Here is a 144,179-nt window from a genome sequence, read left to right as displayed (position 1 = left end):
AGATGTAAAGGAGAGAGAGTTTCCTTTGATCTCATCTCACCTTCTTTACAAATCAGGCCTTGATATCATGGAATTATAATTCCCAATGCCGAAAGACAACAAGTGGTTTAAAAAATCTCTTAATGAAAGGGTTGAGAGCTACTCAAAAAACCCTGAAAAATTAACTCCTCAACATGTCATTTTCCCATCAGATATTACCTCTAAAATCAAGCAGTTCTACAAGGGGGAAGCCAACAACAAACAAGCCAACAAACAAAGACTTTGGTTGAACATTCTAACAAGAAACTCAAAATAAAATATTGCCTTTGGAATTAATCTTACTGCCCACATCCAGTGGAATGACTGCAAAGCTTCGTGGCAGCCATAGATCCTGGTCATTTATAGTCATGTTCTTCCACACAAGCTTGTTCAGCATTGAACTACACTTCCCAGGAGGCACTAGTCCCTTCCCTTGGAAGAATGCAGTACATCATTTAACAGCCAGTTATATGATATACAGCTAGTTCAACTTTTTACCTCTCTTTAGGATGAAGACAAGTGCTGATATACCAACATTTTTCAAAAGGCAATTATTCTATTTTTTCAACTAATTTCAAACAAGACATTGCCAACTTCCCGCTGGCATTCTGGTGTGTGTCCTTACCAAAATAACCATGAACTTGAGTGTCCTCTAGTAGGGTAGGTAGCTATAAAGGTTCCTGGCACTGGAGTACCCAAGCACATCATAAATATTAATGGAGTTATCCTTCAAACATTGCTATGAGGCTTTATTACCCCCATTTTGCAAACAGAAAATTGAATTTCAAAGTCACTTGCCCAAGGCAACACAGGAATTTTGTACTGGTGCCAGGACTGAGCCCACATTTCTTGAGTCCTCATCTAAAGCCTCTTTTCTCTTCTACCCCATTATGCAAGACGCAAAAGCAATTTTTGTGCCTCAATATTTTCTGTTGGTCTGTTCTAAGCTATTTTCTAACACATGTGATCATAAAAGATGCCAAGGTGAGCTCTTATTTTGGGATAACAGATAGTGCTCCCATACAAGGGGACCAGGATTTAATTTGTAGTCTTGCTCTCTCCTTGGCTGTCAGTAAGCACAGCCCCTGCAGAAAAAAGGAGTGCTCTGTGTTGCACAACCTACAGTGATTGCTCTGGATGATTAAGAAATGGTATTAATACATTCCATGGATGAGTTATCCAATCTTCCTTAGCCTGAGGGATAGAAACTAAAATCCTGGGCCTAGCTGGAGAATTCAAGAGAGTTGAAGAGCATCCCTGGAGAAAATAATAATAGCACTGGCTTGCATTTGTTTGGCCTTTCCTTAAGTGTACTGACCAAATATGCAAAAACATACCAAATGCCTTGTAAGCAGGAAAAATAAGCAAACCTCAGTCAAAGAGCCTTGCATACGTGATGTTTTCATTTTGCATAGGTACACATCTCCCAGGTTTTAGGTGAATTTACTGCTCTCAAAGATACATGTCAAAACCTACCCATAACTGTTGTATTTTACTTAGTTCAAGACCCAATATCCTGATTTTCCTAGTATACCATGACTCTGGCTAGATTTGCTCAAAATTTACTCCAGAATTCAGGCAAGTCTTTTAAGCAACCCGGAACAAAGTTGAGATTTGTTATTCTAGGCACAATCAGAAACATGAGCTAGAAGAACCTGCAGATCTCCGAGGTGACATCACAGTCCTCACACTGCTGAGGGGCTGTTAAGCATCTAATGCACAAAATGGTAAAATATTTATGTCAAGATGTTAAAACACAATGATAAATTATGTATTTAAGACCCCTTAAGCTGAATATGCACATCTTAATCATAAACTGGTGTTTTAGCAAACATTTCAATAACTTGATACTGAGATTTAAAAGCAAGATTCCATGGTTCTCACTTCTTCTTTATTTTTTTTTTGGGGGGGGGGCGGTGGATGACAACATGATGTAAATCAGATGTGTTTGAGAGCAAAAACAGCCTGGAAATGCTTGCAGTGATGACTAGCCTTCACCTTCTAGATACTCACCTGAGTGTCACCCCCACTGCCCTCATCACTGTCCTCATCCCTAGACATCTTAAAAACACTTGCATGGTCTTGTGACTTCCAAGCCCATGACTTTTTCTGTCTCATCTACACGTTAATCTCATCTACACGTTAAATGCACAGAAAAGGCAAGTGTTTCCTAAACTCCAACTTTACTAACAGCTTCTAGCTTAATCAGATAGAACTTTCTTTTTCATAAATATGAAGCTATGAAAAGGTAAATAATTGTTTAGTATATCTTGGCTTTTTTCAGCCAGGACATCCAGATATCCTGACACAAATACCTTGATACTTCTTGGCTGATGTTCGGATCAGATTTCTGCACCGGGTTTCGGTGTAGCCCATTACAGTGATGGAAACCATCTGTTAAGCTAGGGTGTAGAATGAGTAATCTTCAGTATTTGAAGATACTTTTGTCCTTGAACACTGTTTGGTTTCAGGTCCTCTCTACAGTAGCTAAAATCACCCTTAGAGAAAAGTAACCACAGTTAGAATTAAACTTTGCACACACTTTGAACTCCTGTAGAAACTGGGAAGTGTTCCTTTATACCAGCATTAGACAGAGTCTGTGGGGCACAACCTACTCCATAATGCTTAGGTCATGTGGGGATATTTCATTGTATACCTATTAATTAAGGTGTCATGAATTAATTAGGCACGATGCCACTAAAAAACTATGATAAGCAGTGCATCTTATATGCTAATAGTATGGGCGTCTCTTATATAAGTGATTCATCCCTATTTCCCAAATCAGCAATTACGCTGTGCCCTGTGGGTAAATGTCTTTCATAGAAATTATTCCCAGAACTTCTTCAGAGAACATCTGAGACAGCACTGGAACATCATTAATTTATCTTTCCACACCTATGTTGGAACCCTTTTGGCCAATAATTCTTGCACTAATGTCCCCACCCCAGGTGTGAGGTCCTACTTCTGCCTTTGAATTGTCTTTGGGATCACGGCCCTGCCACAGCTCCCTCCCTGCAGTCTGAAACCTGAAAGTCTTGATGGTGGCTTTGTGCCTGTGCCCAAAGGGCAGTGCACTGCTCTCAGAGCAACCTCCCTGTTTTCAGAAAGGCTACCCAGGAAGGGGCACAACTTAAGATTAATTTGAGTACCCATCCCTTTCAAAACTGAGTTTTCTCAGGAGGTGAAATAGCAAGCTGTGATAATAAAAAACCCCAACTTCTAAGAAAGATACTAGTAAAGAAAACCACATCCGAGTGAGAGAAAAATGCCTAAAATATAGCAAGGTTAAATACAAAAGCCTCTTACAAAGTTAGAGATGTTAAACTGTCAAGTCCTGTCAGATATTTCAAGGAGTAAAAATGGCACCTGTAACTACATCAGCCAGGCAAGACAATGCATCCTCCTGTTCCAGGCTGCAGGTACCAGCCAGCTCACAAGCGCTCACCACCTCTGAAAATGAAGGCAGTCATTGAGGCAGACAGATGAGGCTGCCTCAGTCCTGAAAGTTTCACCCTGTTTTTTTTTTTTTCCCAGAGGGATTAATAAAATGACAGTAAGGTAAAAGGTTGCCATGTTTCAGCTACTGTCCTGCTATTCTATACTGTCCCCAAGTCCAGGTGGTGTGACCTATTCCTCTCTCAGAGAAAGGCAGGTTCCTTTTTGTTACCTGATGTTATGTATCACCAGTATCTCCAGAGGCTTGGAATAAACTCAAGTCTCCTTCCATTGCAAGGCACCTGTGGACATCTACAGCATGAACATGTGGGGCCTGAGGCACTTTGGCAAGCCCATACGGAAAAAACTAGGCTTCTCTGTACTATGAGGTACCACAGCAGTTAAAAAAAAATTCTGTGTATCACTCTGGGGGATTTGGGCACCTAAAATCTGCTTCAGCTGGAACTCGAGCAAGTAAGTAAGTTTTCAGCTCCCATCCAAAACTATTTCCCTCAAATTGCACAGGAGAGCTGCAAAAATGAAATTTAAGCCTCTCAAACCGCAGTTAAAGCCCCTGCCACTAACCCATCCTTTCCTCATTTATAGCTAACTTAATCTCGCTAGCTGGACTCTGCTCAGCTAGGATTGACAGTGGTGTAAATTACTGCAATAAGGCCACTCAACACGCTGCACCCAGTACATTTTTCTCTGCTCACTAATACATCAAAGCAGAGAGACAGAAGATACAAAGAACATTATTAACATTGGCCTAACTGCTTTGCCTAACAAGCATCTGCAGCAAAGCAATGTGGGCTAAGATGTTAAAGAGCTGCATACATTGCATTCCTCTAAAGCCAAATTCAGTGTGGTCTCCAGGCGTCTCTATTGATTTCAATGAGATTTGTATCAGACCTCCATACCGAATGGTTAAGAGCTGCTGGGCAGGGTGAGCTGTCAAGGAAAGGATGTACTTACAATTGCGTTTTGATGAAAAAGGAAAAACAGGCTTTCCAAAGTACAGAATGTTTTTGCTGTTACCGGGATGCTTTCTAAGCCCTCCTGTTCCCTCTGTGCTTTAATTCTTTTGTTACAAAAACCACAAACACCTTCCGGGCCAGGAAATCCAATATCTCTGCAAGTAATTATCTTTACACACAATAGACACAGAAATCATTGTCACCACTTGAGAAGCGCATATGGCTAAAAGGTTTACATGTAGATATTCCTGGGCCAACATTGCAGGGTGAAGCAGGCTAATGAAAGAGCTAAAAGAGAGAATGAGGTATATGCTTCTATAAACAACATATTTTTCAGTCTAATTTTTGGTTTTCTCATTAAATTAGAATTTTAGTAACCTAACCAAAGTAACAGGTCAGCTGGATCCAGCCAAGTCCACACATGACAGCAAGGCAGAGCAAGAATAGAAACCAGTAATCCTGCCCGCTCCATCCGTGAGTGATTAGTCAGACTCTCAGTTTTTCTGTAACGCTTTTCCACGCCCTAGCTCTCAAAACACTGTTTAAAGAAAAGCCATGGATCACTGTTTCAGGAGAAGAAAGAAGCTAAGTCATGCCAAAGATCAATGTCAGAATAAAATATAATCCTAAATCAGTATTCAGGGGCCTTAACTGTTCCTGACTGTGCCTCTTCATAATAGCAAAAAAGATGCATTTAATTTCTAAGATCATAAAATGAAGAAAACAAAAATACATGCTAATTAATAAATAAACCAAATCCAGTTTTTGCTCCTCTGACTACGTTAGACATTATCTTAATGTTTGAAATAAGAGAGCTCTTCAATAGCAAATTGCCATTCAAAAGGAGCAAGTGTTCTGCATCTCTGTTCAGATTGTTCTTTAACAACATGTACACTCCTCAAACCTGAACGGCCTTCTGGTCTTCTGGTCTGGTCTTCTGAAGCAGAAGCTGGGTACTCCACAGATGATTGCAAGGACATAAAACCTGTCTCCATACACTCTTCTGCTAAAAGCATGTAGGAGACATTAAGGAACGTGTGGAAGAGGCATTGTGGGACATGGTTTAATGGGCATGGTGGTGTTGGTTGATGGTTGGACTTGATCTCTTACAGGTCTTTTCCAACCTTAGTGATTCTGTGATTCTGTGACATACCTATAACCAGGCATTCACATACATATGGGTCTGCAAATGGTTCACAGAACCAGAGGCTCAAATTTAGAGTCCTTTTTAGAAAATGCAGCCCCCTGAAGGGAGATGGTGGAGATTTGGCTGAGGAAAAGCATTGTTTGTAGAAAGATATCAGAACCCAAACATTAGTCAAAAACCTACTGGTTAAAACATTGATCTGAAAGTGGAGGTTCTGATCTCCTACAGAGCTGGAGTTTCCAAGGTGCGTATATGGGGACACAGCTTTGGTGGATGCTCTCCCCAGCTTTGGGACCTTAAAGCTTTCAGACTGTCACCAGCCTGGCAGCCTTGGGAGACCACACTCTTCTGGGACATCTGAGGTTTTGGGTGCCAGTTCTACTAAAGAAAAGCAGAGGTCCTGACAAGTTGAACTTCGTTCAGAGACGTTGAGGGCATCCTGGGAGAGGAGACCACTCTCCAGGGACTAATGGGAAACTAAGAGCATATAAGCCCTGAGAGGCATGATTACATCAGGAAGTTCAGCTTATATGTGCTTATACGTGCTTTTTTTTCTACCAAAATATTTCAATTCTTTAAAACATAGCATTTAAAATGTCATTTTGTTTATTAGCTTTCTAGTCCATAAGAAATACACAACTTCTGTTTTTGTTTTGAAATAGTAAGGGTTTTCCTTGTCCTCAACTCTAATTTATGCCCAGGGCTGTGTTATGCTAAGAGGCTATTAATTCAGTGGATAGACTTAGCCACATCTTTTTTTTCCCCCTGATAAACTAAGCAAGCATGAGGTCACTGCAAGGGCTTGAAAACTGCAGCATGACAATGGAGTGGCAAGTGGCTGGACAACAGACAAACTTTTAGATAACAAGCTCAAGAGAGTGTGCTTCAGTGCTCGTACCAGCTTTCATCTTTAAACAATATTCCTTACCCAGGTCTAAACACTGACACCATTTCTATCTCGGGGAATGCCTGAGCCAAAAATCTGTGAAAACAGGTAGGAGGGAGGCATCACTGCATACTTACCCTGTTCTTCCTCTCTGTGTAGCTTATACTCTTCCTTTTTTGTTCCTATCCAACCTCAGAGAGGGGATGCTGGGCTGGAGAGCCCTTTGGGCTGACCCTGTACAGCTGCTCTGACACTCTTCTATTTATGCTACATTTCAGAGGAAGTGATTTTCTCTTATTCCTGATCATTGTCAACAGGCAGCAAACCCCTCCAAAGCCATTTTTGACGGAGTCAACCTAAGCGCTTGCATTCAAGGATTAGTCACACGCTGCTGGAGTGAAAACAAAGAAAATGTAAACAGCTAATGCTTTTGCCAGAAGTATGTAAGAGTCTGTGTGGGAAAGGATATGATATAAGAGCTTGTGTGATCATACATTCTTTTATTAAAATAAAACCTTTCACAACAATTCCTAACATGATTTTTTTTTTTTTTCAAGTATCACCATTCATTAAACAAAGCTTGCCTGTGCAATTATCAAATATGTAAGGCTTGTGATATCAGGTAGATCCTTCTATGGGTGTATTTCAAATTGTCGTTGTTTAATTATTAACTGACTCCATCGTGTTTTCTTTCGATATGTGTTCTTTATTTCAGGAATACATCCTGCAATATTAAATGGAAAGATAAGCTCAGTTAAGAATCTGAGGAATAAGATGAAAATCAGCTTGTGTATGTTTTCTCACTTTCCTTTTGTCAGCTATCCCAAATTATCGCCACAGCCAAGACAGAGAAAGGAAAGAAAATTCGCTATGGAGAGTTACACTGATCTTTGGGGCAGAAGATACCTCTTCACCCACCTCCTTCTCATCCCTGCCTCAGTGATCTCACAAGTATAAAACAAAAAATGTTGTGCCATGAAGGTTTGAAGAAAACACCACCTTGGAACTGACCGCTATGTAGATATGGGCAAAGTTTATTTTAATTTACAGGGTTTTTTCAGGTTGTTGTTTATTTGTCCCAACACATAGTTCAGGTGATCTCTTCAAAAAATGCAGAAGTCTGATAAATAGAAAAGTCAAGGAAAGGTTTCATAAGTGTTAAAAGGGTTTGTTTTGACATTGTTAAATCAGACTGTTTTGCTCAGAGTGGGGTGGAGAAACAAGAAGACATGGACAAAACTGTTCACAAAACTACCCTGTGGTGAGGGATCCTGTTCTGGCATCTTCATGGTAAGGTAGCTCACTGCAGTGCAGAAGACACAAGACACACGTTCACTCTGCTCAGAGTTTACCTGAATCAAAGGTTTTTTCTTTCTCAGAAGAGGTGCTGACTGAGAAGTTTACTGCTCTTTCTGAAGTGGTACTCTTTTATGTTTAAAAAGTCACTACAAGAGCCACTGGAACCCACAGGTGCTCTTTTCCAGGTGAGTACCCTTATGGCAGGCTATGACTGTCTTGAATGTAAGTGTAAATGTACATGACTGTAAATGAATACTTAGAGGCTGATATAAAATGAAAGCCCTTCAATAGGAGTGGATGATAAAGCACTAGCCCAGAATACCTACAGACTGTCAGTATTCACCCACAAAATGAGACATCAGATTTAAAATCCCTGCTTTATTTGAGGTAAAAAATGTATTGAAACCCCTTCAAAGTACCCTAAGTGATGGTTTTAAAGAAAAAAGTAGAGGCACTTTGTGTGGATATTTATTAGCTTCCTTCCCAGAATAATTGTTCCAGAAAAAGCACAATATTTCTTTAGTCCTAACTTCGTTTTACCAAAGGTTAAAAAAAAGTTAGTTTCAGGTGGACCTAGAATTTTGGGGTGTTCTTGGCGTGAAGTTTGCCGGGAGACAACTAAGCCAAGAAAACCCATGACAAGTATATTTTCCCTTTCTCTATACCTTCTGTCCCAGCAATCCAACATGCACAGGGGCCTCCCCCATAGTCCAGACTGCCTCCAAAGCAGACAGCTGACAGATCAAGCACCTGGGCTATGGAGCTGAAAGACACCTCAAGATGAACAAAGAATGGCTCCATCCCATCATGAGGAAACTTTCTAGTCGAGGGAAACTTGCTGTCGAAAGAAACAAACTTGTGCTTAATAGTAGATACAATCTGCACTTACCTAGCTTAGCAACTAAGTTTTCTAGGTGTGGAAGAAAGGCAGCTGAGCAGTCTCAGTTTCACAGACCAATACCTCCTCATTAGTGAGATAAAATGCTTTTTCTTTTGTCTTGCAAACATTTTTTTCAGACCATCTTCCTCCTTTCTCAGCAAATTCAAATCATTCCTCACATGCTCAAAGCAGCAATGCACTGAATGTTCCCCTCTGTCCCTTCTGCCTTATCAAGTTTCCGATTCATAATTAAATATATAAATTCTGAAAGTACATTTTAACCACTGGCAATTGATTTCCTTCGGAACAAAAAAGCCTCCCTCTAGAGCAAGTTACATGAAATCACTTGACACAACAAGCTAAACTAACTTCCTTTTGCCTAACCCAACCTTTTAGTGGTTGGCAATGCTCCAGCGCTTCTGATTAAGGGAAAAGATGCTGAAGGGCCAGATTTTTGAAGGTGCTGAGCACCCACAGCACATGCTGATTTAAGCTGATGCTGCAGATGCTGGGCCCCTGTATCATCCTGCCCCATGACATCAATTCACTTTCTCTTGGTGTGACAGGATATCACTTTCACTTGTTTTTCTTTTCTTTTCTGGGACTATCAAAGTTAAATTCCACAGAACAGTGATATTTATCTCTTTCTGGGCTGAGCTACAGAACAGTATTTGCATTTGAAACATCAAGTCCTTTTACACCCAGTTCTCCAAACAGAACCACTGCAGGGTTGAGAGTTTGCACCTGTACTTTCCGTTGCTGTTTTGATTTATTCCAGCTAAAAGGAAAAATGAAAACTGTAGGTTTTTTATTTCAAGTGCTGGAATGGTCCTCCAAACGGGTGGTTCAGACCTTGGCTCTGCCATTCATTCCTTGTGCAGCTCTCACACATGAGCAATGCATCTGTGAAATGGAATGATGTGGTTTCCTTTCTCCTGTTCTTTCACCCTTTCTCTTGACTAGTTGGGCAACAAAGTCTGCAGGAGGTCCTCAGCTGAGGTCTCCAGGATCTAATGCTATAAGCTTACAGCTTTTTTCAAAATTATGTTTAGGGAGTTTAGTGTTCAAAACGTTGTGTGTAAACCCTATGGGGACTTGCTACAGAAATATCAACCCGAAGGCCCTGGCAGTGCCAAGCTGTCACTGGGCTCTCCGTCACGTTGCTATCATACATCTCAGGCAGGCTACTGCTACTAGGAGAAAAATAGCATGTGCAGAAGAAAGGCTCTACAGAAGGAATCTGATTACCAAGGGCCAAAGAGACTAAATGCCTCTGAATGACTTACTGCTCACTGCTGGCTGAATCATCTCCCCCTTGTTTGGAGAAGCAGAAGCTCTCAGGACTAAGACAGTAAAAGGCTTTGTCATAAACCACTCTTCTCCTATATGTTTTATAGAAAGTCCATGACAGGATTTAGTTTTCACATTACAAACGGGATGGAAAAAAAACAATGAAGAAGCTGAAAAATCAAATGATAATTCCTTAGAAATCACTGGGAGTGCCTCACTGAAAGCCACAGGGTCGGAAGGAAACACTGAACATTCGTGTCTTCCTGTGCTTCAAAGTCATTTTCTTTCCATTTGGCTTTAAAGAACGTCATTTTGGCTGACTCTGTGGCTCTTGCATCAGGACAAGCAGTGTGCCTTTCACAATGACTCTGTGCTGATATACACCTGAAAGCTAGAGGGGAGCAAACGCGGAGCGGAAATGAAGCTTTAACTCAGAAGAAAATCAAAGGAGGATTTTTTTTTAGCATGTTCATTTTTTTTACTTTTCTTATTGATGACAGGCATCGGGGGAAAAAAGGGGTTGGAGTAATTAATTTTCAGAGGAAATAACGAATGAGCAGATGAGCTTAGCAGTGCTAGCCACAGGAGCACAAATATCTGGGAGAAAAAATACTCAACTTCATTGTTGCATATTCCACATATAACGTAATCTCTTTCTATGACATAATAAAAAGTCATGGATAATAATTTTCAGATAAAAGTCAACAAATAAGAGCAATGTCAATATTGCTGCAACATTTGACAACAGTCTTAGTACCATAAAATGTGAGGTACAGCAGTATTCAGTTTAAAAAGTGCTGGTATGCTTACATAGAAGTGACAACTTTTTAATGCCAGTCATTTCTGTGATTCTGTGATTTCAGAGTTTAATATAAGTGAATTTCATCAGTGTAGGATCATAAAGGGCTGGAGATGGCTCTTTAATTTGTACTATTTAATTTGTACTATTTAATTTGTTGAGATGTTCACGGCTTGATCAGGACAGCTACAGATTTCTCTTGTCCTGGGTAAATATGTGGTTTTCAGATGTGAGAAACTTGGCAGAGCTTTTCGATGTGTGACTCAAAACTTTCTCTCTATGGCTTACGATTTGGAATTTCTTGAAGTTGTTTTTTCCCATACATTGCTGAGAGATCTCCATTTGTCCACCTATCCTGTAAGAGTAAATAGGGTCTTACACACACAAAAAAAAAAATTAAGCAGTTGGTAATCAGATAAGAACAATATCAGAATGCAAAAAAGGAGAAGGTTTCTGTGCTTAATTTTATTCAAATAAGCAAATCCAGAAATCTTGAGTGCCATTTATTTATTTCTTGCAGGCTAAGTGCCATGGAGGCTACATGCAGAGTTAGCCTAAGTCAGGAGATGGCGATGTTGTAGATGATCTTAGGGCTCCTCACCTGGTTGTGTAACAGGTAGATTTGGGGGTGGTGATGGTGCGGGAAATGCTCCTCTGTGAACTGTGCTGCAGGTCTGCCAGACACTAACCCTTGGCTGCCTATGTCCCTCCTGGTCCAGGAGTATTTGCAGCTGAAGTTGCTGCATTCAGGTTGCATTGCTGGAACCAAAGAAAACCTACTTTGCTGTGAACTAGCAAGTATGGGAAGATGGATGCAATTCTTCACGTACTGGGACTCTGCTCCAGGGGTGACTTTTTTGGAGGCAAGGATAAAAGAACATATGTCAAGTTACTACCTGAGAGATCTGAGAAACCTCTGAGATGCTTAGGTTGACAGAGAGAAAAAGGTTAAAAATGGACATTGACTCTTTCTGGTGTGCTGTAATATTATCTTTCAGGAGTTCCTTGAGGTTGGGCTGCTCTGCATCCAGCCTTGCAAGAGAGACAGGGGAAGGGGGAGATGGAGCCACAGCCCACCTCTCGCCACCTGGTTATGAGGTTACAGAGGTGGCTCTAGGTCTCAAACCAACAACCCATCTCACTTGCCAGCCTTTTCCAAGACTGTAGAAGAATTTAGGTGGCCAAACACCTATTTCTGCATCACCACAGAGGTCTGGATGGGGACTTGTCATTCATCTCCCTTGGAAAAGTCCCTCCTGGGCACATGTAGGGGTTTCAGCTGGGAGCTCGGGAACTCTCAGGCTAAACTGGCAGATCCCTACAAGGTTAGGCAGTTACATTGCTGTTTGCAGCTTGATGGGTTTCAGGTAGCCAATTTGGGGTGGGTTTAAACTGACTCAGTCCTTTCTGTGGTCATTACGGATTTGGGGGAGAAAGAAGAAGATATTATACTCCTCACTGCATACAAAGTGTTTGGGACAGGCATGGCTAATGCATGCACAGACTCTCAGACACTCATGAATGTCACTGCAATAACAAAATACCGGTTAACTCCCACCACTTTACACTTTCATTTGCACATGCCTGAGATTTGTGCTGAGATTTTGGGATTGTTTGAACTTCAGACTCAAAGTGAAACCTGTGGGTGAACCAGCCTGGTTCATAAGTAACTGAAGAGAAAGTTTGTGCAGCGTCCTGGGAAGGAGAATTGCCAGGTTTCACACTTCCCTGTCTCTAGCACAAAACGAAACACAGTGGAGAAGCTTATAAAAGGGGAATTATCAGATTACAGGACAGAAAAGTGTTCTTCAAGTGCTAGCTCATGAATCTTTTGACAAACATGCTCAGAGGTGTGAGTCTGAAGTGCAAGCAAAAATCAGTACATTTTTTCATTATTCCTGTCATCGTCTTGCCAAATTTCCTGACAGCTTGGAAGAGCCCTCCACTTTTGTCTGGCCCAAGGATTCTCACCCTGGGGATTACAAACAGTTGGCAGATGACTCTCATCACCCTGCCTCCTCTCAGGATTCACCTCTGCAAGATAAATCCTGCAGTAGCAGGTGGGAACTTTTTCGATTAGCTCATCCACCAGAGAAATCATATGCCTAGACCCTGAAGGTCTGTTTTACAAATAGAGGGCTCGATGCAGCCAGAAACATGATACAAGGCAGGAGGGAGTATCAAACTGACCGAAGCCAGTAAGTGGGGTGAAGGCACCTTTACGCATTCCTTTCCTTTCCACTCTGGTACCCTCTAAGAATCTGGCCTTTCTCTGACTCTCCATCTCTTACAATATATCCTGAGAGATCTACCATGCCCAGATACTTCTTTCTAAGAGTGATTATCTCTGGAGCAGAAGCATATTAACATCAGCTGAAATGCATGCCCTGGAGTTGTCCATCCTGTGATGCTGCCTCTGTGGTGGGAATGCGCATGTCCAGCAGAGGAACAAGGAGGGTAATCAGATACTAGAAACCTTTACTTGTCCCCATGTGAATATGCTGCTTTTGTGAGTCAAAGCCTTTAGCCAGCTAAATCTAATTTTCAAGAGCATCAGGGTGCCTTTAAGGTTGTCTGCATCTTATAAGTATTTTAACATTTTTATGAGTCTCTGTTCCTCATCTCTAATAGGGGATAATAATACTCTTCTCATTTATTGGGATGCTGGGGGAATAAATATTTATGAAAAACATTGTAATGGTGAGATTCCACAGGATACAGGGTCCACATAAGTACCATAAATAGACTACAAATATATTGCGAAAAACAAAAGAGGTTTTAACTTCTACTGCCTCCAGCCTAGCACAGGGAATCAAAGTTTGTTTAGCCCTCAGTGCTCTACAGAATCTTGTGAGAACAGGCATTTTGTGTGTGTGTGTGCGCGCGCGTTTGAGGTTTCTGGAAATACCACAAAGCCAAATCTTGTCATGATCTTTCATTCACTCCTACTTCCAGTCCTAGCCAAAGGGAGGAAGTTTAGAGGAGCAGAAAAGCATACAAACCAAATACAACGGAGCATTTGTGTGTCTATTAAAAGACTTTTTTGGGCACCAGCATGGAGGATATGGTTGGGGCAAGGTTTTGATTTCACCCTTGCTGGCTCCCACGCCCCTAATTAGAACTGAGCTTTTTGTAAGTAAATAACATTTAAGTGGAACTATTTCTGACCACTGAGGTCCTGCACTCTGCTGTGCAGTGCCCTTTCATTAGGCATTAGCTGACCTGATGCTGAATAAACACATTGTGTGTTTTGCAAGAACTCTGATGTGGTCTCCATTAATTACTCTTTTTAACCTATTGCAATCATGTGCTGCTTAGCCACGCACACCACAGGACTGCTTGGGAAGGGGAAGATTATGGGGGATGCACAGAGAAATTCTTAAAGGGAGAGACAGCATAAAAGACATGCTACAAAATCTGTTGAACTGGTGTCAGATACAATAATGACCTGGTAGGAATAATAATAAATACATAGTACTTCAGGAACACTTCACATTTTCTAAGTGTTGTGCCAACATCAAGCAATTAATTATATGACCAGGACCTTCTCTCTCACCAACACCCTCTTGACTCTACCGAAAAGACCAGCCTGGCTTGCTCATTTGCTGTTTTTTTCTGCACTGCCCTTGGCAGTGGTTTGTAGTTGGAACCTCTCCTTCTCCTCTTCACCCTCAAATTACACTTCCATTCATGACAACCTATTCAAAGGGTGCTTAGATGCATGCTTAATGCTTTATTGCTGAGCTTTCCTCAGAGGTGCCTAAGGGCTTTCATCATTGGGACAACAAACTTAGAGTCCACCATCCTCCTCTTCCTCAGATCCCTGTTCTGGACCTCCATCTGCTATCAGATTTGCAGGGAGGCAGTCACCAATGCAGTGGACCCTCAATAATCCAAGGATAGCTGTGCGTCAGTAACTGCTACCCTATCTTCATTACCAGACACTTTAGTACATTCCTCACTTAGCTCTAAGTTAGGTTTATAATTATGAAATTTGTTCTGTCTTATCAGCTTCACTGGAGTATGTGAATGATCTCAACCTCTGAAAGCTGGACTACTTTGGCCATACTCCGATGGGAAAAGTAGGCAGAAACCTGTGGGTTTTGACATTAGCGATACTAGTCCAGTAAAACAACTCCCTTGTTTAGTACTGGAGCTGTCTGTCTTCATTGGGTGTCTCCAGCAATGCAATTATGCAGTAATTACAGCAACACCAACTCCTCTCATCTAAACAAACAGGCCCCAACCTCAGATATCCTTGTTTAAGCACTCAGTAGCCTTTCCATATTTCAATTACCACACTGATAAAGGAGAAGACATTACTATTAACACTATTAATTATTAATATAACTATTAATACGTGCAAAGCCCTAAGGCTTCCAGACGGAAGGTGCTGGATAATTTTAAGGTGTTCTCCACACAGGCATGGGCTGTTAGCAACTAAAATCAAAAAAGATTATCAAATACACACACTTAAAGAGATTGGGCTGATCAAGTAAAGCATTGCCATGGGATAATGGTCTCTCACTGCTACAGAAATTCTGAAACATTAATCTCCAATAAGTATCACAAAGGATCTGAGGCTTTTCTCTTCAAAGAGGGAGGCATTCATCTTGTCACAAACTATGTTTGAGGGCTGTGACACTGTTATGCCAAATCACTTGCTGAAATTGAATAATTTCATGCAATGGATATCTGCAAATCAGAGTTGCAGTTATCATCTGGCTATTGTAGAACTCCTTCCCGTAAGACAGCCAGAAACCCTGTGGAAATGCTGGCAGTTTCAAATTAATTTTTTCTTGAATATTTCAGTCTTGGTACAGTCCTAAGTCTATGTCTGCTGGGGCTAAGTTGCTATGAATCAGTCTAGACTATAAATAGATATATGTAGTGTCCCCTTTGGGGGAACACTCTTGGGGTGCAGAGATAGGTATGTCCCAAATGGTCTTCCAGCCCTATTTTCAGTGATACCAAGAGGCAACTCAGATTCAACCTCATAGTTAGGGTGTAGGTCCTCTATAGTCAGTGGAAACATATCCGTATTTCCAAAGGGCAAGTTAGTTCACACCTATGATGACTTACCCTCTGTATGTACCTAAATTCCCTGGGCTGTCCTCATATACTGTATGCTGGGATCCTCAAGCATCTAGCCCCGAACCATGTAAGTCTACGTGCTTAAAGAAAGCATATCAGTTATGTGCTCACAACAATGGGGTGGGATAAATCTAGAACGCACTCCCTAAGCTGTAAGGTGTACAGCTGGACTGTGGCAAAGAAAACTTGCAGAAGATACCACCGGGGTTTCCTGGTCAGCGAGAGCAACGTCAGGATCCGTTATAACACTGCTTTGCAGTTGACACAAGCCTGTTGTGACATAATGACTACAACTGGTATTAGGTATAAGCCTGCTCTCAAGACTTCCCACCACTGTTCTGGTGTGTTGAGTGACCCTTGGCTAAGTGTCAAACTCCTACCCAGCTGCTCGCTCACTCTCCTTCTTCAGTAGGACAGGGGGAGAATATAAGATGGAAAAGCTCATGGGTGAAGATACAGACAGGGAAATAATTACCAACTACTGTCATGGGCAAAACAGGCTCATGTTGGGGAAAATAAAATTTATTGTCAATTAAAATAGATTTGAATGGTGAGAAAGAAAGACAAAAATTGAAACAACGCTTTCCCCTCACCTCTCCTTGACACTGAGGGTGCAGGGGTTGCGGTCAGTCCATCACAGCCCCTCGGGGCCGCTCCTCCCTCCTCACACCTCTCCCTGCTCCAGCGCGGGCCCTTCCCCGGGCTGCAGTCCTGCCGGGACAACCTGCTCCCGCCTGGGCTCTCCCTCCAGGGCCGCGGCTCCTGCGGGAAAGATCCCCCGGCTGCGGCTGCGGCTGCGGCTGCGGCTGCGGCTGCGGCTGCGGCGTGGGGCCCTCCCCGGGCTGCAGGGTGGGTCTCTGCTCCCGCGGGCTCTCTCCAGGGCTGCAGGGGATCCCTGCTCCGGGCCTGCAGCACCTCCTGCCCTCCTCCTGCTCCGGCCTCGGGCTCCCTCTGCTGCTGCTCCCTCCTCGGCTTCCTCCTCCTCTGCCTCTGCCGCCTTTGGCCCTTTCTGGAGCCTCTCTTCCCCCCGGCGCCCCCAGCTTGGCTGAGGGGCTCAGCTGTGTCCTGCGCTGGGGCCCGTGGAGCCGGCTGGGACCGGCTGGGACCGGCTGTGTCCGGCACGGGGCAGCCCCGGCCTCTCCTCACAGAGCCCGCCCTGCAGCCCCCATGCTACCAAGGTCTGGGCACGGACACTGCATTACTGACACACAAGTAAACTTTCACGGTGATCCTCACCCAGAGCTCTGGATTTAGCTTAGAAATGAAGAACCTGTGAACAGTGGTCTTTTAGGATGGGACCAGCTATTCTGCACATCTCCAGAAAGCTTCATCATAACGCTCAGAAAAGCTTCTCATGTTCCGTAACTTGGGAGTGGCAAATTTCTATCTGATCCCAGGTCCCTCTAAGCATGGCATGGTTCTTGTGCGATCAGACTTGGCCAGATAATGTGACACTGAGGATGGAAAGCCCATCAGGGCTCACTCTGTGTAAGCCTGTTCTCGAGACCATTCTCAATCTCAGAATTTAGCTACACCCTAAAGGTCAGGTGGGACGCTCCCATCAATGGCCACCTCATCTAAGGTGCTGCACACATGCACCGTGTCCTTTGCGTGGCACATTTAAGCTATTTCACCTTGGCATCTGTTCACTCTCTGCTCTTACTACAGATTATTGAAAAACAGCTCTCAGACTCCTGGAAGGAAGTGATGGCTTTGCAAAGAGATCAAACCACTCCGGTCTGGCTTTGTATTCTGTAACAAATGGCTTGCACTAACCTTATAAGTAGGACTTGAAGGCTGCATGCATGCATTTCTGCTTTTTGGACTGGTGGAGCTAATTGATTGCCCAGAGCTCTAGCCTAGAAAGCCAGACAGCTGGAACCATCAAGGACTCTTCTGCCTAAATGAATTAAGTAAATGAATTAAGCAATCAGACACAAAGGAGTGGGTGTGCAGCAATTGCCTATTATTTGAAATGCAAGGCACAAGTAATTGATTGTGCAGTTATCATACCACACAACATACATACACATCCCCTTCTCTTGTTTATATCTTTGCAATGTGAGAAAAGAATAATTGCAAGACACATAATAATTTGTCTTCCCCTGTGTGGTAGCAACATCAATAGTCATTATTCTAAACTCTTCCTTCAAAATATGCTGGGCACTTCAACAGAAAAGCAATTCCTTGCCTGAAGGGCTCACAGCGTGCTGGATTCTGCCCCAGTGGAATAACACCTAGCTTCATCATTGGGGTTTAAGGTAGGCAAAGCAGTCAGATAAAAAAAAGAGACATAAGGGAAAAAAAGATAAGCAGAAAGAGTACTTGGTTATTCTCTGCATGCTACCTGGTTGTATTTATGGGCTATGTCTTAAATATATTGATGCTGGCAGGTGAGGAAGCACAGCAAAGCAAAAGGGAGGTGACAATTATGGTTGTGGCAATTTGGCCATTGGGATTTGATGACTGGCATTATTGACAGAGGAGATTGCAAGGGTCCCCATGGAAAGAGACGGTGGAATACACTGAATAAATAAGACATGCTGAGAAGAAGTTATGAGGCTATATATCCCGGTTTACACACAAGAGCATCCAACCCAGCTCTCCTTAGAAGCTTTCCACTAGCTTTATGGAAGCTGGATGGAGACAAGGATATTTGTGCAGAGGTCAAGTTCTTTCTCATATATCATTTTTGTTTAAAAGTGGTTTCTTTCTGGAAAACAGTATCTTAAGTTTCCAGTAAACAGAAACAGAATTCTCTGAATACCCAGAAACGTTACTTCAACGTGTAGCTTCAGAGAAAAACAGAGAGATAAGTAGCGACTGAAATTATGTCAATTTGCACATAAAGCCATCATTTTTTAAGGGCAGCAGGCCCTTAGTCAGATGCCATAAAACTGCATCTTCTTACTCTTACATTACCTCAGATGAAAATAATTAAGATAGATTGAACAAACATCCAAACAGCTCTGGCAGATCACCTTTCTGTGAATGAAATCTTTGGATTTTGGTTTCTTCTATCCAAATGCCATTTCATCCACATCACCATACATTCTGCAGTAATGTCTAAAGCCTAGTACAAAACTGGGGCTTTAAACTGGAAGAGGATTGGTTTAGATTAGATATAAGGAAGAAGTTCTTCACCATGAGGGTGGTGAAGCACTGGAACAGGTTTCCCAGAGAAGTTGTGGATGCCCCCAATCCTGGAAGTGTTCAAGACCAGATTGGACAGGGCTTTGAGCTACCTGGTAGCTCAATAATGGAAGGCATCCCTGCCCATGGCAGGGGGGTTGGAACTAGATGATCTTTAAGGTCCCCTCTATGATTTCATACGTAATGGACTCCGAGGCCCAGACAATGATATATAGTCATGTCCAATAGATGAATTTATGATAAAGGTGGGGACTGAACACTGTTCAGGAGAACTCCTCCGTTTCAGTCATACTATTTTCTTTCCTCTACCCACCTGCATTGTGAGTGACTCCATGTGTTAACACACAGACATCGAAAACAGCAAAGGGTCATTATAGCAGAGAACTTAGATGCAAGTTGGCGTTTGTATGGGAAGGAACAGGACAGTAAGTTTGTGTAGGACAGAATGCGTTTGTGCTCTGCGGGCCTTGTCTAGACAGGTGGGATGGGAGGGATTTGATGAGAGCAATTTGATTTTAGATAGGAAAAATCCAAGTCCTTATGTGAAGGTTGAGAACTTCAGCTCAAAGACTTCAGGAGCCTGGGGCTTAGGTTTGGTTGTGGATTTCCTTCATTTGCATTTTCTTAAACTCTTTGATATTTGGCCAAACTGAAACAAGAACTCAAACATCCTTTGCCTTGCTAAGATTTCTTTTGTGTGTTTGTATGTATGTATGTTCACATATAGCTGTGTGACTTGTTATCTCAGAGATGCAAATGCCTGCATGATGGGGAGGTCTCTGCCACAGGTGATGATCCAGCATGGTTTGTCATCCACCGGTGGGAGACAGGCTGGGATGAGAATGGAGCTGTACTTGCTTTCCATAGTACAAGAAGGAACTGCCCTGACTTCAGGTTAAAACAGAAAGGAAAATCATGTATTTCTTAAGATAAGGAGCGAGACTGAATTTTCAAGCCCATTTTGAGGGGTTAAATTGTGCCCATTCTGCCAGAAATCAGAGGTAAATCATTGCAATGTCCTGTCTCACATAAATACACACATACTGATAACACAGGGTGGCCTCCAGCCAGTTCAGCCTGCACAGTTGGAAACTTTGTTTTTAGGGTTAGGTCAAAAGTGGAGTAAATATTTGCAAGAGAACATTTTCCTAACAAACACGGACACTCTCAAAAGTACATTTGCTGGAAAAGAGTTCTGCCATCATCCTCTTTTATTGTACAGTCCTGCAAGCCTAGGGCAGGCAGGGACAGAGAAATAAATCAAGTGCTCTGAACCTGCATGGTCAACCTTTACAGCAAACCCATGTAAGTGAGGCTCAAACTGGAGTGCTGATAAGGTGACCTGACTTCACAGAATTTTGAAGAGCCATCCTTTGAACTTTGAAAGCCTCATTTGTAAAAGATAAGATTTACGGCCCTAAAAAAGGCAGGAAGGAGCTGACAAACTGTTGTCACCTGGGGAAGCCTTCCTGATAATTTTCCTTACCAGTTCCCAGAACAGAGCATTTTAGAAACACAAGTGGACAATAACCTTTTTGCTGAGTCTATTTGGCTTTGATTCCAGTCAAGTTGACATTTTAGGCTTTACTTAAGTAACTTTGATGTACTTTTAAGGATTATGTCTTGATAGCAAAAAAACCTGTACACTTCAGAAGATTTGTCTTTGTTCAGATGCTAAAAAAAGGGAAAACCCATCTGCACACTTTTGAAACCAGCTTTGTCATTTGCTAGATGCAAGCATTATTACTATTTTGTCAGTATTCATATTTCACTTGCAGCCCCTGTGGAGATCAGGACCCTCCGTGATAAGTAGTGTTTATTAATGAAAGACAGTCCAGCCTGGATTCATCTGACCTAACTTGAGACACTTAATTGAGAAGTCTAATTTAGGACCAAAGTCACTTGAGGCTTCTCCTATAATCAGTGGGGTACTATGTAGGGTGCCTCAGACATTTGTCAGCCAGTTGCCCTCTGGAAGTGGTTCTCTGCCTTGCCTATACATAAATACCTTAGACACCTGAAGTGCTGAAAGATAGGTAAGATAAATCTAGGCCTTCCTTCTCACAGAAAGGAGTACAGTAAAAAAACAAGGGAGAAAAAGGGCAGAGGATAGAAATTGTTAAATTCCCTCCCTACACAAAGAGTATGAGGTGAGAGCTTAGGTGATCTGCCCAAGGCCAGAGAGCAGGAGACAGGCCTCAGTATTGATCACGATACTTTCAAAGCAGCATCTTAATTATAAAAAAAGCTTATACCTCTGGCAGTGGCCTCAAGATTTCCCCTAATATAAACAAAGACACTAGAACTGGAAAAGGCTTCAAAAAAATAAGTATTCATTCCAATTATTTATTTCCTCTTTCATAAAAATATTGAAAATTATTATAGTTTAATACTTGTCATTTATCCTGTGAAAGTTCTCAGGAATATTTTTTTTCTTCTATAGGATATCAAATATATTATCATACAAAAACTAATGTAGCTATGCTGAAGTCTGTTTCTCATCTACTGTATGTAATAGCTTTGGTCATACACACAAAGGAGCAAGACTCCAGAAACCAGTCATGTTTCTGGAATGCAACTGGAGTTGTGTGGCATATTCCTGCCCTAAAACATGACAAAAAGTAAAAATCGTCAAAATTTCCATAATTATTGATTTCCTTTAAAAATTACTTCATTTTCATTGACTTAAATTTTGAAGTGAAAAATTGTCATGTTGCAAAGAACAGAAAAGTTTCAGTCAGACAATGACAATTTGGGGTATATTAACATTTTTTCTCTAATTGTTGTAGATTCCCTAGAACGATTCAATATCATAAAGTTTTAGTTCAGTTTTTTTTTTTCTTTTTCCAAGGGATAGATACACACAAATAGAAGAATGATTACAGAAGGTCAGAGCAAAGGTCTGTCTGATTCAGTATGCAGTCCCTGACAGTGTCTATTTTTCATTAGAAAATGCCAACTAGATTGAACAAGAGAACTGAACAGCCAGAGACACAGTTGGCGCAAATAGCCTGTGCACAGCAAATGGATTGAAATATTCATGCATAAAATATGCAAAAACCAGTTCCAAAGTTGTAAACAAATACACAGCAAACAGAGTTAGAATGAAACTAATGATGGTTGATGGTTGGACTTGATGATCTTACAGGTCTTTTCCAACCTTACTGATTCTGTGTTTCTGTGAAATAAATTATTTGCTATAAATACTTTGGCTGGTTCTTATGGATGCAATTTCTGCTTCAAGGAAGAGAAAGAAAGTTTCTGAACTATATTTATACAACATAATCCAATTCAGCATTTGACAGTAAGAATTTGAAATTGTATCATAATAGGAAGAAGTTCAGAGCTTAGCAAAAAAAAATGAAGATTTGTTGCATGAGTAATGGAGTATGGAAAGGATTTTGCTGGAGCACCCTATGTAGCTTTGGTGCCCACACTTAAAAAAATAAGTATATGTAGTATATATATAAAGAAAATATGCAAAAGTATATATAAAAATATGTATATAATATAATAAATATATAAAAAATATATATATAAAAGTATATATATAAAGAAAATGTATGGAGGGTAAAGAGAAGAGCCACCAAAATTATGTGAAAATTACAGAAAAGGCACTGCTGTGAGGCACTGAAAGAGCTGTGTTTGCTTAGCTGTTTCCTCAAACAGAAAATGAGCAGTGAAAGACCTGACAGTGGAAAGTTTAACCACTGGGAGACACTCCTAAGGGAAAAGACAGATTAACTCTTTTCTTGATTTCTTCTAGTCAATGTATGCATTAATGAAACACAAATTAGTTAACTCAATGCAGAGTTGTGCAATATGGGAAGCCAAGACAGATGCTGCAGATACTTGTGAGGAAGATAGTGTTTGTTTGCTCAGTAAAAATAGAGTCTAAACAGGCTTCTCCTGGCTGATCAAGAAATTTGGGTATCCAGCAGTCAGGGTGCCTAGAAGCCTGGCAGAAAGAGGATTTTACGTGGACAAGCCCATTGTTTTTGCATGAGGAAGGCTTGTTACAGACTTAAGCTCCAGAGAGTTCACTGTCCTGCTGTACTGGAGTTTCTTCTATTTCTAAGCAGGCTTCAGCCATAGGTGAATTTGTGGTAAACAGGCAGCTGATCACAGGGAACTTTGTTCTGTGTTGACATCAGAAATACTCTTTGTGCCAGTGACCTAGAGAGCAAAGAACCCCAAAAGTGGCAAAACTGTCAGATCAGTCCACCACAGTCCCATTAGAAAAGGCTGTGAGCACACAGGCCGTTCACATCTCCAATGATCTGTTTGTCCTCAGAAGGCCAAACATGTGGATTGTCCAAATAAACACTGTCCTTTAAAAACAAAAACAAAGTCAAACCAAGCTACACGGTCCTCTGCAAAACTACTCAGGAAAAGCATCCAGTTCCTTAGCAGCTTTGGTGCTTCTCACCCATCCACTGCTCAGAGAGCACTTCCACCTGTCTGAGAGGACTTGCCTTTCCCACCTCATGTAAGGTACCCTCAGGACCAGGTTGACAGGGATCTTAGATAGCACTGTTATTCCAAACACACCTGTGGAAACAATCGCATGTTGGAAAGGAAAGTAATTAAAAGTCATTTGTCCACTGGAAGGATGAAAGAAGAGAAGAGAAAGGGGAAAAAATAGAGAAGGGATGGCTCTCCCACTCACTGTTTAGTTTAGGTCACTGAATTAAGGAAAAGGAAATGTGAATTCACTTTCCAGCTCCAATTCACATTCAAGCATTCAGCACAAAGAAGAACACGAGCAACTGAAGCCACTCTAAAGTCACGTTAACTGAGGCTTAATCATGTGCTGAGAATGACCACCAGATTGTGACCTTCAAGAGACATCTGCAGGGAACACTTTGTGAGTTTGCTGGGCATCAGGCAAAGAAACCCCTAGCTTATGAGGTCCTGAGGATGTCCTTCTTTAAATCTCTGTTCAGATAGCTCCTTAGGTTTTCACAGCAAAAACTCAGGTTAGGTTCCTAGAGGCTTTAGACACTTCTATGTTTAGTTTATAACAGAGCGGCTGTCCTGAGGATCTGAATTTTGGACTTGGGAATTAAAAGTGGGAGTAAGGAGGCAGCTGAGCTTTGTAGAGCTCTAACATTATCTATTGCATACTTTGTTAAAGTATGTAATAAATAATATTTCATTAAAGAACTTCAGCCTTTCATACTTATCATCTTATTGAATGGTCCTCCCCTTCCATCACTTCACGGTTAAAACTAACAGTCAGTTGTCTTATATTTCCTAATCCCTTTAAGTGTCTGTTTTCCTCAACTAGAATTGTACACGATGCTTCACCTCCAATACAGAACTGCCTTGATGGGTTTTTTTCTACATCTTTGCTTTCAGTACTCTTTTTATTCCCTTTTTTACGCTTCTCTAAAATATCCATCCACATTGACCTTCTAGATGTCAAAAGCAATTTAAAAAGCAACTAGAGCTGGAGCTAATATGTTCAAATTATTTTGCTTGCTGTAGGAGCACACCAATAACATTCTCTTCCTACATATGTTCACCTAAACTAGCAGGAAGTTATTCCTCAGCTGTCACATATCTGAAACCATGATGAAGTCACCTTGCACAGGACAAGTAGAGCTGAACAAAAGAAGATTTTCTATTCTATGTGAAACCTCCAAGTTTTGATGCTTGTGGCTATCCAAAATAAAGATTAAAAAAAATTAAAATTGTCAATATATGTTGCAGAACAAAAGTGATATTTAAAGCATTAATGCTGAAATGTCATGATACTTCTTTTTGGATGTGTCCCACCACCTCTGCTTGCACAATTATAGCATAGGGCAACTTTGTCCTCCTCTGTGATCTGGCCAGATTTCACCTCCGTTTGTTTGACACAGCCATAGGATCCGATGTTACTCAGCAAAAATTCAGGCAGGCAGAAGACAGGATCCTACCATATTATGAAATACTTATCTTTTCCTGTCCTACCTCTTTGTTTCTTTCTTCCGTCTTCTCTGTGTGTTCAACCCAAAACTTTGAATTCTTCAGGGCACTGTCTGTTTTATAACTGACTTGCATGCTGTTCAAAGAAACAGAGCAAAGTTAACTATAAATGCTATAATGCCTCACATAGCTAAATAAGCTATGGAAACGATTCTGTTGAAAACAATTCCTACAACCTTTCTTTCCTGAAGCAAAACAGTGATATAATATTGGATGGCACAGTCTGAAGGATTACTGTGTTTCTATCTAGGGAAAATACTGATTAAAATCTATACAAAAATATCCATGAAACATGCTAAGTGGCTCCCTCCTAGTACTCTGTGAGTTGTTAATGTCATGATCTTCTTGAAAAATCTCCTGTTGGGGACCTTCCTCCTCACTTCAAAAAAGAAACAAAGTACAGGGGATAACTATTAACCTGATCACTCTTACAGTGAGGACAATGGTTAACCTCAGTCATTTGCTTCCAAGATGATGATTATATTGTCAGTGAGGGTACTTTTCACCTTAAGGTCAACCTGAACTCCTACTTTTTCAGGATGAGGCATGCAAGTATCTCTTGAAGAACAAACCAAATGATAATCAAATTTATTTAAGAAGCTTTGGGTTTGATGCTGCAAAATTTCCCCTCCAAAATCAAGAAGTGTTTAGAACTCAATGAGCAATGGTCATTAACACCATTTCCAAAGTAAATAATGATGTACGTACATTGCAGTTCCTTACCAGTAGCACACCTGTATGGCAGGCTTCAGGCTTCACAGGTAACAGGTGTAATTAAAGACAGCACTGCATCACTAAGAGGCAGTACAGCCTACTAGAGACCTGAGTTTTAGCCTAGGCTGTCCCACTGATCTGCCGTCCTGAGTGAGTCACTTCATCCCTCTTATCTTCCTAGTCTTTGTTTCTTCAGACGGTGAACTCTATGGCAGGAAAGGGTTAAGGAACGTGCTGGGAGAATTCATCCATGTTTTGGGTTGCTGATGGCCATATACTTTCCTTGGGAATGGGAAGGAGCAGTCTATCAGATGAACAAATTGTTCTGGTAGCAGCAGTCTTCTCTCTGGCCATTCTGGAATGCTGCAGCTGCTACCTGACAGGTGACAGGGACACCTCTGAGCATGGGAGGGGCACAGACTATGGGGCATGGCCATGAAAGCCACTAGAAGTCAGATGGCCCACCTGGCTTGTGCTCTGCCTTATTCTGTGCCTCTTATCTGGACTCCTGTGGTACAAACAGGTGGTAGTTTATGAACAAAAGATCTCACTAATGCTGAACCCTCCCTGTAGGAAATGTTTTACTCCAGCCTCAGGAAGCTTGAACTGATTCCTGTGATAGACGTGGCCCAGATGTACCTGTACCTCTAATCATATGTATGTGTAGTGCCTAAGCTGAATTCTGTATTCAACCAGCCATGTAAATCATATTGATTTCCAGGTATCAATATTTACACATGAAGAAATTTGTTATGAAGGAGCATATTGGAAAGAAGGATATCCTTGAAGACAGATGCAAAAATTTGGAATTTGCCTCTCTAAAAGTAAACATCAGACAAAAACCAGGCTATTTAGGCTAAGCACAAAGGGCTGATTTAGCTCCAAGAAGCCAGTAGTCCCACCTATCTTCAGTAGAACTAATAAGGAAAATGGAATTTCCATTCACAGGAAATCCCAGCATATCAAAAATAATACTATGCTCTTAGTATAAAGAAGACACAGTTTCAAGCCCTGCAAAATAAATTAAAGAATTTTCTTCTTTTCAGTCTCAAAGAGTTTCTCAAAAACACCACCAAAACACATGGAAGAAATAAAAACTTTTCATTTATAACACCTGTAATGCTAATACATATATATGGTTCTATGCAGTTATATGCTTATTTTAAGAGAAACATGTACACATAATTAAATAACTGTTATAACCTCTAAATTTAGCATAGTCACATTGAAGGAAACTGTTTTAGAGGTACTGAAGTAAAATGAAAAAATAGAAATTACTCTTTTCACTTGCTTCTCATTTTGCTTTTATCAAAATCAACAGGCTCCCGTGACTTTTTTTTTTTTTGAAGAGTCAACTGTTACATTGAGAACAATTTGTTCAGCTCTGGACTTGAAACCTTTTCTTGGCTGGCAATTTTTTCCTAGAAGCACCAAATCCCTTTTGCCTGGCTTCTCTGTGCAGATAAGCCACTGGACAAACATTAACTAATTCTTTTTGCCTAACTCTTGTTCCATCACAAGCCTTAGAAAGGCAAAGGACACTTTTTCCTTCAGCACAAGGGATCTGGCAGGACATCATTATTCTGGACAGGAGTATCAAGCCAACTTGTACCACCACAAAGCAAATTCACAGTCAACACATTCTGCTAAGCTGACTAGAGAAATTCTGTTCAGCTACACTGGTCTGGCAGTATTAGCCCTTTTAATCTTTATCAATAGTTGCCTGCAAACATCAACAGAAAAGGAGAGAGGTCAGTTTGGATGTACAGGGAGAAAAAGCTCAAATGCAATCTGTGGCTGTTGAAAGAGGTTGTTCTTTGGTTACTTGAAACAAACATTTAAACCTCTGGATTACAAGATTTACACTGTTTGATAAACAGATGCAGCAGCTTCACAAGAGGCATATTTTTCTTTCCTGTCATTTAATATTCAATAAAAATGTTACACACACACATGTGTATGTGCACATGCTCTATCATCTCATGCATTTTGAAAGCATATGGCTGTATGGCTAACAGGCCACACAGAGGTTTCTGAGGGGGTTGTTTCTTCCTAAAGTGCCTCTGTCTCTGTTTCTTTTTCTTTCCTTCTCTTTTTTATTCTTTCCTTCTCTTTTTGATCATGGTTACAGAAGGAGTGAATGGGGACAAATTATTAATAAAAGGACAAAGTTGGAGAATTTTTCTTTACTGCCCAGAACAAGTTCACTTTCTTTATAGCCTCAGCTGACTTCATCTCAATTAAAAATACTTCCCTTAAAAAGGTTTCCACAGAAAAATTAGGCAGGATGGTTTTAAAATAGTGTTAAGTTGGTCCATGTGATGGTCTGTGCGATACTTGGTCTCCTGGTCATGACTGGGGTAGTGCCTTAATGCTACCCAGCGTTAGCCCACAGACTAGCTCAGTGCATTGCTGCTGACTGCTTCCATAACCAACATAATGTGTCTGCAAAGTGCAAAAGGTGGACAGCCCTGAAATGAACAGATACAATTTTGCAAGCCATGTAAAATGACATGAAAACTCCTTATGAGGAAGAAAGGCACAACATTGGCTTTTATGAGAACATGATCAAGCCCCAAATAGCCTTAGAAGAGATCCAATGCATAAAACATAAACTACTGTTAAATATTATGAAAGAACTGACAGCTCCTTTATTGGGAAGGTTTAGAGTCAGGTCTGATAATGGAACTATGCTTTCATCATTACGAAGGCTCATAATGTTCTAACATTGTTCCTAAACCTGGAAAAGATCAATTGCTATGCCCTTCACATAGTCTTATTTCATTAATAAGCACAGATGCTAAAGTCTTGGCCCAGATAATGGCAGATAGATTAACTAAATTACTCCCACACCCAGCAGCTTTTAGATCAAGTGGGATTTGTATGTGGGAGTTGAGCTGAGGAAACTATTTAGCCTTCTGTATTACAAGAAGCATTAGAGAAAGCCAGATTTAACAGAGCAAATGGAGAGGGGGGGAAAAAAAGCATTTAGCTATGTGCAGTGGCTTTCCTCATCACAGCATTAAGAAAACAAACTTTGGAAGACAATTTATTGCCTAAATTAAAACTCTTTATGCCTGCCTACTAGGTAATACTTAAAGGATGTAATTCATTCTCCTCATTCAATGCAGACGGGGAAAACAAGGCAAATTTGTCACTTACTCAATGCAGTTTGATTGGATGATCATTTTTTTAACAGCTCCATATATGGAGTCTGGCATCAAAGAAAAAGCAGCAGCATGAAGAGTCGGAAAGGGTTTTGATGCCCTTTGGATTTGCATTTCTTGAGAAAACAATGCTGGAATTTATGAATGAGGAATTGTGGGGGCAGTCTGGCTGTATGACTTAAGTTATTAGGGAGTCTATTTAGCCGCATGTGTTAACAACCTTCTGGGCTCCTTAAGGGGTTCTTGATGCACCAGTAAGCTTTTGCTAAGTTGCATGAAGCAAACACTTGATTTTAATGGAAAAGCAAGAAATAAAGGCTCAATCTGAACAAAATTAACTCTGGGTGCAAAGGATGGTGTTAACAGGCATGGTAACTGGTAGCATTTGAATTACTCCAGCATCTCTTTGAGTATACCAAGAGCAGGGCACAGCTACTGGTAGAGCGTGGTTCATGGAAAGCATTATGTTCCATTCCTGAACCAGCCCGCAGCACTGAAAAGACCTCATGCTCTGGAGGTGTGAGTTGATGTAGTAACAGGAAAGTGGACATGGCTTGGTTACTCTTGCTGAACACTCAAACCATCTTCTTCCCATCTGTTGAAATACTGCTGGGGCCTCATGCTAAAGCAAGGCCTGTAGGTCAGTTACCACATGCAGAGCTGATATAACATGATAGCTTCAGTCATGTAGTCCCCAAGGTGTCACTTCAACCACCCTGACATGCAAAAGCAGTAAGACTGACACTAAAGCTCCTCACTGCAGATGACTTTTGTCCTGAGCAAGCCACATACTCCACTGGCCAGAGCAGAGGGAAACAGCCTGTCTCTACAAGGGCTTGTGTTCCCTTATCCAGTCTGCAATTAGGCACAATCCTGCCAGTCGGCAAGCAATGCAGCAAGGCACTCAATTCACTCAGTCCCCGCTGAAATCAATAGCAGCTGAGGGGGCTCAACAGTTTTTCTGAGTGGAGGATGAACGCCCACACAGGAGCCAGCTCACAATGTAGCAAACAAACATTGACAGAGGTTGACTGTTTGGTCCACGTAACAGCAAACAGCTTGAACAGGGCATGGAAAAAACAGTTATAAAATCCGGGATTATATACCCCATCTTTACTCTTCTACAGTCTCCTGAGTCTCCACTAAGATTATCCCATCCAGTCCATGAGGAAATCAGTTCAAGGGAAATTTTCTTTCACTGCTTATAAACATTACTTGTCCGAGACTGTAAGGTGTCTGTGATAACTAGCTATATTATTCATTATTCTAGGTATATGGAAAATAATTCTGGAAAAGAAAAGCTCTTGAGATTGGTAAACCATAAAATGTTCACTTTGATTACCCGTAAAACATGATTTAAACTTTCAAGAGTAAGTACTATTACACAAACTTCTGATGGAAATGGAACTGAAGCCTGAACTCACATTCAGTTGATAGGAATGGGCGAAATAAGCTAGAAAATGGACATAATATTTTGGTTTCTAAAAGCCAAAAGATCTTTCTGATACGACAGCTTATATAGAGGAGAGGGAAAGAAACATCCAGTGAAATAAGTTGTTATTTGGTTGTTTTCCTGAAATGTCAATTAATACAATTGGATGTTTCAGAAAATATTTAATTCTTACATTTGTAAGTGAAAAAGTTTGCAAAAGCATTTCATTTTTATTAAATTCCAGTTAGAACTGAAAAGGAATGTATTATTATTATTTTACATCTCAAATAGATTTTTAAGTGCTTAATGATAATGATTTGATAAAACAAAATGCTAGAAGTGGAAATCCAAATGAAATGTTTGAACGCAAAGTTATTTTTGACTCTGAGTTAAATATTTTTCTTAAAAATTGAGCAACAAAAGAAATGAATGGGAGTAACAAAAAAAAAAAAAGAAAGAAAGAAAGTAAGAAATAGCAGCACTTAATGTGAAACAGAAATTCTGACCTCTGCCTACATTCACTTTGATCTTGTTGAGATTGAAAGAAATGTACAGTCCATACAATGCAAAGTTAGTGTCTGGGAGATCCTAACGGCAGAGGAAGACAGACACCCTGTCTGTGGTTCATGGCCTGCCCAGCTGGGGATCTAATCCCAGGCACTGTTAAACCTCTAACCATCTAGGGCAGAGAGGAATTACAAACGAAACAAACTACTAAGTTGTTTGTTTGGTGTGCTTAGGCTGCACAACCCCAACTGGGAGCACATCTGGCAAGGACTTGTGAGAAATGTCAACTCCATTTGCCCTCTGTGGGTGCACCTACGCAGGCACCATAGTATGGATTTGAGTCTAATCTCAAGTTCTGACTCTTCTCCTGCTCTGTTTGTATGTAAGCACACATTCCACGTGGATGCAAGCCAAGGTCTAGAGTTCAGTAGAGCAAGAGCCAAGAGGAAGAGCCCAGCGGGACTGAAACAGAGTGGGCAGCAGTACACCAGGAGACACTTCTCAGCTCTTCGTAAGTGCCACAGTGAAGGCTCTAAGCCTGAGCTGTAGGGTCAGAAGCAGTAGCTGAGAAGACTGGCCAAGAGTGAATTTCATCTTTGTAGTGGATGCACTGTTTTCTCTTATACTGCAAAAATAAGTGTGATCTTGTTGACACAAGTCACAAGTGAAAGGACAAGAAGATAATTGCAAACATTTAGTATGGATTTACCAAGGGTAGATAATGCTTGACTGACCTGATTGCCTCCAGTGATGAAATGTCTTCTCATTTTGATGAGGAGAGAGTGGTGGATAAAGTACACTTGATTTCACTAAGACCCCTGACCCATCTCCACAGTCCTCTCTTATCTGGAAGCTGAGGATTTATGGTCCACTAGATGTCATGAAAGCTGCCTGGACTGCCCATCTCAAAGGCTACCGATCAATGTCTATACAGCCAGCTGTTGGCCGGTAACAAACAGTATCAATGATCTGGATAATGAAACAGAACGAATCCTCAGCAATTTTGAAGATGCTAGGAAATTAGGAGCAGTTGACACACTGGAAGGCGGAGCCTCACTCAAGATGGTCCTTGATAAACCTGAAGATAGGGCTAACAAAAATTGTTACGAATATCAACAAAGAAAAGTGTCATTTTCTGCACCTGGCTGGGACAACCCCAAGCATCAGTACACAGGCTGCCTGGGAGAAGCCTGGTGAAAAGGACAAGCAGACACCAGACTGAATACAAGCCATCAGGAAGCTCTCCCCACAAATAAGGCAAGCCACATACTGGGCAACCCTAGGAGGATTGTGTCCAGCAGATCGAGTTATAGTCCTCCTCTGCACACCTGGGTTACTCTGTCCGAGTGTGGATGCCTCCTGCCTCCAAGTTCAAAAGACATGTGCAGAAATTGGAGCTGACCCAGCAGAGAGCTACCAAAATGGTCCAGGAGATAAATGACATAACATCAAGAAGCTGAGAGAACTGGCCTTCTTTGATCTGATGAAGGGGAGGCAATGGAGTGAATAGTCATACCATACAAAAGTTTGAAAGGTAACAAAGAGATAACAAAGACAATGTAGCTAAACTTCTCAGTAGTGGCAGATGGTATAACGATGGGCAAAGGTCACAAGATGTAGCTGGGGAGGTTCAGACTGAACATAAGGAAAAGCTTTACTGGAGGGTAGCACTGGAGCAGGTACCCAGAGATGCTGCAACATCACTGTCCTTGGGGATTTTTACAACTTGACTAGATAAAACCACAGCTGACAGCAGGTGTTGGTAATAGTCCTGTATGAGAGGGAGGCTGGTCCCAATTAACTCCAATCAGTTTCTCTGTGATTCTGTAATAAAACCTGTTGTAAATTCTAATTAATTTCATTCTGTAATAATTACTAATAAAGAAAACCCACTGATTGCTGACTTCACATTGCTATTTATAGAAAATGTAATTACCATATTTGTTTAGCTTTCTTTTGTCTAATGATCATGTAAGCTATTTATTTTGCTGTTCTGCACACTTCCAGTTCAATTGATGTGTATATGACTATATTTAGCCAAGACTGTGACTGTCTTAACAGCCTCATCCACTTGTCATGGTTATCTTTCACATGAGGCAGCACATCGTGGTCCTGATGACTCATTGTCATTGAAGGTATTTCTGTTCAAATTACTTATGCCATTTCACATGGTTACTGTATGAGCCTTCATCTCTTCACATAAACTGTCAGGCACAGCTATTGTTTTCATATGTATTACAAGTTACACATAGTGGCCCCCATTTGAACAGAAACCTCATTAGCAGGGAGCAAAACAGGCTACAGAAATATAAAGTGGGAGAAGAAATAGAAAGGCAAAAAACCAAAACCACACATATGGCCATCTGCTGATATTTCCTGATAATGGAATGCTGATTCCCAACAGAGAGCTCCTTCTCCACAAGACTGTGTAACCACTGATGATGCTGATGTGAAGTAACTGCTATACTTCTCCCCTGAGCTGACTTTCCATCAGCAGAGGATGAGTTTTTGTGTAGAGTCTGTTACAAGTGTAAAACTGTCTGGGATTCTCTGGGAGGCAAAGAGTAAAACTCATTATAAAGTTTGAGGCATTGACTTAATGCTGAAGCACTTATTAACGACCTGATTCAGATCTAAAGAATCTCTCCAACAAAGGAGGCTCTTCTGCCAGTGAAGCACAATTCGAGACTCATAGCTTGTATACACAGGGAAAATTACCAGCATAATTACGCCAGTATAATTATACTAGCTTAGCTACGCCAATAAAATTCTCTCTCTATGGACATTGCTGTCCCAATATAAAAATACTTCTGTTCTATGGAGCTCATCTCAACGTAATTTAAATCAGGACATTTATCTTGAGATAAGAAGGGCATGGGAAGTTTAACTGGCAGGATATACTGGGACAACTGTACCAGTATAGTTAGCCATTTCCATATAGGCAGCTTTTGGTTGTTCACAGGAGTGTGAGATTTTGTCTTCTTGATGAAAGCTCTGGGTTTAAGTGTTTTCACATTGCTTCATCTACTGAAGTCAGAATAAATAATTATAAAAGAGAATCAGCTCAGTAATAGGATCTGATAAGCATATATCTCTGCTCAGCAAATTGCTGTGCTTGCCTCATTAGGATTAACCACCCTGCAGACAAAGAAGCCAAGTCACAGCTTCTAAGAATGCAGCACCAGATGGAAGTTCCTATTCAAAAAATGTCTCAGGAGATGTCTTGGCATCTGTCATTGAAGAATGTTATGGGTAAAACCTTAAGAGCCATCCCTAAAAAGGGGCAAACAGATGTTGGTGAAGCTTTTGTGAGGGTCTCATGAAGAAATTCTAGAAGTTCATATTTTTTAGCTGAGCTGTTGCATTTCAAAAGTATGCGTTATACAGGCCCATGGCCTGATGAAAATCCCTTTACCTGGCTCTTTGTGAGAAAAGCCTTCAGAGTCTTGCCATTAAAGCTTTGTTGGCTCAGCTCTGCCCTGTGGTTAGTCACAGAGACTCAGCTCTTTAAGATCAGTCATGTTAAGGATTTTATTAGGAACTGAGGATCACTCCTACAATGTGTGAAAGACGTAAGCAGGAAGGACACTGTACCACCTGGCTTTCCCCTACTGCTTTTAAAGAAACCGCTCCAATACAAGACTGAACGTCTCAGAACATCCACCATTCCCTGATTTCTGCACTACCCTAACTGGAACAATTTTGGGCAGGGAATTGTAAGAAATTTCAACTCCATTTGCCCTCTGTGGGTGCACCTACACAGGCACCATAGTGTAGATTTGAGTCTAATCTCAAGTTCTGGCTCCTCTGGTTAGTACACACTCAGTATGGACTTAAGCCAAGGTCTAGAGTACAGTAGAGCAAGAGCCAAGAGGAAGAGCCCGGTGGGACTGAGCAGAGTGGACAGCAGTGCATCAGGAGACACCTTCTCGTCAGCTCTTCTTAAGTGCCACAGTGAGGGCTCTGAGCCTGGACAGCAGCAGGGCTAGCATCCAGCAAAGCAGCAGGGAAAGGAGCAGCCCATGGGATTGAGCATATTTAAAGTCACGCTTAGGTTAATCCTTTGTGTAAGACACAGCCTGTGAGAAATGGAAGACACTGAATCCAAGGCACTGAATGTGCTACCGAAAACTATCTCTGACTTTTGTGAAGTGGTATGCTTGGTCTCCAAACAGTACCTTGGAAGGACCTTGCTCCAAGGCCTGGCTGACTAAGAAGGAAACACTCCAATTTACTGGTCTGAATTTAAGAAAATTGTATCACACTTCAGCCTCAGCAACGTAGGGCCTGATCCACATAAGTGACCATCTGCTTCCCAGAAGATGCCCATGGAGGGCCGCCCAACTCTCAGGACATGTTAAATTCCTCACCAGATGAAGCATCCCTACTCCCTTTTGCAGTTCATGGTCCAAGACTCCTGCGTTCAGGATTGCTCAGCCACTAGATGTCTCTGCGTACTACAGGGCAAAGCAGAGAAGATGAACTTCAGGCCAAATCCAAAGAAAAAGACGGAGACCAAGAAGCATGGAAGCCTCCCTATTTGTGTGTCAGATCTCTGCCTGAATGATGTAGCAATGTGATGCTTTTCACTTGCTGACAAACTGAGTAGTTGTGAGCATACCTGAAGGAAGGCGATCCTTTCATGTCCTGGCTTGAATTATTGAGCCAGAACTTGGGAATATCTGCAGAAAAAGTGGGAAGAAAAATCCTTTCCTCTTAAATCTCTGAAGAGGCAGATCTGCACTCCAGTTTCTCCAAAAGAAGCTTTTCTAAACTAAGAAGCTTCCTCATCCCAGCAGTCTGTCCCGGAGTGGAAGGAAATTCTACGGTAAAGGCTCTTATCTACTCTTTCTGTTGGATAGGTCATAAAAGGACAACAAGTGTTCCCTCAGATCCTTTCCCTGTGTTAGTTCTGCCATGTGTACTCACTCACATACACTGTTATTTTCCAACAATATTCTTGTGTTCAGGACTTGCATTTAGCTCATCAGCACTTTGGGGCATGTAAGGTCAAGAGCCATAAAAATAGGTTGTGCAAATCTGATGGGGTCTGCAACAAATGCCAGCCTGTGACCTGACTGCAGAGGTAGAAATCAATAGATGAGGAATGTGTTTGAGTGGCTGCAGGAATCTTTTATCTTTTGCCTGACAAACAACTTCTTTGGCTTGTGAGAGCAGGGCCTGTACCATCATACAAGTGCTGGGAACCCTGCACACAAACACACAAACTTAGGGGAAAAAACAAAACATTTTTTTACCTTTTTTTCTCCTGAAACACAAACATTGTACTATAGACCCAGCTCCACAAGTTGCTGACATCAGAGCTAGGCTGGCAAGCTGTGCTAATGCAGAGACTGAACAGCTACAGTACTCAGACACAACTGTGGATGCCAGCTTGGAAATGCTCTTTCAAACGACTTGATTTTTACAAGACAAGACAAGATGTGTCAAACTGGGCACCCACGGAAGGAAAGCTACATAAACCACACTTTTGACAAGCTTACCCAGAGACCTCCTTCCCGTTTTACATTCCTAATCCCAGCTTGCTTGTAAGCATACAAGGCAGCATATGATGTGCCTGATCTGCAAACAACGATGCACTATATGTGCAAACAGAAGTTCTCTGATGGTATTTAGGACCACCACGCTATTTCATAGGAAGCTTTACCTGTGTCAGTGAGGGGATTAAAGTGTCAAATAAAAAGCTGGTACATTAAAGGAGATTTCCAATACTATATCTTATTACTCATCACTGACTCAGCTTGATAATGTAAAGTCAATGAGAGAAGCTGCCAGCATTCCTTTGTGTTATAATCATTAAAGAACAACCGCCAGCTTTCCCACACTTTCAACTTTTACAAAATTGTTGCTCTTTGCCCTTTACCGCATCTGCGTTTGCATAACCAAGTGGTGTACAGCTTGTCAACACCTCTTTATGCCTTACCTTCCTCCCTCCAGGGTTTTGTTTATGTGTCATCAGAGCAAATCCACTTCTGAGGATTAGAACCTCCTTTTCCATAGTATACAAAAGGGATCGATAATTGCCATATTAATTCTCAAACATGACCTCTGAAGGAATGAAAAAGGCCTGTACAATCAAATCCAATTTTAGGAGAAACAACTCGGCTAATTGCTTCACACCCTGGGCTGCGGGGTTTCCTTTCTGGTTATGTTTGGTGTCGAGCAAAACCACCCAGTATGTAGGCAGGCAGGAGGAAGATGCCAGTGCTTAACCTCTGGCCAGGGTCACTGCAAGTCCAACACCTATTCCCTCACCCCCATTAACATACGAGTTGCAGTGCCCGTGGGCTCAAGTCACAGGGTGTAGAAACATGCCACCACTGCTAGCCAGAGAATTTGGGCCATGTCTGTCTTTGGTGGAATTTGGGTGCCTAGGGCCACGTTCAGTCTCCTTCTTTGCACCCAAGTCCCTGCACTCTCCTTTCCCATTAGCATCTGTCAACAACTCCCTGCTCTGTGCCTTGCTTACATCCGTTGAATCACTCCTCTTCACTTGTCACCATGTAAGTGCAGGGATTGCAATGAATTTAGGCCATCTGTGAAAACAACGTCTAGGTCCAAAGTGATGACCCAGTCCAGTATTCAGGACTGTGTGATATTGGAGGTAGTGAAAATTCTATTCAGCTTCTTGTGCTCAGAGTTCCTGAGGTGCTTCAACCTTTTCTCCTACAGGTGCTCAGGAGCAGCCAGGTTTGCTCTAATAGGCGTCTAAATTGTTGCAGCTCAGAGGCAGACAATGAGGCTCTGACATGCTACCTCAGAGAGGCCAGATTTATTAGATGTGCTCAGACTATGCCTAATACTGACAGCATCAAAACAACACTCACTCTTCTGACTCCTGCATACATCAGAACATTTAAAGACCAGACTGCTGTGCCTGTCCAGACATATACCTTTGCCTACTATTTCCCAGAAGTTAGCCAGATATCCACTCAGTGTCTTTCAGAAATGAATCACACCTATAAATGTTCAGTAAATTCACTGTATTGTCAATGAAGAGCAATATGCTCCTCTGTTGAGCACCTAAGTTGTCCACTGCCTGTGTGGGGAATCCTAAGTGCCCAGCTTAGGTGGCATGAATCACCCTGGTGGATCAGGTACCTGCTAACTTTATAATACTTAAATTTGATGTCTACAGTAAAGCAGTTTGAACATGGATTTTATCTCTTAATCAAATCTTAGCAGCTTTTTTAGATACTGGAAGTTCTGCCTTCAGTCCTTGATAACAAAATACATGAAAGTTGGGATGGTTTCCTTGAACCTCAGACTCTGAATTACCTTTTAGGAAAAACTTTCCTTGACAGCTCAACTATAGCTACTGTTCAGCAGTACTACATACTTCAACAGCAAGCAGACATTTTCTGGTCTTGATTTCTAAATGCTATTCCACCTCCTTTCTAAATTTCCTTTTTTGATGTTACATAGGATATTTGCATAAAATTGAGGAACTAAGCCAAATATTTCTCTTACCACTTCAAAGCTACTGACCTCCATGAAGCTGGACTGGTGTAAATGAGGGAAGAATCTGACGCAATAGGGTAGTTCAGTATAATTATATATCCACTGTCCAATACCACCAGAAGCCAGCTAGCTGCAGTTGTGTCTGGCCAAGCCCAAGGTAAGCTTGGACTCAGCACCATACTAACTCTGTCAGGCATCTGGATCACAGCTGATTCATGCCCTGCTAGCTGGAAGCATAGCCAGAACTTGCTTTCATCTGTCTACAACAGACTCTAGTAGATACTTCCTGAAGATGGAGTTTAGACAAGATTTTAATACAAAGGAAGCTGCAGTATGTTTCTTACACTTTTGCATCCAAGCTGCTGGGAATCCTACTTACTATTTGAGCTGTGATATTATGGAAGGTTGTAGTCAGGCTGAGAGGTAAATTAAATGCAGGAGATGATAGTTACAAATCTAAAATGGCAGTTTTGTTCTGTAAATCAGGAGAACCTCTCTGTTCATTAATCAGGAGAACAGGCAAGTGGCTGAAGTAGTTGTGTTTCTCCGCGTTCCTTAAAACAGGTCATCCTCATTGATGTTTCAAGGTTGTCACACAAGCAACACCTTGAGTTTTTGAAACAGGAGAGGCCAGTTGGACTATCTTTCACTTTAGTAATGCCCAGATTATTGTTCTATATGTAAAGTGTCATATGGGCTGAGTGTGAAGTGCTGAATACTTCAGGTGTATTTCCTAGAAGTAAGTGAATTGAATATTAAATCCCTCCAGCCATCCAACAATGACAGGATTTCACATGACAGTACTACTTTGGAGTACAGCATTCCTTTGACTGCATTACTCTGTGCCCTCAACAATCAGTCGTTAATTCTGATCTGCGAGCATAGTTCAGATTGATCTTAATTAATCTGATTCATACTATATTAATGCTCAATCCATCAGTGTATTTCAATATGCATAATAATACTATTAATAGATCTGGACTTAGATTTGACATAGATTTGAGTTTATGATATAGAGTGCATGGTAGTAGACCAAATGTGAATACTGTGACCAAATAAGCCAGCCTTGACGAAAATTAAAATCCAGATTTTGAAATCACATGTTCATGAATAGTAGGTTTGGGGATAAGTCGTATTACTGATTCACATTCTGATACAACATCTGCATTTATTTTCAATTAAATTGAGATAAGACAACTTCTATGAATGAGCAAATGGATCAAGCCTACAAAGTCTGGTTCTATATGATTTTTTTTAAGTTACAATAGACATTGTTGACTCCAAAATCTTCTCACGGACTGTGAGCCTGGAAACCCAGTACTGCGGTCAGTATGGCCCCACTGCTCACTTGCATCTGAGATCGCTTGGATTGATCTCTGTTTGAAGCTTTGGGTCAGAGACATTTTTGGCCAATAGCTCTCCACCACAGCTATGGATCAGATAAGAGTCTGTCTCTTGACAACACTGTATATATGTGTTGGAATGTGTTCAAAAATCTAAAAATAAACTGCAGTTAGGATAAAACCATATTCTATGACAGTTAATAGATGTTCAGTTACTGCAACCTGCTGTTTTGATGTTAGTTTAATGGCTGTTTCTGACAAATAGATTAACCTATTAATTAATTGCAAATAAATTATTTTACTTTTCCATAGCTTCTTTGTATTCTACCAGGTTCCCTATATACTGTTATTTCAGGAGGTGGTCTTGATGTGCCATAGTGTGATATAATTCACAGAGACACTATCACATGTGCTACAGCAAAATATGAAGCTGGGGAAAGGAGACCTCACACTATGATGACACATAATTATTTCAGATAGATAGCAAACTGCTGCAAGCAAAGTCTGATATACTTTCATTAACCATGAACATGCATACCCTGCACGTTATCCACTGCTCAGGCAATGAGGCTTTCTTGAGGGAAGACACGCAGTCTAGTGGCTGGAGCAGTGGACTAAGCTTGGTTTTGAGTTCCCTACTTACAGTGACCTTGTGCAACCCTTTTGCATTTAGTCTGATAACTGTGAGGTAGTGACAGAGAATTACTAAGACATCCTTTCAGGGAAGCATTAGCAGGCTTGACTCATTAATATCAATATTGCCTGTAAGGTTTTGGAACATAACAAGCTATTTAAGGAATGCACAAACATAACAACAATAGGGATGTCAGGGAGCAGCAAGAGTAGGACTGCTCCACAAGGAAGAATGAGCTAGAAGCTGAGGGTGACCTTGGCACAGGTTGTACTCTCACCCACAACATCTAAACATAGCAGGCAGAGCCAAGAGCTGGCAACAGGGTCTATTAACAATCCCACACAAGGCAAAGAAAAAAACAGAAGTCAAGTCATGAACAAAAGGAAATAGAACTGCAAGGTATGCCCAGTGTCCATCTAGGTACACCAATGATATAGCTGTAGTAGGTACTGGAGGCCCAGACCCAAACTGAATTAGAGCTCTGGGCTCAGTGGGCAGAGGTGATGGCTGGAAGTCCCAGGTGAAGCTGGGCCAATTAAGGTCTTTTAGTGTAATTAGGACCCTAACAGGGACCTCCTGGATCATCAAAAATGATCCCTGGTATCACAATGAGCCACACAGAGAAATTCTCTTCACAAACTCCAGCTTGAAACGTTAAAAGTTTTTGTTCTTGCTGTTCATAATGAGAAACTGTCCTGAAGTGTCTAAGTTAGGCACCTTCTTTGTCAAGCTGAATTTCTACCTGTTGTCAGATGATGGCCATTCATTCTCATGCCAAAATTTGCCTTTAGCTGAAATGACTCTTTTTGAACTTTCTGTTGTTCCCACTCCTGGTTTGTTTTGTGGGGTTTTTTTAATTGAGAACAATGGTATCAGTACTTTCTTATTGCTACTCAATACCTTATCTGCTATATGGCATTTGCTCTTTTACAGCCATATCACGGCAGTGATGCCTAATTAGCCTGTGACTGACTAGTGCACGCTACTGTTTCTGTTTTCTGTCCTTTTCAATAGATGTGACCACAGTTTATAGTGGAAATTTTTGTGATTATTTGCTAAGCACATGACCTTGCAGCTCATATAGTTACACACACATCCATTTCTCTTAGCTCACTCATCAAAATTCTTCATTTTCTCCCATATTCTGATCCTCTGCTGTATTGATGATGCCTCTCAGCTTTGTGTCAACAGCTAATTTCATTTGCACACTCCTCCTGTTTATGTAAAAGTCACTAATGAAAAACTTGGCAATGTGTGTCAAGAGCAATCCCTGATGTTTTGTATTAGTACCCTCTTCTCATAGAGTCAGTTGATAAATTCATAGAAGAATTCAGGTTGGAAGTGGCCTCTAGAGGTCCGTTAGTCCCTTGTTCAAAGCAGCACTAATATCAAAGTCGGATCAGGTTGCTCAGCCCATTAATTCCCTTTTCAACATGTCCACAGTTGTTTCATCTTTGCCTAATTTCTTGTGAATCCTGAAACTTTTAAAATTCCTTTTTGTCATCTTTTCTATATTAAAAATACTTCTCATGTGGCACTGTATTTAGATGTTTACTGAAGTCAACAATCATAGCTCTGTGCAACTTCATTTCTCTGGAAGTGAAATATTTCTATTTACTTCCCTTTTTGCTACTATTTCTGAATACCTAAAATGGGGCTTTGGCCTGTCCAGTGGTATGGAGGTTTCTTTCATATTCCCAGTTTCTCTAGAGATTGTGAGAATTCATGAAATGGAAAAGATGGGTCAATGAGATCTCAGACTACTATAATTTCTTCCTTCAATCAAATCATGTCATAAAATTTTAATTCATATTCCTATCTTAATTATCATTCTCCCTCCTTCCTACAAATGCTGCAGCCATGCAATCTGTTTGTCCTTAAATGAAATTTCCTATTGCCACACTCGAGACCTGCTTTTCCATTCTTAAAATTCTTTGTAAGTCAGCTGGAACCTGCTAGGAACTTAACACCCACATACAACGGTCTTATCCAAATACACCACTTCTCAAACTTCCCTGAAGTTTGATATTTTGGCAGAATATTGTGTACCTATTTCAGCAATACAGGGTCATTTGGGAGAAAATATCCATGCTGAAAAAAAAAAAGAAAAAAGAGCCTTTCTGATCATTATCAGACACAGTCAGTGGATAATGAGGTTTCTAGTTTGGACTGTGCTTCCTGCTGACCACTGAAACATTTGCCAGTTCATCAGGCCAGTTCTTCCACTAGTGTAAACCACCACAGCTAGACTAAGTTTATACTATCAGCAGCCAGCAAAAGGTGCCACTAAATGCAGGCCAAACTGTAACTGCTGTGCACAGCCAGAAAGGGTTCAGACAGCTTGAAAGAACAGCAGTGAGACCAGAAAACTTTCATCTCTGTGTCACTGATGCAACTAAATGTAGAATAGATCAATGATGATCAAAGTCTTCTGAAAGTGCCTAATAACAAACTGGTGGTGCAAACTTCACCGCTTTGCTCAAAGTTACAAGGGCAAAGTTACAGTGGCAGAACTTGGTCAGATTTAATCCTCCTTGGTGACATCAGGACTAGGGGTTTTTAAGATAGAGATCATAATCTACGTGCAAAGTAGGAATAATAAATGTATATTAAATGGTATGAGAACATGGCTTTCTCCTCTTCGACGTGTATCCAAAGTTTTTAAGAGATGTGGGTTCGAACTTGACACCAAATGCAGATTTTCCAGATCATTCACAAAACTCCTATTTGCCAGTATAATCCCTATCGATGCTAGTGTTCTGCTTTTGGGGGTCCAATGCCAGCCTTTTGGATTTCTATTTTTCTAACAGCTGCACAGTGGATCACAATTCCTTGGAGCCACCAGAGCCAGCAGAGGTTGTTGATGTCCATCCAAATCCTTCTGCAGTACAAATTTAGAAGGAGCTGAGAACCAAGAGAAACAGGAATTTTGACTCTGTCATAGGGCTGGGGCACAGCAGAAATATCTCCCAGCATAGAGGTAGGAAATAAGCTCGTCTCTACTTGCTAAATTGTCTGCTTGTTTAATGCCAAAAGCAGAGAGGCAGGCAAAGCTCTATAACAATGATAGCAAGTAATATGGAAAAACTACTATAAATACAATAAAAACTAACATAAATTGGATGTAATCACAGATGTGGAAGCAATGGACTCTTTGGTCAGACAGTACTTCTGCCTAAATAGCAAACACACTGGAAACACAATTAACTTACTGTTTTCTACAGGTACAGCTAGCACACAGCTAGAGACACCTATGCACAAGAAGGCACAAAATGGGATCTATGAATCCATTCAGCCACCAGGCAGGAGTCAAAGATTATTCGAACACTGGGGCTTGGGGTAGGCAAACAGGTGCAATATCAAACTATGCCGGACATTTCTTCAATTGATATTTTGTTCTAAATCAAAGCATATTGCCAACTAATAAGGTAAACACAAGATAGTTCAGTTAGGAACAAAGTAGGTTAAACCAGCTGTTCATTTACTTTCTCTGCATCAGGAGCAGGAACTCAGCGAGTTCCTTGAACTCGGCATTCTCTTTTCTTTCAGCTTTATATACATGCCTTCACAATCTCCTGCTACGTTTCTTTTTTTTCTCTTGCATACTGCAGGCAATAACTGTGAAACTCTTTAATTTAACAATATGTTCTTTGTCCTGCAACTGTTCCTGTTTTGCAACCACATAGATTATATGTATGGGCCTGTAGGAATAGTCAAACAGTTAATAAGGGTAGGGTTTGGCATGCTTTCACTCTGTACAAATTCTACAATCAAGTCCTGACAGGAAAGCACTGTACCTCCTGTGGTTCCCAGTCCTGACTAAAATATGCAAAATATCACTACTGGGAATGATACCTATTTCCCAGAGAGCCGTAATACCAGTTTTTTCTTATCAATGCATCATTGAAAGGTATTTTGTTTATAGTTTATGCCATTTATTTTCCCAGGCATATTAGGTTTTCAAAAGCAACCCATGGTTCATTGTGCCTGTCAAAGGTACAGAGGTGCTATTTCAAATTGTATTACACCTTTAATACAGTATGAATGAAAGAACTGAAGAGAGACCTGTACCAAATAACTGTATTAACCCCTGAGGTTAAATATCCGTCTGCATGATTTCTTGGATCTTCTGTTTCCACCATATGCCCCTCTACTTGGCGGTAGTGTACATCCTTCAAGAAGGCAGAAATGCACTGTGCAAAGGGCACCACAGCACAGACGTACCACAGCAGGATGAGAAGAGCAAGCGTTTACTCTGCAAAGCAACTGTATAAACTCAATTACTGATCCTGCCCACGAGAGGGGAACCAGAGTGAAATCCAGCATGTTCCTCTAGAGGTGCGTCAAGAGCAGCAGGAACACAAGGAGGGAAACACAGTAAACAAAAACCACTTTATTTGTATCTAATAAAGTAAGCAGTCATCAGTGTGAACATGTACGGAGCCCAGTTCTGGAAGTAAGGAAGTAATATCTTTGCATAATCCCTTTTTAGACAAGAAAGGTGTTTAAAACCCTTCATGTGGGCTTGGGCCTTGAACCTGAAGACTTACTAAAGCAGAATCTGAAGACAGAATTCAAATGTGAATTTTCTCCTCTTTAAAAATTGCCTTTTAGAGGTAGAACCTCAAAAGACTTGGAATTCTTGCTCTGACCTCAGAAGACTTTAAAAAATGGTTACTTACTTAAACCACTGGAATGCACAGGAGCAAGTCGTCTCATGAGGTTCATGGCCAGCTCAAAACCAGAAGGTAAGAAAACCCAGTCAAACATTTTAGACCTCTAACAAGGCAGAGATTTAAGTTTTAAAGAAATATGAGAAATCTATTGTTTGTCTATGCTTTTGCTCATATTTTAAATGGGAACCCAGGTCCAAATTCAGCAAGGTCAGAGCCCCTCACATCCTCTGTCAAGGTCCATCCAGCCTGCTAACCAGGGTGTGACATGGTCTTTCAAAAGGAGAAAGTGCTCTCCTATGATACAGTGGCCTCTAACCCTGGCAGAGTTTGGAGGACCACCCTCACTGATTTTCTCCATTAGCATTCAGTTAGCTTTACCTTCATTGAAGCTCATTAAATTTCCTGGCCAGTTTTCCATGTACACAGGACCATCCACCCTGAAAATCATAAGCACCAAAGAGCACAGAATAATTCACTTTTCATTCTGCTTTTGAAATGGCTCTCTAAAATAAACACTCTAAGAAGAAAGAGTGAGAAAATAGGAACAGTCTAGAGAAAACAGAAGAAAAACTAACACAAGGGTTAAAAAAGGTGGGAGCAAGAGAGAGACACCTCACCACACAGCTCATGAGCCACCAGAAATGATGGTGCAATGCTGGTCTGCCCTCCAGCCAAGGAGAAGGAGCAAAGCTCTCTTCTTTATAGCAGCAATTGGAAAGCCAAGCTCTCCCATTTTGCCTTTTGCTTTAGGGACAAGTCCTGCTCACCATAAAAGTCTTCTCCAGGAGCTTACCAAGTCAGCACAGCCTTGGCAGTTTTGCTGTAGGAGGATGGAAGAGGACAATTCAGGGTATGCTGTATGCTGTATTCAACAGGTTCTCTGCCCTCAGAAATGCAAAAGGGTGGACAGGAGTAACCAGTTCATCTCTCTCCCTGTGATTTGAGTGTGTGTGTCTGGTATGGGACTTGCGCAGATGCCATGTAGCTCCTGAATCTTTGCCACCTGTGGGGAGAGCAAGTCTCCACCCCTGTGCTAAGCCCTTTCCCCTTTGGGCTTGGCAAAGGACATGTATTTCTCTCATAACGTGTCTCTGAGAACTCAGAAAAGCAGCATCTATGTGCAGTGCCATATCTCCCAACTTCCCTAGACCTGCTGCCTAATTAAACCTGCTTCACTCCTATGCCCCAGGTTATCTAGGGTCATTAAGCCAAAGCTAGCTGCTGTTGTTGCCAAAAATACATGCACCCATCTTCTTCCTGCTCTTTCTTTAGATTCCTTCACGCCAGGGGACACAGACAGTAGCAGAAAGTTACACCTCCTGGCTAATCCAGTGTTTTAATCAGTATGGACTATTGTTCTGGCTCAGTGGTGTTTAAAGAGTTAGCTTTCCTCTCACCAGACCTTATTTTCCTCTGGATAGATCTGTTACACAGATGAGTACATTTGCCCAAAGTACCACAAGCGACATGTAGATATTTTCACTCTTCTGTTCTTTCAAACTTGCAGCCTTCACTGGAGATGAGGGGTCCCTGCAGAACCGTTACTTAACTTGCTGTGCACAAGGATTGTAGCAATACTCAGAACCAGGATAGCACCCAATCACCCGCGATTCCTTTAAAAGCAACGTCTCAAGGGTATTTCTATACATTTACCTTGGTCACTCAAAGGTCCCAGTCATAGGAGGTAGGCAGGCACTGCCCTTAGTGATTTCTGTCTAGAAGGCAAATCAAAAGGACCTAACCAAATTTCAAATATAAACAGTAGACCTTATCTGCTTATATCATTTGGCTGTCTTCCAAGTGCTTAGACTTAATATTCCTAACAGTTAGGAATATTGTTATCTGCAAAGTGCCATGGACATTTATGGTGTTATATAAATGCATATTATTAATTAATTACTACAATACTTAGTGCCAGTATTTTAAACATTTACATGAGCAGCCTCATGAACAACAACACACGTCGCTTTTTTTAAGTTTGTAATACAATCAGCAACACCAGTGGACCACAACCAACACCCTCTTTGGCCATGTCACAGTCTGGGGGATAGCTTTCCTTCTCCCCACATCTGACCCTACTCTGCACCCCTTCAACCATCAGGGTTTGGGCCATCACTGCTCCTGTTGCTCGAAAGCTGAGCCCTGATCGCAGGCCACAAGAGCCTGGATATCAGGCATGCTTAGCCCCAAGATCTGACTCAGTGCCAGCACCCACAGTTCCTCCCTGAAGCCAGTTATGATCAATGGCGTATGCAGTGATCAGAAACCTACTGTTTATTTAGTACTAGGAACAAAGCATTTAGAGACAAAAGGGTTTCAGAACAACAAGTAGGCTACACATGTCTATCTTGCTTAAAAATCTTTCTGTCCCCCAAGGGCACTGCAAAGTAGACCTCACATCTCTAGAAACTTGCTCTTCATCCAACCAATACTCCTCACAGGAGTCAGTCTCCTAAGAGAGTGTTTACCTTGAGCCATATCCTTAGACTCTCATCCTTAGCATTCAGAGCAAAGCACTTTAGTCTGCAGGTGTATCAGTGATAATCAGCAGTCTGTTGTACTGATGTGTTAATGCATTAATGGAATTTGATCCTGCCTGGTGGAGTCAATGGTGAAATGCTGAATTCATGCAAATGTGTTATTGACTGGCTACAGATTTGCAGTCTGAAAAATATTGCACACAGATACAGAGCACAAATTCATCTGCTAGATTTCAGACTATTTACTTTTGCTACCACTTACCTTCACTTGAGTTGTACTTTGCAACTTAATACCCCCCACCACCTCTGTATCTTCATCTAGCGACTACCAACAAACCATCCACAAAACTCTCACCCCATACAAAGTCCTAGATAACAGATCCTACACTAAGCGGGACAATGAGAAAGACCACGCAGAGAGGTCTTCCTTGCATACTGAGGTTCAGAATTATATATCTTAGCTAAGTGACCCCCCTTTGCCTAGAGCCATACAACACAAGTCCCTCCTAAGTACTGACTCCGCATTTTTCCAGGCTACTCATCCTGCTCACACCACGTACAGCTTTCCTTACAACACACAGAAAAGCCAGCCCCTCACTGAACAGTGCTTCTTCACAAATAGCCTTTTCAAACTCTGAACAGCCCAGCAGGGAGGTCCTCATGGTAAAGCAGGCGGTTTAGCAAAGCCTCAGAGAAGACTTTTAAGTGCTATCAAGGAATTTGGCCACAGGATCAGTAAAAGGTGGAGCAGGAAGAGGGAAATTTGGAGTGAAGTTCAGAGGCATGTAACAAAGACAGAAAAAGAAGCTGCTGAGAGGAGCAGAGAGCTCCCACCTAGGGCTAGGCTGCAACATTTTGGCATAGCCTTTGCTTGCCAACTCTACCAACGCTGCAGCATCTCCTTGCAGCATGGGTAGACTGTGCAGACCCTTTCCTTCTTTTCCCACTAAGCTCTATGGCCTTTTCAATGTCCCTGGTTCCTCTACAACATCTCCTCCTTGACACTACTCCTCTTGGATGGTTTGTTTCCCCTTCACACCAGAGGCCCCAGATTCCCAGCATCTTAGTAATGACTTCATGCCCTTTGGATCAGGTCCTCATCAGGCACTATCTTTTTAAAGCAGAGAGGAAATGGGAGGGAAAGTAAGAGATGTATAATGAACCACAAGAACTGTCAGGATTTTGATTGTGTCAATAAGAGGAGCATTTAGGCAACAGAGTGTGTAAAGTTATGATACCAGGGCAAATTGAAGAGAATGGGTATATCTTTGCATAATCCCAGTGTAACCTCGATTTATTCTGGAACAAAATGTCTCCCTAGCATTATCAGCTCGAGGTAATATTTGTAAAGTCATGAGGTGTCATGCAGATTGCATGATGGAGTTGCATAAGATAACTTTCATGGAGTCAGCTTTTTCTGAGGTGTTATACATACATGTCAGATTAATTTGAGCTAGATGAAAGGTAGATTTTTAGAAGCTCCTGCCTCCTGTAATGGTAAATGTTAACACCTAGCAGACTGATCATTAATAAGATATAATTATATATAATAATGGGGTTATATAAATACTGCAAATAGAATGCTGGGGAAACCCAGGGCAATGGCAAGGAAGAGTCCCAGAGACGTTAAGACTTATGTAGACAAGCAGATACTGATAAGCATAGCACAGTGCATAGAAAAGATCTTGGGGCAGAAGGACATACATTTTTAGGTAAGCATGAAACATGCCTAATCTTAAGAGACTCCCTGCAGACATTACGACTTTTTTTCTTCTACCTAAATGTGTGGTTTGTTCCATACAACAGCATTTGTGGGAAAACAGTAGAAACAGTAGCCAGATTTTTACAGTAAATCTTCACAAGAAGAACCATGAGAAAGTAAAAAGCATCTTCCAGAAGGAAACAAATAAAAATAGGGAACTCAAGTGGTCAGAAAAGGTACTAAGTTCCGGACATACCTTGCAATGTGTGTCAGATTGTGAGATGCACTGTGTAGCCACATGACAGAGTGGCTTAGGAGTGGTTTTGCCAGGATCTCTTAGGGTGTGTTTAGATGGCATAATGTGATTCCAACACATTTCTCAGATGCCTGAGCATATTTATCCCAGCCACTGTGTGCTAATCACCTACATACTTACTACAGGCCCTCAGCCCAAACTATAGATATGGCAACTCCAGCCTACACTTCCTTTGAAAGCAGACAAGATTCTTCTAAAATAATATTGACATGCATGATGCCTACCTCTGACTGTAGTCAGCAAAATGTTCTAGAGACTAGTCAGCAAATATTCTGGAGACTGAATTCAGAAAAGAAAAAAATTCCCTTTGGGTTAGTATTCAAACCCCAGACGGTGCTTTGGAAAGAAGGCAAAGAAAACAAAGGAAGAAAGCAAGCAAGCAACCAGGATAGAAGGAGAAAAAAAAAAAAAAAAAAAAGAAAGAACTGAAGAAAATTAAAAAAAGGAAGACATTTCCTACAGGTGGAGAGAAAGAAGTGTTTTAGTCCCTTTCTGGCTCCAGCATTCATAATGTCATAATCAATCTCAAATGTATAGAAGTTTTGGAAGCTTATTGCTGTTTCTGTCAGCCGATGGCCTCCAGTTTTGACCACACTACTCTGAAAAAGCAGTGAAATGCTCTTTTGGGGGTTTCCAAAAATGGCTCACTTTCAGGCTCATTATCACGGTAACTCAGGGCTGAATCCTTTTTAATCCCCAGGCTCTTGTGCAGTTTACCCATACACCTCAGAGATATTGTACCTCAAAATCTTGGAGGATTTGCACTGAGAGATATCCCTCACAAAATTAGATATGGAGCAGCACCGGGGTGACTAAGAGAGGAACAAGAACATGTTGAGTGGGAGAAGGGGGTCAGAGGCAGGACAACTGCCCAGTGTGGGTCAGAAAGAGGGAGGCTATCGGGTACAGAGCCATTTCTGGGTAAACTTATTATTTACACACCTATTACATATGCTGTTGCTGACCTAAAGAAGGGCTTTTGGTTTGATTAGTTTTATTTAGCTATTACAGGTAGCCCAGAGTTCTACACGTGGAAATATCATCATTCTTCAAGTTCTTCTGTGGGCAATGTTGTACTAAGTGCTCTTAGACTGATGGTTTGAGGACATTAGATGCATCTATAGATATGTGTAAAGCTCTATACAGCCTTTCTACCTCTTCTTTACAGGGACAGTCATGTTGGTAGTGGACTGGCTGGCTATAACCTACGTCTTTACTTCTTCCAAGTAGGTATGTTATCCTTTGTAGTATGCCCGTTTTTGTTAGCTTACTCTAGCCCAGAATTTCTCCCTTGCCTGGAGCCTTTGTCTCAACTTCCACTCCTCTACCCCCAATCAAACTGTCATCTCAGTAAATGTTTACACTCCATATACAGAGAAAATTACGTCGTGGTTTCTGATAAAACATTTCAGTATGCAAACAGTGTTCCAAAGACGCGTTGTCTTCCAAAAGCATAAATACGTGCTCTTTTCTTGCAACTCTGTCTACTGTAATAGCCACCTAGAAAAATACCTGTTATCACACAAATACACACATTTCTCTCCATTTGCAATAGAAAATGTTGCCATCTTACATGCCTGTACACAGAGAGAGGATTTTAGATTTCATTTCTACCATGTATCTTAACAGACCTATCAATTTATCTACCTTTAGTGTAGAAAAAAGCAGCCTTACGGTAAACTGACATCTATACCCTGTGGAGAGCATCTCCATCCTCTGAAATATGTCCTTAGGTATGTCCTGAAGGATTTTAGTCCTCCCTTTTTCCACAAAACACCTTCTTCAGGAAAGTAAGAGCTTGACATACTTCTAAGCCAGTACTTGTTTTCACACCACTGTTAAAATAAAGTGTTGCAATTTCCAGGTTATTATTTTTCCTACACATGAAATGCACATAATCTGCAATAAAGATAAACACTTACTTTTCACCACAACACCTCCTGTTTTAATGCCAGTCTTTTCAGCAACATCATAACTCATGTTATAGCATCTAGTGTAAAGTTAATAAATTGACTGCCTTAGGTAGACAGCCCTGGTGTCTTCTGCTACAGTGAAGTCTACTAGCTCTGTGAAAAGTTTGTTCAAGCTGGAGTTGCTGTCACTGTCATCTTCACCCAAAGTGATATCTTCCATGTATCTTTTCCCAGGTACTGAGTTTATGGTGATGAACTGATTGTCACAGCATGAGGAATACTTGGGGCTGATCTTCTCTAAGCTGAAGTTCACATGCTTTTGTGCCCCTGAACTCTTTAGAGATATTTTGCCTTCTCTGTGGGCTCAGATTTCATTTGGCTGGCAAATTCAAAACTACCTTGTTGGGTTAATTCTGGGTCTCTTATTAGTCTCTGTCAAAGTTTTATTTTGACTTTCAGTGTGGCCCATTCTCTCACGAAGAGATCCACTGAACTTTCCCCTCAAACAGTTCTTCAGCATTAGATTGAAGTCACAATCTCTTCTGCAATTGAACTTTCGTTTGTGAGCCTAATACTAAAAAATCCTTTTCACTGTGTTCCAGTTTGGGTTGTTTTTTTATTTAATTCTATACACTGAAAATTTTTGTAGTGCAATTTCATACATACCCTCCTCCACTTTAATTAACTGAAAACTGTCAAATGTAACAATGATACCCAGGCCTGATCTTGTGAGGAAAAAAGCTTCCTTTTTGATTGAACCCCTTTTCTTTGGCTCTTTGCTTGCAGATAGAGAGGTGTCATCTAAACCTCTCAAATTGTCTTCCATAGTTCCAATGAGATTCCATTTCAGTGACAAGTTTGCCATTAGGATTATTTCTTCCAATATGCTTTTCCTCCTCATAGCATTTGATGTCCAGTCACCTTTGCTTCTTCCTGTGACCCAATTCAAATTTCTTCCTCTTAAGAGGTGATATTTTTCTACAGAGCTTCTCCCTCTGACTCCCAGTGTATGGGACCTGAAAATACTTTAAAGGTACAATTCCCAACCCAGTAGCAGTCACTTAAAACTGATATCCATGGTTTTGAAGTTTGCTCATTAATGTTCACTAATCCCACACTAGCTCATGTCAAAAGAGTATCTAGAGAACAAGGGTTAACATCTGCAATATCACATTGTGATTATTGCATTTGGGACTTACATACATTTTTTTTTTAACCCCTGAATTGTTACAGGGTAAAAAAGGCAGCCTTTGGGTGGCAACCTTAGGAAGTAATTATGAGGCTGGCTGTCAACAAGATAAAAATAGTCTCAGACAACTTTTGTATATCCAGACGTAAGTCAATTTAAGTGAACAAACAGATTAAACATCATAATCTTTCACAGGCCACAAGCAGGAGCACTGCAGCTTTATCACAACAGAAACAGGGAAGAAGAGGGCTTAGGAGTCAACTGATTCAAAACTGCTTTAGGCAATGCATTTGGAGCCAAAGTTACATGATGTCCCATTCCTGAACAATGGTATTTTTCTGTGTTTGTTTGTTTAAACAAATAATTGCCAAATTTGAGCCCTGACAGAGAACAACATGCGAAAGAACCCTCCCAAACCTGGCTCCAAAGGGCAGGCTAGATTTCAATCTATCACCATATCCCCAATAATCAGTGATGTTCATGTAACACACTCCCTTCCTCAAGTCTCCGTTTGATGTTTTCCAAGGTGCTCATAGCACTTGGATCCTTTTTGGAACCACAGGGTGTTTACTGTACCAACCACGGGAATATATTTCGTTATGAATTTCCCTGCCCATTTATAGAAAATGTGTATACTGTCTGTTCTTGTAGAGTTAACAGGCTTCCTTAATAAATTAAAAAATAAATGTAGAAAAACAAAGCATTATCCTTCAATGACTTAATAAGATTTTGCATCATCATCACCATTATTATTATTATTAAAGTATCCCAGCAACAGAATAATAAAATTACACTGATGTGAGCAATTCACACACCTTTGATTAAGGATGCGTCAGCACTTTCCCGCATGAATCCTTCTTTTTGGTGGAATGAGAAGGAGTGGGAAAGAGATAAAAATCGCCTGCTGTAATTCTTTGTGGGCTGCTCCCTGGCAAATGATGTTTTAACAGAGGAGCCGCTTCTTTATTAATCCAGCTTTACAGAATAAATTAGCCTGAAACATTTATGGTCCTGATTTTTAGGACTGTCTTTGCATTTAATTTGCAGTCCCCAGTGACTGTCTGATGGTCAGTTAGTTTGCTAGCTGCTTGTCTGAGGGCATGTTTACTGATGTCATGCTTGAAGTGATGGAAACCAGCATGCTTTAGAGGTGTGACCAGGGTTTGCACACAGCCTTCACTCATATACATCCAAATCTAGGACAGAATAAATCCTTTAGAGCAGACTCTGCCAATCGAAACCATTAGTGCTCTATAGCAGGTATAACAAAAACTTGTATATGTAGAAGTTAAAGTCTGGAGTGGGACCCGAGTTACACCATCCATCTTCAGGTGCCTGACTTATCTCCTCTGATGTCTGAGAAGTAGGTAGTTGGCCCTAGTAGAATAGCTCAGACACCTAGACTTACTAATATAAGCAAGAACGAGATCAGACATCTCCCGAGGGCAATTCAGGGCTCCTAGGTGCTAAGCCAGGAGTTTTCTTGAGCTTTTGGGTAGCAAATGGCTCCAGTGAAGAGAGGAGGAGGCAGACAAAAGCGTCATCCTTCTGTGGCCTTAACCCAGGCCACACAGTGAAAGCTCTTGAGCATCAAAGCCTCTTCTGAGAGTAGTGCTCTTGAAAATCAAAACAATAACAAAATAGCTTGAAGAGGGGGTTCCATCCTCTTTTTGCATGGCAGCCTAATGGTTAAAGTAGACTCCTGGGAATGGAGGGTCCCAGACCCTCTTCAGCCTGAGGGATTTCAAGCCTTCATCTCCCACCTCTCCAAGGCATGGTCTAACCACCAGCCTTCAATGCAGGTCACACGGTGACTTCTTCCACTTCTCCTGTCCACTTTGGCCCAGTTGGCACATCCAAAATGGTAACATGAAGAGATAAAGCAAGAAAGAGTGTGACCCTGCAGCCATGTGGGTGAAGCATGCAACTGGGAGAAGGAAAACCTGATTTGGGTTTGCTCTGTTCTGGCTCACCTATACATTTTCTACTAGATAGCCTGTCAATAAAACCCATGAGTAATCTGGGGTGTGAGTCAGAGATACTCCTCTTGATTGACAAACCCAGTTTACTGCTCATGGAATAAGATATATTGCAAGGCAAGTAAGGATATCAGTAGCTTGTCTGTTAGCATTTAGTATTTCTATTAAATTCTAGTGGTAAAAGACAAAAAGCCTATGTCTATGCCAGTAAATTAAACAGTCCCATGGAGCACTGCAGGACACCAGAAGTCCATGATCTCTACCCTTTAATTGTGGAATGGCTCTTGGCACATTTCTGGCCTGTGACAAGTATCACATTCCTGAACAATTCCCCTTGAGTTAGCACAGACCACTGCCCACTCCCAACAGGCAGCCTGGATGCAGCCACCCCCTCTTTTAGAGAGCAAAAGTGTTTAATAACAGGGGATCTGTGCCAGAGTAGGGCTGTAAGCATGTTTTTAGTGCTAGAGGTGTTTCCAGAAGGAATTTCAGTGCGCAAGGCGCTGTACAAACAATTAAGAGATTGTCTCTGAAGAGAAAGAGACTCTGTCCTAAACCGTCTCCAGTTCAGCTGTGTTCTGGTACGTCTTAACTTACATATGGCTCTTCAAAATAAATTCCACGTGCTGAATTTCAGTAATTCTTTGTGCCTGTGAAACAGTCATGCAGTGGCGAGAGCTGATGAAAAATGGACCAATGTAATGTGTCAGTTCAAAAGGAAAAGGGTGAAAATTTCAGATAAACAGAGATTACCTCAGAAGAACACAATTCCAGAGGCTGCCCCACATGCAACACCGCCAGTAAGGATGGACAGCTTAAAACCACAGCCTGAATTACTCTTCTGTACTGAGTAGTGTGATTATTACATATGCAACAGAGCTTGTGGGCAATGCAGAGGAATCCTGGAAATATATTAAGCAGTGGTTTTCACAGTTTATGGCTTTGACAGAAACAGAGCAAATGAAGAACACAGGGAAAGTGACCTTGTTAACTCTTTCATAGATGCTTATCCGAGACCTCTTGGGCAGAGAGAGGAGTCTTTTCCCTAAGCCTTTACATAGATTTGAGTTGAACACAGTTCTTAGGGGTAACAACAACAAAAAAATACTTATTTTTAACTTGCATATGGGAAGGAAAGCATTAATACATATTCAAAGTCCAAGAATGGAGTCTCAGTAAGGAACAGCATCCAGTAGTTCAAAAATCAGCTCAACATCTGTACTCCTACTTTGGCTATCTATACTCCTGATTTTCAAGAGTGCTCCCACTGGTCTGCAGGGACAAACGCTGATTTGTAGAGAGGATGACTTGGTCCATCATGGCTTCCTAGAGGACTCTGGGGGTCTCAAGGAATCCCAGAGCTCAGAGGCTGTGAGCAGACACACTCAGCTTATGAGTCATAAAGCACAATACAGCTCCTCCTAAAGGGGGTCATTGAGGCCTTAGACATAAATAATTGGATACACAAGTGGAAGCAGGGAGAAGAAGAAGGAGCACGGGGCTTGGGAGCTGGCAAGGAGGGCTGCATGAGCTGTGAAGGGACTGCAAAACTCTAAGAGCCACAGTGTTGGATTACCTGACCCAAACATAAGAGATGTCTCAAATCCAGTTTGTCGTATGAAGCCTACTACCTGTTACATTTCAACAGAGAACACAATACGTAACTGTTGTATTTCCCCATCTGCATAAAATGTGAAGCAGAAAGCACACAGCAATACAAGTGTTTTTCCCATTGGCTTGTAATTTTAGTCTCAGTCTAGTAACTAACAGGTCAACCTCTCACTTCCAACATCCATTAATAGCTTCACTATGGTCCTTTCATCCGAAAAGCAGCGGTTTCCAGCAACAGACGATGGTCTGCTCTATTTAATACCAGTAGCAAGCATAGAAAGAGTTCATGGATTTGAAACTGCCTTTCTGGAAGTGGCAGACCGTGCCCAGGATACCTCCCTAAATGAAAAAGATGAATGTCCTGAAGCATACGATAGACTCACTTCCCATGCTGGAAAGATGTAATCTTCACACAAAGAGGAACAGGATTTTGTTTTCTTTGTTATTGTTCCAAGTGACATAGTAACATCTACCTGAATGCAGACAGTAATTGCGACTGATACCTATCAGGATAAGTAACATTATACATCAGGATTTGACATAGCATATAGGGAACACAGTCATTTTGTTAAGAGCTGGGTGGTTAGCAAAAATGCGTACAATAATTTAGGGTCAGGATTCTTGTCTGTCTGTATGTCCTTCCAGATAACTGTGTTACAGAACAGTTAGTTGCACCCAGAACTGTGCAGACTGAGGACTTTTTAATTCAAAAGCTGAACTTAAATGTTTTGCGCAGTTGTCTCATATTAGCCCCAAACATATTTGCCTGTGTAATTGCTTAATAAAATCAAATAACTAAGTATCACTGGGAGGGGGGGTGTTGTACAACTAAGATGTCTTGTTCTACCTGAAACAAAACTTTTTACTTCATTTTCATAATATTTTACTTAAATTTTATTTCATGTTCTTAGTTTTCCATTTTTTCCAATTTTCTAATTTCTAATTTCTTTTAAATTGAAAAATTAAAAGGTTTTTATTTCCTCTAAATCTTTGTTTTCTTATTCAGCTGAAACTAATCCACAGATTTAATTTTACTTTGAAAATAATTTCTCTAACTCTCCAGTAAACTATATTTTTTTGAGACAGAACTATGAGCCATCCTACACAGCCCTATCCATGGACCTGAGGGCTCTGGAGAAGGCACAGCCTCACAGGGCATGAGATAGCTGGAAGGTGTGAAGGACTTCGAGAGGCTGGTAGCTCCCCATTGCTGCCTAGACCGTGAAGAAACAACCCCCAGGTATCATCATGGTGTGCTGGAGCCATCAGGCTTGCTCTCCCCACAGCGGGGGCAGCTGGCCAAACTCATCGCTGTTGTGGTGTTTGGGCAAATTCCCCTTTCTGAGGAAAGAGCATGATGATACTTGTTTCTTCCCTCTCTTGGCAGTCGCTGTTATAAATGCCTACGTTTTGCAATGAGTTCTGAGTTATCTTCTAAAATTATACATGGCATCTCCCATCTGGTACTGATGTCAGTGTGGCATATGTTTACCACGGGAACCTGAAGAACACTCTGAACCTCTGCAAGGGGAAAATCAGCTTATTTCACTTTTAATGTCAAACCTGCGAGTTCTGCAGGTGGCAGCCAGATGAAAGAGCTGCTGGTCTGTCTCCTGCAGGCTTAGATGCAGCTCCCCAGGCTTCACTGGGACCCGATCACGTGGGGCAATCCAAGGAGGATCCAAATCTCCCAAGGCTTTCTTTGCAGTCCAGCACTCAGCCCACCTACTGCCTGAAACTCCCTGGGGAGGAGGAGGTGAGGCCAAACCTTCCTGTGCTGCTTCTTCCTGTCACTCTTCCTGAACCAGCAGGGAAAAAATGCTAAAGATCTCAAATATATATCAATGCTCAGCTACAACATTTTTACCCCAGTTGTCACAAGCCCGAAGCAGGCTACAAAGCAGACTTCAGTAGTCTCCACACAGAAACAGCATCCTTTGAAATAAAAACATTAAAAAACCCGTAGGTAGTAATTTTGGTATTTTACAACCATTTCAGTCATCTGTTCTGCATAAATTTTTTATGTCAGCTAGCTAGAAGTAGATAGTCCTGACAGACAGTGATGGTTCCTGAGACAAACTCGTCCCTCGAGTATTTCATGCATTGGTCTGTGATTCTGTCTGACTTCTGGTACATTCAAAAGACTTAAATGAATGAGGGAAAAGCTGTTTTGGCATTTGCTTTTAACCTATTTCCTTCAAACAAGAATTTTTTTCAACAGCAGGGACAGGCCCCTTTGTTCTGTGTTTATACAGCACCTGTTTCAGTGGTGCTACATACATGAGATGGCTCCACTTACTAATGGCTTCATTTACTATTTGAGCTTGTTAAAGTCATCATCTTTCCGAGAATTTAACATACCTTGATACGACTACACTGTTCTATTATCATTTACTACTCCACCCATGCAATCTCATTTAAATAGGATTTTCTTAACCAAAGGGTGCCAAAACACCCCTTTTTAATGCAGAAATCGGGGATTAACCACATGAGGGAGAAAACAAGTTTTAAAGCACCAAAAGATCATTATAGATAATTTTAGGACTGCCAGAAGTGAAAAACATCATAAAATTAGTAGGTAGAGACACTCACACTTTTATGTTATGCAGTCACGCGTGTAGAAACAAAGAATATGTATCTAAATATAGCAAATAATCCTTGAGTGGGTTCCCAGTCCTGCAAGCTGGCAAACGTGTCCTGCTCCTTACATTCACAAGTTACATGTGTTTCTGTTCCTCACCAGAACTGACAAGTTATGTTAAAAATCATGAAGAAAAAGGAAGAAAATAATACAACAAAATTCTAGACTTCATGCTTTGAAAAATTTGTAAATTTTACATTTTAAGGACACAAGATTCTCTCTGCAATGGCTTGAACGGCTCCCATGCATACCACAGGTCTTCTCTGATTGGGGTGCAGTCATTGAAGTAGAGCTACTCACAATTGTTTTAAATCTGCTTTACTATTATTTGCAAATCCCTTAAAAGTTCCCAGGAGTCTTCCCCTAGGTAGAAGAAATTCAGACCTACTGCTAGATCCGCTTTTCTGTGATGTTTTTGAAACAGCCCATTTATCTGTAGGAATCCTCCAAACACAGCCTGAAAACCAATGAGCTGGATCATATCTCCATTTTAATTAAAAGCTTCCTAATGATGGATAATCCACAATAATCTTAGGAAACTGTTCTCTTGTTGAATTACCATCACTGTTAAAAATACATCCATTATTTTCAGTCCAAATTTGGCTAGCTTCAACATTTAGGCTTCAAAACCCATTAAACTGGGTTGAAAAGCCCTCTGTTTTCAAACAACTGCTCCCCATGTTGGTCACCATAGCATATTTGTGATCAAATCATACTATAACCTTCCATGTATAAACAGATGAAGTGCACAACACATAAAATGTGCTCAATATCCACTGTTCACCCATTGTCACAAAAGGTTTTCAAAAAACCTGAACACATATCCATCAAAACCTTCACCAAGTCCTGTGCTCCACTGCTTGGTAAGTTGCCAAGAATGTGTTAACATACCTGCTCCCATATGAGCAATAACTCCTGTGATGGGAGTGTTTGAAATGTCCTGACAGGAAAGCTTGAACTGTGGCCAAAGGAAGCTTTCACTTCCAAAAGGCTGGGATTTGCGAGCTGCTGTGGTGGATTTAGTCACACACGGAGAGCCGTTTAGACTTGTCACCCATCAGATAATGAAAGCAAATGAGGGGTTCCAATCAGTGCTGGGGCCAACCACCAACGTTTGGAGAAGCATCTGAACTCCCCCCAAATTTCTGATGGGATTGGAGGCAGGGGGTAGGTCAACAGCAAGGGTGTTGATTGGAAGTCCATTTCTAAGTTGAACCTCATTTTTTGAGCTACCAGGAAATGCAAATAGGCATGAAGCAAAGCAGTGTGATTTGCGTTACGGTCAACATTTGCATAACACAGTTACGCTTGTCTATATGTATGGGTGTATAGCAAGCACATCTAATAGTCTGTAATTATGCCTTGGAAAATACACACACCAAGGAATTTCCAAAGAGTCTGACCTGGCAGAAAATGCAGTCCCAGGAAATCTTCAGCAGTTTACTGAGATGATCCCAACATACACTGGAGCTGTACGGCTAATAACTGGGTCGGTCAGATAAATCAGATGGGACTCTGCTTTTTCCTTGATTGAACATTTGTGCAATAACCTCTTGGCACAAGTACAAATTTTAAATTCGGTTTCCTCAGATATGCCCATATGCAACATTGACATTGGCTTTCAAAACCATCTCTGCCAGTAAAAATCAGCTGCTAAAATATTCCTGGAAAGTAAACATAAAGTGGCACAATCCTTAAACAAAAAGGAATTACTGAAAAAGCTGGACCTAACAATGTGCACCTTTACACAAAATGTTGAGATGCTCTCACAAACAATTCAAAATTTTATTAGGTCTCTTGAAATTTTCTCAGCTTTTCAATATGAAAAGAAAGGATGATTCTGTGTCTATATGTGTCTATACTATTTCTTAAAAACATGGTAATACCCATTTGATAAAGCTGTAGTAAAATATTCTGCCACTGAGGTGGCCCCTCTGCAAGTGCCTATCACTACTTCAGTTTTGCCTCTGCGCAAGTCCTCGGGTCATACAAGAATTCAAAAATGCACAGAATGAGTAACTTTCTGCTGATACTGAATAAGGATTTCAATTAGAAGAAGGAAAACAATATTACTTTGAATCTGTGTTTTTTGATTTCTCACTCCATTTTAAAGTTTTGATGCAGAATCGTTCCCGGCCCCATTCTGCTCCCTAAGTTACCTCCACACTGCTGTCTTTCCCTCATGCTTTCCAGACAGACAGGTTTTACTTCCACCAGGACATTTTGTGATTTCTCAAGCCTTCTTCAATTTGATGGGGTTTTATGTGAGTTTGTAGGTTGGTTTTTTCCCTGATCCTTTATTTATGACATTTCATCCCAGATACAAGTGAATTTGCTGTAATGCAATAGATGATAGATAGACATTTTGTGGATCCCTCTACTTCTGAGAAGAAGTGGCTATTTTGGATGACGTTTTTCACCCTGAAAATTATAGGTATTAGGATATCTCTAGGGTATGTAAACCCAGTGACCAGGTAGAGGAAGCAAGGAGTTTGTTTTACTCTTGGAGGTGCAGCAAAGTTGCGGCAAATATTTGTCAATATGGGAAGAGGGAGAGAGAGGACACACAACAACACACACACACAAACCATCCCACAATTGGAGATGTGCAAGAGACAGGAGGGAGAGCCCAGCTCTCTGAAGGATGGGGTGTTAGGTGGGGGGCTGGAGACCAGTGATGTGATCCAGGGCAGCAGCTGTCTTCATTATCTGTGGGCCTCTCCTTTACTGCCACTGGCTCTGAGGCAACCATGACTTCTGCATACCAAAATGATTGATGAGAGAAGACCCCATCTCCCTTTCCCCGGTACAAATGGGTTTAAGCAATTTGCAGTGTGCCATCAGCTAATGAGGAGAGAATAACCGCTTTGAACCATTAAACAGGAAGATTATGGCTGACTTTATACTATCCGAGTTTTGAGGAGAAAAAAGCCAAATGTAATCATCATTGGTGTACTGCCCTTGTCTTGGAAGCATCACATTTCTGTTCACCAGAAATTGTCTCTCTTTTTCTTCTTTTCCAGGACAAACAGACTCCAAAACATTTTTCCAATGCTCTACACATTACGGACAGACAGATTTTTCCAGATTGCCCTCACAAGGACTACCAAGACCCTCTTCTTTTGCAGTTTAATTCTGTCACCTGTGCCATTACACTCTTTTTTTTGTTCTCCCCCAGCTTTTCAGTGATTTCAAACTTTTGTATGAGTCTGCAAAATCTTCCTGTCTGATGAAGACTGAGCTACTTACTTAGATTTTTATGTTTAAACTCATTCAATTTGCACAGAACCGTGATTGTGGAAATAAGCATCCTTTTGTTTAATGAGTCGACACTAGGCCTTTATATATTTAGATGCTATGTGTTTAAAGATAATGAAAGAGAAGTGTGTCTTGATAGACTATCTTGACTTCTTTAGGGATAGGGGGCTCTGAAAGATTAATCTGATACAAAGTACAACATTCATTACAGAATGAACTGCACCTTTTCAGACTTTGGCTTGGCAAAGTTGGAGGAATTTATTTATTTTCACTTGCAAACTTTATTGTATGTCTAAGACATATAGCACTGAATGCCAGTTCCTTCCCATGACAGCCACACAGGAATAGTTAAACATACCAGAAAATACACAAAAATGCATACACAAATACACAGAAAATAAATGGAGTTAACAGTTGTTTACACTGCTAATGTAGTCTCTTACTTCATGATATGATAAGGTGATATGCTGCTTCGCTCACTGTGTTTCTCTCAGTGTCGATTTAATTGGTTTTACTATGGATCTTGAGTACCAACAATACCTTTAGCTGATTAGCATGTAAACCAAATGGCATTTGTTGTTGTTATTGCAAAGTCTATTTTTTTGATAGTAGACAACTTTTCTGCGAGCTCAGGTAAGCTTCAGCGTGAGGAGGGATTCCCAGAGTGGAGTGCACAACACCAGATGAAAACACACAAAAAACTTTGGCTTGTCTGGTACACTCGGCACACAGCCAGAAATAGAAGAAGCCATTTGCAGAGAAGGTAGCCCATTGCCTGCAAAGGTTTGTTAGCACATTTCAACTCGGCATGGAGCTCTGATTCACCTTCATTAGCTTGTGCCCAAAGGGGAACTCAGCATTGTTGAGTTGCAGTGGTGTTAGCCATGTAGGGATATATGTCTACATTGCACAAAGGTGTGACTTGCTAGACTAGAAACCACAGGCTATGACAGGCCAAACTCTCAGGTTATATCTCATTCTAATCAAAAGTATGATGGAAGTGCATGCAGACATACCCAGCTGAGCTTTCAACACTTCTATCTGCCTTCAGAATAAGATCCAGCCCAAGTTCTGTGAGATTTGGATAGACCTTCCCTCCAAAGTCTCAAGAGCAAGACTTTTCCTGTAAAACTTACAGTGGGAGGTGCAATACCTATTTCCTGGAAAGTCTCCAGCCAAAATTTGCAGACTCAAAAGATTAAAGACCACAGACAGGCTCATGGATGCAAATATGAACCTCTCAAAAATGTGACGCTGCTCCTAATAAGGTAAGACTCACCTGTAGTTCAGATGACAGCTTTACCTTAGGATGTTTATCCAAATTAAGTTCCAATGACAGTTATTCAATGTCATAAGAGTTTTGCATCTACCTTTTATGTCAAAAAATTAGCAAATATCCTTTTTGCATATACTTTTTATGTTAGAAAGGTTCTTCAAGATAACACTGCTAACCATTGCAGCGCCAGTTCAAGGCCAAGCTGAGAGCCTGCATACAAACACAGAAGAGCCTTTTGAAAATAAATTACAATGTAAACAGACAAGACAAACATAACTGTGGGAGGAGAGCATTTGCAAAGATGTGACCTGCAGGGGCATATTGGACAAGTCAGGAACAGAGACAGTAAGACTCTGAGAACAAAATCCATTGAAGTCAAAGAATTTTATCATGGAGTTCAATAAAGTCAGGATTTCAGCCCAAATGTGTCTAAAAAAGATGGAGTGTCCTGTGTTTACTCCACTCTTTCAAAGCTGAGGAATGTAATGGTTTTAGAATGTATTTGTTCTTTATGCCTGAGTAGTCAAAGGCAAAACAGAAGATATGTCAGTGGGTGACGCTAAAAGAGACAGCAAGCCAGTTGGTGTATAGCAATGGGTGCAAGTCAAAGTATTTCTGTTGATGTCTACTTTGTTACCCACAGCTATACCTTCCAAGAATCTCAGTCAGCAAGTCCAGCAACTCAGTGTTCAGCATTAACAGCTTAAAATTATAACTCTTTCAGCTCCAAAAGCATTTGAGTTCCTTTTATCTTGCTATTATTATTTGAAGTTTTAGGATTGATTTGAGCTGTATTTTCAAGCTCTTGTCTCTGTCCATGAGGGTAGAAACCATCAGAAAACCTGAAACCGTATTTAGAAACATGAGGTTCTTACCTCCTGCAGAATTTCAGCATTCTGGCCTCAAAAAGAAAGTTGAAGTGTTACAAAGTGGAGAAATGTCAACTGCATTGGTGAGGTAGAAGAGTACAGGAAAGCAGTAACAACAGTGGAGGCTTCTGCATTGAGTAGAAATAGTGCAGGAAGATCACAGGTTTAGTTTTGGCACCAGGAGCTATTCAGAAGTTCTCACCATGAAGAATGATGTCCTAAGGCTGAATCAGCTGCCCACGTGAGCAACCAAATCCTTCTGCCCAAATGCCTTCCCTGATCCTCTTTCTTTGTTGATACACTTGAATTAGTTCAAGTTTTCCAAGAAAACTGGAAACAACTTCATATACAATTTACAGATTTTTGCTTATCCTGCTTTCTCAGGGAAACAAGGCTTATGTGAACTTTTTGAATGCATTTTGTCCGGCTTCACCCAAATCTGATAGCAGGGTAGAGCTCTTAATGGAAACAACTTTTTACAAGAGGCCTGTATAAAACATGTATTGAGGTTGTCTGTAGCCTAGAAAGTCACTTTTTCAGCCCACCAACATCAGAGGGACATGGCATCTATTTCAGCTTGTTTCTTAAAGAAGTGTCGACTGCTCAGTCACCCATGCAGGTCTGGACCATCTGCAAGATCTGTTGTCTCTTCCAGGTCAGATAAAAAGGAGAAGGAAGTATCATGGCTCAATCAAAAGGCTTCTTCATTGGTCTGCTGCTCATAGAACTATTTACTTAAATAACTATTTCCAAACATCTCTGGTGTTGAGTCCCATGTTCCATTTTAACAGCAGAGCATGTTCTTTCCCAACTATGTACTGTATTTCTCCCTTGTAACTTCTGTTATTTGAGCTACCGTCTTCCATGTATTACAGTCAGCAGAATGCTGAAATGTCCAATGGTGGGACACACAACTTTTCCCATAACTATTTGAGTTTGCTTGCAAAGTGAAAAAGAAAAATTAGCATCTCCATGAGCCTTCTGAAACCTAAGATACATAGACAATAAAAAAGATCATCGCATGGTAACAGAAATGGAGTATTGTATATTCAGAGATCACTGTATTCTACAGTGCAGCAATTTCACTTGGGATCAGGTGCCCCAGGCTATGTGGTTGCTGTGTAAAAAGCAACTCCACGCCTTATGAAAGCATGTAACCCTGTATGACAAATGGGAAATTATTACACAATAATTATATGCCCTTGCAAGACCTGATTGCTGGTACCTATCATTCCAAAATACATCTTCTAAGATTGCTATCATAAGGCTCACACTGTAACAGTCTCTCAACTTGTGCCCTCCCTTTAAAACCTACAATATGATGATTTTCACTGGCCCTCCTCCATAGATTCTCTTTGAAGGATCTCAAAGCACCTGCAGAAGAAAAACCTAATGCCTGCAAGCTAACTACAAACAGGATCCAAAGATGGCCACAACTGAGGCTTCAGAGATCTACCTCCATACCTTCTCTTTCCTCTCTAACATTGAAATAGTACTTCTGTTTGAGCTTTCTTAGCTAGGTCTGTCCTTCAGGACAGAGACATATCTTTTATTACACTGCATTTCTAGTACCTAGCACAACAGTATCCTGAACTCAATCATACATATAGTCCTTACTGTGGTATGGATAAGGAGTAGTAACAACCTCACTGCCATTTGGAGCTGCACCTATTTATGTCAAAGGGGCCCATCATCACTAGCCGATTAAGATGGGTTGCTGCTAATCAGAGGCAATGAAGTTGTTGAGGGAGAGGTGCTGACATGGGGAAAGAAAGTGATTAAATATCATTAGCCATCTTTTAGGATATCAGAACAGGCTCCCTGTCTGAGCCAGGTTAACTCCCACTTTCTCACTGATGCACTGGAGGATATTTTCTGAAGGATTCAGCCATATGGCTTTCATTCATTACAACTCTTCCTTCTTGTGTGAGCACTTCTCTTACCAGCCTGATGTATCTAGCCAAGACATGCAAAAGCAACTGGCACAATTTCCCCATGCACAATCTATTTCAAAACACTTGAAAGTATTTTGAATTCTTATGAATTTAGTGGGGGTTTTTGTTGTGTGGTTTATTTTTTTTTTTTTTAATGAGCTGGGCTTAGTCTGATATTCCAAAGGTCAAGGAAGGAGTGACATTTGGGGCATTTGCCATTATTATGTCCTAGTATTTTGTTAGAGATATCTTTTAAGAAACATGCACTGCAGCTCATAGGATCCAACTAGGGTCAGGGCCCCGTTGTGCTAGACACCATATACACAGAGTAAAATACAGTCCCCATCCTTTAAAAATGACAATGGAAGGCCAAAAAAAAAAAAAAAATTAGAAGGAAGATGCTCAGCACAGAAAAGAGTATTTCGTAGTTACACAGCACCTCAGAGGCCTAATCCAAACCAAATCCAGGTTTTGAACAAAACATCTCTCTCAGTTCTCCCCATGTCCCACAATGGGATGGCTTTTCTCATACCAAAAACAACTTCATGCCACTTGTAGGTGGCAGAGCAGGGAACAGCTGGGTTCCAACAAAGTCCCAGGCCGGCAGCGCTGGGGATACGGTGTTTGCAGGAGGGCTTGTGGGCAGATCACTCTCTTTTTCGGATTGTTATTTTGATAAAGAGCATTGCTTAGCCATTACATCTGTGCTTCTCGTTCTTGGTAGCTAACAACACATAACCCAATTATTTCATACATAAGGATCTAAGGCTGTATATACACTATGTATTTAATGGAATAGGTGTTACATTTAACAGAGTCACATATGACCCTTAAGTTCCTATTTGCTTGGTCCCTACATTATTCATTTCTTTGCAGTCTGTATTGGATCTTATGTTAAAAGAGCATGATGGTTGGGAGCCATAAAATCTCACCAAGGAGATCAAGTTAGCAGTAAATAAGAAGCCAAGACAGGAGTTGAAGACAGTGATTAATTTTGGCAGTGTAATGAAATGGCACTGAATTAAAGGAGCCTGTAAACAATTTCTGAAATTTTTTTCCAGCCTCCCTGCCCTGTGATTTCTTTTCAAATTTGGCAGATTATTTTCTAGATGCTGAGGTATATCCTGCCAGTGTTAGTGTCTTCTCAGCTATTGTTATCAGAGGTCTGATAGGGTTTTTTTATTGTTATTCATCAGATATTGACATCTAATGAATACTGTGAACACAAATGGACAAATCCTCACTGAAATCAGGTAAGCTTTAATAAAGTCAGAGGAGCTCTGCTGATTTACATCAGGTGATAACCAGAGACAATGAGTTCACATGTACTTCAAATCATCAAGAAACTGGCAGGCCCTTCCAAAGAGTTGCCTGGTCCAGCTACCTTCACATGGCGATGTGGCATGATGCTATTTTCCTCATGCACAGCAAGTGGTTTTATAGAATACAAATGAATCTTCCACATCCCCCCTTCAAGCACTGGGTTGCATGAAAGATCAAAAGCTTGTTAAGCTTTAAAAAAAACCCACATTTATCTTGTATAGGGTAGTCCACTCTTGCATGAGGTTAGGGTGTGTAAGGACACCAAAATTAAATCCAGAACAGCATAATTAATCTTTCATTGCACCCCATGCTGTACCAGGCAGCATCATTTTATTTTTAACATTTTTAGACAAGTCAGAACTCTAATAATATATACTACAAGAAGCGCTGGAACGTGAACTCCCTGTACAACCTCTACCTTCGTGTCCTGTCTTCCAGCTTTCTCCCAGCTCAGCCATGATGCCTTTAAAACCCTCTGTTCTATGAGGCAGAGATTGACTTATTACTCCTACGAATTGTAGACATGGGTTAGCATATGTGAAAACATGCCCTTGCCATTATTAATTCATCTGCCCTCCACGTTCCACTCCTGCTTCACCCAATCGCTTTTTAGATTAAAAATGCTTTGGGGGAAGGGAAAAGATTACCTCTCAGGGGCAGATTGATGGGGGAAGGAGCCAAAGGATGCTGCAGCCCCACCCCAGACTGCCTGGGGGAGGGACCATGTCTATTCTAGCCTTGCGGCTCAAAACTACTCCCACCCTCCCAATCTAACCCTTCTGTCTTAAACGTCTGTATGGCCTATTGTAACAACGGAGATCTGGCATCAGGATGTTAACACTTATAATTACGTGCTTTTTTTCTTTTTTTTGGAAGTGTATTTAGTAGCCAGAAATAATTACAGTGATGGTTCTGAAAATATTTATAGTTCTAGCAACAGCCTACGCTGTCACAGTAGATTTTTTATGACACTTCCTTAGTTAAGCCAAAGACTTGTGAAACTATTATGGCCCTTGACCAAGCAGACATCATCCTGGATTCGTGTTTTTGTTTGTTACATACTGTTAAGAGTTGTCCCTTACAATAGCAAGGGGATACAAAGACTACAGCAGTGGTGATGATGTTTTTTGGTAAAACAGTGGTCAATTCATAGGTGTCACGGTTGGAAGAAAAACACATTTAAAATCTCTGAAAGATCTCTCATTTATTTTCAGTAGCTGGGATTCTTCAAGATGCAGCATGGGCATTTGGGACTGTATCTTTCAACAGCAGAGTTGTGCCATCACACCTGGGACCCTCCTCACAAACAGTCATCAGGAGGATCATGCCGTGCCATCCAGCCAGGGAAAATGCTCACAGAGAGCATTAAAACAGTCAGACCAGATCAGACCAGGCACATCTTGTCAGTACCGACCAGCACCAAAGATGCTCCACAAATTCTTCTACACTCTGACAACTTACTCTCCTTATACACCCTGGTCTCCCTGCAAGCGTTTTTGTGCAACAGGGAAACCACTCAAACTGTCTTTGGTAGAGTCAGGATGTCACGGGACTGCTGTGAAATGTATGCCACATAACACAAAACTCCAATAACACTTCTTATCTCCTAATTCTATACAAGCTTGAAATTCAGACATGGTTTACCAACAGTTACAATAAAATCCTCTCAGATTTTGAAAGCATTTCTACCTACTACCCAGCACTGTCAATTCTATTTGTGCTGGAATTTCCATAGATTTGGATTTTTCTTCACTTGAGTGAAATTTGGAGCTTTTGATTCAGTTTGGCACCATAAAAATGAGTATTTGAGTTAAATAAACCCCCCAAGGTGCAAATTCAAAATCAAGTTAACACGGCATAATAAGTTTCCAAGTGTCAGCTGAACCACAGTAACTGCCCACATATTCCATCACAGCCTTGGGCAAAGGTGCAGCAACTTATTAAAACAGAGGAACTTGAACTGCATAGTTTGAGCCCACAGTAAACCTTCAGAGGAAAACAACAGTGTGAGACAAGAATATCAGTGCAAACCCCTGAGTGATTAGTCAGTGGATGCACATATGGTTTTAACAGAGAAATCACATTCCCTCCAGCCTTTTTCATTATTGTTATTTTTACCAGAAGAGGATTATATTAGGGTGGATTGAAAAATAGGACGTAGAACCACAAATATTTTATTTTTACCATCAGCATTAACATTACCTTATAGTTGTCTACATCTATAGATACTACTGTGTATGCTGTACATAAACAAGCAAAAAAAAAAGCCACAGTCCTTCCTTTGAACCACTTACAGTTTAATGTGAAGAACAGCAATCAACTCCGATGTCCATCTTTTCTGACAAGCACTGCAGAAAGCTGTAACAGAAAAAGGGAGGGGAAAACAGAAGGCATTAACAAAGCTGCCAAAATCTAGCACCAGCCTCCTCTCTGTATTTGAGACCCTCCTGATCAAGCCAGACCAGCTGTGCAACCAAGCACAGCACAGAGGTGGCTCTCTGGTAGGTTTGGAGGGGGATGTTCAGCTGCAGGCCGATGGGGAGGTGAGGGTAGGGAGTCTGTATTACCACAGGTGGGATACTCAAAGCATCTGCTTTGACACCGAAGGCTATCGCATCCTGTGGGATGCAGAGAGAAAAAGGTGAAGGGGTGCCTAGGAGTGCTGCCATTGGAGTTTGAGAAATAATTCAGAAATAAAGGCGTTTCATTAATCATTCCTACTTCATTTTTTAGCTCATCTCCTCTCCTCCTCTGACTTTCAACAAATTATAGCAGCAACTAGGAGCAACACCTGGGCCCAAAACCTGGAAGCATCGGTCCCTGAGCAAACGAGGCTCCCCCGCCATAGAGTCTGCAACCAAAAGGGAAGTTTTACTGACGTTCAGACTGAAACACAGAAAGATTGACATGCCCAGCTCATTCAGTGACTTGTCCCATAGAAACTCATTGATAGATCCAAGGTCTGGACTCTGGCAGGAGTCTTCCTCAGTGCTATTCACAGATGCAGGCCCAGTGTTCAAGGCAATGCGGTGTCCACACGGCCTCTTGCCTCAATAGTTCCTCAGCTACTCATGTCTACTTTGTCTTACTATCTGAAATAGGCAGATAAATCCATCTAATCTGTCTATTGTATTTTTAATGCACCCATTACTGAAGGATTTATTCCAGGCAATATGGCTTGTCTACCTATGTGCTATTGTCTAATCTAACATCCGAGGCAAAAGTTTTATGAGTCTGAATATAGCCAAGACTGAGCACATTGTGGTTTCACTCAACTCGCTCTTTTCCTCTGGAATGTATTTGCGGTGACATTTCCCTTCTGATTATCACTGTCAAGGAAAGCCCTATTATTTAAACAGCAGTTGTAAAAAAGATTGGAGTATAATTATTGAAGGTCACCTCAGGACTATATGCAGGCGGCAAAAAGCATCATGGCTTTTGCACCATTCCTTGTGAACCAAGCTTCCTATGCTGACCGTGGGAACTCAGTCCCTGCAACCTTGGACGTAGCGGAAGGGAAGATAACTTGCCTCAACAGGTCAGAGACGACTTCTGATTTGGACAAGTTGTTGAGTCTTCAAAAGGATGTAGAGGGAAAGTCCTTTGTCTATCTAGCTGGTCCTGGGATATGACACAACTTGCATAGCTACAAATAGTCGTTCATAAAACTTTTCAGTGTTGGCCTTGTACCCACTCGGGTTGTCAGACTTCTTTATTGTTCTAAAATCTGTCAACCCAGGGAGGCCTCTCTTCTCCTTATCAAACACATAAATCACTTCCACTGCCCACTTTTGAGACCTACAGCAAAACCAAAGGAATTAATCTAGAGAGAGCGGAGGGGATGGTATATGAAGTGTTCCTCCGTCAAAGAGGGCTAAGGTGTGGAAACAGAGAGTGAAGTTAGTACTATATACACAGACAGCTCTTTGGGTGTCTCCAGTACCTTGCCTGCTTGAGGACAGCTGTGTTAAGCTCTCTAACACCTAAGTGACAACTGGGACACATTTACAGAAAATTGCAGTATTAGCCAAACAAGACCTCTTGCCTCCTTCTCTTCCTCCTGTAACAAGAGAAGCATGAGCTGGTGCCCCTTTCTCCTTGAATTCATAACAGAAACAAAGCAGTTCTGAAGCTGAAATTTCTAGTAGTTGTGTGACTTTTCTGCTGCAAATCATTACATGATAGGATGTCAGGGATCATGCTTAGCCTAGCAGGGATTTCTTCTTACATATTCAATTCCTTTTTCAGGACTTGAAATACTTCCATCAATCCAACCCTGATATTGAAACAGTCTTATTACACACCAATCTTAGATTTTTGCTTTGCGTGGTTGTCTATTTATCTGAGAGGGAGGTGCAAGGTACTTGCACCTTAAACCACTTATCACAGTATCCTTCAAACAGAGGTGTTCTCACCCTCAGCTTCTGAAAACTTTCTGCTTAGGCTTTTAGCACTGAGCATAAGTTTCATCTGCTTTTTTGTCAGATCCAAAATCATGGGAGGGAGATTTCAATGTGATTGTTTTTCATGGAGTTCAAAAATTCTGCAGAGTTCATGTCAAAGTCCCTTGCAAAGAGTAGACTGTACAGTCAGATTAAATGATGTAAAGGCCCCTTCTGGCTTTCAAATCTGTATTTGTCAAAAATTGTCAACTGTAAGTTAAATATCATGACAGAACTTCTCAGGTGAAGGCTAAAAGCGAGCTTGTAGGTCATCAAGGAGAACAAGTCAGGGGTTTATATAAATGAATACCAATTGCAAATCTAGCCCAGAAGGTGGCCAACTGCATGACCTGAGAAAGAACACCTCAGGTGATGTGCTGGCCCATCGCTCTTTCTGTCTAAGAGTGAATTTAACCCAAAAAGTAGTCATCCAGTGTGAACAGTGTGTAAAATAAGCAAGTTGTAGAGTGTTGTTTATGATTAAAAGAAATATACAAACACAAAAGAAAACAATTCCAGGCTAAAGAATGAAAGGAAACACACATATAAAGTTTCTGCCCTGTTACTTTGAGTTGAGCTATATTTAAAACAACTGGTGACACTATTCATCATCAGGAAGAATCAGGAGATGGGCTAATGGAGGAAACTAATGTCCATAAGGCAAAGGCCAGTGGTTTCCTTTTGCTTAAGCACAGCTGAGAAAATATCATGATAATGTTATCTTCCATGTAAGCAAACAGCTCAGAACGTGGCCACCTCTTTCTTCAGAAACCAGCTGCCCACGGAAGCTATCTGTCTGTCTGCAGTTTTTCTATGGACTCTTTCACCACAGCATTTAAGCACTTCCCTGTGTAAATTAAGGATGCTTGAGTCAAGAATAATACCGACATTATCACAAACAGTGACAAAACCATGTTTTTCAACTAAATAAATTAAAGCAGTATGGAAACAGCTAAACTATTTTTATTTGTGGGAATTAGAAGAGATTGCAGTTCTGTATGGTGCTGTTGCTAAGTCTCATGATAGGCAGGTTCACCCCACTGAGAAGAAGGCAGGTTTCCTTGAGCAAGGCTCACACTCAAAGGATAAAGATGCCAAAATAAGTCCTGCCAGAAGCAGCCATAACTGTCACAGGAGTAGAGGAGACATACAGCAGTTGCTACCAAGGCTCTGTTTTGCCTAAAGATTTTAGGCACGGGAAGATCATCTTTGAAGAAAACATCTTTGTTCGAAACAAACAGTCAAAACAAAGATAACCATGAAAATAAAATTGCCTTTGACTGTGCTAATTTGCAAATACTGGAAAAGAGAAATATATTTTCAGGAAAGGGAGGTGGCAAAAGAAGGGCATGGAAAACCTTTCATGTGAAAAGAGATTGAAATGAACACGTGCATGAGAAAAGAAAAGAACAAAGACACTCAACTAAATTAAAAGGTAGGATATGCAAAACCACTCAGGGAACTACCTCTTTTCATACCATGTGCAATCAAACCGTGGGATCCAAGCTTGCAGGTCTTCCTTGAGACCTAAAACTCAAAGGCCCAACTTGATTGGACATTTATATGAGTAACAATAATAATTGGAATTACATAATATTGAAGAGTAGCAAATTTTGGAAAGACTATTACATGTCCTATTTTGGCGATGAAGCTAATAGCCTCTTTAAGAGCATAAAATTTCTTTGTGTCTTCATTTGTGTGGCACTGGTTGAGAGTGCAGATTATTTCATGTAGGCCTACTGCAAGAGTTCTTCATAGCTTCCTTGTGTATAAAGCATTTTGGGCTGACTGCTACCTCTGTGCAGATATTTTTGGTTCACTAGCACTTCTGAAGCCATAACAGAAACCATATTTTTTTCAAACCACCTTCCAATCCAAATTTATTCTGGTACCAAGCAGTTTTTGCTAATAAAATTTAAGAACATTTCACAACGAGAAATCACTGCAATTCAAGAGAAATAAAAGCAGTTTGAAAATACCACCCAAAAATGTTATTAAAAAGTCCCATTTTCTTAGTTCATTATCTTCTGCAAGCCAGAGAAATGGAGGGAAACTGGGGAATAGTTTGGCACTTCCCAACTCAAGGGTTTTTTTCTGGGCCTGTTGCTAGCTGGAGAAAAGATGTAGCAAAACCTTACATTTGGTCCGAGATGTGAACACCTGCATCTCAGTCCATCTGAGGCACAAATCAGGAACAGCACAGATATCTGCCCTGTGCCTGTACCAGGGGCAAAAAACAAGTCATCTGCTGACCAGCAAATTGGGTAATTCATCATCTAGCCTCCTATTAGCGCTTATCTGCTGAAGAACTAACTTTCCTATGCCATATACAACCTCTCCAGACTGACTTGGAGATGACATCTAGCATGTCAAAATAGCTTGTAATTTCAGAGGGAGTTGGCTGGTTGCCTGGTTGCTTGGTTGGTTGGTTGTCTTTTATCTGAGATCATTGCACATCTCTAGGAAAAGAGCTCTGTAACACAGGGATTTGGACTGTGCAAAGTTAGGGCAGATTTTTAGAACTAGCATCTTCTGTGCCCAGTGATATTCACCATACATTGTTAAACTTAGTCCATTAAAATTGTAAGGAATAAAAGAGAAGAATACCTCTAGTGCTACAGTTTTCTTCCTCATTGTTTCAAATTTTATTAGTGCAAAAGAGAGAATAGTCTCTCCACGCCTAAAACATTAAGCAGCACCCTACAACCCTGAGCCTATGCGCCAAAACTGCCTTCACAATTCTTCATTTGCTTTAAGGTCCAGTGCTCATTTACAAGAACCTTTTTAACCAGTTCATTTAGTATCAAAGACATACAACAAAACCAACATGCCTGTTAGCGGTGGTTGAATTGTATCAGTTTTTCTGATCCTTATTGCCTAAACTGAATATAAATTAGTAGAATCCCACTGCAGTTTTTTCTGCTTCATTTTTTACCTGAGTTGGTATTGAGTTTTGGCATCCAGTAGAATACCATTTAACAATATTCACAAAAAATAGCAGCTATGAATTGCTCTATACAAAATAAAAAAAAAAAGTTATTATTTCCTTTAATGAGATGTTACCATATATATGTGTTTGTACATATATATAAACACAGGCTCACACACATTTATATAACAATCTTCCTTCACAAAAGAATTAACCATTACCTTTTAGATGCTAAACAAGAATTAGGTCAAACTGGAAAGCCACTACTTGTCAGACACGCAAGGGCTGGTTCCCACTGCTGTTCCTCAATAAAACTGTGCACATTATCAGTTCTCAGGTTATAAATGGGTCTTTTTGCATTTCCACAGGCCAGCTCTCCTTGCTACCCCAACAGAGTATATGGAGCACGTAAGCATGTTGCCACCAGCAGTGGAAAGGACTTTTTTCCTCTGTCTTATTTAGTCAGTAAATTCTTTGACTCTTTCATATAGTAGCTAAGCATGTCCCTGACCCATCTGAGGCCCCTCAGCAGTGCTGCAGTGCCAACAGGGGAGCCAAGACGAGCAGAAGGGAACTGACCAGGCATGCTATGCACTGGGCTAGCAAAGACTGATGCCGACAGGACCCTCCCTTGCCATTTAACCACCCATTTTACTCGTATGTCCTTCAAGGTAGGTAGGAATGGTTTTGCATGAGATCAGGAAGATTTGAGGCACCTTGTGAATAATAATAACAACTTAGTAATTTCACAAAAACTTGCGACTTCAGGTTATTTTTTCCTCAGATTTGGTTTCTTTCTTAAAAAGCAGATATGCAAGATTAGTCCTAGAGTCTCTCTGTTATTCAAGAGGACATACCTCTGATGATTGCTCCTAGGTAATCATTATAATTCTCTGAACATCAAATGCCTTGGCTCAACCCAGTAATAAAATTAAATTCAACATGTCTCACCAGAATATACCTTTAAAAATAAACAACAGAGTTGAAGATTTAATGTACTCTTTACAGTAATGAACACTAATGGCTTTAGAGATTTAATTATTAGTTTTGGACACCTTAAAAACATAGAAGCAGCATCCTTTGAGTGAGAAGGAAAAAGGCAGCTATCATTACCTTTTTGGAATCGTACATGAAAATCTATGAGGTTTTGGTTTTCAAGTGCCAAAGAGGTTTTTGGAAATGGTTGGTCTCATGGCAGAGACCACAGCTTTGGAAACAACTGGAGCTCTTCAAAGTATAAAAGTCCCAGCTGTTCATGACCCCATGTAGCTGGAGCTGCCATCCCACAGCAGAGCCACCAGAAGGTGTGGGGTGAATACTGTGTTCAGTTTTGGTCCCCTCACTACAAGAAGGACACTGAGGTGCTGGAGCGTGTCCAGAGAAGGGCAACAAAGCCGGTGAGGGGTCTGGAGCACAAGTCTTATGAGGACCAGCTGAGGGAACTGGGGTTATTCAGTCTGGAGAAGAGGAGGCTGAGGGGAGACCTCATCGCTCTCTACAACTACCTGAAAGGGGGTTGCAGAGAGGTGGGTGCTGGTCTCTTCTCCCAAGTGACTAGCAACAGGACAAGAGGAAATGGCCTCAAGTTGCACCAGGGGAGGTTTAGACTGGATATTAGGAAAAATTTCTTTACTGAGAGAGTGGTCAAACATTGGAACAGGCTGCCCAGGGAGGTGGTGGAGGTGTTCAAAAAACATGTCAACGTGGCACTTCAGGACATGGTTTAGTGGGCATGGTGATGTTGGGTTGATGGTTGACTTGATGATCTTACAGCTCTTTTCCAACCTTAATGATTCTATGATTCTGTGAATGTCACCCTCAGCCAGCAGAATCAACTGAGTACCCTGGCAGCAGTTCCCACTGAACCAACCTAGTGCTCACCAAAGCAAGAAGTGCTTATGAACCAGGTATGGATGCAGAAAGCAGTAGTCATCTCCAACCACACCGGCTACAGGCCCATGGGGACATTGCACTGTGCCCTACATCACTCACATGTTTCTGAAAAGGATGTCCTAATGGCTCCTAGAAAATGGATTAAGGTGCTTCTTGATAGCATCGCTTCCCCCATTTCAAAACTGGCCCTGAGGCATGCATTACAGTTAATTATGGATGTGTGATGTTTTTGCTCTTTTACAAAAAACAGTTGTGCAACAAAACTTCTACTTTGTTATTTGGAGAAGCATTTGGCTGCTGTCACCAGATTACAGCTAATTTGTGCATGGTGAGGGCAGTAAAAGTGTGATACAGAAGAGTTTTATGATGGAATTAATGTGGTGGAAAGGCGTGATGCACAATGGAAGCTGTTTCTTTTGCAGCCTTGTACAGATGCCAGTGTGTAAATTCAGCTGCTAACATAATCTGATTTTAAACACGGCACACATGCTTTGTCTCTTTCTACTTGTTTATTTACTTTGGTTACATAAAATACATGTCATTAAGGCCACATTTGCTCTTGGTGATGTCAGTTAAAGCATTGGTGTGTCATTGCTTCTAAATCTGTCTGTCTTTTATTAACCAGGTATCAGACGTACTGGGACAATTTGAGGGCCAGCTCCTAAAGCCCTACCTGTCCTCCTCACACATCAGGACATGGGTATGTACTGCCAGATGGACAGGACATCACTCCCAGTACCAAAACCGAATGCAGTATTAAGGACAACGTACAAGAGGAAGCCTGACGCAAGAACCTGCTTTATCAGGAGATGTGCACATCATGATTCCCAGATAATACATTTATTGGCAGCTGTCTCTGCAAGGCTTAAGCTGAAAGACAGCAGAGCCAGTTTTGTAGGTACAAGAGAGGAAGAGAAAAATCAAACTAAACCAACATTAGAGATAGTGTTTTTCAAGCGTGTGAAGACCCTTTGTGAATTCTGGATGCCTCAAATCAAAGGGATCTGCGTCTGCTTCATGGGACTTGCAGCTATGCCTGTTTAACCTGATTCTTAGATGCACAGATTGACTTGGAGTTATCTCTGGTGGCAGCTAAAAGGTAAAACAACCCATCTGATTGCACAATGTAGCTGATGGAGGCTCGTATCCCCTTCTCATGGATCTGGCATATGGGCCAGAAAGGCTACAATGAGCAGCTGAATGGTTGCCCTACTCTCACCAGGAACAGCCATTTCTGGAGGGGACATGTAACAATGCTGCTTGTTAATACAGTACTCCTGTAATGAGTTGCAGGCACAGCAGTCATGAATGGTCATTCCTCACCCATCACTCTTAAAATATGTCTTTATATTTAAAAACTGGTATAAGCTATTTAGGCAGAATTAGGCATATTTTATATAACTTGTTGGGGGGGTGGGTTTAAGTAGTTTAAGTCGTACTCTAATTTGAATCTATTTTCTGTAAGAATTTGTGTTATATTTTTACTTGTTTTCTGCATCAATTAGACTTGAGGTGAGGAAAAATTACAAACTCTGTTACTAAATTTCTCTGTTACAGAGCTAAGTTCAATGCTCAGCTCAGCTATGTCTTAACTGTGTGAACAACAAAGGCAGCATTCAGGTCCTCTGGTATTTAAAGGGTATTTCATCAGTCAATAAAGGAAGAAAGGGAAAAAGAAATACCTTAACTTCTAAAAAGCTGTCTTTTCCTCATTCCACCTGACTCATCACCTTGGTGTACTGTGCTTAATAATGAGACTATTTTATTTAGAAAGCAGCATTATTATTTTTTTGCCACAACCCAATGACTTTTTGTGATTATACAAGCTTCAGCTGCCCATTTTAAACATCTCCGCAGAGAGCAGATATCTGTTATCATTCACCATAACACCAGGTAATTCCTATTCAGAGATCTGGCAGCCTGCTGGAGTAGGAAGAAGCCAAACTAAACCCAGCAGAGGTTCTGTAAATTGTTAACTTACGGGACAGTATATGTGCTAGGGACCATTTTCTCCTTTACTTCACCCTTTTTAGTTATTGCTTTTTTGTTGTGACTTGCCCTCTTTCTTATTGTAAGCTCCTTAAGGCAGGGATCGAGTTGTCCTGGTAGTTAACACAGTGCCTGACCCATCAACACCCAGACTCCCCTTGAGTCTATTCAGTGCTATCAAAATCATGGAGCTGTAATACCACCCCCTGCCATGCAAGTAGTGTATGTCATTAAAAGCTTTCAAAATGCTTTAAAAAGGAACAAATGATGTTACTGAGAGTCAGAATGGGCCACAGAAAAATGCCACAGAATGCCCAGTAGGCAAGTGATAGAGCTGTAATGTGCGATAGCCATTGAGCCCTATTTGCCTCCTGTAAGAAGATAAAGGCAGCAATTCATGCTGAAGACACTAAGAGTGCAAGAATCACTCCCTAGCAAGTCCACAGGCACTAAGGTGATTTGTTTCAGCAGCTGCCACCCATGGCTGCTTTTGCTAGAGGTGCTGAACAAGGGCACGTTCTCCACTCCTACAAGTAGCTCTGACTCATCACAGGCGTCAAAACACATTGAGTGACATTAAAAAAAAAACAAACCCAAAGCCACACTGAACCGTGCTTACGTATTTGTGCACTGACCAAGCTCTTTCTTCCTGCAGTAGGCAAGAGTGCAAAGGGACTGTATAGCAGAGAAGGGCGGATCAGGGTCAAGTCCAGCAGAGCAGTGCTCCAGCTGATGCTTTGAGTGCAGTGAAAATGAAAACTCTTCTCAAAACTGGGCTAATTTACCAGACCTTTATTTTAGTAGACTACCAAATCATCTATTCCATAAATATTGACCTGTCCTATCTCAGTGCTCTGGACCAATACATCTCCAGTCCTTTTTTAAGAATCTGTAGCATGTAGGTAGTTTTTCTTTGTCCTGTTCTGATGCTTTCAATCAGACTCATAATACCCCGTTTCCAAGCAAAAACAAAACAGAAAGTGTTTTAATGGACCTTAAAGGAAACTTTTGCAAAATTCCCCTAAGGAAATTTCAAAATATTCAGTTTTTACTCCTATTTGGAATGAAACAAACCCTGTGGATCATTCCTGAAAAAATACCCTTTCTCAGCCGTACTACTGAGCACAGTGTACATCACTCCAGCAGGACTCATTTTGCACCGGACACAAATTCACACTAGCTTTCTGCATCTCTTTCAGCCACCAGCAGAATTACAGCCACACGTCCACACAAAACCAGGCAGCTGTTCAGAAAGGGAAAAAAAATACTGGTGCTTAACTGATATACAGAAGTAATAAAATTGATGGACTGTCAGCTGCCAGTCATAATTGCTTTGGATTAACACCTCTGCTTTCTCTTTAATCACCATTAGTGATTGCACTTGGTCCCAATGCCAGGCCTGCATCTCTCTGTAGGGTGGCACTTCCAGCAAGGTGCCAGGTTTCCCTCGTCTATAATGCTGGAAAACTGGCATGCAGGCAGTCCTCGGGGCTCTCCAATTGAATAGAAACAACACTTGCATGCTTTGACTGGATCACAATAGCCAGACAGTAACTTTTTTTTTTTCTTGTATGTTATCTTTTGGTCCTGGTAAATTAGCTTATATGCAATAGGGAATCATATTATCAGGAGATCATTCAATTTTGGCTACTGTAGGGTGTGGAAATCACACACTGTGTTAAAAGCTGCCTAGTGAAAATGATCATCAGAATTATTTTAAACAGATTAAGTTATTGCCAATCACTCGTTCTCTCTGAATTGAATAAAGCTTTAGTAACTGTCTAAAAGGGCAAAAGACTTCAAAATCCTCCACCTTTTCCTTGAGTAACTTAAATAAAATCCCAGCTGGAAGATAAGGATGTTACAAAAAGACACCTCTTCATATAAGCAGAAAAGACTTGAATGGGTTAAGCCATATCTGGCTGAGTCCCAACAGACATAAAAATCACCTGTGCCTGCTCTGAAATAAATCAGTGTCCTTTTCTCCTGCTGCCGTTGTCTGGAAATAATGCAAATGCAATGGGCCTGCAGTGACATTGTGCTGCACTCGAAGGATACACATAATAAATTGTCCCCTAATACTGTTAAAGAGATATTTTCGTCTTACTCAGTAGCTTTTGAGGTTGAACTGTGCTACTTACTAGTTGAGGACTGTGATATGGTGTCATGCCATTCTGCTGTATTATTCATTTAGCCTCTTATTACTTATATGCACATTTGGTTCTTGAGTCTCAAAATGCATTTTGCTGCTTACGCTCAATGATAGAGGGTTTGCTGGCACACAGTAAAAAAGCAGGGAGTTTTCTTTCCACTTTGTTGCTGTTGTTTTAATCATTCCTCTTCAATAGCAGCTGGAACAGATCGTAGATTCATATGATTTGGTTCTACTGCATTCATCACTGGGAAAAATGCATAGCTGTGTTAAAGGAGGACAGAAAGGATTTGTCTGGCCAGCGGGAAGCTATTGCTGTTCCATAATTGTTTGCTAAAAGGAAGCTGGAATAAAAATGGAGGTAAATGGGTATCTGTGTCAATCCAATCCATCAAAATGAGTTTAACTGACTGGGGAGTCACAGCTTAGGAGCTGGATGTGAAAGCTGGCAAACCCAAGACGAAAGGAAATAATTAATTACTTAGTTTAAATATTTTAAACCTTAAAAATTGTATCTGATTGCATCATCTTCTGCACACACAAAAAATTAGTAGAACTACCAGCAAGGCATTTCCTAATATCCAGGGAATAAACTCAAGTGAGCACAACCATATAAGGACAGTGACAAGTAAGAGTTTAAACTGCAGAGCATAGTTGTATTTGGTTTTGGGTTTTTTTACTCAAGCATCATTAAATTCCCAAAATGCCCAGTCATGTCCTAAAATTGCCCTCTATCTTGTACCAAGTCAAGTAGGCAAATATTTGTGTATCCCTACAGAGAAACAGCTCAGGGAACTGATCCTGCTAGAAAATTACACAGTAGAAGAAAAAAAAAGAAGAAAGAAAAAAAAACAAACAAAAACCCCCAAATTACTTTCCTCTGGGCTGGCTGCCCAATTCTCTTCATGCTTTTGCCAGAAGAGGATGGCATGGGGCTGAGAACAAGTGCCTGTGCAGAGCAGATCCCTTAGTATTGCCCACTCAGCTCTCAGTATCCAGGATATTTTAAATGAATAAAAAGCCTGTCTTGGCACCTTTCTGCCTCATTTTCATGTGTGAACACAACAGACAAAACAGAGACAATGAAAACCACTGAACTAGAGTAGTAGCAGAAGGGATTTGTCTTCAGGCGCCAGTGCTGTAAAACTTGTAAGCAATATGGTTAAACCCATTAGTCATCTTCTGTACATAAATGTTTCACAGAATAGGGAGTGATAGCTGCATAAGGCCTAATGCATCAATGTACCTCAGATGTAGCTACATTTTGGGCTGAGATTCCTAGATTACAAAGCTGGTGGAAACCCATAGCAATCACTTTCCCTGACCATTTGTATACCACAGACCACAGGACTTGCTTGGCAAATTCCTGCTTCAAGTCCCTGATCTAGGACAGAACAGTATTTTTTCAATCATCTGTGGCCCGTGGACCTTGGAGAATTATGTCCACAGAAACTACAAAACCTGCCATTAGAAAAGGGGTTTAAAGACACTGTACAAAGGTGTATCATTCGCCTTGGGAAATCCTCAGGGGTTTGCATATCAAAGACAGCCCAAGACTACTTACTAGAGCACAAATCTTTTAGAACATCTCCCAGGATTGACCTGAAATTTTGCACTCCGACATCAAGGAGTCACTTAATGTTACCTTGGTTTTAATTGCCATATTTCTAGTCCAATTATACCTTGCTTCAACTGCCAGCCATTGGCTCCGCTATAACCTTGCCGGCCAAACTGAAGAAACCTCTATAATCATGTTTCTGTTCTCCAAGTAGGTACTCACAGACCAGCAAAATCACACTTTAAGCCCTCAATAAGCTAATCAGACTGCACTCCTTGAATCTTTCACAATAAGGCATGTTTCATGGCCCTCCAAAGCTTCTCAGTGCTCTTCTCTGAACACTTGATAATTTCTCAATCATTTCTGAAATAGAGAGCTGGACATAACGTTGCTGTGGATGCTGCACCATTCAAGTACAGAGGTAACAGATGCTCTCAGCTTCACGCTGAGACATTGATATTCATATTTGCAAATCTGTATTAGCATGTCAATGTCTGTAGCCCATGTTCAGCTGATGATCTCATATGACCCACAAGTTTTTCCAAGACCTACACTTTCCCAGGACAGAGTCCTCATGCTGCAGAAATTGCCTACATTCTTTGCTCTTCATTGTATGGCACCGTATCTGGTTGTTCAGACTTACTGGAAGTTACACTCTTTGCTTCCACCCTTGTTACAAAGCCATTCCCATTAAGAACCCATTCTGTCTTTAAGATATAGTCATAGATGCTGTACACAAGTTAAAGTTTCAAATGTGCAACTTCTCCAGATACCTCCAGCACCATTCACTTCATGCTCTCCTCAGCATTGCAAACGCTTAACACATCCCCTGTCTTTCTGGAAACAATTCATAAGTTATATTTATAAAAAGTAGACCACAGGTACTGATCTACTGCGGATAGGCCTGATGTAATTTTACAGAAAGAATCTCCTAATATTTATTAAATGTGTATTCACCTTCAGAACACCAACCAACCTTGATTTCACCAATAAAATCTGGTAAATAAGAAAAATATCAATATTATACATGGTTACCTGGAGGAAAAACCTTTTTGCTCATACCTGTCAAGGATATTCACATTTACAAAATGATCAGACTTTGGAAATTCTTTTACTTCCCACATGGCTTTACCTGTATGCCCCTGAGATGCAAGACATGAAAGACAAAGAGAAACCCTAACTCTGCTCCTTGTGTTTTTTCCTGTATAAAGGAAGCAGCAGCAATAGCAAGCTGGCTTATGTCTCCCAAGGTCCACAAATATTTAGCCCATGGCTTGGGACAGGATCTTTTGATAACCTTGCATTTTCTTTTTGAGAGTACTGGGACATGACACGGGCCACACACTTAGCAGACTTGCATTTATGCAATGCGTGATCCTTGCTCACTTGTACTCAGAATAAACTGGTTATTTCTGTACCTTTCCCAATCCACAGCCTTCTACAGGACTGTTCATCTTCACATAGGACTAAAGGAGGATTAGTGCTGTTACATAGAAAAAAGAATTAAGCCCAGTAGAGCATTTTTCTCGTCAGTTTGAAATTTAGTCTCTACCTATTTAGACCACAAGCCATTGCAAATATTTTTGTGCAATGCTCTGCTGTTTGGGATTTCTTTCTGTTCTCTGAAAATTCCAGAAGTGTTTTTATTCTTTATATCTTTCTGTGCTGTGCAAAATTATGGGGGAGATTAAAATTCCCTCATTGAATTCTGTTTCCAAGTCACACAAATACTTCTGAACATCCTCTGCCATGGGGATGTTTTCAGAAGATGATAAATTGAAAAGGGTAGATTAAACTAGGAGCTGAATCTTCAATTTTTTCAGCAACTCTCAACACAAGTCCCTGAAATAAAGAAGCTTTTTTTAACGTTAAAACTAACTCCTATGAACATGAGCCCTGAGATATTTGTATCCAAAATTACCAGGAAAACATAGGAGCCTCAAATTGAGGTCTATAAAATGAACACATATTGTTCTTCCTCTAGAAGATGTTCCAATTGAGAGCCCTTCCAGACAGCACAGTGTTTGATCCTCCACCTGGATATATGCAGGCAGATCCCACTGCTAACAGGGAGCCCTATGGCTTCCTCCAGGCAGAATTGTCTCCCCCTGAAGCCTTCTCCATGACTGAGACCTCCATGAGTTTGAAGCCTGCCCTGTGAATTAGATTACACTTCACAGAGATGTTCCATCTACAGCCTCCAAAGAGTAAACACGGGATTAATAACTTTAGTGAATGAGGAACAGTGTTAAGAGCAACCCAAAAGGTGACATGGGTGACAACCATGTATTTCTCCAGCCTCGGACCTGTAAATGACAGGGAATGTCTCACCTGTAGGCCACACGAAGCCCACAACATCATAGAGTTTGCGTGCACCTTACTTCTTTCTGCATTATTATGTGGTTGTACTATGGTGTGGATGAAAGTCAGCCAAGCACATTTTCAAAGGCTGATTTAGCCCACTGCTGAAATAAACTCTGCTAATGCCCTGCTCTACCTTGTGATAGCCCTCTAGCATTTAGGGCTAATTAGTAACCCTTTCTATAGGGAATCATCATGTGAAATGCAATCACCAAATAATTATGCCAAGGAATAATTTGGCCAACTGGATAAATAATAGATCTTCTTGTTGTACTTTATTATTTTCAAACACATAAGCTTACAATATAATTGCCAGTTGCATTTCTGGATTTACACCTTTCTGAGGAAAACGAGCAAGGAACCAGTATTTCAGGCTGCAAACCCATGGAGACAGAGTCTGAGGAGACACTATCAGCAGGCAAGGATACCACAGTCACACGCATAGGCACAACAGAGCTGAGGAAGGATTTTTGATCTCCAGTCCAAGCTGGTCCATGGCCAAGAACCTTCTGCTTTTCTAGAGGAAGTGATGAGTTTCCCCTCAATACAAAAAAACACCCTCACAATCTACCCTCATATCACAGCCTCTTGAAAAAGGCAACACTCCACTCTCATTGCTCTCACTTTAATCCACACTCTTTGAAAACCCAACACTTGCACTACTGCAGTTTCTTATTCATGGTACCATTTACCTTCTCAGCATTCATTTCACCAGAGTAAGGTCCGCACCACTTTCTGGCATTGAGCCCACACTCAGAGTGGAGGTCAGATTAAGGCAAAGATACTAATATATACAACAATACCCACATATATGTACAGAAAGCCTGAGACAGTTGCCCAGAAGGGGTGAAATACTCTAGTTTATCTCAAACGATGTTAAATCCTGGACTCTTTTCTCTGGAAGTCCAGCCAACACCATTTTCCAGAAGACTTGTACTTTGACTAATTATCTCCTAATTTTACTAATTTTACTCCTAAATAATCACTCTGGGGGGGAAATAAGACATTTCTGCTTCTTTGTCCCAAAAGCAAGCTTCTCCATGTACAAGAAAGCTCCTCAGGAAAATCGTCTTGCTTTATCACTGTTTCTCCAGATTTCTGGAAGGGAATAACAGCAGACAAGGAGCCGTGGGCTAAAAGAGTGCTGTGACATGCCAGAAACATCAGGTACCTTTTCCTGATGCTTTGCTAAATTTATTGTTGAACCTAAAGCCAAAGCTTTGAACCAGAAAATCACTGAGGTTACTGAAACACATGCATCGTCTTCATACTGCCTGTTCCAAATCAGTGGAAGCAGCTGGACTCTCTAAATCAATGTTTTATCCTCAGAATCATTAAAAATTTTAGATGAGTTTTCCAAATTTTAAGATATTTATTTTCGAAAATGCTTTTCTTTAAAAAATTTTTGACTCATATAGTATGTGGAAAGCACTCAGCTGAGCAGCATCAGGACAACATATATTAATCTGAAGAACTGCATCAAACCAAATGGAAGGCATAGCCAGAAAAACAAAACAAAGCAAAATCCCCAAACTCTGAACAAACTGGACTTCATAGCAAATATTCAGGAATGTTTGCTGAGATGTCGCTACTCTTTGGAGTCAATAAGTCTTTTGCACAGGTCAGAATTGGTCTAAGACTTCTGTTTAGCTGAGCTTTTACACACTTGCTGAAATGACTAGTTTAAGCACTACCTAAGATCTTGAGTACATTTGTAAAACCCAGTCATTAGATGTCTTTAAGGTGGCTGCAGACTGGGAACACAAAGTCTGCATTCACACTTCTGGGATCAGTTCACTTTTGAACATGGAGAGACCATTTAGTCTGGGGTTTAGCACTGGCCCAGCTTCATTATTTCTGAAATCAATGGGACCATCATGGACAGTTTTAAAATGTTCGTGGTTGCTGTCTACCCTAGGATCTTCAAGGAAAACATTCAAGGATAAGTCTACAGCCTTTTGCAAGCAGATATAAGCTTGCTCTGCCAAAGGTACAAGCTGACTCTTGGTTGTATTAACTCAGTGCAAAGTCAGTATATGCAGACTCTCAGATGACTTAGCTCAGTTTCAGAAACATGATCACTAGAGCTACAGGGCTTCCAGATTGCTAACAGTACAGTCAGAGCAAGCTTACACTTGTCTGGAAATACTACAGGGACTACTTCAAGAGAGGATGCAGTTACACCTGAAAACCTATGCAGCTGCACCTGCAAACCTTGGATAACTTTATTATTTCTCCTCCAAAACATAGCTATAATGGCAGAAATGCAACTCTGATTTGTAAAGGCACTGATGAATTTACAAGTGATGCTACAAGACCTTGCGAATCAGGTATTAGTCCTGCAAAATGCAGGTGTTTATGCAACATGAGTGTTCCCAGCAATTGTAATAGCAATTTCAGTGTGTTGGTGGAACATCTGTGCTTTAGTATTCAGGAGAAAAGCGTTTGTCACAACGTCATATACAGCCATTTCTTGCCTTTTTTTGTTGTTGTTGCTGTCTCCAATAATCTACATGGAAGATGATAAAATATTTTTATCATAAGCAAACAACAGAAAATCAGATCAACCATTTTACTAACTAGGACAACAACAAAAGAACAAAACTTAAAGACCAAGAACACATAAGGCTGAATTTCACCAAAAAGCAACTAATTTTCTAGTCTAAAAATAAAAATACATATGTATTAAATAAGAAAGTGGGCCTAAGCAGGATTAAAGGCAAAAGAGAATTAGTAGACAACTTATTAAAAAAAAAAAAAATACAAAATCTAAGTCATTTTAACATGTTCTTGGTCCCAGTTGGGCTCAGTTTCTTTCATCAACAATTCAGCCTGAACCCAATACCTGCATGTGAGCCCTTGGTTAAGGTCAAATACCTATATTACACTGCCCTTCAAGCAATATTGAATCAGTAAAGTATCTTTTCAGCTACAGTTATATTAGATATAGCTATTGACTTCCTTCTTTTTTATTGCACTATAAAACATGCTGTAGTGAAAATAAAGGTTTACTTTGCAACAGAGAATTCACAGACATCTATTACTGCTGACTCTTCAAATCCTTGGACATGTGTCTTGCTGCCGGTGTTGATTGAGATATTCTGAAAACCAATTAACTGTCCTTCAACCAGTCCCTGGCTTGTATAATTAGTGCAGTGTGTTTCATGTATCTGTGTACAGTAGATGCTGAAATAGTTGTCTGTGTCCCCTTGTGTATAATCAAACTCTTAATAAAAGGTTAGGTTTCTTTCTTTCCTGTTTTCAGAAAACAGGCAGAAAGCTGTCATGCTCACAGAGGCTTCAGGAGTTGGCTGACTCCTTTTGATTTTAAAGATAATAGTGTCTCATCTTGATTCATCCTGCTTTAACAACTGAAGATCCAAGTGTTCTTTTGCCAAATACCAAGGTAGCTTTGAGACCGATGTAGCATGAGGAACAAGCGATTATATTCACTTTTATAAGCCTCAGGTAGAAGGTTTGACAAAAGAAAAGTTCTATGATCCTCAAGCAAATAACCAGTGGTAAAAACAGTTCAGATTTTAAAATTCCACCTTGTTCCTAAAGTACTCTACAAAAGAAATCATCTCAGACTATTTCAGAGTGATATTTTTCAGACACCTGAAAGATGCCTAAACTGCAGAAAGATCCCTTTTATGCTTAGCCATCTCATCTCTGGTTTCGACATCTCAACACTGTGATGCACACTCCCCTGTGAAAATCTCTGGCCAAATTAAAAAAAAATCCTAATTAATAAAACCCAGCACTACTACTAAGGGGATATACAAGGAAGAAAGATGTTCCATCGTATTTGGCCTCTGAAAACATTCAAACACAGTCAGGTCTGTTTTCTCTGCGGGCATTTTGCTTGCAGATCCAGGCAGCATCTCAGATTGCCATGAAAATAGAGATTTATAGTATTTGTGTACCTATATCACAAATGGCTTTCATTGCCTGTCTATCATGGAGGAACCTACAGGCCTGATGACCAAGATGTATCACAAAAGCACATATTGATGATTTCTATCAGGGAAGGAAGAATCGGATTTCCTTCTCCACTGAGTAATATCTGGTGAGGTCTACCCACAAAATACAAAGAGTTTCCCAGTGCTCTTGTCCCCTAGACTCACTGAAGAGCCAGGAACATTTATGCAGAGATCCAGGCTTAATTGCAGGAGACCACCTAATAACAGCCAAGGAAACAACATAGGAAATGGGAAAACTGAAACATGCTCCTAGTGTATCCCTAGGGCTGAGGAGCAGAAGGTAATGTGGGTATTCTAGACCTAAAGATTCACCAACTGATGGGCTTGTCTGGTCTCCAACGAAGTCAGGGTAAGAACTGGTCAAGAGGACACTGGTGTAAAGGTGTCCAAGTTGGGAAGGAGATTAAATCTTTGCACACTTCTAATGCTTTACTGAAGAGTTCTCCTTCATTTAGAAGCAGGACAAGGAGATGTGAAGAACTAGGGTATGGTCTCGTCCTTTGTAGTAAATCTAGCAATCATGAAACAGCACCAAAATGAGGTCTCTGAAAACTGCCGTCTTTTGCTTACAGGACAGGTGCATAAGATTCAGCAGCAATAGGGGCTCCTGGGTCACCTCTCTAGGGGCAGCAGACCTCACACTCTGTCCATGTTTGTGAAGACAGTAATTGAAAACCAACCAAAAGCAGAGATGGACTGTGGTATTGTACAAACATTGCAGGCAAGCAATCCCCAAGAGCCTGCAGTCTAAATAGATAACACAGATGCAGGGGCAAGGGTAAGACACACGAGCAGAGCAAATGACATAATAGCAAGCAAATGGCTGCTATTAGTTGCACAGTTAGTTCCCAAGCTTATTTTATTTGTATCCCTTTCTTTGAGGATGGGAGGATGTCCAAAGAAATAGTTGAAAAGGAAGGGAAGAGGCTGAGATGGAGGAAGGCTTGGAAGAAATCTCATGCTGGAACAACTGATCCAGGCTGTAGCTATCCCTTCACGACATGGCCAAGCTTGTCAGGAATCACAGCAAACACCACTGCAGCTCGCAACAGTCCCAAAAGCTGCAGTGACACAGTCTGGGCAGGGAGGGAGAAGATGAGAGTGGGACATTTGAATTAAGAGCTAAAGGCATGTGTGGGTCCAAATCTCAACCTTTCCATAGAACTTGTGAGTGAATCAGGTGAGTTCACCCATTTCTCCTTCTGACCTCTGGACTGCCTGTTTGAAATCAGACAGGCAGTTGTCTCCATATGCGTGTGTATGCTGGTACACACAGCAACCCTTCCAGGACTGCAAAAGTTATATCATTTAACCATATAACAAGTGTCAGTAAACTATCAAAGTTAAACTAGGCAGGGTAAGACATGTTTTGAATACTGTCACTCATGTACTGAAGTGGCTGGGACCAGCCAGCATCCTGGCCCTGATGGGAGCCAGGTATCAGAGGTACTACTACGTACTGCCAAGTAGTCCCTCCACCCTTACAGCGGGCCACACTCTCAGATGCAAACACCTGCCTGGTGGATTGTGCTCCAGAGAGGGAATGTTTGTGTGAGAGCAGAACCAATACTGTGAAACAGCCTGAAACTAGACTGCCATTTGTGTTTTGACAAGGCTTTGAGAACTTCATTGTATGGGGAAATTATAGCCTGGTGAAACAAAAACAGTGAGGAGAAAGGGAAAGAAATGCCAAAGATGACGCATATTATGATCGTTCCGCAGCTAAGTTTGCCATTTGAGTCTGTCACAATTTGCATGCACATTTGCATTTTAATTGTTCTGTGAAAACCTTTGCATTGGAACAAACCCAGAAGGAGCATGCATGAAACATGCATCCACACACGGATACAGGTCTTGGGTGGATGCCTAATCTTCTCCAATGGGAAGAGCTTGCGGTAGGCAGAGTCTCTGAAGATTAATCTCTTTCTCCACTCACCTCAGATGAGTCAAGAGGGCCCTTGCGGTAGGAACTGCAGATGAGCACTCACCTGCTGAGGAAACCAAACGATGTATATCTATCAAAGATATCTAAACAGGGATTTAGGGGGCCTAATTCAGGTATCCACCTTTAAAAGTACATAATTACATGTTTCCAGTTGAACCACAGCAATGCCAAAAGGCCCCAGTGTAGATCAGCAACCTCTCCTGCCAAGCGCTGTGTTAACAGGAGAGTCAGGTCTTGCCCCAGACAGTTTACAAGACAGGCAAAGGAAATAATCACCATCTTGTTTTTCTGGCATGAAACTGAGGCCCAAGGCCAAACAGAAGAGCTGACAATTGAAGCAAGATCACTCATTAAAAATAAATGCCAGGCCAACAACTTAAATCAAGTCACTCTTCTTCATTCAACATCCACTCACCCATTATCAGCCTGAGCAACCCCCTAAAAGTTCAAATTCATGCTGGGCTGAGGCCTGGACTTCCATTCCTCAACCAAAGAAGTTGCATTCAATGCAGTTTATGTGGGAGATTTGTCAGACTGGAGGCTGGAAGTGAAAACCCTATCTCCTTTCTCTCAGCATCTTCGTAAAAGCACGTTCCTTTGCCTCTGTACCAAGCACCGTCCTCTCCACAAGAAGGGCATTTCTTTATTGACACCAGCCATAGGAACCACTATGATTAAGAGAAACTTTTGCAAAAGGAAGTGCTTTGTGACGTACAGCCTTGTTGCAGTATTCAGTCTTGGGCTCTGACACTGCAGGGACAGCCACAGCATCAGGACAGCATCCTAGAGACTGGGTTTGCCTCACAAGCCGGACCGCAGTGGCAGTAAGTCAACTTGGATCCACCCTGTTCAATAGAAATTACATCTAGCCTGAATATGGGAGGATCAAGACCGATGGAAGATAATGATTTTTGCTTCAGTGAAACAGTGTTGACTTGCAGTTTGCTTAGTGGGTATGGATTTAATTGGTGTCAAACACAAAGGGATGTTTTACTAAGTCATAAAGAGATAAGAAACTCTGACTTACAGCCTCCTAATTCTCATATTGCAAAACAGTTTAAGGGGGGTCCTTCAACAAAAAGAAAGAGGAGCCCCTGGTCTTTAGGTATTCCTATCCACCAAGAGTGTCTTTGATGTGGGCAAGCAGTAATTCCTGGGACTTTGCAAGCTTTGTTCAGTAACCCAGATCTGTAAAATGATTCCAATCAAGAGAAAAAGTCTTAAAAAAATAATAACCTCATTTTAAAAAAAATAAGTCAAAATGGGGCGGTTTTGCTTTTTAACTCAGATTCCTTACTGAAGTAGGTGAGAAGTAATCAGACAAATGGTTAAACCTGCAAAACCGAATCGGAGACAACTTTCACAAAGAGCAGGGTGGGAAGGCCCAGCAGGGAGATAGCCTCATTTGGCTCAGCGCTTTTCAGAGTAGTTCATCTGATCACGCCCTCAGCAAAAGAAGTGGGAGCGTTTTTTTTTTTCCAAATGCCTGTGGGACCTATTTGGGAGCTTGTATTCTTAACATACTTGAAAAACACTTGGGTCTTTAAAATACCACCCAGCCGGACTGAAAAAGTCAAAATCAAGTAACTGTGGACAGAGAACTGTACCACCCCCATTAACAAGGCTATTACCTTCCTTTAGGAAGAGAAGGAAAAAACAGGGCAGGGGAAGGGAAATTTGTGGAAAAGTCAGTTTTTATAACTCAGGGCTGCATCATCAGACAGGAAGGACTGAAGAAATTAGACACACAGCATCAACTCAACTCTGCTGCTTTGCGTATCTCGAAATAAGGTATGTCTTTCTAGCCCCGTTAATTAGTACCAATCAGTTACTTAGCAGAAGGACATCTGTGTTTCTATTCCATATACCTCACCTCCACAGCAGGAGGTAAAGGGTTAAATGATAAAGGACACAGTTTCCTTTTTTATATGATAACTAAGAGCTGCAATATAATTGCCTGATTTGCTCTATTTCATTAAGGCTCCTTTTCCTTCTACTTCAAAAGGTTAATGTCACTCATATTTCCTTTTTTTATTGTCTGGCTTCACATAATGCCATGGGACAAGACAAAATAAGCAGTTGCCTCAACAAACTATAATTCATCCCAGCAGAAAAACGACCGGCTGTAATTCAGTCTATTTTTAAATCCAACACGTAATGAAAATCACTAAAAATAATACATTTCCCAGAGCCAAGACAATAGACCTAAAATGTGTAATAATTAGCGCTTTGGCCCAAGTGCTTCAGGCTCTAAACTGTTTTATGACTGCGAGATCTGTTCTTAGCAATCAGGCAGTCCATTGGTACCCACTTAACATCTTTATTATTAACATGTGTTTCTTGTACCATCTATGTTTAACCACAAGCTAAAAGCACCATATGCCCGCTTAGCAAAAATCTGTGCCTCCCAACTCGCTCCCCACCAGTTCAGGATGCTCAGAGGTAACATAAATGAATTCATTGTCTAAAAAGGGAAAGTCTGGCAAAAAAAAAAAGACAAGGAAACTGCCTTGGCATGGTTTGATACATAACCATATTTACGTACCAAAGAAAGCAGGCTGTAGATCAAAAAACATCTAAAAAACATCCACCTTGGCCCGCTGCCTGCCCTCACCGGTATGAAGTGGCACACAGGGATTGCTCTCCACTCCCTCTCTTTTACAGTAACATTCAGTGATCTTCAGCAAGACCCTCTGCACTGCATAAGTTCAAAGAATGTGTTAGGGCATAATAAATACACAAAAACCATGCTGAATGATCCCTGACAGCCTGCCAAAAAAACCTGCTACTGCAGCAGTGCTTTTTCATAATCTGCATATGCTTTTTCCTTTAATTATTAGCTCACACAATGATCTGATACCTGCCAAATTTTTTAGTACCCACAGTTTTGCATCTTCAGAAATGGCTCTTTGGGGCTGAATGCATCATTTGGAATCAAACATGCTCTAAAATAAAGCAGACATTTTTCCTAGGGCATTTAAGTGAGTTTCAATGCCACTGCAATCAGCTGGGTCTGAAATTCATTCAGACCTTTGCTTTGATGGGCAAACGGGATGATTTCTTTTCCAGCCTCTTAGCTTAATTGAGTTAGCATGAAAGGATTGCAAAGCCCTCACATAGACTTAAAACTCAGCTAGTTAACATGCTTCGTCACTCTAGCCTGGCTATTATTTGTAGCCTGGTACTGCCGAGAGTCCCTGGCCCAAGCCCTTCTGTGCTCAATACAGCACAAAAACAGAAGGGAAAGTCCCTGCCCCAGCCTAGCAAATCTTGATGAGGAATTTCAGTTGTATTGAAACAAACACACTATTTGATATTTCAGGGTTACTTTTGCCTGTCAGAATCTGGCTGGAGACTGGGAGCCCCCATGCCATTTTGTGTTCCATGAACCTCTTCTCTTTGACTCTGCAGTGCACAGCACCAAACCAAGGCTAAGCACTTCCCTCTAACACCACCACCGCTACCCTAGAATTAACACAGGCACTTTCCACCTCCTCAGATAGAACTCTCATCGGCTTACATGATGGGTTTACATGAGTAAGGAGCTTTGAGAATCCACATTGACAATCTCAATGCATTTGTTTAAGATGGGAGCAAGAAGAGCAGCACGACCGCTTACAAGACAGGTAAGTCTTTATGCATGCAAAACGCCCACTGAGGTGGAGCCTTGCCTGTGTAAGAGCATTAACATCAAGTCCATTTAGAGAATAAACTAGGTATAGAAAAGTAAGAACAGGGCAGAAATCAATGCAATTTCCTTTCAGTGCATCATGCAACGGCATTAATTTTAGCCCACTAGTTTCTGCCTCCCACCACACAGTGTTTTAATTTGTTTGTTCGATCTTATATCTGGCATGGACACCACCATGAGGGCATTTCGCACTGGTTAGCTTTAGTCCTCACATTCCCTGCTCCTCCCCAGTGAGGAAGCAAAATACAACTATTGCTTCCTCAAAATAGAACTACTGGCATGCTCAGGCAGACAGATACGAGGCCCAAGAGCTCAAACGCTCTTAAATGCTGGGCTCCCAACTATTAGCACGGTGAGAGTCAAGAATCTTAATCTTTATGAGGATCTGGGCTTGCACCACGCATCCAAGGTCTTTCTGCAGCAGACCAGGACACTGAACCTGTCTCTGCTGAGCCCCAGCCAGCCCCAGCAGCTTGCATTTGTACAGAGGTGTCTATGCAGCTTATGTTAATTTATATCCAGATTATTGCAAAACATTCCTGGAGCTTCATGCAAGTGAAATAAACTTTCTACCTTATCTGAGCTTGACTACAGCTCTTGGGCTTTAATGTCCAATCTTTAGGCACCAGCTGGATTCACAACTGTTTCCAACGTACTGTCACCAAACCCTGACATTAAGGCTGTGGCCGTGTTCAGACCTCCTAACCACTACATTGAAACTCTGTCATGTCAACCCTTAGAGGCCACTGAGCAAGCCTGCAAGTCCAGAGACTAAGACTGAGACAAGAGGAGTTCCCTTCTCCTCACAGCACGTTCTCTGCTGCATCCATGTGAGTTGAGAAACACGAGGAATCAGCTCATGCGAATCTCAGCTCTCCTACTCTTGACCTCTTCCCACCTCCATCCTGCCTCCTGCCTGTCCTCAGAGCCAGCTGTGAAAACAGAGACCAGACTTGATTCCTAGAGAAGGGACCAGCTGCTGGTCTCGAAAGTACAACATGGGTGTGCCTGCTGCGGCCTCGCTGGTACAGTGGAGAAGATGGGAAGCTCAGGTGCTCTGGTTGGATAAGGATTGCCTTCAGGGTGAACACGAGTAGGTCAGCATGCCCCCAATATGCAGTAAAAAGAGCTGAGGGCCTCATTGAACAGTGAAGGTAAAGAGAACCCAAGGAGGATAGGGCCAAGTGCTGAGCAGCTGGTCATTAAAGGAGCGCGGATTACCTTGAACAGTCAGCAAGGTGGGTCTCAGGGAAGAAATAGTTAGAGGCTGTTACTGACATGAATTGGATGAAGTGAAACTATTCAAACAATTCTAGAGACTGTTAACCCAAAACGACATTGAAAATGTTGCCCTCTTCCCAAAATTCACCTATAGGCAGCTTGGCCAGAAATATGACAATTCTTGGTCTACCTGCGCATGTGTATGAGTATTCTAGAAAAAGAAAAAAGGATCATAATAAATATTGCTTCTGTGATAAAGCCAAACTGAACTTGTATTTCAACAGATGTAGTATCAAGCAATGCAGTATCTAGGTCCTCTGCTTGAGCCAGACCTTTGGGATTGACACAGGAGCTTTACTGGGTTATGAACTGTGGGCTGAAATTAAAAATGACGAGATAAGAGTCTCTATTTTTCCAGATGTACGTAGGGCTACTCAAGCACGCATTAAAAGGGGTTTTGGCATTTACATCAGATTTACAGTCATTAAGACTTTGTACTTTGGGTTCTGCCTACAGTGAACCTCAGCTTGACAAAAAAGGATTTTTAAATCAGTGAGTGCCAAGCCCATGATTTCCTCTCTGCGGAGCTGCATAAACAAGATGATGTATGAAATGATGAAGCAGGGTTTGGGTACCTTGAGGCTGTCTGAGTATTGCTAATTGATTGTTTTTAACCTTTCAAGCTTTTATGTTTGTCCAGTGATAAATAGTTGCTTTTCAGTATTTTTGGCTTTTACGTCAAAATGCCAAGTAAACATTGTTTTTTGATAGAATACATATAAAGATCAACATAGATTATTCTGCTTTTTTGTTATTTGCCTTTGATGATCTGTAGTCTTAAGAAAATAATCCTCTCTATACTTGAATCTCAGACCTGGCTTTTCTCCTGTGAATAGAACGAACTTGTCTACAGTTTGATTAAACAGTTAATTGAGCACTGAAAAAGAAAAGACAAAGAAGAACAAGGTGAAAAAGGAAAAAGAAGCAGTAAATACAACTCCCCCCTTCTGACATCCCATAACTAATATTTCAACAGCAATGAAAAACAGAAGTGATGCAATTTTTAGGAAATCCGTCCGGGAAGCTGGAAAACAAGACTGTTTTCCTGTATGACCTTGGCCAGTTATTTAGGGCCATGTTCAGGCCACCGACCAGAAGGGCCTAAAATTAGGCATCATGAATCCTATGACGTTCAAGCAGTTCAGGCCACCTGTTGTGTACCGAAGACTCCCAAAATGACGGATGGAGAGAAGCGGTCACATCACCTAGGTTAGGCAGCTGTAGCCACAGTGGGGAGCAATAGGGTAGTGCACCCACCTTGGGTGTAGCAATGAGAACGTGATGCTTTCTTTCCTTCAACACAGAGAAAACACCTTTTCCTATCTCACTTAGGCATTATAAAGATTAAAGTTCTGGCGGTTTGGTGCCTGGGTATCAGTGACAAAGGTCAGGTAAATACTTGGGAGGCACAGGCTGTAATTTGAGGTAGTATCTTTCATTAGACCAACCGCTAGAGATAAGTACCTGTACAGATAGCAGGCCATTGGACCATAGAGATCCCAGAGCCTCCAGTACTCAGCTTGCTTTCACTCTCAGGGATAGAATCGCAGAGCCCAGTGGGTGGTGAGGAAGCCGCAAACAAAAGAAAATGTATATTTTGCCACACAATATCCATCTTATGGTCCCTGCTCCTTGTGAGGACAGCCAGCATTGGATGCTTAAAAATTTTGCTAAAAATGCCAATAGAAGGTAGGATTGTCCCCTTGTACGCATAAAAAGACACTATGTGCTTTTAGTTTTCCTGTTTGAAGTGTTTCTTAACCTCAGCAGCTATAGGAAAGGTGACAAGAGGAGAGGAGTCTACTCCATTAGCTCCAAGCCCAGACCTCTCCACGCAGCTCACAGTGTGGTGCTGGATCACACTGCTTGTTAGCTGGGTCATTTGTTTATTAATAATTGCACACACTTTAAGTCCTAGGTTGCTTGTTAGCTGTGTGCAGCAGCAATAAAGGGTTCCATTCTGCACTAAATCAATTCTATTACTCTATTTAAATGGTATTTTTGGTGTGGTAGAGCCAGAGTGGTTGTCCACATAATATTCAGATTTCTCCCAAGCCCTTCACCTTGCTCTCCAAATTTTGTGTCAGAGGAGAACTGCTCAGCCAGCTGCCTTTGCACGGCCACTGAGGACCAGCAGCACATCTGGGACAAAACATACCCACTGACTGCGGGAAAACATACCCACTGACTGCGCGGGTTTGCTTCATTTTCTCTGGTATGCCCCTTTCCCACAAAGGCTACAATAACAAAGGCTGCCTCCTTAAAAGCGTGATACTGGCTGGTGTGTCCAGTGGAAATATTAGTCGGGGGAAAGCCTAGGGGAGCCTTAACTCACCCTTCCTCTGACCCAGCAGTGCTGGCTGGTCCACGTCACGCAGTGGGGAGCAGCTGCCTTCCCCCATCAGCCACACCATTCCTGTTCCTGACCCTGATGTTGCTGAGCATCTGTCTGCACGCATTTCACTCCTCATGATTTTTCTGTGATAGCAGCTTTCTCTTAAGCTTTCATCTGAAACCTTGTGCCTCTCTCAGGGTCAAGATGATGTCGGCATCATGCATGATTTTGTCTGGCTGGAAAGCCTGAGATGCCCAACATCAATCAAACACCTTCTTGTGCCAGGCACTGTAACAGGAACCGAGTCCTTGGCCTGATGAGGAGTCTGTCTGAATGCACAACACAGGCAGAGGGATAAACATAACAAGGTAAAATCAGCATTCCTGGCTTTCACAGCAAGGCAACGACTAAGTCAGCAACAGTAACACCTGACCCCTGGACCAGCCAACAACAGCTCATAACGTAACATGGGGAAGCTGCTTTGGGTTCCCAATTAGTCCTGTAAAAATTACTTGACAAGCACTACAGAATACCAACAAAAGACATTTTTATGGAGACATTTGTTTACTTTAATCGAGCAAAGAGTTTAATTAGATTTTCCTCACACGTCAGATAAATAGCATTTCTCTCTGTCTTGTTCTGTATCTTGTGAATGATTCTTAGATGTGGTTTCCCAAAGTCATTGCTTAAATTGGAATGATTAACCACAGCCAGCGTATTTTTGCTCATGTACTAAATGTCAAACTAAAGGCAAAATAATACTAAAATTATAATGTAATTTTGTGCTGGCTCCAAATTCAACCAGTTGGAATAATATCAACGCCCATGAATGTGACCATTTTTCTCTTCAGTCAGCCAAAGCAGGTGTCTTCATCTGCTTTGCTTGTAAGCACAGAAGCAGAAGGACCTCAGCTGTGCTCTGCGCCATGTCTCCCGCAGCCCGCAACCTCTCTTATCGTGAGCCGCAGAGCACGGTACTGTAAGTCCCTCAGGATATATCACTGATCAGAAAGATCAAATTGTACATAGCAGAACAAAATGAAAGAGATGTAATTCACTTCACGAGCAGCATTGGTTTCCCACACTTCCTCCCTTTGAGCCTCGTTGAGCCCTGGGGAGAAAGGAATTAGGAAGCAAGTAGAGCAATTGCTGAGAGATAAAAGCATCGAGGCCAAAAATTAGGGAAAGATTCAGACCTATGGAGATGCCAGGCTTTTTTCCTTCATTGAATCAGCCCCTTCAGGATCACTTATAAGGACAGGAAATCTCTGCATTTGCCACTTCATAGCACCAAAAGGGAGGGGACAGTGCCTGGTTTCAATGAGATGCGCTCAGCACTGCGTAGCGACACCAGGTCCCATGCGTGAGCGGTAAGGCTGGTACGACAGCAAGTGTGGATGAACGAGAGGGGCTGCTTGGGCACCCAGCAGTTTAATTTGCCCTCTTTACCTACACGATTCAAGGAAGAAGGAGCAACCCTTCACCAATCACGCCCTCCCCCCATCCACGTAGATCTGGATGCAGTCTTCTGGCAGTAATGCAAGTTAAGCAGCAGCTCTCCAATGAAGCAGAATCCATGGAAAAGCCTCTGTTAGTGTCAGCTTTTCTGGAAGCTGGCTTTTGATAATTCCTGTAACCCAAAAATTTAAATGATGAATGACTTCTTTTACGTCAGCCTCGGGTTCAGTGGTGCTAATTGGCTATGCAAAGCAGAGACAGAGTTTTTTACTATCTTGCCAGTACAAATTGACTCCTAGCCTGGCATTGAGAAAGTTGGGCTGAGGTTTTTAGGCATCAGACCAGTTGTCAGTGACTGGAAAGCTAGAAACAAACAAACATAAAAACCAGATATGGCAGCGGTATGTAAACAGTAAAATCACTGGAAACAAACCATTTTTATCAACTGTTAAGTTGCAAGACTCAGAGAAGAACTTCTGACCTCCTCTACTTTTTATGTTGAAATAATACTGTAAGATTATAAATAGCCTGTAGTAATGATTTGTGGCTGTTTACCACATTCAGAAAGGTGGGACAAAAGAGTATCTGAACAAAAAAGGTGGACAGTAATCCTGACTTAGTTGTTTCTGAAAGTTTTTGTCGTTTTAGCTGCTCCAAGGTATATTCCAAAAGAGATGCGTTTGTCTTTAATCTTTAGCTAAGCCAGTTTTGTATGGGGAGTTAAGCTGGAGAACCAAAATGCAACACAGATTGTCTGGGACACAAAACCCCTTTTCATGTTTCTTGAACTAATTTACTGCCAGAGGAAATCATCTGGCACTCAGTATTTTCTGAAACGAAGAAGAACAATCTTGGAATAACCGCCCACTCAATACAGAAGAGATCTGAGGAAGGGTTTGTGTGCCTGGAAGTTTATTTGAGATATGATTTCCCAAACATATCAGTTGGCATAATAAGGACAGCGCTTCCACTTACAGACTTCCTCTCATATACTTGGCCCATCATAACTGCAACCGTCATTTTTATTGCAATAAGGGAAATAGCTCTGAGCATTAGAACTGATATTTCACATCTGAGTGCTGAGTGGGGATCTTAGCCAGAGAAGGACACACTTTTCTTTGGAATCCTTTCGAGTTTGTGTTTTTTCATTTTAAACAAATTTATTCTTCCTACCAGCTGCTTGCTATTCAAAGAGAGTTTAAGGCAGGACGCTCCAAGACAGGTCAGAATCTGAACTTTTCCAGTGACATTTAAATCCTAACCATAAAATTATTGTCATTTTTCAGATGCTCTCAACAACTTAACTCACGTTTCTCTCAGTATCTATTGTATCATTGCATTATTTAAGATACAAACGGTTCCTCATTTTATGAATCAGTAGCCCAGTGACATACATCACTTCTCTGATGAAATGAGAAATTTTCGGCACCACACTCTGACAACTGGCACACAGTAATTTATCATGGAAGCTGCAGAAAAAAGAACTCTGCCTAAAAAGCATGGGTGTGTAGCCATCATCCTGTGTCAGTAAAACAAGTCAGTTTTACTACATGGGATAGCATTGAGACCCTGCAGTACCCGTTAGTGTTCAGGCAGAACTGTCAGTGTTTTACTCTTCTGAAAGTTCCCATCACTATGTCGTTTAAACACCAGGAACAGTATTGGTGCTAGGGAACAATGGACCTACATACAAAATAAGGCACATTGCATGAAAAAATATCATAGTCATACATGTCAAAGGTTTCAAAATTATTTGTTTCAATGAAATAAAGATCACTTCCTTTCAAGACAGTCCAATGAAGACTTCAGCTCAATATGCAGCTAGAGGAAAGAAAAAAAACAAGATTAAAAAAAAATGTTGACTAGACATTGCAAGGATGTGGAACAGCATAATGAGTAGTGCAAGACACACGCTGTATAATAAACCAATTGCATAGCCTTTCCTGGAAGAGGGCATGCAGCGTTGGAAACAGTGCTTCAAAAGGGAGCTCTGGAATTGTAGGGATCAAAGGAGGATAACAAAATACAGATTTAATAAAGACAGGGATTGCTTATCTTTAGGAAGGTAAATCAGAGGGGGACATGAGAAAAGTATAGAGTAATGAATAGTCTAGAGAAAGTAGACTAAGGTTTTCAGTTTTTTCCCAGGGCTACTTTTGTGCTAGAACAGTTCAGAAAGGTGGCCCAATATCTGCTCCAGCACTGAAATGATCTATGGCCCTCTAGTTCATATGCTATTGGCCTATAAGAACATGGGTATGTATCCATCTACCTCAGAAATGAAAGAAAATTCAAAGACAGAAGATATTCTTTGATGAATAAGAACACTCAAAATTACAAAAAACAGCACAGAATTAATCTGGGAGTATATAAGAACCTCTTCTCCAAGCTTCAAGCTATCCTCTATTTGCAAGGCATCAGGATGAAGAATTAAATGATGGAAGATAGCTCTGTGACCTGTACCCTTGGTAGATATCGGGTATGAGCATCGCTCCTTTCTCCATTATCCTGTCAAAGCGCAGAACTTCAAGGTGCAGCTCTGCAGCTGCTGAGGTATGTGTGGATTCCCTCCTTGCTCAAGAGCATCCTTCCCCAGAGCCAGGTATTCAATCACACAGGTGAGCATGAGTTCACCTCTCCAGGAACTGACTTGATGGTTCAAAAAAATACCCCACACGTCTCAGCTGGGGAAAACCTCCGAAAGTTTCCCTTTTGATCGGACAGAAAGGAGGGGTTCCTCAGGGGGCAATGCAGAGCAAAAGCCTAACTCCAGAGCTTTGAATTGCTCCCTGAAGGAGGTTCTCTATTAACTACAGAGGCATCCTAAGGAGATTGACCTAGGAGGTTGCATGTTAAGAGCGTAATGAAAATCCGGCCAGTGTCTGCACACTACAACCATGCTTAGGGTAATTATTTTTTTAGTAGGTTTCTTAAACCCTTCATACCAAGTTCTAGTCACCTTTGTACCTGAAATTGGGAATTTCAATCTGCAAGTTGCTAACAACTTTAAAAGCACTACAATAAAGCTTACACTTCAAAAAAGAAGTCAGGGCAATGATTAACAGGATTAATCCCGCCAACATGAAACTAAACAGACAGCAGCATGCTGTAAAGCCCTGTAGGTGAAACTTCTTCAGCAGAAATTAATAAACTGAAAATAAACTTCCAGGGCTTAATTCTTCTCTTATTTACAAATGTGTAATTCAAAAACAACTCAATTCAAGCCAGCAGAGAAATGCAGAAGTTGAACATGCAGAGATCAGACCACAGACCACAGCACTGTATGGAGAATTAAAAGAAAAACTATCATAATGGCAAAGTCACAAAACCAAAAGTGGACATGTGATGGATAAATCTTTTGCATATATTTCTAGTGAATAAATATTAACAGAGTAGAGGACTACCACTTACAGAAATGAAGACTTGGGTCCCCCCATAAAAGACGTTACAGATTCATATGTGTTTGATGGATTTCCCCCAAATCATGTACATTTATTCTTTCTCTATTAAAAATCTCCAATAAGCAATATCCCCTGAGTTGATGGGAACAACACAAAAGGAGCATATTGCCACAGATGATGGTGAGACAGAATTGATCTAGACAGATTTATTCCCAGGTTTAGTAAGAAATTCACAATTACTGCAAAAAGAAAGGAGAGAAAAATTACTTTTGCTTGGGGCAGTTCATGGCTACTATCCCTTGCCTCTTAATCACTTGCTGTGGCGAAGCAACAATCAATACAGTGTAAAAGAGATCACAGAGGGCCTGAACCAGGTCTTTCTAAAATCAGTGGTGGAAGAAAAAGCCTTCCCCAGGGGAAGTTCTCCGAGAGCCACAGCACAGGACCTGTAGCCCAAGAGCCAAGACCAAGGTGACTTTCAGCCACAGTCATACTCTCCAATTAGAGCTGCTTCAGAGGGCTGAGACAGGTCCTCAGGGAATGCGGCCCAGTCAGGACAACATCCCCAGGCTACTGCAGAAGCATAGCACTGCAAGTCTTGCTTTAGCCTTGCCTCATCACATTGCTTCCCTGACTGTCCTCCCTGCACCAGGTTCCATAGAGAGCACTCAGAAGACAACCATGGGGTGTCTTTCCATGGTGCTTCCATAGCAAGACAAAGAAAAGACCAAAGCCGAGTTGTCTGAGACTCTGTGCTGCTGGGTCTCAGCCCCAGCCTAGCAGAGATGGAGCAGGGACAGAAGGCTTCACATTCTTCAGAGACAGCAGAGTGTTATAGGAGGGAAGAGGGCTGATCCAGGACCACAGCATTACTCCAGAGGACCTTTGGTCATTATTTCTTTGCTATGGGATCTCTGTATAACCTAATGAGAGTAATTTTGTTTCCCTGTGTCTCATTTCTACAGAAAGTGTACTGCTACATTATCGTCTTCAGGGAGTTGGAGGGGTGGGAGAGGGGTTGACCATTAGCTGTCTTAAACTGTGAGCTCCTAGGATTGCAATATAAGAAGAATCTCAGGTTTCTATGAAAATTGCAAGTCAGACCTGCTGGAAATTTTGTCTTTATTATTTTATTGCAAATAAAAAAAAAGAAAGACCTTTTTTCCTAAAATTGTGTCACTAGACCAAACTAAAGTATGTACTCTGGCTTCTCTCCAAGGCTGATTACAAACCTCAATCTGCAATATAATTCAAAAATGAAATAATTACAAGGCTTAGAGGTGAAGAAAGGATTTTTAATGTTCCACACCCAGCTTTGCTCCTGATCCCTCACTGACCTCAGGCAACAAACCAAAACCAGCTTAAACTCCATCTAAGTTTCACATCTGGAGGCATCAAGTCAGTAGGATTGTTCTTGTAAAGTCAGACTAAAGGTCCCTCTAACCCAATATTGTATTTCCAACTGTGGTCGGATGCCCAGGTGAAGGGTGTAAGAACCAAGCAAACATGTAAATTATATTTTGCTCTGTATAGTTCAGTCTTTAGCAGTCTATGGTTCATTAATTTGCTCAGCAATGGAAGTATCTTTGCATGTAATAACCCTCAGTGCATCTTTCTTTCATAAATCATAACCATTTTTTAAGCCTATGTAAACATTTGGCTCCCACAACCTCTTCTGCCATTAGGTTTTTCAGGTGATGCTTGAACAGAAGCCACTTCATAGTTTTGATCACCCCATTGCCCAGTCTCTGCTTGCTTTCCAGTTCTATTGTATCATTTTAGTGATAGGAATACAAAAAATACACTTTGTTCTCATGAGGCTGCATACACCACACAGAATATTTTATTCTCTATTCTCCTCCTAAAAATTTGTAACATACAGCTTTGGTTTCTAATGAACATTGAGGTGATTTTTTCATAGAGTTCTTGGAGTTTTTTGTCCAAAGTTCTTGGTTATAACCCCAAGATCTCACTCCTGATGAGCAATGTCTACTCCATAGCTTGTTCTTCATAAGTTTTTCTCCATGTGTGTTATTCTAAATTTGTTCTTTCTTGTCCAGTATCATGAGAGTTTTCCTAAATTCTTTACAACGAGCTTTCATTTTACAACTTTTAATAGTTTAGTATCTTGAGCAAACTTTGTCATCTTACTATTTACATACTTTCCTAAACCAGCTATGAAAATACTGAACTGTGCATGCCAACCATGAATGTCTATGGGACACCCGTGGGGCTTTCCACCATTGACAAAATAGACAGCTTAATCCTACCCTTTTTTCTTGTGCCTTTTAACCACTCTTTCATCTATGCAAGGACCTTTCCTTTTATCCTGTTGCAGCTCAGTTTCTTACAAAGTCTTTGATGAGAAACCTTGTCAAGGGCCTTCTAGAAACCCAAGTATCGCCTGGATCTCACTTGTATACTTGGTTACTGACTCCTTCAAAGGATAGATTTATGATGCACAACTCTATAAATGCCACAGGGACTCTTCCCCAATATATCATATTTACCTGCATGCCTGCTAATGTTACACTTTATTACAGTTTCTATCATCTTACCTAGTGTGGATGTTTGATTTACTGGCTTGTACTTCCCCGGGTTTTCCCTCACACCTTCCACTTTCCATTCCACTGACACCAAAATAGTTTTATGCCTGAGGTTCAACTAATGATCAGTCACAAGGTGTCAGGAAGAATCATAGAATATCTCAAGTTGGAAGGGACCCATAAGGATCATCGAAGCCAACTTTCTGCTCCTCGCAGGACTTAGAGCAGAGCAGATAGAGCTGGGCCACTTATTTCAGGTACCAAATTTGATCTTAGGTTTGAAAATTTTCTAAAACCTCAAAATTCTATTGAAACTAAGGACTATCTAATGAATAAAGTTATTCCTCACATTCAACTCATTTTATTTCATTGATCTCAGTAAGACAAAGACCAAGCCATTTTTTGAAGAAAATCATTAAGTTTTTTAAATATGTAGAAAACAAAATAAAACAGCATGGAAACAAACGTCCTTTTTTCTTGTGTTGATTCTGATGTAATTCCCAATGAAACCAGCAGAGAAATCACCAGCAATCACACTGGTGAATAATCAGCCCCTAACTGCTGGCACAGGGAAACACTCGCTGCAGAAGGTGCCCCCAAATCAAGAAGCTCTGTACCTTCCTACACGTACAGGCCAAATTTAGTTCCTGAAGTGAGTGCCTGCTTTCAACCTAAATAAAAGTGTGTCTGTCTTGAGATCGTTAACCACCTGCACTTGCAGCTCTGTCTCATGTTCTCTGCCTAAACAGCTGTGGCCGTTTAGGATATTCTTGCTCCTCAGCTGTTTGTCGCTGCCCTGTACAGCACTACGGGAACACGTGCCCATGCACCTCTGCCACTGCCGCCCAGTGCCCAGCAGTTTAATGCAAACCCTCTTTTTCAGTGTGCTAAGCTCATACAAGACACTATGAGCTGGAACAGCTGGAGCATGGCAGGCTTTCTCGTGCTATCATGGGGCATCATGACACCCAGAGAAGGTGCAGATATTGTGGGGAGGGTTATAGGGGAGGGGAGGGTAATAAAACAACTACAGCAAGCTTTTCCAGAAGTCATCTTGCAGATGGCCTCAGTGCTGAAAAAATCAGTCCTCCTTGCCTTTGCTACTGAAATAAAGATCCTGGTGCCTGTCCTAATGGTGCATAAATTGCATAGCAGGGCCAGGAAAGGTCATCATAGCATTGCATGGGCTACACTTCCTAGGAAGGTAACAGCACCTGCAGGAGAGTAAAGGTTGGCAGGTTTGGGAGAAGCAGGAGAAAGAAGCACCTATATGACGAACTCCCTGCCCTGTGCTGGTCCCTGGATTTGAAAGGGATGACACTGCTCTACCCACACTGTAAACGCAGAAAAGCCATTTCACTCCATATTATCTCTGAGATGATTTTTATATACTGTTCACTGTGCTATTGCTATTTACTTTTACTAAAAACTCCACTGATGGATACCCAGGGAAAGAAGCAGTTACAGAAACAGCTTTGCCTTCTAGCAGCATTTCAGCATCCTTTATAAACCAACAAAGCCCAGCATAAACCAGGTATTTTTACGCTCGATTTTCAGTCTCTTTTTACACTGGAGAAACAGAATTGTTACTACAACTCTACAAGCTGAGACCCGTAGAACCAATAGATCAACAGAAACGTAAACTACCTTTTTCATAACAATGTCCTTGTTGCATTTCTTTGCAATAAAATAGCAGTCTGCAAATTTTCAGGAAAGTTCTGTTCTTCAAAAAAAGGGGGTGAGGGCTTATTTCCAAATGGGACTTACGGAACAATTGAGAATTATGGAAACTATTTTCTAAGTGGATCTGCTTAGAGGTATTGATGAGACGAGAACTACAAATCCAATGCCAGCTCAACCTATTGAAAATCAGGCTGGGAGCGTATGTCTACAAGATCATTTCCTAGTGTGTTTAATGCATTTTGCTGCTTTCTGCTAAGACAGATAGCATACTAAACAGATCTGAAGCGTTCTTCACTGCAACACTGGAGCATTCTTTTTAATGGAGGGTATAATCTCATTACAAGCTCTGGTAATCATCTAGATTACAATCTTAATTGCCAAAGTAGGTAAAATAGATAAAACATACTTCATCTGTCCCCTCCTCCTCCTTTTTTTCTTTTTAAAGGTTCAGCAAAAGAAGAGTGGATTTTTTTTCTCTCTCATGAGCTTTTAAGCACCAGAAAGGTTTCTTTGTCTTTGTTATCCTCCACACAGATCCTCTGCGAGATTACACTTCAAATTTCACATTTATGATTATAAAGCCAGATTCCTGTGACAATCTTCCATCAGGCACTGAGAGCTGTCAGCATCTCACAGGAGGTGTTCAACACCTTGTAGGATTCACTTCTCATTACACTGAGTCCTGGAGCACATCTCTTGGTAGTTCAAAAGGTACAGTTTCCTGAATAGAAATCTCATTAACTCCATCAGCCTGTAGTAACCTACACCATAAGCTATCTACATTGCCAAAGAGCTGTATAAACACCCCTAAATCAGCCTCACATCACTTTGGGAAGGGAGATAATGTCTTCTTGCTAAACTTACTTCATATATGAGGAAACTGAGGCAGCGAGACATGAGATGAGAAAGCCTTAAGATGGGGGGACAAGGAAATCTTGGTGCCCTGGCAGTTGTTTGCTGCCATAACCCTGCTGATGCCCTTGAGAGCTTGTACGTTTAAACAAGCATCCCAGGTCTTTATCTCCCTGCAGCTGAGCTTCCAGCTGCGACCAGATCTGAAGCTGTGCCACATCGACACTGAAATGAGGTGTTCATTGACAAAGAGGAGCTGCTGAGAAAATATAGATTCACGAGCCTACCAAACAGCAGGAGGAAAGGGTCTCTCTCCAGCCAAACACTTCAGTTCTGCACAGTTTCTTCAAGACAGTTTCACTCAAGCAGCTCAAATCCCAGAGTAAATGACGCCACTGATGATGTTCAGCGTTAAAATCTAGTTTCCAAATTAGCCTTCTGGGAGGCATTTTGTATCTTTGTGATAGAGTTGCCCACTGCTGAACTACTCCATCACAAGAAAGGCCACCTGGCAAGTTTTCTAAATCCTGCCATCACACTGCTAAAAACTGTGCTTCAAATGGCACTAGCCCAGAACACAGTTTGCAAAGGATCTGGAAAGCACTTAGCTTTTACAATCACACAGAAGAAAATTGACCCTTTGAAGCATTCCAACTGAAGAGGTGCTAAGACTGAGACATCTTGCTATGACATGCATTCAAGAGAAAGAGGACACCAGGGTCAGCCACAATGAGTTCTCCGCTTCCTTCATTTCCCTTGAGAAAATGGCTTAGCTCTGTTTTCCAAACAGAAGGTCCAGCCACAGCCAGTGTAAAGACGCAAATCTGGGCAAAGACCTTCTTTGTTGAGTCACTTTCCCCAGCAGCACTGAGCTCCCACAGCATCCTGGCCAGGGAAAGGGAGGTGTAGGGTAACCCTTCTCTCCATTACAAAGAAGTGGGACATGAAAATTTTGTACTCTTTCTCCACTTCACACTTACGATAAAAGACAAGTGGCTCAACTGCATTCTCAGGCTAACCCAAGCTATGAACACCACCGTCTACTTTTCCTCTGCAACCTGCCCATGCTGAATATGACCTTGCCCCTGCTGTCCTACTCCAGAATCTCAAGCAAAATCTGAACTCTTCATTTGTAGTCCTTCTGGATTCATGGGTGGATTAGTTGAAATGCTGGTGTCAGCATAGCTAAGAGATCAGAGCAAATTTGATACACTTAAATGCTGCTCACCAAAAATTAGGTGATATATGAGATCCATTTACAGCTTTTTCACTTGTTTCTTCTTGCTGCAGCTAAACCTGGGATTTGCACATGTAAATGACAAGCTCTTCTGCTGGGAAGGTATACCTTAAGAATTATGTTTAAAAATTAAAAGGAAAAAAAGCGCCAAAACAGTGACATGCCTTTCAGCAGCCAGGAACAAGATCTCCCCTTGCAATTAAAAATTAAACAAAAGTGCTTCTAAAATGTATTTATTAAAGGGAACATATTGCTCTTCATTGGCTCAAACACCAGCATAGAAAAGTATTTAAAACCTCAATAATGAATTGTATCTCACAATTATAGTTTGCATCACAAGAACATCACAAATTTGATAATACTACTGAACAGCTTCAAAAGCATATGTTGTGGCTATATTTGAAGGGGAAAGATATGTATGTGTTTTTCGTAGACAGTAATTCCATTAAATTTCCAAACTAGCAGTGGCAAGAGTTACAGAACCAGAGATTTGGATGATTCTCATTTTCCTTTTAAGCCACTACATGCGTAAGCCACTTTCTCTGTGGGACATTGATTGCTCATACTCTCTCATTTAGCAACAGAACAAGAAAGTTTGCATGTTTTACAGGGCTAGACTTAATGCAAAATTCTTTTGCCAGACTACAGCTAACCCGAATTTCAGAAAATTATTTCCATTTGTGATTTTTCTTTTTCACTCTATCCTGGTTAGCCTGTCCATCATGCAGCAGGTGAAGGACACAAGAAGGTACAGGCTTCGCAGTGCTGGAGGCTTTACAAGCATTTTGTGAGTGATAACTCTGTTGCTCTAAAGAGCTTTCAGTCTAATGGCTGAGAAGTCCATGCAGATCTGCTGCACCATCTGCCACTTTTCTTCTTCCAGATAACTGTTTACTATTTTCCATGTGATTTCTTATTCCCAAGGACTTGACATAGCTGAGTTCCCTAAGGATTGTATGAGAATTTTCCACATGAAGATCAGTATCTTCTTACCTTGGAGTCCTCCAACCAAGACTGGAAAATGTGCCTTAAGATGAAATATTACCAGCCACACCTATGTAATAAGTTGTTCTTAATGGTCCATTCCATCCTTGAACATACATTACTAGAGTTTGCTTTTAGTTTAAGGCCAAACTATTCTAGTGTATTCTCCACTTAGGAATCACCTGGAAAGCTCCCAGACCTGCCTTGCTCCTTAGGCTGGAGCACTGACATTAGATTTACCCTCATACTGTTCCGACAGAGTGCCTTGGATTGCAGTTCTGCATCCAAGAAAAAATGGATGCTGAGCACAATGCACTCCCTCAAGAGCCTGCTCTTGGAGCTGTGGATTTCAAGAATATGCAAAGCTGGAAGTGGGCTCTGTGAGGTGACTCACTAAAGTTCACAAGATTTACGAAAAGACTGGAGAAAGAACCGATGCTTATAATGGAGATTGTGCCACCTCGACATTTTTTTAAAAAAAAGGCATTTCTGCCCTTTTAAATAATTACAAGTCACCAGTCACTTAGCTTATCTGCACTCTCCCTAGGAAGGGATTAGGAGCAAGCTGGAATACATTTATCATGTATAACACAAAAAACCTGCACATCCACCCAGATGCATATACATATACGTGCGGGCACACATGAATGAAGGGGACCTAACAATTCAGCAAGAGATCTGCTTCATTTCTCATTCTGACATGATCCTCCTGAATTCAGATGCAATGCAAACAGGACTTAATGGGAAGCAGTTTCTAATGAAATGCTCAAATTAGTTTGTCAGTCAGAAGCTGCAAATCTCAGTCTGCACTAAAGATCAGTTCCTGCCAAAAGGGGTTTTTTTCATACAGTAAATTCCAGAGATACAGCAGTCCTAAATAGATCTATTGCTTTCTAAGAATATAGCGCAGTGTGCCTGCTAGGCAACTTGCCTAGAAATTCTTTTCCAATGAAGTACTGGAAGAGACAATTTCATTTGCTCTGCTCCCAGTTCCTTGAGTGGCAATAGCTCCAGTGCGCTGCTTCAGTTACCCATATGAAGGCATCGTGTATCTAGAAATCCCTGTCTTAATCTGAAGGAAGCATCAAGTCTAAGGGATGAACTCTGCGAACCGTAATCCGTCATAAACCACTGAAGGTGGTCTTGTCAAAGACCAAAGTACACTGCTATTTGTGATTTAATTCAAACCCTGCAGATATTAATGAGGAACACTTATTAACACTGATAGACTTTAAAGTGGCCTAGCCTGCAATGTGAAGAGGAGAAGCTGTGGACTATCTCATGCTCTTCTGCAGAGAAAGTCAGGAAGGAGAGCACATACATCTAGATATCTTTGAGTTAACTCCCTGAGGTTTTTTCCCAAACCACAAGGGCCAAAAGCAGAAACAAAACTTTCCTAGCATGACACTACACGTGGTGGCACAACTCAACGTTGCATGTGAGAGACTCTCTGCAAGACTTCCTGTGGATTGGCTTGAGACCTTCAAACCCCGGTCTCCAATCTGGACCCCAGTTTTACAAAACCCCTGAGCCAGGTGGTTCTGTACAACAGGAAAAACAGAGGTTCTTCATCACACATGTTGGGAAGTTAAGTCATATCATGCCTTGTCATGTCTCTCCATAGCTGCATTGAGCCCCAAGGACTCACACTACTCATCAGCTCCCTTCTTCATAGCAGCAGGCTACAAGAAGAGGCTGGTGACATCTGAAAGCTGCTGAATTCAAGGCTTAAGCTCAGAGGCAACCATTATGACAATTATAGATTTTCAAAGCAAGGTAGCCAACAGAAGTACCACACACTGGATTCTCCTGGGGGGCAGAAATCAGGCTTTCTGGAAAAGCACTGGTTGCTCATAGCTAATGTTGTCTGACACATGTACGGTGCTTAGAGGAAAATAAATCACAAGAAAGGGCTACTGTCAATCCTCATTCTTACCCTGCTGCCAAAACAGCTTCTTACCAGGATTGCAGAGTCACTTTAAGAGACTGAGAAACAAAAAATAAAAGTGTGCATCCAACTTAGGTTTCAGCAGCTTTCACACCACCCCTCTCACAAAGTTTTCTCCCTTCCATTTCCCCTAGTAGGATACACCCAGAACTATAGTTCCTAGTTTGTTGAGTGGAAAATTGCAAGGAAGACGAAAGCACAGATTGCAAAACCAATTCCAACAGCCCAAAGCATCTGGGAAAAGCTCCCTGGAATGCCTGCTTAGGAATTCCCCTTCCACTCCTGGGTGGCATGGTGCCAGGTAGTGCTAGAAGCTACAGCTTTCTCATCAGCCAGGCGAAGGGGCTTCAGATCCCACTCAAACAGAATGTAGAGCTACATTCACAGTCTCTTAATTTATTCCAAGGAACTGCCCAGGTACTTTTGCTCTTTATCCCGAGCTTCAGCCAGGACAGATCAGAGTCCTTGCCATGAACTTTTTCCTCCAAATAAAGTTTGCATAGTGGTGACGACTAATGGGAGGGAAGAACTGTAATTCCACTGTGGTAGCTCACAAGAATAAAGACAGCTGACAAGTGACAATAATTCATTCAGAACATCCAGGCTGGATACTGCCCAGCTTACACTTTTGTGATTCCAGTGCTAAAACCATCTTCAGATTGTGCATTATCCTGACTTGGTGGAATGTCCAGCCAACTCATAGTAATGCAATCTTGGGGAATTATGCAATGCTGGTTTAAGTTCAATACTCAGTGCCAGAAAGTAACGCCCCATAATATGTTAAACATAACACAAGCAATGTAAAAATACTGCTCTCACTTCAAGGAGGGCTGAGCCCCACAGAATTCTGAGGATCAAAGCCACAGCCATCAATTACAAGAATCGGTCTACAACAGCAAGCAAAGAACTTTACTTATTCTCCACTGCTGGCATCAGTGCTGCTCAGCTGGCAGGAGGCTCATGGCACTGGTACAGCTTCAGGGGAGCAGATTTGCAGTGAAGACTCTGATTAAAACAGCAGGCTAAGTTTTTCGTCTTTAATGTTGCCAATCATCAGCTACCATGTCATGAGATGTTGATCTTTTTATATGCAGCCCACAGCCATGCCAGCTCCTAGTAGTATATCTTGCCTGGTGAAGAATATCAGGACAAAGCATCCGCTTACTCTCCATTCCTCTCTCCTTTTTGGTTTTTTTTTTGTTTGTTTTTTTAATGCACAGAAGATTCCTCACAAAAGTTTGCAGGAATTCAAGATGTATGAGCCAGGCAGGATCAGACGGCTGGCTGTTGAGTTCATAAGGAGGTGGTAAGAAAGCGGTGCTACAAAGAGGAGGATGGGCTTGTGGTTAAAGTGCTGGCCTGAGAATACAGACACCTGGATCCAGCTCCCAGCTCCTCCATAGATTTCCTCAGTGACTTCAGGCAAGTCCAGTGGGATAAGCTGACTCATAAGAAGGCATACCCACGCTTGCTGTGCCCATGCCCTGGCCTGGACTCTTCTTATACCTCTCAGCTGGGCTTATTCACTCAGCTGATGTGCGGTGCCCATTCAGCCACTCAATCTTTGAACTGAAGCTGCCACATGTCTGTGCATGAAGCAAAACTCTCTTGCACCTGTCTGTACCCAGGTGGTTAGTCACAACCTCCATCTCCATGTCTTCTCAATGTCTCCACAAGACTATCGTTCACCCTTCCTTTCTCTACTTTGCTGTAAGATGGACAGCTGGGGAGATGAACAATTTTTTAACGCATACCTATTTCTTTGGGGCCCTAATATTAAAGTAAATGGTATCCCTAATATGAAGGATATTTTCTTGAGAGAGACTATCATCAACAGCCCACCTGCTTACCTTTCCAAAACCAGGGTGGGATTTTTTTTTCATTAGCCCCAGCAGTTGAGTCTAGCCTGGAATCTCTCTAGGCATTTTAACTCCGTAACCTTTCACAGCAGCTTGTTCCATTGCCTAATTGTTTGAGTAGCTGAAACACATCTCCCACATATGTAGCCGGAATTTTCCTTTCTGCAGCTTAAATCAGTTTCTGCTGCTTCTTCCCTCTCTGACTAATGAGAATAACTGGCCCCTGTTCCCTTTATCACATCATTTCATGTATTTGCAGACAGCTATTATGTCTTCCTTCAGTCTTCTGTGCAGACTGAACATGCCTGTCTCTCTCAGCTGGTTCTCATAAGTCTGATTTTCTAAATCTTTTATCATTTTTGTTATTCTCCTTTGAGCTTTCTCCAATTTGTCAGTGTCTTTTCTTAAAGAGCAGTGTCCAAAACGGAATTCACTACGCCAGCTGAGGCACTCACCAGTGCCAAGTGGAGCAGAAAAACGACCCTGCTTGTTTTACACGTGACGTGCTCCTTATTTATACAATCTAGACTATTTCATTGAAAAGCATCAATGGGCTAAATATGAGAACATATGGATGGGGGACAGCTAAGAGGAGAAGAAATGTCTATGAGGCTTCGAAAAGTGTAAACGCCAAAAAAGAGGATTGTTTAGGTGGGCTTTAGAGGAAGGAGGAGGCTAAGAATAATGGGATGAAACAAAATCGTAGGCTGGATATCAGGAAAAATATCGTAACAGTTCAGACGGTGGAAAACTCTCTCCCTGGGGAAGTGGTGCAGACTCCATAAGTTGAGTCATTAAGAACTAGACTAGACAAAGCAATGCAAACTGTATAGCAAGATGACTTAATATATTATTGGGATAGGGTCTAGATGGGCTAATAAACTTGGCATTTCTAAATTTCTTGTCCTACAGCACTCTCAAATAACAGAACTAACCTTTTCTTATGCTAATATTCACTTTTGTCCCCACCAACACCTTCATGTGTTCTCCATTTGACCCATCTGTGACAGCAAAGCTAATTTAGAAAGGCTTTGAGAATTTCTGGAAAAGTTTGGGGGAATTTAACATTTCTCCTTTCTCTGTTTCCATGGATCCCACGTATAAAAGGGGGTTGCCAGGTTCCAGTCCCAGACAACTAAATACTAACAGATCTCACATGGTACAAATGGAGAAAGCCAACACATCCAGCACAGAATATTATGCATGCCGAAAACTGACAAAACCCTACCACCACCACCACTAGCACCATGACCCGCCAATGCAAGGGGTCACATTGGTGCAGCAACACCAATGGCTGGCAGCCAGTGGCAGCAATCAGGACAAATCCCCAGTCTAGACAAAGCTTTAGTTATCATGAGCAAAAGTCTCCAGTCTCTGGGTCTAGTTTTCCTTTCAGTAACACAATGTTAATGCTGGTGGAACTCCAGAAACTTAACAGAATTGCTCCTGACTCACACTCCCAAGGGTACAAGCAGGATCAGATGCCTGCAGAATTTCCCTTGGCTGAGAAGCATAAAGCTAAATGATATTTCTTGAATTGCCTAGTGATCAGAGGACAAGAAAAAGTCAAATAAATTCTAAATATGACCTTTATTGGTTTGTCTCTGGAGATCGCAAGTATAAGGTCCAGTGGCTTGGGGAAGACCAGAGTTAGAAGGTTGTGTCTCCACCACTGGATGCTCAGAATCTCTTTTTCTTGGTGCCAGAGTTGCTTAGCTCTAGTCTTATTAGCTAGTCTAGACAGAGGCTCAGGTTCAGACATTTCACCAAAGCCAGAATAATAGCAAGAATAACTGTAAATTTCAGGTGAAGAAATGCAAGTTGAAATGGAGAAAGAGATTGCTCCACTGTACACTACATCTTAGAAAATGACAGCTATTTACAGCTGCTCTACATGGTCAAACAGCTGAGTCATTCCAAGCAGAAGTCCAGCACCTATATTCACTTTAAAAAAAACCTGGAATTTTATATTAATTTTGAATATTGTTGTATCCAAGTGGCTGATGTCATAGGAGCTTTCATACCAGGTCTTTAACAACAGGATGGTCCAACTGTGAAAGTCAGAACTTTTACAAAATAATGGTCCCTACTCCAGAGAGTCTACAGTCTAGGACTAGCAGGCTAGTAAAAGGAAACCAGAGAACTAAATAAGTTAGACAGTAATATAAGCAGCATTATTGCAACATGGGGAAGGCTTTTCCACCATCAAATGTTTCATAGCTGCCAGAGCAAAGGGGAGACTCAGAGGTGTGAACAAAGCATGGCCTTGAAGAGCTCTGAAAAGCCAGCCTGAGGTTAAACGACAAATTAGCACTCAGGGAAGAGAGGTCTGGTGTGATTAGCTGTGTTAGTTGGTAAGTGCTGGAACCACTGGCTTGCAATGCCAAGAAATGGCTATTACATTAGTGAGATTATAGTAATTTAGTTGATGGTGTTGCATAACAGGCTAAGATACCTAAATTCAGCAAAACTCTCATCTGCCAGGAAATTGTCTTCTTGTAATAGCTAACCAGCTCAGTAGCAGGAGTTCTGAATGCATTCACTGCATCTAGCACCAGCACACATCACTGGCAGAGCTCTCTAGGAAGGAAATGCCTGTCTTTCCCCTCTTCTCTCTCATACTACTTGGCATCATTACTAGCAGGGTGCAAAGACCTGTCAATGAGAGGAAAGCCAGGGAAGAGAGAAATGTAGGTTACTGCAAGGACCAAATAAACATTCTGCAACCATTTGCTGAGCCACCACTGAAGAAGGTCAGCACCAAACCGCCGGAGTCAAATGGAGGAAGCACTGACATTGAGAAGTGATTTGTACCTTCTATATTAGAAACGAATCCCAAGGTTCACAAAACACTCCAGCCAGAGGACCCCATGGCTCATGGCTAGATGTTCTGAAACTTCTGACTGCTCATGGCTTGGACAGGTGCACTCTTCGCTGGGTAAAAAACTGGCTGAATGGCCGGGCCCAAAGGGTTGTGGTGAACGGAGTTAAATCCAGTTGGTGGCCGGTCACAACTGGTGTTCCCCAGGGCTCAGTATTAGGGCCAGTTTTGTTTAATATCTTTATCAATGATTTGGATGAGGGGATCGAGTACACCCTCAGCAAGTTTGCAGGCAACACCAAGTGGGGCAGGTGTGCAGATCTGCTTGAGGGCAGGAAGGCTCTGCAGAGAGATCTGGACAGGCTGGATGGATGGGCCGAGGCCAACTGTATGAGGTTCAACAAGGCCAAGTGCCGGATCCTGCACGTGGGTCACAACAACCCCATGCAACGCTACAGCCTTCGGGAAGAGTGACTGGAAAACTGCCTGGCGGAAAAGGACCTGGGGGTGTTGATTGACAGCGGGCTGAAGATGAGCCAGCAGTGTGCCCAGGTGGCCAAGAAGGCCAACAGCATCCTGGTCTGTATCAGAAATGGTGTGGCCAGCAGGAGCAGGGAGGTGATCATGCCCCTGTACTTGGCGCTGGTGAGGCCGCACCTTGAATCAGATCAGTTTTGGGCCCCTCACTACAAGAAGGACATTGAGGTGCTCGAGCGTGTCCAGAGAAAGGCAACGAAGCTGGTGAAGGGTCTGGAGCATAAATCTTATGAGGAGCGGTTGAGAGAGCTGGGGTTGTTCAGTCTGGAGAAGAGGAGGCTCAGGGGAGACCTTATGGCTCTCTACAGTTACCTGAAAGGAAGTGGTAGAGGGGTGGGTGCTGGTCTCTTCTCCCAAGTGACTAGTGACAGGACAAGAAGAAATGGATGCAGGTTGCATCAAGGAAGGTTTAGACTGGATACTAGGAGAAACTTCTTCACTGAAAGGGTTGTCAGACATTGGAACAGGCTGCCCAGGGAGGTGTTTGAGTCACCATCCCTGGAGGTATTTAGAAGATGGATGAGGCGCTTAGGGACATGGTTTAGTGGTGGACTTAGCAGGGTTAGGTTTACGGTTGGACTTGATGATCTTAAAGGTCTTTTCCAACCTAAACAATCCTATGTTTCTATGATTCTATGATTCTCCTGCACAAGTGATTATTCATTGGCACTGGCATGGACTCGGGGCATTCAGACTCTTCCAGCATCGTAGTTAGGAGAAAAATAGAAGTCGATCTAAAAAGAAGTAGTAGAAGTTTTAGGGGTTGTTTTATTTTTCTGTGTGTGTTTTCTATACAATATGTCATTCTGCCAGTCTCTGTTTGAAAGCCAAATCTGCCTTAAACACTCTGGGATGTCTTAAACAGTCAGGATAAAGTGCATTATTTTATTCCTTAGTATAAAAGCACTCATAACAACACTTTTCAAAGTATGAAGCATCTCATTTGCCATTACTCTTTGTACCCTACAAGAATTGTTTTCCTTTTCACTATCAGATTGTCCTTCTAAGGAATGAAGCATTCCTCAGAAATGTGAATTACCCATGTAGTAATAAAGTAGTAACACATGCATTGTTTATTAAGAGGTTTGCACAGGTTCACAGATACACAATAAAAGAGCTAACTTCAGACTTTGGCCTTTTGTACTCACTGCTTGTAGTTTATCATAGAGTCGGGAAATGTTTTGAACTTGAACAGCTCCTGACTTTTGAATTAAACATAAACAATTCAGCATTGCCTCCACTTGCAGAAGTTCAAACTTGATGATCCCAGGTGTCCTGTTGCAGGCCTTTATTTTTAGTCTAAAAGCCTCTGCTCTCACTCTTAGCTAAGCAAAAGTCTTGGAGATGCTCTCTGGACAGCTGGGAAGTCCTACATCTTATATAATCTTTTACATCAACGGCTATGCAAAACACAGAGTACAAATGTAGCAAAAAGTGTGAGACATTTTGCTTCTCTTAACTGCATAGTCCACAAAACACTAAGAATCTTTCCTATCTATGCACGAAAGCAGGTAATCCTGTAACTTGTGCTGTAAGTACTCATGGTCTAAAAAAAGAAAGGGTCTTGAGTTGCAATCTTTTTCATGACTCAAGGAGGGGACAACTGGATATTCCCTGATCCCAACCCTCAGAACACAAAGAAAATACACAGAGCATTTCAGACTTCAAGCATTCATTATTTTAAGTGTGCAGCAAATTATCACTTGCTAGGTTTTTTGCTTCTAGCAAATATTTCATCTGTGCATTCACTGCCAGCATGCTGCCATGACCATAGTTCAGATTCCTCTGTTTAGATGGCCTTTGGCTCAAGGAGGAGTTTTGCATCCACCAAGGCATTGCAAAATCCTTGTCTTTCTTGATGTGGAAGTCACAAATTTTGTCAGCTTGAGGGATCTGCATCAGTCCTTTATTCCATTTGAAAACATAACAAGCAAATCTGTTTAACACACACACTGACAAGTTCTTATTATGTCTGCCTAAAAGATTTCAATTTAAATTCAATAAAAATTCTTTGTGCATTTGAATTCTATTGCCATTAATACTACCTGATTGAATGGAAACAAATGGGATACATCAAGCATACCACTAGGTAGAGAAAACAGCAATGCAAATTAAAGTTGAGTGTGGGGTTCAGTTTTATCAAAAAAAAAAAAAAAAAAAAATCAATTTTGCTGCAATCAAGCCAAACAGTGCATTTTGCAGTATAACTAGGTCCTGAAAAGTTTGTCAGAGCTCCTGCCCTGAACCTTCCCAGGAATTTTATTCATAAGGTTTCAAAATGATTTGGTCAAGATTTTGTTCAAACTTATTACCTGCTTATTAATAAATGAGGACCAAAAGTCTTGCCTGAAGTGGTGGTAGTGGCAGCGGTTCTGCCTGCCGCTGCTGGATGTGCTACCTGCCCTCTCGAACTCTCAGGCCCTAATGGGGCTTGGGGCTGCTCTTGCACTTCTGCTTGCTGCCTTCACCCGCGTACTGGGGAATGGCAGGCTGGGAGATAGCCTGCAGGAATTTCTGATACCCGTTTGTTCTTGCACACATAGGTGGCATTTTACTTGCTTACAGGGACTTTCTGTGTTTGTCTATTGAGGTCAGAGCCTTCTGGGTTTAGACTTTCAAGCCTTTCACCCCAATAACTATTCCTGGAAACTTATTTCTCAGCAGCTAATATATTTAGGAAATTACTGTTCACACAATGACGGACCGTAGCCATTTAAAGTTTCCAAAGATTATTTACAGTGTACACACTCTTAGGCCCTCAGCTTGCTTGCCAAGTAAGCAATATCATTAAGAGAGAAATAATCGGGTGTTGGTGTACAGAAAACATGTTCCTAATACCATATCTTTACCACACGAAATCAAGCGCATTAGTCTCAGTTTCAAAGAGCACTGAGGTCTGCTGTCCTTAAAATGAGTGACCTGTGGTGTAAAGCTTGCAGAGCATACACCCCCTGATCAATATAGAGCTCTCCTGAAGGCCAGGTGGAAATCAGCCAAGAATCAAGGGACGCAGGTAATGAATAAACAGCTCATTATCATTTAACACTTGTTTATTCAATGGCATAATGTCATATGCAACTTGCGAAGCATCAGAAATTAAGGCAATTCTATTCTTCCATAAGATATCCAAAAGGAAAATCATACTTGTAGGATGACTATGCTTATGCCTCTATGGTATAAGCCAGTAGATATCCTGATGTAAATCCTTATTCAGAAAGACCTAAGGATTTCTTAACAGAGTCCTGAAGGATGTGGACTGGAAAAAGGGTTCTGCTCTGCCAGACCTAGAGATTTAATGTGTGGAAAGATAGCATGGCTGGCTGCAAATCCTGGACGCAGGGCTCACCCCAGTTCGCAGTGTCACCTACCCCACTCTCCCTCCATCGGCCAGTGTTGACTTGGCCTTTCTTACTCATCCTTCCCTTTGCCTTCTTTTCGCTTTGGCACCTCATCTGATAGTCTTGATTCCCCATGTGCATGCACACAGCCATGACTTGTCTTCCCTTCCCCGTCCCTGCTCCATCAGGCAAATCATTAGCAATTAAGCAGTTGATCCTGGACTGTAAAACATCAGCTTTCAACACAAGCCTGACGGTAGTGAAAGGGTGAGTTTGGGCTCCTTCAATCGCTGCGGTATCTCCCCTATTGCTGCAGCCCTGTAAGTGCTGGCAGGTCCCTGTCCCCACCAGGAAGGCTCAGTGCAGGATAACCCTGCAGACCTGTGAAGGTTGGTGGGTGAGCATCCCAACTAGGAGGGCTCTGACCGCTCCTTAGGGAGCTGCGATCATCCTCCAGTCTGAGGAGAGCTTTGAGCATAACAGCACTAATAATAGCTCTAATTAAAGCACAGACAGACCCACCCAGTGCCGTGCAGCGGGTGTGCCACAGCAACGTTCCCCACTGTGCTGCTGGGGCAGGAGGTCCTCAGTGGCTTGCTGGGATGGGGACAAAGAGCAAAGAGACTGCCTTCTCCTGGACTGTTAGGGCTGCTCTACCTCTTCATGCCCAGGGAAGGGGAGGAGAGGGGGGCAGAAAGCCCCCTCGCTCAGCTGTAGGGTCAGACAGAGAAGGGAGAGCCAGTACAACTGCTCTGACCCCCTGCCTCAAGTGGCAGAGAGGGTCCCTCACCCACTCCTTGAAAAGCCTCTGCTCCCCTTCCCCTGGCCTCCCACAGTCCCTCTGCAGGGTCTTGCCACTCAGCCCTGCATCCCAGAGCTCCTGCCCCGTGCTGCAGTCACTCCCTGGCAGGAAACCTCACCTTGCTGCCCACCAGCTACAGCCTCAACTCCTCATCCCACATGAGCCGTGCCCAGTGTCTGGGCAGCCATACGGTCTTGCCCTGTGGAAAACCCTCAGTCACCTTCCTCCTACACCAGCAGCAACCCCATGGTACCTCCTGGGAAGAGGCAGCTGCAGAGCTACTGTGGCTCCTATGTCACCGCAGGGATGGGCTGCAAAGATAAATGTCCTTTGCTTGTCCCTTTGCTGCACAGTCAGTTCTTCCTCCAAAAGCCAGAGATTTCTAATAGAGTCTGCAAATCAGTCTCTTCTACTGACCTGGCTCTCTCGTAACTGCAGCAAACATGGCAAATCCTCTTTCTATCTCCAATTTGCATTAAGACCTTCTTTTAGCATTTTGGCTACTTGAAGGGCAAAAGCTGGGGAACAAAAGACAAAGGGGAAAACAAAGTTCATTATCCCACTAGACCGACAAAAGCTGCAGTGCTCTGCCAATCTTACAAGGTGCTCATTATGGTCTCTGGATGCTGCAGTATCACCACACCTTCAGGTCATTCGTACCTCCTTTCACTCCGTGCCGCACTAATGCATAAGCTCACCAACTTCTCGCTCATGCAGTACACTCTCCCATACGACACACAACATCCCATGGCAGACCCCTCTGCTGCAGCACTCAGCTGGGACTCTTCCAAGCTCATCTCTGGCCTGCTCCCTTTTTAACTTCACCTTATGGTAGGGAAAGAAATCCAGTGGAAACTCTGCTTGGGGTCTCTGCATTCTCCATTTGTCAAGTCTTTTTCATTTTCAGGTCTTTGAAGAGATCCCGAGGCAATTATACAGGTCTCTCGCTCTGTTTCCAATCTGTCTTCTGCATCAGAGGAATTTGCCTTTAAAATAGGCTTAGTAACTGCCAGCTTTCCTGCATTCCTTTATCCCTGAGATTATTTTCCTCAGAGACCTTACTTACCAGTTCCCCAAGTTTGCCGAAGTCTTCTTTTTTGGAGTCATTATCCATATTCAGCTGGTCTAGCTTTTTCCCTTGGAATAAAGAACTTTATCATTTCATGCTCGCTTTCATCTAAATTGCTACCCAACCTTTAGAGTCTCAAGCTGTTCTTCTCTGTTAGTCAGAAACAGGTTTAAAGCAGCTGCTCCCCTGCCCATTTCCTCCCCCTTTCTGAAACAGCATCATCTTCATCACATCCAGGAACATAACAGCATCCATATCTAGCTATGTTGCTTTTGGTGGAGGTATCAAAGAAATTGTCATGTCCTACTACTAAAAAGGGCTGTCCTACTGATGTGGTTTCCTATTGCTCAGAAAAAAGCTATCCACTACCTGTCCCAACGAATTGATCAATATCAGGTTCAAAGCCCATGATAATTGACCCTGGTTTTCTTCCTTTACCAGAAATGCTCAGCTAGTCTTCCCTGTTCCTTCCTGAACACCGGCGCTTGGTATCCAGTGCCTCCCTTCTCCACCCTTGTACCTCCTGGACAAACGACATCCTTCCATACCTTCCATGCCATTCCTCAAGTCCCATGGTGTGCCCCACCAGACTGCCATTAAGACTTACAGGTCTACTGCAATGTGTTATTGCTTTTATTATTTTCTTTTAGGATTAAAACGGACAAAAGTTTAATAGACCTAAATGATACAAAGTGTATTCGGTAAGACATGAAGGGATGTAGGAAGGGCTTGCTCTCGAAAAAGCTGCATGTGGGATAAATAGAAGACACACACAGATGCAGAGACTAAAAGAAAGAAAAGAGCTTAGGTTTGGTGTGCAGGTTGCTGAAAAGCTGGAAATCCTGTATTGCAACAGATAGACAAAGCTGCTATAGAATTTCTTGGACAGACCCCCACATACAGACTTTGTCCTGGGTTAAACACCAACTGATTTAACAGCAGCATGACTGTGGAATCCCCTTGCATATTAGAGGGAAGGAGTGGGCTAAAGGGCAGTAGCTCCTCATTGACCATATGAGGAAAAGCCCATTTTTTCATAACACGTTTTTTCCCAACAGATTTTTCCCATGAAAGGGAAGAATGAAAGCCAACAGATGCTTTCTTCATGAAAACTCTATTTCCTTAGTGTTTCTCTTCAGAATTCAAGCGTGCAATTCCTTCTGGCCAGACAGACATTTCACGTGCAGTATAAATCTACTGCATCTCTTGGAAAAGGGTTTGGAAGCCTTAATAGCAGGGAAACTCTCTACAGCATTTCCCACTAGATTAAATTCACTCCTGTTCTCCACTTCAGTAGATTAAGGTGATCCACACAGCCTGTGCCTTCTATAGGTTTTCTAGATGCAACTGTTTTCATGGACTTTTATGGATGCTCACTTTTCCTGCGAGCGTTTTTGCCCCTGTGTCTTTAGACGTATTTAATCTTCCTCTCCTATGCTCCACCGGGGTGCTGATGGTAGTTATGTGTGAAGTACTTGATCTCTTAGGATAAAAGGTGCAATTTGAATGCAAAACACTATGAAAGCTTCCCACTTCTAATGGTTCTGCTTTCCCACGCTGGAAAATATCTAGGATATTCATTTCCATTTTTCTTTTGTTTCCACTTTTGTGATGCATACCAAACTGAGGAATGTAAGTATGTCATCTGAGTGAGCGGAAAGGCTATCTGAGCCTCAGCCCAGATTCCAATTTGCCAGGTAACTCCTTGTCTGAATAATGGTGCCAACCAAATTCCCAATTCTGAGTAAATCTGGACTTAGAGGGTGTGACAATTGGCATCCAAACTTTGTAGTGTGTAGGGCTAGAAGGAATATCAGCAAGTTATCTCTCTGACTGTTGCTCCCATCTGCTCTTACCCATCAGTAGTCTTTATTTGGGATGTCAGATCATTAGTAGATGCTCCCTTAAAAAAAATATGCCAAAGTAAACCAAGTCCATATTCGCAGCACTATGGCTTATTTTAGTACTGTTTGAGTTTGCTACAGATATTTTGCGCTTCAGGATGACTTACCAAATACGCGCCATACCCAGACTGATCATTCATAGTGCAGCGAGACCCACACTCTCAGGACTGGCACTGCAGCCCTCAATGGGACTTGCACATCGCAGCAGACACCACTGTCATTCGGAAAGGAGCGACTGCTTTTCAAAGTAATACCCGGCAATTGAAACAGCCTGCAAGAAACAGGTCTGTTACTGCAGGGGGACTGATACAATCTCACCGTGCAGCGCCTAATAATTTTCATGTGCCGGCAGAGGCACGCACGCCAGCTTCTCGCTGAGCACGGCCGTACTCAGCACACCGCTGCCCCAGCGCCCTCGCAGTGCTCGCCCCGGCTGCCTCTGCCCAGCAGCTCCCTCGGCAGCCGCGTTTCGGATTCTGTCTCGGATTGCCTGGCGCGTAATGGTCGTTAATCATAACCAGCCAAAGCCGCTCTCAGATTATTTCATTTGCCTGCCTGTAGCTCCGCAGTAAAATACATATGTTATCATCGTTGTTTTCTCATTTAGTTCCACTGCAAGAGTCTCGGATGGGGCTGGGTGCTCTGGGCTTTGATGTGTGTTTTTTTAAACTGCATGAGAACTATATTTAGTTTCAGTTCACTTGCAGTGTCAGGCTTCCCTGTCGTGGCCCTCTGCCTTTACCTTGGCAGTGTTACAAGATCCAATTATGGCTTAAAAATCTGGCTGCAGAGAAGCAAAACTGCTGGCCTTTTATTCATTACTAAACAAGGACCTTCTGTTGTCCACAACACGTGCCTGACGTGAAACCTTTTAGGGGGCCCTTGAAGAGGCAGGTTTGCTGCTGTCCTGCCTTCATGATCTCTTGAAGTCCTCAAAGTCTTAAAGACTTTCCTGCTATAAAAGACCAGGAAGCCTTTGGTGTAAAAGCAGAGCTGAGTCCCCCTTTGCTGATCTCTTCTTTCACTTCCAGTCTGACCTGTCAGACAGAAATCCTACTCTACTTTAACAAAAAAGGGTGGAAGTGGGAATACTCGTTTGAAGCATAACCTATTACAGACTCATCCACTTACCCTATCTGCTGAATTGCAGTACTCTGTCTTAAAGCCAACATAATGAATCAATATTTCTAAGGGAATATGAAAGGATTTTTTTTTTCTTGGTTTTCCAGTACCATTTACAGTAGCTTTTATGTTACCTTGGTGAACAGTCAACTTCTGACTAACACGTATCAGATTCATACGCAAAGCAAAACATTTTCTTTTCTGACAGTGGATGTGAAGAATATGTTTGTTTTAAAGTGACTGTCTCGTTAATATGTTTAATTGAATTATACACCCCATAAAGAAATATTGTTCCATTATTAATATATACTAAGACAATATCCAAGAAAAACTTCTTCAGGAAATAACACAGTGAAAAGCCAACCCTGTCTGCACTTTACATCTCTTTTTTTAAGCAATGCTTTATGTTTCCTTGAACAAGAAGGAGATATCGTCGGTCCACAATTTTAAGAGATTGACTTTCCAGATCAAAAGAAAAAGAAGGGAATTTGTGCGGCTTTCTCCTGGAAATCAAATGGGTTTGGAGTATTTTAAGCTGTGACCATGTTGGTCTGATTGAAATCCACTACCGATGGCTCGCAATAAAAACTTTTGTCATTCACTTGACACATAATCCTCATGGAAGAAACTCCCAAGTGAAGCTGGCCTCTAATGAAATTACAAAGTCACCCATCAAGAGCCTTGTTTAGGGCCAAGAGCAAGTGAAGCTGCTGATGCCATCTTCCTCAAGGTGGCCGTCCCCATGTCACCTCCACTGAGCAGAGGACAGAGCAGCACTCCCGGGTCACTGCACCATTGGAGCCTATGAGGACACTGGGGATATCAGGATATTCCCCCAACTCATCCAGGGCTGGCTAACATCTAGAAATTGCCAGCCCTTAATGTGAATGCTCAAATTGGTTGATGAGCACTTTATGATGATTTAGCTTAATTTGGGAACAAACTCAATTAAACTGAATCAATGCTAGCTACTAAAGGGGTTGCACTGATTTAACTAAATTAATTTAGAAACCAATTTAGTTAAATTGGAACAATTTGTGTATGTAGACAAACCTCCATTTAGCACACATTCTCTCATTGACTTCATTTGAAAGAATAAAATCCCTTGCAGATCACGCTTCCTTCTGCACTTGCATAAGGCACTGCATGTGCACACTTATATGTGTAGACATATATGGGCATGCACACTCACACACGCTATTTCTTACAGAGTCTTCCTTCAGTCAAAATTTTCCAAATTTTGCCTAATACCCAGCAGAGCTGACTCACCCCAAGCCCTTGACATTTTAAAGAAATACATTTGTTTAAATTCATGTTTATGCTCATGAATGCTGAGTGTTTTTATTTTTGGTTCACGCTTCATGTGTAAGGCGTCTACAGAGGATGTTTTCCCTTCTTTTTCCATGTCTTCTCCTCCAGCACAGCTGAAGCAACATGCAGACCGTATCTCTCTCTGCATTGGCCATTCATGCAAAGCCAGCAGATCTTAAGTCCCCTTCAGATGGATGAGCTTGTTCCTCCCTGCCGTGCCGATGCCAAATACACAGGGCACTACAGAGCCCAGCTGCCCAGGCTCTGAAGCCCCAGCAGTTTCATAAGGCAGAAAATTACTCTAGCGGCATAGTTGCCAGTGCATCATACCTTCCTCCTCCTCCTCAAAAAACCAAACTTATCTCAACATTGTCCACGAGATCTCTTCCTAAGACCTCATAAAAGAAGTTCTAATCAAATAAGTTTAAATATAAATCACAGCCTTTCTTTTTGTTTCCTGTTTTATTGCACTAGGATACTGAAATGTAACATTGGAAATGTGGCCCCGGCTCTCTTTTTATCCTGCTGAAGCAGAAGCCTAGGCGAGCATCCCTCCATCACCCGCGGCTGCCTCCTGTGTCGCACCCGCGTGCTTTGATACAGCTGGGTGCTGATAAAATTGCAGTTAGGAGGAGCAATATCCCTGTCCCCTTCTGTGTGATTTCAGCTTCCCAAGGATTAAAGTGGTTTCTCTGAAGGAACCTCAGTACATATCGCAACACCAAAGCTCGGCAAGGACAGAAACTTCCTTTGTTGTGCAAAGTTATGACAGGAAATAACACTGGGTTGGACTGATAAGCTTTTCACATTCACCTGCTGCGTATCAAATGTTTGGGGAAGGTGTGTAGCAGGACATTCGGAGTCAGCTATTCACCGCCAAAGCTTTATAGCAGTTTTGTAGATGGCAGACTTCTGGGTGCAAATAAATTTATATCTCTTTCACAAAGAAAGTTCGAAAAGCGTATTGATAATGCCTCGGTAAAATGACTGCCTGACTGGCATTAGTATTAAAACTGCTTCCATTCCTGCCAAAAACAAGCCTACGACGGAACAAACGCCACTGTATTTTTAATAACATGGCAGCTCTGTGTTGAAATATTTTTGCAGATTGCCAGACACCAGTGCTTGTGCTCAGATCCTGTTGGATCACAGAGGTTTCTAAGCTGCTCGTCAGTATTTACATGGTGTGAGCGTCTGTTGTATTTCACATGGGATTAAGTATAATCAAAATTCATGTTATCCTTTGCAAGCTACCATCAGAGGAAGGCATGCGTATTTCAGCTAATTAATTAACAGGAGGATGGATGTGTTAACGTGAGCCTCTTGAGACCCAGGTTAATAACTCACTAAGGGTCGTATTTGCAAGCGGCAAAGATTCTGTGGCTGTAGAGTGAGCCATAAATTATGGGTGAGGCCATTTTCTTTTCCAGTCCTGGCTATCTAAAAAAGGGGAGCTGTTACAGCTCCGCTTTCACAGGGGGGCAAGGATTGCCTTTTTTCCTTGTTCCAATCCTAACTCTGTGTAACTCATTAAAACCCTCTGAATGGCACTGATCACAGTGTGAAGAAACACAAGGGTCTCTTTTTCACCCACCCAGAGGAGGCATGGAGGCTGTGTAGCCTTCATTATCTAATGCTTCCCTGGTGTTTTCCAGTCAGGGACTGAAATTAATTTGCAAGCATCACACCAGCCATGCCTACGTCGCTGCAAAGAAACAGCAAAATGTCATGCCGTGGAGAGACATTTGTTTTGCGGAAGCCTGTTGCCAGCTGAAGACTGTCCCTGCTAGAGGTCACCTTCCCACTTCTGCTGCAGTGAGGCAGTGAGCATCTTAACCTACAGAGGCAGAAACAGCCTGGCCTTTTGCTTGGCAAAGGAGTCTCCCAACACCTCCTACAAGCTGAGCTGTGGGCGTGGCAACAGCCAAGCTGGTGGCACCCACCTGTAGCCTCCCTAGACCCACTTCACAGATGGGCACAATGAATCTAAGGCCAAAAACTAGGTTCAGCCACAAAATTTAGATTAGAAGCTGAGAGCCCCTGCATCACCTCTTCACACTCCCTGTTCTGTAGAGCATTTTCTCATATCTTCAAGCCTTTGCAAAGCCCATGCAAGCCAAGACTTTGGGTGACTCTGGAGAGAAGTTGGTGAAAACCAATCATAAGACCCTCTGCTTTCCTGCACACAACCTCCAACCTGAACCCATGAGAAAAGACACGTCTTCACAAAAAGTGAAGAGCTTCTACAGCCTTTTTAACAGGTTTTCATTACAAAGGTAGTGCAAAATAAATCCTGACAGGGCTATGTGCAGCTGGCAGAGGAGGGGAGCTGGCTCTCCTTCCCCGGTGTGCTCGGGGGCCACCTGCCAGGGGTTGTGCACACAGGTCCCCCGCAGAGCCACGGAGCCCATGCACATGCAGAGGGCGAGGGATGGCCAGAGCAGTTGGGAGAGGGGTGTCAGGACCTTTTTAGGAATTCTGGATCAGCAGCGGTCTGCAAGGGAGAGAAAAGCTGGAAAATGGAGGAAGCAGAGAATTTTGGATGGAGACTGCCCTGCTGCTGGGATCTTGCTGCCCCCCTCTCCCAAAAGAGCACAGTAGGCACAGAGCAGAGCCACGAGCTTGAGCCGCGTCCCTCTCTGGGCTGTCGGGTTTGGAGTTACGGCTGCATTGGAAGCTTTGTACTGCAGTGGGATTGCCAGAGCCAAGCGTGTTCCCCAGCGGGCTGGCTTGTACGTGATGGTCTTCGGCAGGGATCAGCAAAGCCCCAGCTCCTTCATAACAGGGCTAAAGGGATCCCACAGATACAGACAGCTCCATGCCAGCTGGGCTGTGAAACAGGACTGCCTTATGACCATCTCCCATTGCAGAGATCCTCCAAGCCTGCACACACCCGGGCTGTGTGGGAGATGGGGTATTTGGGATGTCAAGTTTCTCAGGCTTCTCGCTCCTCCAGCCCAGGTCTCTCCACCAAAAGGCCCTTATTATTTGGGGAAGTTACAAACCTGTGGTGTAACCTCTCCAATGACAACACAGGGGGAGGGAACAACCTCTAATAAAACAGGAAGCTCCAACATATAAACCGAGGTACTCATTTCAATTAAGGATGAGCTCCATTACTCCTCATGTTTTATAGCTACTGTAGTTCTGAACTCCTATGAAGGCTGCAACAACATAGGAGATGGCTGAAAAGTCTGATGGAAAGAGCGGGTGAAATTGCACAATGCATTCATCAATGAAGTGCCCAGGGTCAGGCTTTATTTGAACAGGTCACTGGCTACAACCAAGAGGCTTATGGATCTTGCCCTGAGGAGCAGAACAAGTTAAAACGCCAATGAACAGGTCTTCCCCACAGCATTTAATTCCTGCTTAGTCCTGTTTGGAGTTGGTGAGTTAATGACCTAATCACTTGTAACAAAATGGGCCAGCTTAAACACCAGGGAGAGTAGGAAATCATACTGTTTATCCTGCTGAGCTGGCATTTATCTGTATAAATAGGAGCAGGCTGGGTTACAAAGACATACCTGAGTTGGAAATCGAGGGAAATCAGAGCGTAGACATCTCATTTACCCACTTATGAGCTAGAACAGCAAAGGTACTTATCTGCCCCTCAGTGGCACATGGGTGCACATCTGCCCTAAGAGGTGAGTTGCACAGGTCACAGACCAGCTCTCCTCTCTCCTACAGGAGCCTGGGGAGCCTGAAGATGCAGGGCATAGGTAGGCAAACAAATCCGAATGCTGCAATTAAATCCCGTGGTTACTGTTCCTCCCTTTCACGCTCATCACCACTTGCAGGGCAGTTCATATTTGCAATTCAGTGGATCAGCTGCCTGCCAAACCTCTCTGACCTAGCTTAGGGAGAGGACCCAGGCACGGATCAGAAGTAACTGCGTTTCCTCATCCCACCTGGATCCCACCAGACCCTCAAAGAGACAGTGTTGAAGCGTCCCTCCAACCAAGCATGCTCAAGAGCTTTCACCAAACATGTCTTTCACATGCTTCAAAATGCAGATGGTTTTTCCAGCTGCAGCCTGGAGAAGCCACAAACTTCTGACTAGTTTCTCAAAAGGCTTCATTTAGAGACCTCTATCTCACTGAACACTTCTAATAAGGAGCTGGGCACCCGCCAGTCTTAGTGGCAGGGTCGTCAACTCATCATCGGTCTCTTCCCATGTCCTGAAGTTACCAATCCTCCAGATCTAGCAGTGCAACTATACAAGAGTTGCTCCCTACACCTCCCAGGGTTGCCTCATCTGCTCACACCTGCAGCCACGTGCTGTCAGCAAATGATTGCGCTCCTTTCTCTTTCTCTCTGCTTCAACTGCGCAGTCCAGTCCCTTCCTCCACCAGTTCTGGTGCTCACCTAACCCTTCTGGAGAGCTGATTCAGCTCATTCACTTAGCAAAAAGTTCAGGCATGGATGTGACAAGCACCTGAGCCTAGTACAAGAGAAACAACAGGAGTGTCTGGCCACATGAGTGACAAAGGTGGGGCTATCGTCACTTGGTGACAGTAAATTGGTGTAACCCATCTCACCAACCTACTGGTGTAGCCCAGCCTTAACCTACCTCTTCCAAAAACACCCAGTTCAGAAAACCAATCAATCAATCAATCAATCAATCAATATTGTTTACATTATTAAGTTTAAACCCACATCATTGGGAGGGGGGGCGGATGGGTGTGGGAAGGGGAAGGAAGCTCAGGGTAGGAAGGGACTACATAAGCAGTTATTTCAGGAGGTAAGGGGATGGGAGTACCCAGAGCAGTGAGCATGATCACGACAAGCAAACAGGGACAATAACCTCTTACCCTGGCTCAATTCTATCTGGAATAACATGTCTGATCATGGCCTAAGACCACAAATGAAGAGCTAGAGGTACAAGTTTACCTATCCCACACATCAGTCATCACACCTGGCCACACTCTGCTGCAGCACACCTCTGAGAAACCATTCTAACCATGCTGCATCTGTGGTTTCACAGACTTGAATTTGTAATTGCAGGCTCAGCATTCACTCTTTGAAAGCCAGCCTGTTGTATCTAATTTCAAGCAGTGCCCTGCCTAACAGTCATGAGCAATGTGCCAGCTAAAGCTACGCAATAAGGCTATTATTATAGCTAGAGAACAAGAGGCATTGCAAGGAAAAGACCTTGGCAGCCCAGACGGAGGACTACAGAGACGTGCATGGGTATACACATGCTGCAAATAATTACACTTACTACTAACAGCCCAGTTTCACTGAACTGCCGCTGGGGTGGCAGAGTCTTTGCAAGCAAGTCAGACCTTTGTGAGATTGCCACGTTTGCAGGTTGGCACAGAAAATATGCTCCTCTTTCCGCTACGTTTTTCCACTTGTTAACATGATGCTGAAGACTCGCAGATCTCCATCACCAACTGATTAAAGGAGGGTACAGAGGACAGTCCCCAACTCATTTGCCTGTCAGTTAACTAGCACACAGGAGTTTGGTGCTGTCGATAAAGGGTTTTGTTTGGTTTCTTCCCATTGATTGGGCTCTCAAAAGCAGGTCTGGAAGATAGATGTCTTATCCTGAAAGAAAGAAGAAAGTACAGCCACTGATGCCTTCTGTCACAGAGCAGCTGTTTGAGTGGGACTGGGGAATAGAAGGGCAGCCTCTGCCTTGCTTGAATTTCCAGCCATGTGGATATTAAAGAAGGAAAAAAAGAGGAACCTTCCACCTATTTCATAGTTGGCTGTGAAAAACGAGCACCATCCTAACGGTGATTACAACTTTAATGGTACAGTGTACCAAAGATTCCAAGCGTGTTTAGAAAGAACCAAGTGTGTGAATCAGTGGCTCTGGTGAAACTCCAGGCACATAATTTCCACCTGCCCCACCACTATCCTAGTGCTATCAGCTCAATAAGAGACTCCAAGTTGTCTTGAAGTACCACAGTGCAACGTGTGAAAGCAGCTTCCTTCCAACCTGGAAGCAAAACATTTTTGTGACTAATGCCTGGGGGTTATTTATATATTTATTTATAGATCTATATTTTTATATATATGCCACTGCCCTTTAGCTGCATGCATGTGGGTTCTGCTGCCTGGGTGGGCCCCTGCTGTTGTTCATGGATTTCCACGCAAGCATGAAAGACTTCCCGTACAGATCAGGTTCCTTGACAAGGGCCTAAATGTAGCATAAACTCTGTGCAGATATAGGACTCGCCATTTGTAAAGAACCCCAAGCTCTCTGAAAGGGCAATGCATCACACTGGTTACTTGGTCTAATTCTGGTTGTTCTCTCCAGCACTGTAATTTCACCAATGTCACTGGAGTTAAATCACCGAAAATAAGGTCAGAATATGTTTGATGTATTTTTTTACCTAGTTGAAGCTGATCAACAGGCTTGGGTGTCCATCACTGACCTTAATGGCAGTGCTCATGCTTCTAAAATATGCAAAAGGTACCCAATTACACATGTGCACACATGCCATGAAATGCAGGCTTAGTTATTGTCAAGGTAATATCTACAGGTTTTGTGCCCCAGATTCCTCTTACGGCAAGGCACAACCAAGAATCGGTTCCCACACTGAATAGCTAATGTAATATAAGTTTCAAATGGATAGAGGACAGATTCATCAGATAGATAGAGAAAACACCAAGAGACAATTAAACAAATCTGAGGATTTGTTTCTCCTGTCTGAGGGACAGGAGACCTAGCTTGTCAGCTGCTTAACACTAACATGTCTTCAGAGGGATAACTGTCCCACCCTACACAAGGTGTGTGCATCCATATGCAGTAAATCAAACAACAGAAGAGCAATGTTGCTTAATGGCAGGTGCCACCTTCTAAGTCCGGGAAACTCCAGGTGGGCATGGCCAGAGCTCCAAGAAGAATTACAGCTGCACAAACAGTTGGCCAGGTGGAGCCTGCGAGATCTCTGCGAATCGCAGGAAGATTATGCAACCCTGCTGCAAATGTTTTGGAAACAGCATCCACTCTTTTTTCTGTTCACTCAGCAGGGATTACAGGCGTAGTAACATCATCTATCATTTTCACAAGGAGATAAGGGCAAGGAAGGTGTAGGGCAGATAAAGCATCTCTCCTTTCTCCTCCCTCTCGCTTCCTCCAGTGCGAACTTTAAAGCTGCACAATGCAGCTCGTGTGAGCACCTCTTATCTGGTTAACACAAGGTAGGAGAATGTGTAATTAGTTTATTGCTTCCTGCAGCTGTGCCACCTGAAGCTCTGATCTATCTCATCAAATATTGTAAAAGGCTGTAAAGACGGACAGCCGTGGCCCTGCCTTGCAGAAAGGGACCTCTAAAGAACATGCAACCAGCACGGGGGTCTCTGTAGTCAGAGTCATTTGGCTGCCACCCTTCGGAGTCCACAAGACCCAACATCCAACGAGGATGTAAGCAGACTGTCTGTTACAAAAACATTTTGGCTAGTTTATCCCTTATTTCAGAGACCAAGGTATGGAACACGTTCACTTCACATTTTCAAGGAACATTTTGCAGAAACACATCCTGAGCCTCTGACTGGCTTCACCTGGTCCCACAAATATTCCATTGTTTGCACTGCATAGAGCAAATAGAGACCTGCAATGTACCCTAACTTCACCTAATTTTCAATCCCCTAATTAAGCAATTCCTAAACTATATAGTCAACGAAGAGAAGGGCTCTAGAGGGAGATGCTGCTAATCAAAGTTTCCCACCTGGCTCTGTGCCCTGATGTAATTTGAATAAACTAACATCTTCCCTGGTGTCTTAGCGGGGAGGGTGCTTTGCCTTGGAGAAGGTGACTCTGTACATCTCAAATTTCCAATTTTCGAGAGTGTCAATTCTAGAAAAGGCTACTGAAACCCATGATGTTGTCACATGTAATACAAGTGTAAATTTTTATAAATGCAAAGTCTGACTAGGCCTCTAATTGCTTATTGGAAAACCTCTAAACCTTCCACAGTGATGATAAAAAGCATGTGGTGAACAGTATTTTCAAAAAAATGGTCTATGATGTTCTCTTGAACAGCGCTTTGTTTATACATGATTTCGTTGATTCCCTCCCCCATCCCCAGAGGCTCTTCTTTGAGGGTGTTTGAGGAACACACACTGTATGAGCCGCTGACAATATTTACTGAGAGAGTCTGGTAGCAATCAAATAACCTATATATCTGCTTCTCATTATTAAATATTCCAAACTTTTATTGAGATTATTAGAACCTATTTAATGGCTCAGTGAACTTAGAAACCATACAATTTTCCTATTAACCATTTCCATCTAAATATTTATGATAGCAGTTTATACGAGAAATAACAAAAGACACCAAAAAATGAGGAAAAGGGAGGCATTTCCTCAGCTGCCTGGGAGCAAGATCTTTCCGTAACTCTAGCATAAACCAGTGGTGCAACTTAAAGGAAGCTAACTGAGAGACACAAAGCAAATCTGTTGATGATGAAAGGAGAACTTGGCCATGTCTTTAAGGGAGTCTGCATAAATTTGGATACAAGGCTCTTTTCCATGATGAAAGAGAATATTTATAACTACTCATTTCATTTCTTTTGGGTGTGGTAAGGAGTCTTCCAGTCAAATCACTACCTGGTATAAACAGATTTATCTATTTCTAACTAGAATATAAGCCAAAATTCCAACATGTTTTCCACCTGCATACTCAGGGTCTCCAAGATTAAAAGCACAGCAGTGGAGGAGGAAAAAAAGTCATTATGGTTTCTTCTTTAGATGGAGCATTGATGGAAGGCCGAGAAAAGCCCACCAAAAGGAAGACTTATTTTGAGGAAGACATAGTCATAAGAGTTTGGGAATAAATTGATGCAACCTGTATCTTCAGATACTCTAAAGCATCTATATTTTTAGATACTCTGGAGTCTGAGCTATCAACACAGCAGAAATGCAGAAGACAGGACCATTCTGTTTATCTGATTGTGAGAAAGGAGAGTCCTGCTGCCAGAATCCTTCAATTCAGGTTATTTGGGCTCAATTCTCTGTACCAGTGCAAGCAAAATCAATGCAGGGCAACACCCTCAGATGCCCATGAAGAAACCACAGGCTGCCAGGGCATATGCCCACCATGTCACTTCTGCTCTATGAGTATTCCATGAAAACTGACATGTTTTAGTCCAGTTGCATTAAGAAGGCACTGAGCCCAAGTTAAAATCCCTTGTCACTAAACAGGAATTATTGGCCCAGGCTAATACTACGATGCACAGCTTCTAGACAGGATCTGGCTTGCACCCAGCTGGCTTGCAGTACTGGGAAAAAGGACATGAAAACTTTCTGACCCATCCACAGAGAAACACTGACATTCAAGGGCATAATCTTCAAAATTGCTGCCTCATTGTACAAACACCTCTAGTTTTCAGCTTAAGGTTGTGTAGGCTTTTAATGTTCTGCTTGAGGGCTCTGTAGGAGTGTTGCACAATACCAAGAAGAGCGAAACTTGGCATCTAGCTCGCTCCTCAACCTGATCAGGACTGTCAAAAAACAGCTGTTTTTCATTTTGGAAAAGTAAAAAGGTGATAGAGGTGTTTACAACCTGCCACTGTCAGAAAGGTGAATCAACAACAACCCAAAATGACGGGAAGTTCAGTGTTTTCTGGCTTTTCCTTTGGTCCAAGGATAAAAGACTTGAGCAGAATGGAGAGTAATTCCACCCAGACTGCTGTGGAAGCTGGTGTGGAACTGGTTATGTGCAATATACATAGGTATGACTGGGAATCTAAATATAGGAGTGACAAATCACTAGGCCTGGGAATTCCCCACTGACGTTGCCATTGTGATGCTGAAGAAGAGCGTGGCTCCAGCTAAATTAGGTCATGAGATATTAGCGCCTTTCTCTGTATGTTCCCTTTTCATAAGGAAATAAAATAACACAGGACCTACAGATAATAAGATTACAAAGCCAGTAATTCGAAATACATATAATGGAAGCACTGAAGTCATATAGGTGCCTCCTCATACCATCCACATATATACATGTAAGGGACACTCCTTTTCCAGGAAGTTTAATCTCCAAAATGAGTTCTAAGGAATCCTGTGATGGCAATGCAAGAAATAACAAACCTCCAACTGTCTTCTCTTCCCTTCTGACTGAATTTGCTGCTCCCAGAGTAAAACCACTGGAAAATGCACCTGTTTTCATGCAAAACATAGTGTCCTTGGTGGGAGCTGCTCTAAGTCAAAATGCTAAGCCTTGCAGAAAAATGGCAGGACATGAGCACTCATTTACTTCTGCTGACTCTCGCTAAGGTGGGAAGGTGTAGAGATGTGTGGAAGCAGGCAGCAGGATAAGGGACTCTGGCATACGCAGTAACATATGCGCACTTGTCTGTGAGTGCCCCAAGTGAGTAAGATAGCGGGCATGAGGAAACCTGATCTTTTCAGACAGGAACCTCAGGCAGGGGAGTGTGGACTAGTGGCCAAGTTAATGTTCGGTGTGCTCCTTGACCTACGCTCACCACTAACATTGCCAGCTAAAGGACATCAGTAATCAGTTGCCTACAAAACCCAAAATGATTAGCATGCAATAGAGCAATTGATGAAAGAAATTCATCCCACTTCCCCACTTGACCCCAGGTGCCTGATACCACAGGACAGCACTCTGTGGTGCATGGTGGCAGCTCAGCTGAGCCAGCACCACCCCAGCTATTCCCCCTGCAGCCAAGGGTCAAGGGTCTGCACTGTAGGAGGGCAGGGGCTTCAGACTTCAGTGTGGAACTTGATCCATGCACAAAAGGGAGCATGTAAACCCTGAACTGACCTCAGAAGAAGGTCTGTAACATCAGAAAACAAAGTCCCTTTCTGTGGAACAGACTTTTCTCTTTTACACCCAAAAATCTCAATTATTACATTATCAAGATGACACCACACTACCTCAGGATCGGGCCTGTTACCATAAGGTTTCCCTCCTTCAGTATAAGTGTTATCTAATTGCCCTTCTTCTCAATCAGCTCAATAATGAAGAATATGTCATCACCTACTTTCTTTTTAAACTACAGCAAAGCTGAGGCAAGAACATGATCTTCCCCTTTTTGTCTATGACAAACAACCAGCTTGAATGATAAACTACAATATAAATAAAAGCAGGGTATCATAAGCAGCATACTGAATAACTACAGAAGAGTATTGGTTTTCAGGCTATCCCTTTATCAGATAGTAAATTAGATATAAAGCCATTTAGTTGAAAGATAATAAGGTTTTTGAAGCTAATAAGTCAATCTTGTAAGGAATATTGCTGACTTCATTGTCCGTGTTAAGCCAATCTCTACTTGTTAAACCTCTGACCCTCCCCTGGGTCTCATTCTGTATCCTATGAAGAGTGACTGGACTTTAAAGCACCTCGTCCTCTTCACTACATTTTGAAAATAGAGGGAGGTAGCATAACAAAACACAAGAACATAAGAGCAGCCATGCTAGGTCAGACCCAAAATCCATCTAGTCCTGGATCCTGTTCCTGGCAGAATAGGAAGAAAGAAAAAAAGCGAAGAACAAGGTGAGCATATGGGGATGCCTTCCCAGAGTAGCCCTGCAGCCTGGAGGTTTTTATCTCAGAAATTTCCAGACTAAAAATTATCATATATTGTTCAGAACTGGCCTGCTTCAGCACTTCTGCTTTTCACATCTTCATTTTGATCGTACTGCCCTGCCATGCTCCAGGCTATCTCTGCTCAGTCCTGTACACACATACGGCAGACAACAGAAAACTGACCATCTAGCTAGATGAGAGATTAGAGATGAGAAGGCAGCCAGGATCACTGGGAGACCTGGGAGAAGAACCACATCTCCTGACTTCCAGTCGCATGACAGCGCAGTCCTGCCCAGGACCCTCATTCTCTGCAGAAGCTGGTCAGCCAACACGTGCTTCCCCTCATTTTCTCTTCTCAAGTCTCTCTGCTACTTGACACCTTCAAGACAAACAAGATAAATCTTTGCTAAGACATTCAGTGAGCCGTGCTTATTCCTTGTACAGTTCGACCAAAATCTAGGCAAAGCGTTATCCACGTTGATGGAATTTCCCCTTCTGATAGCTGAGTGCAGGAACAGACGGAGCCCAGCTTTGCTACAAGAGATTGATTTCTCCACACCTACCTTTCATTGCTTTCTGGGGATATAAAGAGAAGAGGAAAACTCCACATCTGTCACAAGAGGAGAGACTCAGAGATAAATTGCAGCACTCTTGTATGGACACCAAAGCTCCCAGTGCTGCAGCAGAGAAACAGGGGACAGCAGACGACACAAGTGCCTGAAGCCCTCCAGATACCTTGTTCCATGACTTACACCTGCGCAGGGTTGTATATGTCTGTGTCTGAACTCAAAACAGTGACCACAGCTCAAACTCTTGCGTTTTTGCCAGTATCACAGCTTGATGTTCAATCCATGGTCCCTCCAGCCACCTTCCCTCTCTGATGGGTTTGGAAATTATGCATCATGCCACGGCAGTGTTCCTCGGCAAGTCTGATCCAACAGCACCCTGATTGCAAATGTGGCTAGGTTTTCAAATGAGATACTGACTTTGAGAGTTTGGGAGCTATACACTACAACTGGAAATCAGAAAGTACCTTCTCTATCCCCTTTTCCAGTTCTTTCTCCTGAAGGAAGTGGCAGATTTTTCCAGGCTGGTTACACAGATTAGAAATGTAATGGTCAGTGCAAATTCTGCTATTTTCATCTCTCACTTTTTGTTTTCCTTTCTAGAACATGCTATATAGACCCCAATGTAAACAAAAAAAGAAAAAAAAAATTAAATTTAATTTGATAGCGTAACACAGCATCATACGAGACAAAACTCTGGAAATCATGGGAAACATAAACATATGGCAGTGACAGTCATTGCATAATGTTGCAGCATATAGCAGAGAGCACTCTTTGTATCTCTGTTAGACTCAGTTTCCTTGCTGCCATTGAGGAAAGTTTGCTTAATAGTATCAGTTAAGACCTCAGCCTTTGAAATCACTATTTTCATCTGCAGAAGAAGGATAACAGGAGGCAGATCAGTGTATTTCAGGATACAGCTTAAGTGAGGGGCATGTATATGGGTTCTCTGGGATGTAATTTTTAGTGGTGTCAAAACTGCCAGAAAGATAAAGGAACTTAAAGGAAAAATATATACATCTGTAAATGAGTTCCATCTTTTCAGCTGACAAGCACTGGAATTAAAAAGAAATACAGGAAAGCGAAATAGAAAAGGACGCTCACCCATCCATTCCCACCTCTTCAGAAAACCGGCCATGTGAGAAAAAAAATATCACGGGCAGGAGACAGCTCCTCTCTCTGAGCGGGCTGGCTGTGATGAGACAAGCCACAGTGCCACTCGCCTCGGTGCACAAGTCTGCCCAGATCCCTCTCACAGGGGTCCTTGTTGGTAAAACGAGACCTCGCAGCACATTCTGCACCCTGGAATGCCATTATGTTATTACTAACACTTATTTGTATTGGGGTAGCTTCCCAAAGGTCTCCCTTTCCAGGTCAAGAACCATATTGTGTTTGGCATAGTAGAGAGAGAAAATCTGTCCCCGAAGAGTTGACACTTTAAACCGAAAGTACTAGCAGTAGTGATAACCCAAATCGAAATTCTGGAGATATTTCATTTCTTCATGTCATGAAATCACTTGACTATGAGTAGGACAGAATTGGGGGGGGCGAAAAAAAATCATGTTCAGAGAGATACTATACATAATTTATTACATAATTTAATGTTTGTGTGTCAGCTATCCTCAGATGTGGTCTTCCAGCAACCACTAAAAACAGGAGTCCACTGTAAAAACAAATAGGTTAGCACCTAAAGGCTGTAATATGCACTAATACAATCACTTAAATTAGTAGCATTTTTCGTTTCATTGTGTTGGTTTAGATTCATTTTTTGGAGCTAAATTGGCCATGAATGACGAAGATACTGTAATTTGATTTCATACCAGATGTAATTGGGCCAACAGGGCATCATTTTATATGTCACTGCAAACAGCACTGCAGAAATGAAAGCATAGGAGAGGACTGGGATTTTTAAGCTTGAGAAGATGCTGAGCTGAGAAGTACGTACCTATGTCTATCCTGGAGCTCGAGAAAGGTTCATGGCCAGTGTGACATATCATGCACACCACTAATACAGGCTCCTTAGTACTCACTGGATAAAATCTATTCGAATGCAGAAACATCCCCAATGTTTTTATTAAAGCTCAGGCATGGACAAACTGAAAGGTTAACTTTGTCCTCTGGGTGAAAGGGGACAGGGAACAGCATCATCTAATCATGCTGCAATTCCTGGGAATCAGGCAGTTCAGCTGCTTGAGAACATGTAGCATCTCTACTGAAAATTCAGAGGTTTAAAGGGACACACTTAAAGATGTAGTGTGCAGTATTTTATACTGAAATTTTATTTGATCCAGCTCAAATAGAGCTGGATTATTTCTAATTCCTCCTTTTCTCTACTATTTCCTCACCTGAGTGAACCCTGACTTGTGGCAGCCATGCCATTAAGATTACAAGAGTGAACAAAAACTTGCCATCGTAGTAAAACTCCAGCTGGACAGCATCTACCAGAACCAAAACCAGCTTTTTTTTTAAGATTTGTAACATGTCAATGACACTCTGAAAGCAAACAGTTCAGATTTTAAATGAGGTATTGATGAAGTCTTCATTGCTCATCCTCCTTTGTCTAAATACGGAAGCACATCCAATGGCTCCGAATATGGTTCTTTTCTCTTTCACCAGCAAACACGACTGCTGCAGCACAGTTTCCCGGAGCTGGTTCTCCCCTCCTATGGAAATCCTCACCTGCTTTGCCAAGTTCACTCCACGAGGGCAACCTCAGCTCCATGACCATCTCAACAGCCAACACCAGCAAGCAAGGACACTTACATCCCGTAAATCCCATCCAGCATTTTACTTTCCTTCCTTTCTTGCCCACAGATCCCGTTTCCAGACATCAGAAAAGGCCCTTCGTGACAGATGGTGTGGTAAATGGCAAGTGACTCCCCATGCACCTCCTGCACCAATTTATTTCAGAAAAAGAGCAGACTTAGCATTAGTAGCCCTGTATTTTAAAGCCAGGTCCCTCACATTAGACATACAAATAGATGGGTTGATTTTCAGGATTTCTGAGCACCAATCTCCCATCGGCAAGTTATGTTTTTACAGTATAGTATTCACAGAGTAGAGGTCCCAGGTTAGATGTAGTCTTCAGTAAACAACAAAGACAAAGGAGCATAAATCATAAATAAATCTCTTAGCAATCTTTTTAGCTAGCTAGTCACAAACATGCATCTTTAAAACTAAATGTCTATTTTCTCCTCTCCTTTAAGGTGAAGTCTGGCTGCATTTTTAATTCTTTTTTTTTCCTAGCAAAATTCTGTCATTCTATAAACCCTCATTGTCTTGGATGTGGTATGAGTTTGGGAGTCTTCGCCTTCCTTTCCAGTCATGGGTTACAGCAGAGTTAAACTAAAGACTAAACTTAGCAAATTCTCTCCACTAACATCCCAGACATGACTTCAAATAAAAGAGCAGATTGCACAAATGTTCTTAAGAGAAACTTTATTTATACTATATGGATTATAATATTTATTGAAGAACGAGACGCAATCTCAGTAGAGACTTGTATTTACCCCTAGGAATATCAAAATAGAGACCTTTTTCAGTCTCTACAGGGCCCCAGTGTTTCCAGCAATTTAAAACATAATTTTGAGTAAGAATACTCTGGGCATCATGAGGGAGACTTCTGAGGTCCCAGGATCTTCAAGCCCTGCACAATCCAGTAAAGGGTGTGGAATTGCCAAGGAAGGATAATGGCAATGCTCTCTTCAGCAAAGTGCGTGGAGATCTGCTGATGAAAAGCACTAGATAAGAGTGAGGTACTATCTATGCCAACACTCAAATCAGACAGCCTCGTGTACAATCTGTTTATTTTTATAGTGAAGTATATTAGACTGCCAAAAGGACACTTCATCATCTATAATAAATATTCATCTACATGTATCATGCACTAGAGCTGCATGAACGATGAGATCAGGGTACAGAAATGAATGAGAAACTCGCAAGATAAATGTCACCTTTCAATGTTGTTGTTGGGAATAAATTGCAGATGGATATAAACACAGTCAATTATTTCATGCAAGTGTTCCTTGACTCAACATAAGCTGTTCCTTATGCCTAGACTAAAATCCTAAACTTCATCAATTACCTTTCATCAGAGAATGGCAAGAAGAAACAGTATGAAGTGCCACTAACTGAGGATAATTATGTACAATAACACACAAATTTTATCACATATAATTTCCCAGAAACAAAGGTCACATGCTATGGTGTAGAACAAATCCTCACCTGTGCTTACTAAGTAGCTCCATTAACTACAAAAGATATATTTTGATTAACACTAGCAGAGAAAGTGGCATATAAATTGAATTTCCACATGTAGTTATCACCCAGCAATGACTCTGAAGCATAGCAAAATATGATTTCTATGAGTGAGGTCTAGTAAAAAGGGAAAATAAATTTAAAAGAATCTTTAACTTTTCTGATTTTTCTGAGTATACAGACTTCAGATTTGCTCGTTTTGAGTATATGAACGTATGTTCTAAATTTTTTTATTGTTATCCTTAATTTTCTTAGGGAAGGAAATATTTTTCCTGGAACAGTCTTTTTATTTGGTTTTAAACTGTACAACTAGTCCATGAATATGCAACAACCGCTTTACATGAGCAATATGAAGAACAGTAGATGCAAGAACTGTAATTTGTAATATGCCCAAAGAGGCAAAGTTACACAGTTGGGGAGGCCCAGTTTCCTATGCTTTGTCATCTGCAAATTAAAACAAAACAGAAAGAAATTGTCTTGAAGAAGCAGTTTTTAAGATTCAATAACTTGTGAGTGTTAACTCTGAAAATGTGGTTTATGCTAATAGGAAGCCACAGATTGCGGTGTTCTAGCGCTGTTGCCACCATTACAAGTTACTGGGTTTAAAAGTTGTGTGTAACCATTCTGATCATAATTTGGATTTTTTTTCTCTTCCAAACAGAAGTTTGGTGTCATTTTAACATTAAAACGCGAACAGCAGCTGCAGGTTCAGTCATATGACTGAATGCAATCACGTTGTGGCTGTTTAGCAAGTTAACTGTGACTGCCCTCCTGCCAAAGCAGAGATAACCACCTATACATTACACTTGGTCCGCACAACCCCAGTCACGAGGCTATACGCATTAATTCATCTCAGGTAAGGCAGCTCAATTTACTTCGTCTCACAGCTGAGGCAGCATAAAAACAGGGCATGGTCACTTGTTCGACCAGCTTCAGCTACACACTTGCCCATACACCCAAATATTTCTCTCTCATGCTGTCCAAGGGCATGACCCAAAAATCCACCAAATCCAGCTATGTC

This window comes from Gavia stellata, chromosome 3 (assembly GCF_030936135.1).
Source record: "Gavia stellata isolate bGavSte3 chromosome 3, bGavSte3.hap2, whole genome shotgun sequence".
NCBI lineage: Eukaryota > Metazoa > Chordata > Aves > Gaviiformes > Gaviidae > Gavia > Gavia stellata.
Note: the sequence above shows the minus strand (reverse complement) of the source record.